At 36.8% G+C, this 144,179-nt stretch overlaps 1 protein-coding gene across 3 annotated transcripts; it reads left to right on the forward strand.

Moving 5' to 3' along the window:
- The first annotated feature begins 43,001 nt into the window (after positions 1-43,001).
- Positions 43,002-102,187, forward strand: MTX2 (metaxin 2). Of its 3 annotated transcripts, XM_070580262.1 has the most exons (11): positions 43,038-43,296; positions 66,934-66,981; positions 67,980-68,026; positions 72,874-72,911; positions 87,272-87,344; positions 91,525-91,601; positions 93,619-93,711; positions 94,211-94,249; positions 94,634-94,759; positions 95,836-95,912; positions 101,719-102,187. In XM_070580262.1, exons 5-11 carry the CDS (start codon positions 87,284-87,286, stop codon positions 101,900-101,902), a joined length of 657 nt encoding a protein of 218 aa, XP_070436363.1. In that variant the 5' UTR covers positions 43,038-43,296; positions 66,934-66,981; positions 67,980-68,026; positions 72,874-72,911; positions 87,272-87,283; the 3' UTR covers positions 101,903-102,187. The 3 variants fall into 3 exon arrangements, with proteins under 3 accessions (XP_008531275.1, XP_070436363.1, XP_070436362.1); XM_008533053.2 differs by lacking the exon at positions 72,874-72,911 and having other exon boundaries at positions 43,002-43,296; XM_070580261.1 differs by lacking the exon at positions 72,874-72,911 and having other exon boundaries at positions 43,288-43,559.
- The last annotated feature ends 41,992 nt before the right edge of the window (positions 102,188-144,179 follow it).

Below are 144,179 nucleotides of genomic sequence, written 5' to 3' on the forward strand. Positions count from 1 at the left end.
TCTGAACCTGGGAACCCCAGGCAGCTGAAGTGGGAGCGTGAGAACTTAATCACTCAGCCATGAGTCTGGCCCCTGGGCACTGTTTTTTCTTCCTGAAATATTCCTTTTCCCTCCGTCTAAATCTCCATATTCAGATCTCTGATAACTCTACCTCACAGTAGCTTCTTCTTTCCCTGAACTTAAATAAACAAAACAGATCAAAACCATAAACTGGCGTTCACCCTCTTTGATCCAGTAATACCATTTCTAGAACTGTATCCTAAGAAATCAACAGTTAACAAATCACAAAAAGCTCTTGTGCACAGTTTCCTCTCCCACACAACATTATTGCTGATAATATTGAAGAATTAGAAACAAACTGTATATCCAATAATAGAACTAAATAATTATTGTACATCACTCTATGGAAATTTTGTATGCATAAAATGAATATTATAAAGACTATGTAATTATATGAAATGTTTTGTTAAAAGACGAAGCTAACTAAATAGTAGAACAGAATCTAATATTATATGTATATAAACATTTTAAATCAGTCCTTAATATGCAAATTTTAAATAAGCTTGATTATTCCCCTTTTTAAAATGATGAAAAAAGATAATTTAACACTGAAGACCTTACTGACAAAAGAAAAACACAGGCCATTTACAAGTTTCTGTGTAAATCAATTTGAATTTTTGTTAAAAAGAATCGAAAATCTCTTACATGCCTGTGCCACTCTAGTTACTTTATACATCACTTAATCCTTACAATATAGCCAGTGAGGCAAGTATTATTTATTAGCTTCATTTTACGGGTGTGAAAAAACAGGCCAGGAGAGGTTAGACAATTTTCCCGGGATCGCACAGCTGAGAATGGTAGGTTCAGGATTTTCACTTGATTCTGTTGCATAATAATCTGAAACAAATTTTAACACATCTTCACTCCTAATAAAATGTCCATCATTGAGGACTTGATTATTAAGTAATGTGACTACTATAAACCTTAAAAAGTAGGGGACAAGAGAAAGAGAAAGACAGAGGGAATTTTGGAATTATTTACATGGATTTCTTCTGAAAGAGTAGTCAGAGACATCACAGAAGTCAATGACAAAGGTCATGCTGGTGGACAGGGTGCCTTCTGGGAGCTCTGGTTTGCCATTTTTAGCTTAAGGTTTATGATTCAGAGGTGACAGTGATAAAAATGTTCAAGCACTTGAATGGTTTGCTTAGGGTACAACCCAGCCTCAAAATCGGATAGAGGATTGGATGCTACCATCTTTCTATAGCCCAGCAATTCAGCTTGGTACTCCAAGACACTTTGGTTTCGAGTAATCTTTCAGCTTTCCAAAGATAGTTGGCTTTCCAGACTCAGGTCTGTTTCTGGAGTAGCAGAGAATCCTGTAGCTATCTCCCGTATGTGGATCATAAGAAACAGTGAGTTTTGGCAATCTTTGGCTACAAGTAATACCTTGATCTGCAGAGAATCTTGTAAAATTAATGTTGGCAAAAAGCTAATTTTACTAAATTCATGGAATTGGTAGCCACCTGGGAAAGGGTGTTTCCGAGTCCATGCATTTTCCTCTGGGACTTAAAAGCATGGATTCCTGATGGAAGAGTTCAGGTGAGATGTTGTTTTTGGGCTTCTTCGGTTCCATTCAAGCCATATGGAGGTGGTCTGGGCACCGTGGATGAAGTGCTAGTGAGAATTTGAATCTCGCAGTGATTTGGTTATTAGGCCAACTTTCGATCCTACCCAAACCGTGCTGTACTTGTCAGAGCCTACCATTATACTGATAAATACTACCATTAGTAAAAAAGATGGGGCTCTTCACGCCTAAGAGAACTCAAAATTTATCTCACGTGCTGTGGGCAGAAAAAAGTTCAGTGGTCAATTTAGTTACTCACAAACACCAGCAGATAATTTTCAGAACGGTCCATGGGAGTAGCAAGAATTGGGGCGATATGGCCCTTCGTTGCTACAGTGGCCAAGACAGTCAAGGAAGGAGTGTGTATTTGTTGTGTGGGAGAAAGGTTAAGGTAGGAAGAATGAAGCTCGGGTACAGCCAATGCTGTCAAGGTACAGGGGAATGGAGCTGCCTCTCCCTCTTCCCCTGCACGCAATTCAGACTTCATATTGCATTGTCTTGACTTCTTTTGCTTTCAAGTCTGCCCATAACCATATATTTTACCTTGAAATCCACGGTGCAAAAATTCTGGGGTGGGGAGGTGGTGAGGAAATTTTAACTTCCCCAGATACGATCTTAGGTTTTGTATCTCCCTTGGGGTGGCACCACGTTGGTTAAAATTGGTAGTTTTGTGAAATCTTTTCCTTGGTGAAGAATGGGAAGTCCAAGATTTGAGAGTGCCTGATGTTCACCAGTAGGCTTAGCACTGTTACCAACACCTTGCTAAATTATTCAGTTGTGTGGTATTTGCTAATGTGGTATTAAAATCCCAAACAACTTTAAAAATTAAAGTTCTTAATGTGAGTAGCTTCAGGGGACAGGAAATGCTGAAATTAGCAAAGGTGCATGGAATGACTAAGAACATCCACCAACTCTTCTCTCTGAAAACTTTATCTCCATAGCGGAGAAGAGAGGCCCACTGGATCTCTTTCTTTCTTTCTTTTTAAAAACACTTTTAAGCCTGCCTAAAGTCTCTTTTTATTATGGAAATTTAAAAACAAATATGGAGTCTAAACTCACCCTGAGAACTCTATTTATTTGGATGATTTTCAAGCTAGATAACTAGTGATTCACCTTGGATATGTTCTTAGTTTATGTTTTCCCAAAAAGAATTCAATATTTAATTTTTGATGTACATAAGATAAGCAAAGTATAGTTTATGTATAAGTATGCTATTTAGGGATTCTATTACAGAGAAATTTTGGAGTTTACCCTGTTGTATTGGTTGTTACATGAATGTATTATTTTTAATAAAAGCATGACTTTTGGCCACCATTTTCTCTCTCCCTCACTGGGATATAGGCAGCATCAGATGACTTTCTTAAGATTGTGAAGAAAAAACCCTATTATTCTATCAGTGACCTTTGGCAAGCAACTGCTCTCTTGAACTGCTCATGTCTCTGGAGTGTTTGACTAAGGTTTCTTCTGGTCAAGCCATCGACAATCCAAATGTCAAACAACAATGTGGTCATTTTTCATCCTCAGATAAGTGTTTCTCCAATAAGATGATCAATTAGTCTTATTCACATTACAACACACCTCCCCATGTATTTTTGTGCCATACGATGTCTCTATAGTCCTATTACCTTCTTATTAAAAAACCTCTTCATTTAGATTTCAGGCTATTAGAACACATAATCAATCCAAACACACCTCATGTATGACCTATGTGTATTGACATTTTCATTAAACCAATACATCCTCCAAAGGTGGTATTATGAAAAAAGAATCTCTATTCTCAAGGATATGAACTAAAGTCTTCCATAGAAAATGCTCCACTTTTGATAGAAATAAAGTTCTGGAAATGGTCTTTTCACTGAAGCAAGACTTATATTTAATTACAATTCCTTAGGATTTTTTTCACTTGAGAACAAGGCATTTCATGGAATGCGATATAAGAAAAGTTCTAAAATTTGTTTGCTTTTTGCTAGAAAGACAATTAAAGATGCCATACTTTCTTCTAAAGAAAGGTCAAATGTGGGAAATGTTAGGTGTACATTTTGAGGAGAAGTCTCAGAGCATCATTGCATGTTACTTGGGGAAAGTTTTGACTGCTGTCTGGGGTTGTGTAGATACAGCTATAACCACCACTTCAAATATAGGAGATTTTAAATATGAATCACTTTTTTTTCTTAGTTCCTTGTTAATGGCAACATCATCCACATATACCCAAGTTTTTGAAACTATTTTACATTACAGTTGAATAATTTTAAATCCTTCCCAAAAGATGCCTACATTTTAGAGAGACCTATGAATGCTTGCATTTTTAGAGATCTTATTTTTAATTGATGAAATTTTAAAAGGCCCTCTCTGAGAATGTTATTTTGGAGCTCAGAGTGCCTACACCTCTGAATATAAACTGTTTCAAATCATTTTTGGAAGCACAATAATAATATAGTACTAAATATTTATGGATATGTGTGTCTGTGTATAGTGACAAAGAAAAATAGATCTGTGTCCAGAATAAGTCTTTAGTAACACACTTCAGAAATTTGGAATATTTAACATAGTCAAAACAGTTGGCTTAAAATAATAACAAAGTACTTTCTTGCATTTGAAAGTGAAACAGCAGTTCCAATAAGCATTATAAATAGAACAATCTTCATTGGTTTATTAATTCATTCTTTCTTTCCTATGACAAGCCAGTGACAAGCACCTCCTCTGGACCAGGTAATGTACAAGGCCCTGGAGATACAAAGATAAATGACAATCTGTGCCCTCCTGGAGATTTTTTTCCTCCAAGACTTTTAATGTTTAATTTCATTCTTGCTTTTATTAGGAGGGAAAGGCAGAAGAGGAGGAAAATGATTGTCTAAAAAAGGAATAGAAGCTTGAGTCAGAAGCTATTATTCAGCTTTTCTTGGGAGATTCTGAACTCATTCCATTATTGTAATGGTCTCACTTCTCCAACTGAAATGAAACATACAAACCCCTTTTCTCTCACACAAAGATAGGACAAATAGTAACAAAAGCATGGGATCTGAAGTCAGGTACAAGCTATACCTATCCTGCTACCAATTCGATTGCACCCTTTAGTAATCTACTTAATTAGCGTCTCTGCGGCTTGGTTTCCTCATTGCAGAATGGGAATAAAAATATCATTTCGTCCTTGCTAAAGGCTAATTCTTTCCCCTTGTAGACCCTTCCTTTCCCTTCAAGCACTGAATATCATTGATCTAAAAATGAGGCTCTCCCCAAAAATTTAAAATAATTTGAAACCTGGGAATTGTATCTTTCGAATCATGTAGCATAACTGCTAACCTTGATGTTTTATAAGATGCTGGATGAAAAATGATGTCAGGGCCCCTTAATCCCTTGGTCTGGCTGTGCATGTTTGGCACTGATCCCAGACTAAATATAGCAGGTCTTGCTCCTTGGGTCAATATGATTTCTAATCCCTAGGTTGAATGAGCAAGCCTTCCCAGACAAGATTTAATTCACAAATGCATTTAGGTAGACACTGGATATATCTAACGGTGTATGAAGTGAAAATAGATCATCAGCATTAGCTCAGCTAACTGAAAAGAAAGTTGCATTAGGAAGCCAGCAATCTCACCAACAAATCCTGCTGGGGATTGACTAAACATAATTGTTAATTGAAAAAAAATTAAAAATAGGGTATTAGGGGTATATTCTCCCAATGATAGTTGCACGTAATTCCCCGAAGTGTTAATGGAAGCTCAGCAAGTGCATCTTCAGAAGAATCTACCTCTTAACATCCACCTTCATCTGTCAATCTCCTTTCACAGATTCTTGAAGGGGGGTGGAAAAGGAAAGAAAACCCCATGGAATTTGCAAGTAAGAAGGATCCATCTCTTTACACGTACCAGTTCACCACACCACAGGCTTAGCTTTAAAACGGCTACAATGCTTGGAATCACGTGATCCCATCCCTGGAGGAGGGACTTTGCTCTTTACCTTTCTAGAATAGATTAATGAGATTTCATCTAATTTACCCCATGAAGGACAAGCTTTAAAAAGCTAGTTGCTTCTGATTTACATGGACATTAAAGGACTGTTTTCTTTTTCTTTTTTGGCCTTGACCAAAATGTCTCTGAATTCTTTGACTTAAAGCTGAGAACAGGCTTTACGCTCTCAGAGTATCAGTAGAAGTTAAATGTCTTTATTTTTCCATTTATTTTGATTGGAATAAACAAGCCTATATTTTCCGATTTCTTCACTAACTGAAATCAATTTCTGCAGTGGATGAAAGTTACTACCACAACTCAGTATGAAAAGTCAATGAGAAATTTAAGACTGCTGTCTCTGTGACCGCTTCTGATGATTGCACAAGCAAAGAGTTAGACTCCTTTCACAGGAGTTCTATAAGCCCGCGCAAAAGAATCCCCACATTTCTGTGCAACCGCTCCGAGGAAAAAAAGCATTCAATCTAAGGGAGACTGAATTAAACCATACTTTAGCAATTTGTTTGACTTGAGGCTTGTGTTAGTTTTCTATAACTGGCATAGCAAATTATCACAAACATAGTGGTTTAAAACAAGCCAAATTTATTATCTTACAGTTCTAGAGGTCAGGAGTACGATGCGGGTCTCGCAGGCCTAAAATCAAAGCATTGGCAGGGCTACATTCCTTTCTAGAGGCCTTAGGGGAGAACCCGGTTCCTGGCCTTGCCGGCTTCTGGAGGCACTGTATTCCTTGGCTCTGATCTTCAAAGCCAGCAGTAGCCGGTGAGTCTTTTTCACATTACATCATTTTGACACTGATTCTTCTTCTGCCTCCGGCTTCCCCTTTTAAGGATCCTTGTGATTACTGGATGATCCGGGATAATCTCTTTATTTTGAGGTCAGTTGATTAGCAGCCTTAATTCTTTCTGCAGCCGGAATTCTCCTTTGCTGCGTAACATGACACATTCACAAGTTGTGGGCATTAGGACATCTTTGCCTACCGCAGGCTGAATAAAATCTCCCTCCAAAACAAACAAACAAACAAACAACAAAAAAGGCAAAAAAATTTCTCTTTGTTGAGGCAAGTAAAATAAAAACCCTTCTCAGCTGGAGAGATTTGTCATTTGGGTTGAGGGTGGACAGCAACTGTTTGTGAATCACAAATTCCAAGTGAGCCTTGTCGAGCTAGGGGAGACGTCCCAGACTTGTGACAGTCACAGAAGCATCTAAAATAGAGTTCTGAGGCCTCTGGGGGTTCACCTCATGTTTCAAACAGTAAACTGGAGTAAACAATCACTTTCTTTCTTTTTTTTTTTTTTTTTGAGGAAGATTAGCCCTGAGCTAACATCTGCCGCCAATCCTCCTCTTTTTGCTGAGGAAGGCTGGCCCTGAGCTAACATCCATGCCCTTCTTCCTCTACTTTATATGTGGGACACCTGCCACAGCATGGGATCTGAACCGGTGAACCCCAGGCCACCGAAGTGGAACATGCGTACTTAACTGCTGCACCACTGGGCCGGCCCCAACAATCACTTCCTTACAGATGTCCTTGGGAACAGTTTAAATATGTGTCATTCTAATCTGAACTGGGCTGAAGGGAGCTAGATAAGGCCCTCTTTCCTCAAACATGACATTGCAAGGCCCTTTTCTAGGTGTGAAGACTCTAAGTACAGAACTGGCAATCCAAGGTGGGCAGTTTTGCAGAGAGTGGCTTTTATTGGCAGCTGGGGCATAATTAGATGTTTACTATCACTCCATAATCAATGAATCTTTTTCTTTCTCTTTCTAATTGTTTGGGGGTAGAGGGTCATCTTTAAACTCCCTTCTTCCTCCCATTGCTCATTTAGCCCCTGCTTCTGTCTTTGGATTCTCAGGGATACCCAGTGCCTCCCAAATGGAAAGGTATAAATTACCATTCTGTGAACGGCGTGCAGCTTTTATAGTGGAATCTTATGCAGCTGTTACGAACGCCAGAATGGGCTTCATTTTTCCTTATTACCTACTCATTTTTCCTCTGACATTTAAAAAATATAACATAAAGGATCCTTCTCAAATCAAAAGATTCAAAGACATGTCAGTCAAGGACAAAGCATAAAGACATCCTTTAGGATTTAGGGATAAGGGGAAGAAATCCTTCTATTCTTAGGGACAAGTAGTAGATTGTTTAGGTACCCCTCCAATCCCCAGTCCTCACCTCCGCTCCAGCCCTTTCACAGATGGCCCCAAGGGGCCTGCCTACAAGCCTAAAAGCATAAACTTTTCACTATACTTAGAAGTGCGATTCATTCCTGCTGATACTTGTGCTAAGAGAAGTTGCTGGATCCCTGTTCCTCAAGAATAATGGGTCTCCGTTTATTTTAGACCCTGGGATGATAAAAAGAAAAGAAAAGCCCTTATTTCCTAAGTCTTTTATTTTACTGACAATTGTGGTAGGCAGCCTTTAAGATGGCCCCAACGATCCCTGATTCCTCAAGTGTGGGCTGGACTAGTGACTTGCTTCCAACCAACAGAATATGGCAAAAGTAATGAGATGTTGCTTCCGAGATTATCCTACAAAAGACTCGTTCCCTTCGCACTTGCCCTCATGTGTTTGCTTTGATTAAATCAGCTGCAGTGTTTTGAGCTGCCCTGTGCAGAGGCCACGTGACAAGGAGCAGAGATAGGCTTCTGGGTGACAGCCAAGGAGTTGGAATCCCGGCCCTCAATGCAACAACCTCAGAGGAACTGAATCCTGTCAACAACCACTTGAGTGCTCTTGGACGTGGATCTTCCCTTGGTCAAACCTTGAGCCGACTGTCATCCTTGAAGCTGAGGCATCTGGCAAAGCTGTGCCTGGATTCTTGACCCATAAAAACTGTGGGAAAATAAATACTTGTCTTAAGCTTCTAAATTTTGGGGTAATTTGTTTCACAACAGTTGATAACTAACACAACAACGAAATAGCATTACAGAAAGTTTAGAAAATAGAAGGGGGAAAATCACCCATAATTCTACCACACAATCATGTATTTTAGTCTACATACATATGTATACATTTACTTTTATTGCTGATAAGCATAATGTGAATAAAATTTTGCATCTTATTTTTTCATTTAACATTGTCATAAGTATTTCCATGTTGCTATAAAAATCCTTGTACTTATAATTTTTAATGGCTGCATAATATTCTCTCAAGTAGAATTACTAAAATTTGGCTAATTTTCTCATTCTCTTTGGGCATTTTGGTTACTTCTTATTTAATTTGCAATTAAAGAAAATGTAGCAACCCTCGTCTTGTGTATGTGGTGCTGTCTTCTTTTTTTCTCTCATACTTAAGTTTTTCCATGGAAGAGAATGGCAGAGGAAAAATTTTAGTGTGAGAGAAAAAAAAGAACATTCTCTTCCTTGGTTAGGTTCTCAATTTGCTGCAGTCATGCCTCAGATATTCCTCAGTGGTCGGTGGATGGCAGCATTTCTGAGCCACTTCATGTCCAAAGCTCTCTTTGTTTTTCTCTTTATTAAATATTAATTTAGATGGCTATTGATTTTTGGTTGAAAATTGCCATGCCCAAACATATGACAATATCAAACTTAAGAAAAATTCCACATTCCCAATAAGAAGATAGTTTAAAATCTTTCAGTCAATTTGAATATACAATTTTACACCTGGAAAGAAAGTAGGTAATGTATATTTATATTTAATTTTCCCATTAATTTTGTCACAAAAGCATTTAAAGCAAATATTATAAAAATCACTTTTTTATTTTTTGTGTTTTTAGTTTTATTTTTTTGAAGAAGATTAGTGCTGAGCTAACATCTGCTACCAATCCTCCTCATTGTGCTGAGGAAGACTGGCCCTGAGCTAACATCCATGCCCGTCTTCCTCTATTTTACATGTGGGACGCCTGCCACAGCATGGCTTGCCAAGCAGTGCACAGGTACGCTCGTAGGATCCGAAACAGGGAACCCAGGCCACAGAAGCAGAACACGTGAACTTAACCGCTGAGCCACTGGGCTGGCCCCTCACTTTTTTAGTTTGAAATACTGCTTTCTTTTTTCTTGTTAAATTCTTTAAAAAGTTTTTATTATGGTAGAAAACACATTGCATAAAATTTACCATTTTAACAATTTTTAAGTCTGCAGTTCAGTGGTATTAAGTGCATTTGCATTGTTGGGCAACCAGCACCATTATCCATCTCCAGAACAGTACTGCCTTTCTTTCGGATTACGAAAAATTCTCCTAAGTGTGATTACTGGGTTAGAGAGTTTGAGTGATGTGCCCTCTGTGAAATTCAGTAGTATTGTAGTGTCGAAGAGCATGGACTAGAGAGTCAGACAACCCTGGATTTGAGTGATATTTTACAACCTTGGAAAAGTTCTCTAACTTCTCTAAATCTTATGTTCTTCTTCTACAAAGTGAGAGTAATAATGGCACCTAATAATACCTAATAATAACTAGTGTCAAATTATATGTGTAACGTACTTAGAGTGGCGCCTGGTACATAGTTGCACCCTTTATTTATTTAGTAATATGCAAACACCTAATACTGATCATCATCGTTGTTATTATCATATTCACAATCCCATAGAATTGGTTGTTTGTGGCTTCTGACATTTTACTATTTCTGCCTTATACTGCACTGTAAGGGGATTTTTAACAATATTTCTGTTTTGAACAAGTTGTGGTGGTTTCAGGATTGTAACAGATGACTTTGGGGTGATTCACCATAATCCTGAAGCCTCAGCTTCTTATAGAGTTTAACAATAGATACAATCAACACAGAATTAAACCACAACAGTACTCACAGTACACCACCACAAGGCAGATTTCAATCTCAGATGAAGAGCACTGTGAAAGAATACAAAACCACAAGAGAGAGTGAGAGAGACATTTTGAAGCAATGAGTAGAAGGAGAACCAGGGAAGCTCCTGGTTATTAAGCTACTAAGGAAAGCACTCGTGGAAAAAGAGGTGGTCAACATACAATGAAGTGTTGTAAATATCTTCTCAATACTCTCAGGAGATAGTGAAGAGCAGACAAACAAGAAAGCCTAAATACAGAAAACATATTTTTCCCAGCATCACACAGCCAATCACTGGCAGAAGTGGGATTAGAATTTAGCTTCCTGATTCCATGATTTTATTTGCTTGTGGCTCACTGTATTAGTCTTCCTAAAGACTAATTCTAGAAGGAGATCCTTTTTATTTGAAATGAGTGAGTCTTTACGCAGATACACGCTCTCCGGGAATGGATAAAGCACAGCTGTGCCAGCAAGCTTCCATTTGCCCCCTGAGATCCACTCCTGCCCTTCTCCATCTTGCTCTCTGCATCAGAATTGACCTGTAGAGACTGCATCACAGGGCTCGCTTGTCCCCCAGCTTCCTGTGGGTATTGGCCAAGGAGATTGGAGGGACGAGAGTATTTATGGCTTCCTCCCTGAGGGGTTTCATCAGGCTGGCTGTGTCCTCACTCCTGTCTGGCGTCCCTCCGTGCACAACCTCTTAATCTTCAGGTTCAGTAATTTCTCTGTACCATTGTTTTTACAGGGTGGTAACAGCCCAGGGCACCACTGGACTCTGCCTTGTTGATTCCCAATGCACTGCTCACACCTTTCTAAATGGTCCCTTTACCAAACTCTCCTCAAATTATCCCATTTTGAGAACACCATCTGTTTTCTGCAGGGACTCTGACTCATACATGAACTTTATTGCCACTGACTAGAACCTTTGGGGAAGAAAGAGGAGGTGAAAGAGGCCAAAGAGGGATCTGGTTTCTCACCACTCCAGATTGGTTTGGCATGTGCTGATGGCAAAGGAAGGTGAGTGGAGATGTCCCAACAGCCATGAGTCTTCAAGAAACTGGGTTCTTCCTCTTCCAGTCAAAGGTGAGATGACATTTCCATTAGTGGGGTCTCACCAGGTCAAGAAGAGAGTCCTGAACTGGGTGATGTCCTGCTTCCCTGGGCTGTCCTAGAGAGATGACCATTAGGTTCTTCCTCTGGATGTAGTCTGGACTCTTGTCAAGCATGGCCAGGCAATCCAGGGCTGGGCTGCCCAGGCATCTACTGATTCTTAAAAGTCGTAGAGCTAAAAAGGCAACCAAATCCTGACATTTCAGCCCCATCATTGGTGCCTAAATTACGGTATTATAATTAAGCTTTGTATCTTAGACTTTCTGGCTTTGGTTACTTTAAGGAACAGTCTAGTGACCAAAGAAAATCTCATTACAAAGTTTCATTTGTTTGAAGGTCTCTAGACTCCAGAGAAGAGATTGTCCTGGAAACCCCTACCGTGATACCATCATCGTCTCATACAGGGAAGACAGCTTTGACATTGGGATTGGGGCAATTGCTGCTTTGTGTCCTCTCTTGGGAATGCCTTATACATTTGATAGGACACAGTCAGGGCCCCAAAGCTGCCAGGCTCTAGCCAGCTGGGGGAGCTTCTTTTATTCTGCAACCTTGTTACGTCCATCTCCAACCTTACCTCCAAATCCATTGACTGTCCACTCAGCTGGCTTCACGTTTCTGAATGCTTCCAGCTTTAATTCTCTACCTCTCACTTTGGTATGTGACTATGTAGAGGTTGCCTGTTGTCATTCCTTCAGTGGTGTATGTTCGTGCATTTAATCAAGCATGTGCTGAGTACCCAGGGCCTGCGCTACAATGGGCGGCTGTGAATACGACGAATACAGTCCCTCCTGTCATGGAACTTACAGTCCAGCGGAGGATAGAGATATACGAGAAGATAATTACACATTTGTTCTTTATTTTGCCAACTTTTTTGTAAGCAGAGGGCAGAATTCACAACTATAGTTTTTATCTCTATTGAGTATGAAGCATATAGCTGACATTCAGTAAATAATTTGTTGTATACATTTCCTGCTAATAGTTCAGAGTTTGTTACTCTGCCTGCTGTGGTGTCAAAGGCAGCAGATTTGGCCTCGAGGCAAAGAAGGAAATCAGATTAGAAACTGAGGATTGCTGAGCTCTCTCTGTACACTGTGGGACAGCCCTTAAATCAATCTAGATAGCTCCAGATGTTCGATAGATTGGGCCAGCTCCCCTTTCTAGTTCTTTTTCCTGGAGGCACAGGTATTCCCCTCACGGATGAGCCTCTCTAGCCCACTGCAAAGGCCATTTCCCAGTAAGGAAAAGAAATAGAAGAAAGAGCAGTGAGCTCTGTGGCTAAACCAGTTTCACGTCTCATGGGTAAGAAATCGTTCTCCAGATCACCTCCCGGAAGAGAATGGGAAGGGAAAGACTCTGTCTGAGGCTCACTGGAGTTCAGTTACAATCTGTTACTTTAGTTTTCTTGCTAAATTCTGGATATGTACCGCCACTGGGTGCTATAGTTGACTATTGCTCTTTTAGGAACTAAAGCATCCAGTTATTCAAACCAACATATTCTAAGATTGTTTGGGAATGGTTTGTTTCAATTATTAATTTAATTTCCAACCTTTTTACTTTTAGTTAAAATGAGTTTTGTTAAATGCATCAGGATTTGCACGATGGAAATTGTTCTTTGCAAGGAGATAGAGTAGTTTTAAAAGGAGAGTAGCCCTCACGTTGGTCGCTATTGTTTGGTATTAGTACCACCCCTTTCATCTAGATCTCCAAATATTCACATTAAAGAGTTAAACCAGTTATGGAATTTTAATTACATTAATACATTTCTTCAAGTGTTTTATTTTTATGTAGTCTATTTATGCACTCATTTGTCTTAACCACCGTGATGAGTTTTCCCTAAGATTGTTGCCTTAACTGGACAGCCTATCCATCTCATGATTTGCTCATGAACTTAGGCTTTATTTTTTAATGTTAAGGCCATTAGAACATCTTCTTTCACTTGAGTCTGCAGGAAACTAAGTAAAGGGATCCTCTGCTACTGGACGAGATCCTGAACCACACTTCTAGACTGTCCCACTGAGACTCGCTTCCCTGGTGACTCTATACCTCGCTTCTCCATATAGTTCATTTATCCGTCTAGTTCTCTTCTTGTCCTTTGGAGCAGAAGCACACCAGGGGTCTTCTGGCTTACAACTTTGGCATTTCCTGACTTTCCCATTCCAGCCACCATAGGAAATGCTCTCCCAAGCTCCACTTAGGAAAGGAAATGATGCTTCTATCAGACTTGTTCCAGGCTTGAGGTGGAATCCAGATGCCTCGTTCCTTTAAAAATGCTTTTAGCTAATTAAGTGTTGAATTGTGGAAGCTGATGGGATGGATAGGATCAGAAACTAAACTAAGAGGGAGTGCCTAGGGACGAATGCTTTAGAAAAGATTAGAGTACAGAAATACAGAATTAGAACATAGAATGGCATGCTTCAGCAGTATTAGAATATGCATTGGCGGGAAGCCAACAACTGATATTTTCAGCTATTACTTCAATATTTGTAGTTGTTATGCTGTTCAAATCCTTTTTATAACTAGGATGAATTAACCGAAACTGTGAAAAGCGTAACTTTCCTTAGGGGATCTCCAGCAGAAGGAGCAATGTTTTCAAGGTAGAGAAAAAAGTGTAAGTATTAAGACTGAGTTGATGTAAGACAGAATGAACCGGGAATCTATATCAGTTAAGAAAATTTATCAGTTAAGATAAAATCCAACAGCAAGTAACAGAGACCCAAAATAACAGCAGCTTTAAGAAGATGGAGCTTTATTTCTCTCCATGTGAAAGGCTAGAAGTAGGTAGTCCTTGAAGTCATCAAGGATTCAGGCTTCCTCTGTCTTTCTATTTTACTGTCTTTAGTGTTCCATCTCATGGTCCAAAGAGGCTACTGAAGCTCCAGCTGTCACATTTGCATTCCAGGCAACAACAAAGAAGGGTATTACCTACATATATCTTGCTTATATCCCATTAAATACGACTTAGTCATATGGCCGTACCTAGCTGCTAGGGAAGCTGGGAAATGTCTTTATACCAGGTGGCCACATGCCCCGTCAAAAATCAGGAGTAATATTGCAGGGAAGTTGGAAAGAATAGATATTGGAGAATAGACAAATTCATTGTAACTGGGGACTGTTGGGTCTAAAAGGATACACAAGTATTTTATAAAAACAAGTCTCAAAGAATTTCTGCCTTCCAGCATTAAATAAATAAGTTTAAATATATGTTAAATAATTTTTAGGAACACTTTTATAATAGAACCACAAGCACAACTCTGGAGAGCATGGTATTAGAAGCACATCACAAGTTAGTCTCTCAATGTAGGTGCTGAGAATGAAGAAGAGTGAGTGGATGTTGAAAAGAAAGGCCTCAGAGACTTCTGGATAAATGGACTCTAGAAGGGTAAGGGCAGCCTGTCACAGCTTGAGGAATGATTCTGATCATCGTCAGTGGAGTTACTCTGAATCGCAGATTTGGGACTTGGGGAGATTTATTTTGGTCCGACCCTCCTCAGCAGCGTTTCTGTACTTAGATTTTCAAATCAGAGAAACTGAAATTCCAACTCAAAATGACAACAGCTTTTTTTCAAGGGAGCATTTTTCCTCCCAAATGAGTCAGTTTCAACCCCTTCTTGCCATTTCCTGCAGCAATAATATATTTATTCAGTGGCACTCTAAATTAACTAACTGTGCTTAACTCACTATTAGGGAGTGATTTATGTACCACGAAAAGCAGAGTTTACTATTTTGTGTGGAAAAAAACAAAACAAAAGAACTTTCCCCATGAACCATCGTCACTCACTATCACGTTTTGGCCTTGCTTGTTCCTTCGGAAAGACCTGCAGATCTAATCCCCCTGAGGCCAGGGACTCTTTCTATATCGCTTTGTGTTCCAGGTGCCTAGCACAGTGACTCTCACAAAGCTGGCTCACAATAAATATTTGTTGAAATAATCTGAAGATGCTTCATCAGAGACAATGGCCAAAAAGTATACAATAAAAATTAACGACACAGCATTTGGTTAGTCTTGGGTCATTTCTAGTAGTTCTAAGAGAAAAGAAAATTCACAGCAAGACGACCCTGGGAGGTCTTGAGCTTTTGGAAAGACGTGATGAAGGAAAAATATTTATTTGACAACTGCTCTTCAGTGTGAAAAATCTGCAGCTGTAAACCGCAACAAAGCAAAGAAAACCCAATCTATAAGGGCCTAAGCATTTTACCATACTAGATTTCAGGATACGCGATTATTCCTTTTGCTACTTCTGTCTGCCAGTTCTGCCCATTTGCCAAAATAAAGACGTCCTTTCTCCAGCCAAGCTCAGCTGCGAGAGTGAACTAATGACTTCAGAATGGAAGACAGATGCTTCCTGCAGGAGGATTCCTCAGGCAGACAAAGAACATGTAACCAGGACTGGTGACAGAATTTGTGAGGCCCAGTGCAAAATGAAAACATGAGGCCCTTTGTTCAAAAGTCAGGAAAAAAGTCTACAACATGACTAATAATGCACAACTGTAATTTCACAAGGATGTTAACTTTTATAACCTTAATAAAAAAAAAAAGTCAGGAAAAAAGTGCCATTAAAGATACTAAAATATAAAGCTTTTTCCTTTCTTCTGTGGTCTCTGTCTTGACTTGCCATGGTGTTTTTTATTTGCTATTTAATGCTGCTGTAAGTAAAGAAAAATTTTAAATTTTAAATTACTGGCATGATTTTTACCATTCATCTTTTTATTGTGGAGTGTCAGTTTTCACTGTAAATATGAGAACATTTAACCTGTATGCAGAATCACTGAAATTACACAATTTGTATTTTGTTCTTGCCAGAACACTGGAAATGCTGCAAAAACACTACCTTGACTGTTTTTATTTTACTTCTTGGTACATGCACTTTCTACCAACACTCTATGGAAGCCAACGGCTTCCAGAAAATGCTTACCTTGTACTTGCTTTGAGTTGTGCTGAACTCCTGCGCTGGGTCCCCTGGAATTCTGTGCTCGTGCAGCATCAGGAATGCTATAGGCAGATGGGGTGGCAAGGAAGAAGGGAATACACATCTCTCCTCACGCAGTGCTCCATTGTCCCTGTGGACTTCACTAACAAAACACAGTTCAAAGATAAAATTATTACGAACTTCAGGACAGTGACAGCAGAGCATGAAACCAAGCGCGGGGCCCTTCCGAACGTGGGGCCCCATGTGAGTTCACAGATCACACACCTATGAAGCCAGCCCTGCAGGTAACCAAAGTCAGTGTTATCTTTTCTTTTTCAGTAATTTGAAAAATCAGTAATCATTGGAAGAGCATAAACAAAATGAGCACACGGCAGTTGGGGTGATATTGAAACCAGCATGGCAATGGCTACTCTTGCCTGAGTTGAATCTTGATATATTGTAAAAAAGTTAATAGGAACAAAAAGAACTTGTAGTCAACGTTCAATTGAGTCATCTTTTTTTTTTTAAGATTTAATTGATTTTTTTCTCTTCTTCTTCCCAAAGCCCCCAAGTACACAGTTGTATATTTTAGCTATGGGTCCCTCTAGATGTGGCATGTGGGACGCTGCCTCAGCACAGCTTGATGAGCAGTGCTGGGTCCACACCCGGGATCTCAACCGGTGAAACCCTGGGCTGCCTAAGTGGAGGGCACGAACTTAACCACTCCACCACAGGCCGGCCCCTGAGAGCCATCTTAAGTGCAATAATTACATAGGTGTGTGGAAAATTAGCAATTAAAAACTTTTAAAGAATGAAACAATTTTGTTTATTGCCACAAACCTTACAACTTTTAAAAAATAAAGGTTAAAAATTACAGAGAGGTAATATAAAAAAGCTACTCTTGCAATTTTAATATATTTTGAAAAATTTGCTGCATATATCTATAACATAACAGTTTTTACTCCTAATTCAGGCAGATGACATAAGAATAAGCAAAGATACCAATCTTATTCTTTCCTTTTCATGCACTAAAATTTTGTATTACTTTGTTGATGAGAGACAGCACCATAACAGCCCCAAAGGAAAATCCGTCTAAACATTTTCAATTTGAGCTTTAAAGAAACAATGATAAATAAGCCATTGATTTGTTTTCATTTTAATGTATCTTCTTTTATATTAGGGTGAAAAATTCAGCTATATTTTCAAATGATCAATAAAAATATAAATAACTATATTAGACTGATATGGAAAATCATATGTGACAAGAGGGCTATGATTAAGTTGTGTGAATATACAGCTCTTTGAATATAAAAATGTTGCTGCAAATAGAGATGTATATGTTTACTAGTAATTGTTTATAATAAAATTAACCAAAAGTAGATCATTCTTGTGCTTAATCAAATATTCCTTAAAGATAACTTTTCCAAACACACACACACATACGCACATACTTGATCAGGCGTTGAACATTTTTGGAAGGACACTCAAGAATGTGTTAATTGGGTGGTTCCACACCTCTAGGAGTGAGACTGGGCGTTGAGAGGAAGAACTTTTACTTTTCACCTTTTTCCTATCTTCTGTACTATTTTCTTTGTCAGGAACATGATCTCATTTTAATAATTTAAAAGCTGGCTAATTAAAGAAGGTAGTCATTCAATGAGGGTACACTAAAATACACACTGCAGTCTGCAGGCGCACATTGTACCTACACGTCTATACTGTGCTTTCCTTTATTCTTAAGTTGGTGAGACCCACTCTCTAGCCCAGGGGGATCTTTGCATTAATAATGTCATTGATGGTTGCCAGAGGAATGAGCATCTGCAAAGGGAGAAGAGCTTTTTGCCATAGTAGGGCTTGTCAATCATGGAGAAGAGCAGAAGCCATGAACTTTTCCTGTCATATGTTATGTATAAATGATATTCTATCATACTTTTAAAACCCTTTTTAAAAATGGAAAAATTCAAACATACACAAAAGGAGAGAACCCCTATGTATCCATTAACCAGCTTCAGGAAGGAGCAATTCATCTACAACCTTGTCTTCTTTACACCCCCAACTAGCTCCCCCTCCCAACTGAATTATTTTGGAGCAAATCCACATATCATATCTCTTCATTCATAAATATTTCAGTGTGTATTTCTATAAGGACTTTAAAAGAAGTAACTACATACCATTATCACATCTAAAAAACTCCCCAGGAATTCCTTAATATTATTAATTATCCACTGATTGTTAACAATTTTCCTGATTATCTCATAAATGTGTTTAATAGTTGACCTATGTATAGACGTAGAATTTTAGTCTATAGATGACCCCCATCCCAATTTTTCCTTACAATTTATTTGTTGAAGAAACCGGGTGTCTTGTCCCAGAGAGTCTTCCATAGTCTGGATTTTGCTGATTGCATCCTCCTGTTGTTGTCTAACAGGTTTTCTGTCTCCTGCATTTCTTCTAAATGAGTAATTAGGTCTGGATGCTTGGTCAGAGCACATTCTGCTGTTTGGGAAGGCTGCTTCATAAGTGGCGTCGTGTACTCCCTATTGCATCACATCAGAAGGCACAGAATGCCTGGTTGTCTCTCTTTTTGTGATGTTGGCATGGGTTGGTAGTTTAGGGGCTGTCAGCATAGTGTATTGGGGTAACCTCTTCACAGGTGTCCCCACTTTGCCCTTGCCCCCACTCCATAAGGGATAGTTTCCATGGAGGCGCTGAGCAGTGGGCTGGCTGGGCAATTCTGCTGATCTTGGCTGGGTGATTTTTCTGGGCTCAGCCAGGGCTCACACATTAGTTGACCAACTAGTTGATCTAGGATGGCCTCCAGTGGGACCGCTCATCTGAAGCTCCTTGCATCTCATCTTATAAGCAGGCAAGCCCAGGCATTTTCTCATGGCAATTACAAGGGTCCAAGAGCTTTCCATATTTGAAATCATTTGATTCATTAAAAAGATCATTCTTGCTTAGCAAAGTAAATTCTTCATTAGATTTCCAATTAGTTTTCAGTATGAGTATTCAATACAGATATAATATACGATAGAGCCAACCTTTCTGAAGTTTTGGCCATTCATTTTTGTCTCTTATGTAACAGGATGAGGTTTATTATTAACGTTTTCTCCTCCTTGTACTTACACAGTTTTATAGACTTTCTGATTTGCTTAAAGGACTTTATCATTTCGTTCTTGAGCTCGTCAGTTCAATCCACAGCAGAATCCTTTATTTCCTGTAATTTGTCTCACTGGCTCTTTTACTTCCTGCACGATTTTTCTTCTCTCTCTTTGACAGCCCAAGCAGATCTACAGACAGTCCTCTTTTAGCTATGCTGACCTATCCAGTTTAATCTTGGGAGATTCAGGAGAAACCTGTTGCAGTTAGTGTTTATAAGCTTTTTTGATATTTACTTAATAAATGTGGCCTTTAGGAGATCAAGGAAGGCATTGACTGAGTTGACAAATAAGAAAAATAGAAAGATGGCAAACTCAGGAACAGTCGGTGGGAGAGTCACCCCAGAATGATGCTTATATGAGACGAGGAATATTTTCCCCCCAATGATTGAAGAAGCTCTACCGAATCATTCATTTCTTCAATAATTTATAGCATCTTGGGTCTCTTGAAGTACACAAACAATACATATATATTTTTTTCCCTTGTCTTGACCAAATGTAATACCATATATGTTATTCATTGTCTCATACTCTTAAAACTATTTTAAAAATAATAATTCACTTAATACTGACAAAACCTGTGTCATACTTCAGGAAGTATTTAATTTATGGGTAAAAACACTAAAGCTCACGAAGATGGCTTTCCTTAACTAGTGGTGGAGCAGAGGACTAGGGGAGAGCACACCAGCCTTATTCTGTGCTAACCCTTTACTCACTCCATATGCAAAGGCAAGATAACTTATAGCCTGAACTTGGATGTTACATAATAAAGTATTTTGCTGGAAATTAAGGATCGAAAGTCTTGGATGGATTTTGCTAAACAACACAGCTATCTGTGAATGTCAAAGACGTAGGGGGAAAAAAGAAAAACAAATTTCTTATCAAAGCTTAGTCAGCCACATGCAGGTTACTAAGGGACAAGCTCAACAATAATTAAAAGCTTGGGGCTGGCCCGGTGGCACAGTGGTTAAGTTCGCACGTTCCGCTTCTCAGTGGCCCGGGGTTTGCCGGCCCAGATCTTGGGTGCGGACACGGCACTGCTTGGCAAAAGCCATGCTGTGGTAGGCATCCCATGTATAAAATAGAGGAAGATGGGCATGGATGTTAGCTCAGGGCCAGTCTTCCTCAGCAAAAAGAGGAAGATTGGCAGTAGTTAGCTCAGGGCTGATCTTCCTCAAAAACAAAAACAAACAAATAATAATTAAAAACTGCAAATAGCTTGAGTGCCTCAAATTATAAACACCCTTACAATTTTGGAACCACAAAAAGCCTTCTCCAATACTATTATCACTAATCAGTTCAAAATATTATCAGGTTAACACTGATTATTGGCAAAACACTGTCAGTTTAAAATGTTTCTTGAATGTCTTAACACTGTGTTCAGTACTTCCAAGGAATGCAGATGAAAATAAAATTTTCCCTAGTAACTTTTTAAAGAGACAGTAACCTCTTTTGAGTCATCGGCTGCTTAGGGATCTTTTGAAAGCTGTGAATTTTCTTGTTAGAAAATGCATATTTGAACATACACTCAAAATTTTACATTCAGTTTTTCCAGTCTTACGAGCTTCCCAGAAGCCCTTCCATGGATCCTGTAAGGATGAGTCATGAACTTCAGCTGTCCCTAGTGTATGGAGAAGAAACTCAGTAGGAGTCAAAATGCCCCTAAATTGCCATCTGATCTTTGTGTTTTTTTATTGAGGTCACATTGGTTTATAACATTACATATATTTCAGGTGTACATCATTATATTTGATTTCTGTACAGACTACATCATGTTCACCACCAAGAGTCTTGTTGCCGTCTGTCACCATACATAGGTGCCGCTTTTCCCCCCAGCCCCACCACTTCCCCTCTGGTAACCACAAATCTGTTCTCCATGTCTGTGTGTTTGCCATCTGATCTTGATGAAGTCACTCAGCATCTTCAGGACTCAGTTTCCTCATCTGTGAAAAAAAAGCATGAACTAGACAACCTTCTAGATATAACTTCCTCTTTCGGGAGCTAATAATCTGGCTAGGAAGATAAAATGAATGACCACAAAAAAATTCAAGGCAATATTTTTTCCAACATTTTTAATGAAAAATTTCAAACATATTCAAAAATTTCTTTCAAATTGAAAGAATTTTATAGTGACCACCCATATCTCCATCACTTAAATTCTGCCATTAAGTTTTATCATATCACATATTTGTCCATTTAGCCATTCCTCTATCCATCCATCAATTCATCTTTTAAAAAATGCATTTCAAAGTAAATCACAGACATCCCTACTTTCTCCTTAAATTCTTCAGCATGCATATCATTAAGTTGAGTTCAATATTTGTTTACGGTTTTCTTCTTTTTTTGTGTGAAGTTTACGTACAAAGGAATGCACAAATCTTAAGTTCACGTTTGTTGAGTTTGACAAACTATATGGTCACTCTTTATAATCAATCCCTTTGTATACCAACTCTCTTGTCCCTTCTCTCTTTATTGCACTCATCTGGAGAAACCAAAACCCTGCTTAAGTCCAACTCTCCAACTGACAAAAATTTATCTGTGCTGTTGAATAAAACGAGACAAAAACAACCATGATGACTGTGTGGGTTTTTGGTGTTTTCTTAAAAAGAGTTTATTTTATTTTTTCCTTTTTCTCCCCAAAGGCCCCAGTACATAGTTGTGTATTTTTAGTTGTGGGTCCTTCTAGTTGTGGCATGTGGGATGCTGCCTCAGCATGGCCTGACAAGCGGTCCCATGTCCGTGCCCAGGATCCGAACTGGCGAAACCCTGGGCAGCCGAGGTGGAGCCCGTGAAATTAATCACTTGGCCACGGGGCCAGCCACTGTGTGTGTTTTTAATTTGTGATTACTTAAACCGAGTGGATGCTTAAATATTTCCCAGGAGTTAGACTATATTGGCTTAGTCCAGTCTCTCCTGCTTTTTAAACAAGTGTTTCTCAAACTATCTGTGGTGAAGGGCCAGCTTTTTATAATTTTCAATACACCTTGGAACAATACTTTTGTAAAATACAACTAAAGTGAGTTACAAGAAAAATGAAATAGACATATAAAATGCAAGTCCCAAATTTCTTTGATTAAATTTAAGTCATAAAGTTACTCTACCAAATTGTTCCAAAGTCTTCTAAATGCTTAACCTTAATTTCTGTACTTATCTTTTCATAGACACATAAGAAGGAATTTGCGAGAAACCACCGGTCTGTAGACCGCCCTTTGAGTAGCACTGCTCTAAGTGACTAGACTATTTTGTACCTTCTCCCCCTCCTCAAACCTCCACCATCACCTTGCCCTTCCTCACCCTCAGCTGATGGCTTTGCTTCCCCACGACACTTGAAGGAATCAGAAGAGAATTCTCACAAGCTCTCAGCATCATGTCTACTCGCCTCCCTGTGTGTGTGCCAATATGCACTATCCTTTCTCATGCTTCTATGGATGAGCTGCCACGCTCCTAGCAAAGGCCAATCTTTGCAGCTGTACGCGGGCGCCACGCCCTCTCAGCTCAAGGGTGCTGCTCTGGCAGTCCTCCCGTCTCCTTCGCATCATTATTCCCCTCCATCCTCTGCTACATCATTCGCACCAGCATACAGTCACTCTGTTCTTTCTCCCATCTTAGAAAACCTCTCTCGGCCCTCCCTCCCTGTCCAGCTACACACTTACTTCTCTGTCCTTTTCCTGTAGAACTCCTTGAATTGGTCATTTATACCAGCCGTCTCCAATTTCTCTCCCTAGTTCATTCTCGGATCCACCTTAAGCCGATTTTCACTCCCACCGGTGCACTGAAATTGCTCTTTTTGTTTTTTGTTTTTTTTTTAAAGATTTTATTTTTTCATTTTTCTCCCCAAAGCCCCCCCGGTACATAGTTGTATATTCTTCGTTGTGGGTCCTTCTAGTTGTGGTATGTGGGACGCCGCCTCAGCGTGGTTTGATGAGCAGTGTCATGTCCGCGCCCAGGATTCGAACCAACGAAACACTGGGCCGCCTGCAGCGGAGCGCGCGAACTTAACCACTCGGCCACGGGGCCAGCCCAGAAATTGCTCTTTTTTTAAAGACCTCCAACGGCATTCACATTTCCAAAGCAATAGTTATTTCTCAGTCCTCATCTTCCTTGACTCATTGGCAGCATTTGACAGTTGATCCTGTTCCTTGAAACATTTTCTTTTGTCTTCCAGGCTACCATTCTACTTTGCTCTCCCTCCGACTTTTCTGGCCTTTCTTTTTCAGTTACTGTTGGTGCCTCTCTGACCTGGAAATGTTGGAGGACCCAGTCCTTGGACCTTTCCTCTTTCCTGTCTATACTTATTCACTACAGGATCTCATTCACCTTCATGAATTTAAATACCATTTATAGGCTGATGAATCTCAACTTCCCTGAACCCCCGATGGCCACTTATCATCTCCCATTGGTGTCTAACGGGCATCTGAGCATCTTAAACTTAATTCATCCAAGCATAGCTCCAGATAGTCCCTTCTGCCCCCAAATGCTCTCTCAGTCCACTCTATTCTAGTTAATAGCAGCTCCATCCTTCCAAAGCCTTAAACCCTTGGCATCATAATTCACATCTCTCTTTTTCTCACACCCGACATCTAATCCCTCAGCAAGTCTTGTTAGCTATCTCAGTTTACAAGAGACTCAAATGATCAAGAGTTTTTGCATAAAGATCAAAAAGTAATGCTTTTAAAAACAGAAATACTGGGAGAACGCCAATACGGCCTCTGGGACCATTGAATATGGGGGACAGAAAATAAGCAGCCTCCACTCCAGAGGGCTGCAGGGGGTTGCTGGGGCACAGAAAGTTCCCAAGTTCTCCATAGGCAAGAAGTGAGTCAGCTCTCGTGAAGAGGCTGAGGATGAGAGGAATTTGCTAACAATGGAATTACTGTTCCAGAAAGCTAAAATGAGAAGGCTGGGGAGATAACAGTGAAAGGGTACCTCATCATCATCTTCTTCATCATGTAGTCTAACGTCCCGTTAGGAGGATAGGAAGATACATTTACATGTAAGCACATTGTATTGGAACCTAACATCTTGAATGCAATGTACACAAGGCAATGTTAATTAATGATTTAATGCCAAGACAAGGTAATCAATAATGAAGTCCCAAATTGTAGTTAATTTATAAGAATTGAAGAAAAAGGACAAATATTGTATGATTCCACTTATATGAACTATCTAGAGTAGTCAAACTCATAGAGACAGAAAGTAGAATGGTGGTTGCCAGGGCCCTGGAGGAAGGGAAGAGGGGAGTAGGTGTTTAATGGGTATAGAGTTTCAGTTTGGGAAGATGACAAACTTCTGGAGGTGGATGGTGGTAGTGGTGTCCAACAATATGAATGTATTTTATGCCGCTGAACTGTACACTTAAAAGTGGTTAAAACGGTAAATTGTATGTTATGTATTTCTTACCACAATAAAAAAAATTGAAGCAGTGTGCATTTTAACACTTGCTCATCCAAGTGAGTTCAGACAATGTCAGTTGCACACCCTAATAGGGGTCTGACCCTGTGGAAAGTGTTCTATCCACTTCCTCTTAGTTCCTCACTGCAGCCTAATCAGGTGAGTATTGCCATCTCCAAAGTCATACAGTTGGTAAGAGATGGAGCTGGGGATTTTATCCAAGCATATGTGTCTCCAATGTCTCTGTGCCTTCTTTATGCTAACTACATCACACCAAAATAGGGAAGATGTAAATGCTGCTTGAAAAATGTTCCGAAGTCCACATTTTAAGCATGTGGCAGAGTAGTGCACCACTGGCAAATCCTAGCAACAGATGGTTAAGACAGCTCCTTTATAAACAAAAGCCAGACTGTGCTCAAGTTGAGAAGCCGGTGGTGTGAACAGGGGCAAGCTCCATGAGGAGTGGCTGAGGCCTTGAATGAAATAACGCTGTTCAGCGGGAATACTGTGGAAGAGCTCTTCACCACACATCGGACTCATCAGCCATCCCCCCCGACAGGCAATAATTGCTGTCAGGGAGCATCACCCTCTGGATAATGCATAGCTGAAATGTGATGTGCTCAGAGGTAAAATTAAAATTTTATATGTGTACTTTAGAAATACACTGTGTGAGTGTTTCATAAATACAAGGCATTAAAATGATTTCGATTCCACAAAGCAGTCGGGGTACAGGAATAGTTTCATCAGGCGGGTATCAGAAAGCTCGCTGGCTGCCAAAACAACAGTGCCGAAAAGGAATTAGGTACAGACCACTCAAGGAAGCTTTGTATAATGCCAACTGGAACTTTTTTTTTTCCTCACCAAAGCATGTTTTGGAAAATCTATGTATGTATCCTATTGTATAGAGAACTTCAAAAGACTAAAGTGGACCACTGCAGAAACCTCAGAATACTGTCTTGAGAATACTTCAAATATTTCCAAAATGCATCAGTGTAAAACATCTGCACTGTAAATTAAAGATGCCAATTGGGTTGCCAGTAAAGGCAAAGTTTAATATTCCCAGATGTTATTATACAGTATTTATGATATGTTGGCTGAGTAGGGTATGCACATTTGTACATCATTTGTATTTTTTCAAAATGTAAATCTAATCCCCAGAGATATAACAATAGCAAGGCGGAATACATTGTCTGAAAAATAAAATTCGTATTTCTTTTTTTATTGTTAGTTTAAAAGATAGAGGAAGGGAAAGAGTAAGAAAGCTAATTCCTCTACTAAATGGCATTTTTTCTTATTGAAGTAGCACCTCCAAATGCTTCATAAGCATAGGTATAAAGTGAATAGTTTCTAATTTTGGCATTGATTATTCCCATTACAGACCTTTGAGAGGGTGCAAGGAAAGCTAAAAACACTCATTTACTTAATAAACTCTCTTTTTGAGGTACTGACCATGTTACAGCATACTCCACTTTTAAAGCTCCATATAGTTTAAGACAGTTGATTGAATTCTATCTAGGATGTTCAAAACAAAATGAAGCATGGTAATTTCACAGCATCCAAGAAGCCATACTTATATTATAGAAGTATTTTGGGGCATTTAGTAGTTCATAGCATCCTTGCCCTTGTAGGAACTGGTAACAAGGATAGCATAGCGGAAGCAGTTTCGTTCTGGAGCTTTCTCCTACTTTATTTGGACTTGAGCTTCAGTGGTAAAAACCATAAAAGAACATTTTTACGAGCAAAGTTATTTTGGTTAACCCAAAGGACAATTTTTATCCAGTCACTGTCTAGTTCAATTATTCAATAGGTTTTGAACTAAAATATAAATACTGAAAGCAGAAAGGGAAGGACGTCAAGTCTGGATGTCCTTTACATAGGTGATGTAGTTAAGTACCAGTCTCCAAATACTTTGGCATTATGCAAAAACCTTCAAGGTGGAGGTCACAAAACTAGGCTTTTAGATGCTATCACTAGTCTTGGAAACATAATTTTGGCTTTTTGAGAACAGTTCAGTGGTTACCAGGGGAAGGGGGTTGGGGGGTGGCCATAGCGGGTGAAGGGGAGCACTTATGTGGTGACGGACAAGAAACAATGTACAACTGAAATTCACAGTGATGTAAACTCTTATGAAGTCAATAAAATAATAATAACAATGTCAGCTCTTTGGAATTCTGTTCCTTCATTTTCAAAGTAAGAAAGTTGGGTTAGACTAGTTTTTCTGACCTGCTTCAGCACCAGAGGACCTCGTTTGAGCAGCTGTCTGAGGACTTCCAGTTGGGAACCTCCAATTAGCATATATAGTCAATTTGGGGACAAATTCACAACATGTGTTAGATGTTAGGCTGGGATCACAGAATTCCCAAAGTTTACTTCCAACTCTGGCAGTCTATGATCCTATGACTTACTTGCTGCCAATCCTTCAATCATCATCAACGACAATGAGTTATGGGGTGCCTATTATTTTACCATATTGGGCTAGGAAAGGGAGATAGTAAAAAGTTTAAAAGATTTCTCTTCATTCCAGCTGGGAAGATGGATTAGACAAATAAAATCAAGGGAATAGGGTAATGTGCACTGGGTAGAATGATAACCTAGGGCCAAAAGCTTTAGGAAGGCCTTCACAGATTGGACTTGAGAGAGGTTAACGAGCTAGAAGAGAGGGGACCCGTGGAAAGGGGTGGTAAGGTCTTTCCAGGAGGGATAAATGGAGTCATCAGAAACATGGGAACAAGAATATTCAATGCCTGTCTTGGAATAATGAGTAGGCCAGTTTGACTGGAAATAATTGTACATTATTTAATGAATCTTTAATCCCAAATTGTGTGTAGCAGTTTAACTGTTATTTTAGCAAATGTGGTAACTATTATTGCTATATTTAGCCAGCCTGTGGTACATCAGACTATCCAACTGTTTACAATTACTTCTATTAACCCTAGGGAAATTATTGATGTGTCTCAGAATCTAACACCGACACAGTAGAACAATTGACAGATGTTTATTGGATCCATATAGTGTGCAAGTCTTTATAGGGCGTAAAGCTGCGCTGGAAAGGTTCGTGCCCTAAGGGAGCAGACTAGTTGCTGTTGTAAAATGCCCTCAAGGAAAAAACAAAATAAAATAGGAGATCATACAGCCAATCTGGTACTTTAAAAACTAAATCTTCAAGCAACCTATACTTACAGAAGTGATCTTGCTCACAGGCGTGATGAGAATGCTTACCTTGATACATTGATGACTCTAAAGCTCTAGCTCTCATCCAGGTCACTTCTTCTCCCCCTAAGCTCTAAGACAGGATTTCCTTTATTTTTCCACTCTGAAGATCTCTACTTGGTGTCCTACAAGCACGCCAAACTTGAAGTTCCAATAGAATACATCATCTTCTCTCCCCAACACACCATCTCTCTCCCAAACAAATACAAGTAACAAAAGCAGAAACCACCTCCATTGCTTCTACCATTACAAAAACTAGCCCCCAAAAACCTCCAGACCAAACCAAACCAAATCCATCCTTTCTCTGTCAATTCCCACCTTGGTGAAGGGCACTACTTCCAACAACCCAGTCACCAGGTCAGAAACTCTGGACCCTGGGAGAAGGGCATGATGGATGGTGGGGGCGATTGCATGCATGAAGGGGGAAGGGATAAGGGACTGTTATGTGGCCAAGGGATATGTCTGTCCCTGTATTTCTACACTACCTGGCACTTAGTAATTGTCCAATAAATGTTGGTTAAATTAAGTAGAAATTTGCGTAAGAGTGAAATTATTGCTTTATCAAAAGGGAGGAATAAATCAATATTCATCCTTTTGCTTTTTCTGAAGAGCATAAAGTTTGACCCACAGATTCTTGAACTTGTATGATTTGTTCTTTGGTTCAGTTTCATCAAGGGCTGAATAGACTTCTGTGAGCTAACTTCAAAATCTAACCAGCATTTATAATCTGACTTCTGAGGGAAATAGTATTCAGCATTTCATGCGGCCAATTTACATAGTTACTTTTGGAATACAACTTGTTTGTAAATGGGATTCTCTGTGTTATATATGATAAATGCTAAGTGAATATTTCAGATGCTGGACGCTAATGGTGTACTAAAGAGGGCAAGATGGCTTCCAGGGGAGTAGGTGAGAAAACTTTTCAAGATGGAAGATTTATAAGAAACTTTGAGAATGGGCAGGAGTTGAAAAGGCAGAGAGTAGGAAGAAGGGCATTCTAGATGAGAGGGAAATTATGAACAAAAGCAAGAATCAACAAGGAGTACAGGGGGATAGTGAGTAAAAACCTAAGTTGTGTAGAGAAGTGTCAGAGATTTGTAGAAAGCATGTTACTGTGAGAACAGAACTTTAGGAAGATTAATCTGGTGGTTATCTGTGGCATGATTTGGAGTTGAGAGAGATTGGAAATGGGAAAATCAATTGAGTCTCTTTTACAAATCCTCTCATGAGATAATGGCCTAAACCAGAGTTGTAGTTGATATACAAAAAATATGGGAAAAGATAATAGGAAATGAATGATATTTTATTATTTCATAAAGCAGAAATTATATTCTAGGCCTTCTAATTTATAACAAATATATAAACCACAGTGAGATATTCTTTGAAATACATCATTGTGAGGTCTTGTATTGTCTTTTTTGAAGGTACTTTTTGTTCATGTAAAAAACATATTAAATGATACGTAATTACACTGATAGAGTTATCAGTTGAATTTTTGTTATTAAAAAGGCACACTGACACTTCTATTTTTAGCAAAACTGAATTTTAGATAATCTGAAAAACAGTCTCATTAGAAAACACTTGGAAATCAGGGTAAAATACAGTACTCTCATACACCAAAAGTGAAGAGTGACTTGAAAACCATAACGGTGTAGTGGAAGATGATGTTATGGCTGCCCTGGAGAGTTTGTTGGTCTGTTAACCTAGAGCCTGGGGTTTTTTATTCCATGCAAGAACACGAGAAGCCTTGGGCCAGTGTCAGATCAGACACTCCCATAATGCTGGAACCCCTGAAATGCTGTGCCCTCAGAGAAAGAGCAAGCCAGCAAAACTCTGTTTACCAACTTGGGGAGGCAGCCAGGAGCTTGATGATTTTCACCTGTGTTCTGGGGGGACTGAAATAGTATCCACTTAAAGTTTATGACCACAAGCCCTCATGTGGATTTATTTGAATTTACACCATCTGCTGGGGCCCAGGAACAGCCCCACAATGAGAAATGAACCAAAAAAGTGGTCTAGGCTAGGCCGGTATTACCTCGGGAGTGCTTGGTAGAAGCAAATGCAAAACCTTTCTGGGGGGTATACTCTTAACTCCAGTGGTACAGGGATATAATTGTATAATGTAAGCGTTATCCTCTGTGCATAATTCCTATAGAGGCACCTGCACAGAATAAAATTATAAAATACACAAGGAAATAATCTACTATGAGTGAGGGTCAGCAAATATATCCAATAGCATGATTAGACCCCAAGAACTTCAATTAATGGGAACATTAACGGAAAACATCTGATATATATAACCATAGACTTCAAAGAAGAAATGAAGAACACAAAAAGAACAAGCAATCAAAAAAATTTTTTAAAGCATTTTGCAGCCTCATTCTCGGCAGGTTGTTTGGGAAAGAGGAGCCATTAGGGCACAAACAGGACCAAGACTAATGGTTGGAAGCTGTTAGCACTCTGAATTGTAATGTCCATGGGGCTGGTGTGAGCTTCCATCCTATTCAATTAATGCTGATATTAAAAATGTCAGATATTTTGGGTGAGGCCAAGTGGCAGGGATATCCATGGAGTGGTGATAATTTAAGTCAAATGGAAGAAAAGTGGTTGTGAGATTTCTGTCCAGTTGGAAGCAAGACCCCAGCCATCAGGTAGAGTGTGGGGGGCTGGTGGTGGGTGCAGGAGTCTGGGAGGAGGTGGAGGATAGCCACTGACAAGGACTAGGGTGATTGTAAAACCCTAGTCAAAAGGGCTTGAGTTCAGGGCAGATGTATATCCTAGGAGAGAAAAGGGGCACAAAACAAATTGGGAAAGAAGTCCTGTAATGCATATTAAGCATGTGTGAAGAAGACAGGGAGCAGAGAGGACATAGTTCAAGGTTTGAATTATGGGTGCCCTGGATACCAGACTTAGAATAACAAGACTAATTCCAGACCCTACACACTGATAGGAACGAGGTTTCCAATATGCTGCCAGGCTTCGTTAGGACTTGCTCAGAACTTGAGCAAATTTAGAACCTAAAGTTGAGTGAAGTTCCATGAGGCAGGCACTGATACATCTGACTGTATCTACATATCCACTTATCTCTAGACTGTGCAATGTTTTTAGGACTTAAAAAAAAATGAAGAATCTTGAGCTAGCCGTGATGGCCTAGCTGTTAAAGTTCGGCACACTCTGCTTCAGTGGCCTGGGTTCAGTTCCCTGGGTGTGGAACCAGGCCACTCATCTGTCAGTAGCCATGCTGTGGCAGCAGCTCACATAGAAGAACCAGAAGAACTTACAATTATACACAACTATGTACTGGGGCTTTGGGGGGAAAAAAGAAGTAAAAGGAGGAAGATTGATAACACATGTTAGGTTAGGGCAAATCTTCCCCTAAAAAAAAGAAAGAAGAATCTTATGTTAGCATTGGGTAATAAAGCAATTGTCATCCCCTTTAATTTACTACAAAATATCATGCAAAATATTTCTTTTTGCACACAAAATGATTTATTTAAATGAATGCAACATCTCAATGAACAGATTTACGTTAAATCCATCCAACTCTTTGCTATTTGGCTTCCACCATCACTATAATTTCTTTTGAGGTGTTTATTAAGAGGAGCACTTTTTTCTTTGCTAATAAAGAATCTTTTGATGAGTAGTTTTTTCATTTCAGAAAATTGAAAATGAAATTTTAAGTTTCTGGGTTTGGAATGTCTTCTGTCTGAGAGATGGAATTCCAGTCAGCCCTCTCCTCACCCTAACTGGCTGCCATGTTGCTGCCCATCTACAGGCTCAGTCTGGATGGGCCTTGGCAGGAGCCGCTCCCTTCTGGAAAGAGGCCGCAGCTGCTGGATTCCCAGGGTTGAGGATCTGCAGCTGAGAACCACAGTCTTTCTTTCTTTTTTTATATTTTTTTTATTTTTTTTAAAGATTTTATTTTTTCCTTTTTCTCCCCAAAGCCCCCCGGTACATAGTTGTGTATTCTTCGTTGTGGGTTCTTCTGGTTGTGGCATGTGGGACGCTGCCTCAGCGTGGCTTGATGAGCAGTGTCATGTCCGCGCCCAGGATTCGAACCAACGAAACACTGGGCCGCCTGCAGCGGAGCGCGCGAACTTAACCACCCGGCCACGGGGCCAGCCCCAAGAACCACAGTCTTTCTGATCGTCCTGGGTCAGACCTCTTGGGAACTGTGCTGCCAGATTGCATGTGAGTTTCCAGATACTCCTGGGACTTTGGATTCCAATGGCTCGTTGCTCTCCCTGCCCTCAACAGAGCCCCTGTCTTCCTCAGTGCATGCTCTCGCTGTCTCCAGCTCACAGCTACGTGCTTTAGAGTAATTTTCAGCATGCTGTTCAGGCAGGGTTGCAGTGTGACAACACTAGGAGTACTTTGTGGCAATCTTCCAGAGTTAGAGAGTTCTGTTTCCTGTAAAATAAAAATAAAATTCCTAGAATCTGTGTTTGAGGGCAGAGAGGAGGCTAAGAAAAATTGGTTTACAGTGTGCTGTAAAATTTCCAAAGTGTGTCCCGAGATACATCTCATCCTGAGAAGTCCTTTAGGAAAAAAAGATTGGTTAAGGAAACTTTAGGTTAGTTGGTTAAAAAAATGTGTAGAAATCTGCATACTATTCTCCCTTGTGGAAATTCACAATTCATAGGAGCATGTTAATAGCTCTGAGAAGTCCTACAGTAAAGAAACCTGTCTAATTTTGATTAATCCAGTGTTTTCCAAACTCTTTGATCTCCATAACATTTTTTTTTTTTAAAGGTTGGCACCTGAGCTAACAACTGTTGCCAATCTTTTTCTTTTTCTGCTTTTTCTCCCCAAGTCCCCCCAGTACATAGTCGTACATTGTAGTTGTGGGTCCTTCTAGTTGTGGAATGTGGGATGCCGCCTCAGCGTGGCCTGTTGAACGATGCCATGTCCGTGCCCAAGATCCGGACCAGCAAAACCCTGGGCCACTAAAGGGAACTTAACCACTCGGCCACGGGGCTGGCCCCTCCGTAACCTTTTTTGAATAGTACATGCTACCATCCTGAGGGAACTAGAATGCTGGGGACTGTGGTTTGGAAACATTAGAATTACCTGCATCTGCCAGGCCTCATTGTCTTTGCAGCTTCTGCCACAGAGGCCCACTTTTATATTCTGGACCTTTCTTCCTTCTTGGCCTCTGTGACTTCCCTCATTCTGATGTTATTCCTACTTCCTCTCTGTGTCGTAAACCTGGGTGTTCTCCAAGGTTCAGGCCTCAGCTCGTGGTTCTTTTTTTTTTTTTTTTTTTTTTAATAATTCTCTTCCTTTGGGATCACATTCCATCTCCTGGTTTCAATCATCACCCATATATGGATTAAAAAAATCCATCTCTAGTACCTCTCCCAGCTGTAGTCCTGCATCTCAAAACGCCTCCAGAACGTTTTCACTTGTATATTCTGCTGCCACTTCAAAGGCAAATGTCTATACTCCTCTTCCCACAATATGTACCCCTTTCTCTGTATATCTATGCAAACAATAACCAGTTACAGTCCACAAAGTTCGAGAAAACCCCATTTTAACAGCAATAAAGAAGATTAAATACTCAAGAATATGCATAACAAGAAATGTGCAAAATCTAGGTGTGAAAAATTTAAAACACTCCTGAAAGTGAAAAATGTCAACTTGAACAAATGGAAAGATATCCTTTATGCTGGGATGGAAGGAATCAACATTATAAAGATGTCAGCTCTCCTTAAATCAATTTATAGATTTAATGTAATTCCAATAAAAGTACCAACAAGCTTTTTTTACGGGGCTGTATAAGTTGATACTGAAGTTCATGTGGAAAAATAACCATGCAGGAATATCCAGGATAACATTCAAAAATTATGAGATAAGAAAGACATTGAAGAAGATAAACTACTTCATGTAAAAGGGAAGGAGATTTTGAGAAAATAAACATTTATCTGCTCGTTTGTGCAAAAGAAAGGCAGGGAGGATAAATCAAAAATAATGAGATTGGTTACCTCCAGGGAGTGGATGGGAATGGGTAGAAAGAATGTGTAGTAAGAATGAGGGGGGAGTGACAGCTCTCTGTGTATGTCTTTTTATATCGCTTTGACTCTCGGAACCACGGTAATGTTCCACATGCTTTCTCCTCAAAATAAATAATTAAAATAAGCCAGGACTTGGGGGGAACCTCAAATGAAACATGAAGAGTAATAAATGACCCTCAGTGTGTTCAGTGAATAATGTGATGACACTGAAGTGGGTGGGGAAGAAAAGAACTAACCTAACTAACTTTGGAAAATAGTTTTTTGGCTATAAACTGTAAGGCTAAGGCCAAAAATCCTGCACAGAAATATTGTACTCAATAAATTTGTTTCTCATGGGAATATGGGTTTCAAATTATGAAACTACTTTATGTGTATACTATGATTGAACAAATAGGAAAATACGTCGTGGGTAATGAGAGCCAGGTTTCTCACTGTCAGAGAAAGAAGTCACAAACAAGGAAAGCGGGGGAGGCAAGAATGAATTTTGTGGTGTTGGATTAAAATTGAAGGTATCAGTATGAACTCATGGTTTTATTTATATATATACACACACATAAATATAAAATATATTTTATGTATAATATATGCATATGTATGTACGTTTATACACACAGACGAGTAGTGTTAGAAATAAATATAGATGTGTGTGTGTGCTTGTTACTATACACACATATATTTCCCACCTTCGTTCACTCCGTGGGCCCAGAAGCAATGACAACCCAGCCACATCAGGTGTGCCTAGCAGCCGGATCTTGGTTTCTATCATTCTCCACTAAAAGAAACCAGCGTTCCTTGCAAAATGGTTCAGTCCGTGGGCTGGGCAGGGAAAATACAAAATGAGCCTGGAAAATTTCCTAGTGTGGGAAAATAAGGAAATGCTCAAAAAATGATAGGGGCATTTTGAGAAAATACCGGAATTAACTTGAAAGATATACCAATGCCAAATCTGTGGGAATTTGAGCAACAAAATAAATAATGATAGTTTTTGTTGATAATCAATAGAATAAAATAAACATCTATGAATCCATACTGATATAAAGAAATAATTGAATAAATAAAAGGGGAGAAGGCATAGCTCTTCCCTGCGGTAGAATTCTAATTAACAAATGTAGAAGGGATGATGAAAATAGAAAATCACCATTGGTACACACCAAAGTAATAATTGTTGCAGGTAAGAACCATCAATGGGTACTAAAATTAGTGGACAAAATTATGATCAGAAACAGGATTTTGCACAGTCTCAAAGTATCTCCCACAATGTACTTATTAGTTACAAGAAAAAAATGGTAACTGTACAGTGGAGAAGCCTCACAGATGCTACCTTAACCAGGTGATCAAATCTAACATGAGCAGTAACAAGATCTACTGACATGTACCCTGATGTGATGGACTAAAAAGGGCACATCACTTCTGTGGTACTCTCGCCAAAAACACATAACCTCCATTTATTATGGAAATATCAGAGACACCCAAACGAGAAACATTCTACAAAATCACTGACCAGTATTTTTCAAAAGTGTCAAAGTCATGGAAGACAAAGAAAAAGAAAAACTGAGAAACTGTCACATATTGGAGAGACATGACAAGTAAATGCGATGTGGGAGCCTGGACCAGAAAAAGGAAGTTAGTGGGAAAACTGGAGAAATTAGCATAGGGTCTGTAGATTAGCTAACTGTATCATATCAATATAAATTTCTTGTTTTCTGTAATTGTGCTATATTTTACATTTATAAATACACATACATTTTACAAATATAAATACAGAATCTTTGAAAATACAGTTTTGTATTTACACAAAATACAAAATTATATTTTACTATTAGATGTTAACATTAGAGAAAACTTACTGAATGGTATATATATATATATATATGGGAACTCTGCAATTTTTGCCACTTTTCCGTAAGTCTAAAATTATTTGAAACAAAGGTTAAAAACAATTAGATAAATAGGACACAACTTCATCTATTAGGAATACACACTTTAATATTTAAGAACTAAAATTTTAAAAAATTACTGGCAAGGCTATGATATTAATTTTAAATTTAGGTCTGCTATAGGGCGTTTTAATCCAACTTACACTTTCTTTAACACGCTTTCTTACTACGACATGATCTGGCGGGGCTGGTAAGCTCAAAGTCTTTTCCAGTATGCCATTCTTTCTCTGAAAGCTTATGTCTTGCTGTAAACATACACTTCAAAGTGATAATGGGCATTAAAGAAAAGTTGAAAGATATATTTTTAGTTTATTTACCTAAGAAAAATATATAGGCTGCTTATATGACCTTTAAATTGTTGTTAGATACTAAAGTAAATTTATTATTACTCCTTTTAGAATTTATTCTCTTGGGTATCATCTTTGTTCACGCTGTCTTCATCTCATTTTAAGATACTGAGATTCTTTATGTTTCCTATTGCTGTTCATGTATGTGCACAACCACCCTGATATAGATACGTGTATGGGCAGGTTCTCTTTCCTCAGGTTCAGGGAAGTTTAGCTACAAATCCTCTGGATGAGGGAGTCCTGTGTGGGGAAATTGAATTCTTTTCTCCCTTGTTTAGCTGGTGAAAGGCCTTCTTATTTTATTTTATTTCTCTTTAGGAAGATTAGCCCTGAGGTAACTGCTGCCAATCCTCCTCTTTTTGCTGAGGAAAACTGGCCCTGAGCTAACATCCGTGCCCATCTTCCTCTACTTTATACGTGGGGCGCCTGCCACAGTGTGACTTGACAAGCTGTGCCATGTCAGCACCCGGGATCCGAACTGGTGAACCCTGGGCAGCTGAAGCAGAACATGCAAACTTAAGCGCTGCGCCACTGGGCTGGCTCCATGAAAGGGCTTCTTAGTTGAGTTGTTAATACTTCAGCCTTAGATTGCAGTTTAGATGCAACTAAAGTGCTTTGAGGGCTCCACATACAATATCTTTACTTCCTGAACTGGAGTAGTTGCCTGATGACACTGCTAGTATTATAGATACAACTTTAAACAAAGCAGAGGCAGATGGTCTTTGTGATTTTTATCCTTGGAATTAAGTTCTCTACGGACAGTAAAATCCAGACAAAACTAAATAGAAGATCCAGATAAAATTCATGCAGGTTCGTGTGGATGACTGCGTTCAACAGTGCAGAGGGGAATGGTCACTCACTTACAAAACACTTTCCAGAGAAGATGGGAACCATCGCTGTGATTGGTACTGCTGTCCAATATCAGTTGTTTCTACTCCTTTTGAGTTCCTGTGTTTTATTTCTGGGGTACTGTTGAAAAAAAAAAGGAAGCTGGCAAGATACTAAATATTTCACACTGAAATTTGAACTGAGCAAGAGCTTAAAATAGTTGCTTTTAATTTTGAAGAGTTATATAGTGAGATGTTTTCATTTTATCTAGAAAGGAAAAAATAACGAATGGCCATGAACAGAAGTGCGTTATTCCTCAGAAACTGTGGGTTCAAACATGTGCCAAAGTAAGATTGTTCCTTACCCCTTTGAACACCAAGATATTTGATGAGTATTGGGTTACTGAAGGTGTTCTTCACACCAGTATGAGTAGGTGTTTTTTTGCTGAGGAAGATTTGCCCCGAGCCAACATCTGTGCCAATCTTCCTCTATTTTGTACGTGGGTCTCTGCCACAGCATGGCTGCTGATGAGTGGTGTAGGTCTGTACCCGGGAACCGAACCCAGGCCGCTGAATTAGAATGCACTGAAATTAACCACTAGGCCATGGAGCTGGCCACATGTCTTAGGTAACTTTGCCTATGACTTTAAATGGGTTTGGACACTCTCATTACACTGTGTTGAAGTGGCTTGTTTGCTTGTCCATCTACATTATGATCAACTGGATCATAATTCAGAGCAGACACTGAATTTTGTTCACCATAGTATCTCCGAGATCTAGCTGAGGGCTTACTACTGCAAAATGGGGTCGAATAATTATCTGATGAATGAATGAATGAGTGAATAAATCTCACGCTCTAATATAGATTCTAATTTGAAAAGAAGGTACAAGAAAATAGTGGTGACTGTGTCGCATGACATAACTTGCTAGATGCTGGTTTTACATCAGAGGTGACCTAGTTCTCAATCATGGGACCCTTTATCTCAAAGCGGCTCCAAGTGCTCAGGAGTCCTTTCAAATTTCTGCTGTCTTAGGCAGATCTCTTTACCAGTTGTTTGTGACACGCATGTTGTAGACACTCTTGCTTCAGGCTCCTTAATCACCATTGTCAACTCTTCAGCTTTGTTTAAGGGTGATGAGGTAAAATATGACAACTCAGATAAAGTTTAAAACCAATGCCAAATCATCATCAGAAGCAAGAGTGTCTACAACTAGTCTACAAAGTTTGCCAGTTTCTCCCTGTTCAACACGTCACTCAATGTTCAACGATAGGAGTCACACAATGAGATGTGTCTTGCCCATCTGTATACAGTCTTAAACAAGGACACACAATCAAACAATACCATACGTCGGGTGTTGTTCTGTCTGCACATGTTCTTCTCTCATTATTACCGTGGGAGTGAATCTCTGTCAAGGAACATGAAGCTGGTTTAAGAAAGGTTCTCAGCAGTATCACTGAGGATAAAGAGACTTATATTGGGTCTGGATGCAGACAGATCAGAGCACTTGCCATATTAGCTTTAAAGAAGTACTACCTAGCGTGATGCACACACTTTTTTTTCTAAATGGTAAAAATGGCATAAAAATATTACGTAAAGTTTAGGAGACACGAAAAAGAAAAAAATCAAAAACTCACCCCTTTGATACAACAACTTTATGACATTTGAGAAATTCCACCCAGGTTTTTTTCATAGACATGTTTTCACATAGTTGTATTCACAATAAAATACATTTTGCATTCTGCTGTTTTTCCTTAATGTTGCATCATTCACGTTTTCCATTTTATTCTATTCACACATATTATTTATAGCTTCAGGAAGTGTGTGCCTTGTTAGCCAGTTCTAGAAGGGTAATGTATGCACCGAAAGATGAGACAGTTGTGTGTAGGTTTTTTGTTTTGTTTTGAAAACCTGTTTAAGTTTACGGATATAGTGATTTAGGGCTTAGTTAGCCTAAGAAATATAACAGTAAATATAATATAATATATAAATATAATATATAAATATAATAAATATATAAATCATATGTATATTTAATAAATAAACAACTCATGCAATATAATAATTCTGTTGAAGGCATCCTCAGCTCTTCCTTTCTGTTAACACAATCATCTGATTTCTGTTCCCCTCCTCCCACCCCAGGGGTTGCAGTTAAGACATCATTACATTTTATTACCTCCTCTATGAAAGTGAAAAATATTAAAGAGCTTAGATAACTTTTCCAGTTTTAAAACAAGTGGTAGCCACCGTATAGCACTCTTGATTCTTAATGGCTAATCTTCCTCAAAAAAAAAAAAAGTAAAAAATATCTTTGTAAACCCCATATATTAGATTGCTTGTAGTTGTCCTCAGTTCCATTGTTATTAAAGATGTAAAAACTGTTAACAGACGGACAGAAAAGCTCTGGGGCACAACGTGGTACCTTAGTGTTTTTAACTCTATTCACTCTATTTGGATTGACTGAATTAACTATAATTAATTCTGTTGATGAGGATGTGGGGGGAACTAACTTGATAAAAAGGCCTAGATTTATTATATCATTGTCAAATAAATAGTAGAATTTTGAAGGGATTGTAGCCAAAAATTTTCTCTTGCAGCCATTTTTTAAAAAAGAAAATAATTTACATTTAAATATTAACATTCTATCAGAGAAAAATGAATGGTAGATAAAATGCCTTAGTATTTTAATCTTAATAATGTATGTATCCATCATGATAGCTGTATATTTTCTACTTAATATAGTAACATAAAATCTAGATTAGAGACATGAAAATATTCTTATGACAGAACAGTTTTGCAAGAAAAGTGATTTTATTAAGGCAAACAATAAGGCTGCTCATGTCAGGCATTAGAATTTTATTTTAAATAATTGTGTGATTATCCTTTTAGTAACATATGGATTCCCTAGCACTTTTGTTTTATAACCTCATTCTTAAAAACTCCAGTGGCTTGTTTTCTTGTATTTTCCTTAATTGTGGTGATCTTAAACAGATCTGCAGTTTTAAATCTGCCAGTTGTTCTAATACAGATGCATAAATATATTTTCTCCAGTTGGCTATTTATTACAAAGACAGCTTGTATGTGGGCACCGTCAGGACATCTGCATTTTATTGGATTTAATTTTCAGTAATAAAGACCTCCCACAATATAGATTCTTTCCAGCCTGAATTAGCCTGTGTGGGAAGCAAAGGAACCATCAGTCAGGCAGAAAAAATAAATCCATATGGCGCTGATGACTCTGTTTCCCCAGCTGCAATGGAGAAAGAGTTGAGTCCAGACAGTGCCCCCAGCAGATCTCTGTTTCCTTTCCAAATCTTGCTGGAACGGGGCTGGTGTCAGTCCCAACCCAGTACCTGTGAGCCAGCCCAGTTCACCCATGTACCATGCATCAACCATAGACTTAACTAAGATTTTGAGGGCACATTCTCCTTTCGCTCGAATCCTGCTCCATTTCTTCTGCACGCAGGCCTGGTTCCTGGCTCCTACCACTCTCTTCCACTTTGGGGCTCACCTCTGCCCTTTGGATGTGTTGGGCTTTGGTTTTCCCAGTCCAATCCACAGTACTCTCTAGGGACTTTGGTTCAAGTTCCCACACAGGCTCTATGATACGGCGAAATCTTAAAAAACCCCATATGTGTCAAAAAGTAGTCAAAACATTTTATCTTCAGCTTTTTAAAGGTGATAAATCAAACTCGGTAATAGAACTTAAATAGGGGATGGATCTTCTTCACTTTTACAAGTCATACACAACTCTCCACTGTGCAGAGAACAGACAGGAACTGAAAGCTTTTCTTTGGATTGACACTAAAACACCTGGAACAGTTAATTTCTCTTGGTCAGTATCACCCATGGGGTGAGGAGGAGGAAACTGGGTTTAGCATACCCTTTACTATCAGCGTTACCTCCCTCAGCACAAACAAGAAAAACCTGTTATCTCTGCCTGTCAACTCTGAATCTCAGCCAGCAAGAAGATGCTGCTTCTTAAACCACTGTGTTTACGTACATGTAAGCTTTTGGGTAAATTTAAATTCAGTTAAACAAGTTTCCTAGTTGCAAGAGGTGATGCAAATATTGACTTATCCTTAAAACAATTATTATCTAGTGTAGTAGGTAGAATTATGTCCCCTGCAAAAGATATGTTCAAGTTTCTAACCCCTGGTACCTTGAATGTGACCTTATTTGGAAATAGAGTTTTTGCAGAAGAAATCAAGTTAAGATGAGGTCATACTTGATTAGGGTGGGCTCTAAAGCAATGACTGGTGGCCTTATCAGAAGAGGTAAATTTACATACAGACACAAAGGGAGAATGCCATGTGATGAGGCAGGCGGAGATCCGAATGATATGTCTATAAGCCAAGGAAGGCCACAGACTGCTGGCAACCCCGGAAGTCGCAAAGCAGTGAGGAAGGCGAGGAAGGAGTCTTCCCTAGAACCTTGAGAGAAAGCATGGCCCTGGGACACCCTGACTTTAGAATTCTAGCCTCCAGAACTGTAAGAGAATAAATTCCTCTTGTTTTAAGCCGCTTAGTTTGTTGTAATCTGTTAGGAAACTAATACACTGGTTAAGGAGGCAGAAATATGAACAACAAATTGTTAACAGAGTTTTAGAGTTAGGGAAGCATACAGAAAGGAGACATAGCTTTCTAAATGTCATGGACGGTAATTCTTAGAACGCCACGTTCCTTTTGCAAAAACAGTAAGCTATCTGACTTTTTGATTTACTGTGTGATTTAAAATGAGTCACTTCACCTCTCTGAGTCTGTTTCTCATCACTGAAAGCGGGTTTTGACCCACCAAACGACCTCTGAAATCTGTTTCACTCACTTGTAACATTTTATGCCTCCAAATATGTAACATACTCCAATTTTTTTTGAATTGTGTATGTATAATTGTAGTATTATGTTAAGTGGTAAAACATCACTTATGGGATTTAGTTTCTCCTCTTCCTGCCCCCTCTCACCCTGGAAAGGGGAGCTGTGTGTAAAACTACAGTACAGTCGGCCGACGGTATCCGCGGGTTTCACATCTGCGGATTCAACCAACCACGTATTATAGACATACTACGTGGCTGGTTCAATCCGCGGATCCAGGACCGCGGATACGGAGGACCGATTAAGGGACTTGAGCATACGCATATCCTGGCATCCGTGGCGGTGGGTGGTGGGGGGGCGTTTTGGAACATTGCCCCAGGGATACCGAGGGAAAACTGTATCTTATTCGCCAAGATAAGGTTCATTTCGGGTGTAGAGAGTTGAAGGGCAAACCATCTCTCAGTTTACACGCTGCTCAAGCCTCCTCTCTGGCAAGCATGTTTGAATAAAGGAATAATCAAACACTAATGTCTGTCTATGGACTAATCCACCTAGCAGTATAATGGAACAGAGGAAATTAACGTGGATTTGACTCTGGGCCTGAGCGGACTCCCTCAGTTGGCAATTCAAACTCTCTAAGCCTGTTTCCTTATCCGTAAAATGGCGATAATATCATCTTATTGGGTTGTTGAGAAGATGAAATGAAATAGAATGCTGTGTATGTTTTTTAAAATGGTATCTAGTGTGCTCTTAAAAATGTTACTTGTTAACAAAATTCTCCCATGCAGAGAAGATACTAAAAACCTCCGGGGTCCCCCCCCTCCCCCACCGGCTCCCTAGGCTGGAGTGGGAGTCGCTGGGAACCAGGCACCCGCAACCCCTCCGCCAGCCCCGCAGCGGCCGTGAGCTAGGACCGGCGGGCCCCGCGCGCCCGGGGCGGGGGGCGGAGGGCAGAGGGCGGAGGCGGGGCCGGCGGAAGCGCACGCGCGCCGCTGTCAGCTGCGCCGGAAGTTCCCGGTGGGGCCTGGCAGTAACCTTGGGGTTTTCGCCGCCGCCGGCGGCAGGGTGGGCTTTGCGAGCCAGACCTCAGCCGGGGCCGAGCCGGTTAGCTGCCAGGAGCCGCCGGGGTTGCGGAGGAGGACGCCTAGGGCCTCAGGGAGCAAGCGCCGCAGGCGCGGGCCCGCCCAGCCGACATGTCCCTGGTGGCGGAAGCCTTCGTCTCCCAGATCGCAGGTAGCGCGCGTGGCTGCGGACCGCGGACGGGACGGGAGTCGGGGGCCGGCGCGGGGAGCTGCGTGGGGTTAGGGCTGCAGCTTTCCCCCACCCTTGCGGCATTAGATGCTGAGCCCAGAGCTAGCGGTGGAGGCGAGCGCGGGGTACCAGCTTCAACTCACGGATGAGAAAACTGAGGGGGAGACACTTGGTCGAAGTCACCCCGCAGAGGCCGGAGTCTCGTCTGCTTTTCCTGGGCGGTGCTTTGTCCAGCTCCCCATTCGGTCGGGAGGGGCTGGGCTGCTTGGAGGAGGCCGGGGGTTGGGATTCAGGTGGGGGGGGCCGTGGCCACAGGGGCTGGGCATCCCGAGGCTTCAGGGTAAGAGTAGGGGCAGCCTCGGTCGTGGGACTTGAAGTTTAAAGTGATTGTCACTGAGTCGCCCTTGTTAGCTGTTGTCATTGAGGGGCCACTGAAGTTCTTGATTCCTCTGCAGGCGACACAATACTGCCATTTGCTAGATCTCTAGAATTCATTGAAACATCTTTAAATCTAAGTATACTTTTTAGAAATACCTTTGATTTGATGGGCAGAACATGACTGATGTAAATAGATTTATATATTTTCTGCTATTGAGATTCTTATTTACTGCAGTAAAAGAAATTAAATATTGTTGAGAAAGTGACGAGACTAGACATAGGTATTGTAGTGTAGGTTGATGGGTAATAGTTAATCTTTAAATGGAATCAATCAACTTCCCAGCAGTATTTTCAGTATTAGTACGATCAAGAGACAGTCACTAGGATAAATAGGTACATTTGAAATAAGGTAGTATTTTGGAAATGGAAAGTACTGAAGGTGTTATAAAATTTGCCAAAATGTTTTTCGTTGTGTTGCATTTGTGTGAACATACATTTCTTTTTTCCCGTTTTAGTTAAAAATACCTTGTTTTCTAGGAGAGAGGGAAGCTACCCCTAGATCACCAGCTTTGTGAAAGCAGGGAGCATACTTGCTTTGTGCTCCATTGTATCCTGAGCACGTGTCAGTTGGTGCTCAATAAATATTTGTGACCCGAATCAATGAATAATCTTGAGATTTCACACAATGATTATTTCTGTATCTACTGTTTATGGTAAAAAAGTTAGATTATTGATTTAACTTAGATAGCTATGTTAAAAAAGTCAGCATTTCACAGTGCATGCTTTTATTGGTATACTGTATGCATGTGTCCCAATGTACGATTTCTTTTAAAGAAAAAATGATGAATGTCTTTTAATCAACTTTTAATAAGTTTGGAATTTTGCTTCAGTTAGTGAAATTTAAGAATTTCTAGGAATTTGGGGCTGGCCCCGTGGCTGAGTGGTTAAGTTCGCGTGCTCCACTGCAGGCAACCCAGTGTTTCGTTCGTTCGAATCCTGGGCACGGACATGGCACTGCTCATCAAGCCATGCTGAGGCAGCGTCCCACATGCCACAACTAGAAGGACCCACAACGAAGAATATACAACTATGTACTGGGGGGCTTTGGGGAGAAAAAGGAAAAAAATTTAAAAAAAAAGGAATTTTATTTGCCATCTTAGTTATTTGTAATGATCTATTACTCTAAGAGGAGGCATTTAAAGATGGATAATTCAATAAATGGTGTTGGGACAACTCATAAGTCATAACACCACAAGAATAAATTTCACATTAATTAAAGATCTAAATGTAAAGTAAGAACGAAAACCAAATTGTAATAAAATAATTTGGAGAAAATAGAGGAGATTATTTTAATAATTTTGGGTAGCAGAGGAGGCCTAAGCAAGACACGGAATCCAGAATCTGTGGGAGAAAAAAGTGGCAGAGTTGGTTGCAGAAAAATTTAAAAAGCTTTGTATCATAACACACATAAGTTTCTACAAATTAATGAGAAAAAGACAACCCAACAGAATCTTAGGTAAAGGATAGGAACAGGTAATTCACAAAAGGAGAAATGCAAATAGACAATGAACATAGGAGAAGATGCTCCCTGTCACTAACAGTAGATAACAGCTTTTCCACCCAGTCAGATGGGCAAAAGTGAATGTGATCATTTCCAGTACTGACAAGGGCATGGGGAAAAGTTACCCTCAAACTATTGGTGAGTCTGTAAATCATTACTACTTTTATATATTTACAATAAATGTAGCAGTATTTATTAAGATGCCATCCTTTGACTCATAAATTTTTTCTTCAGGTATTTATCTGATAGAAATGTAAGGAATAGTATTTAAAGAAATATATGGCAGTATTAATTAGCATTATTTGTAATAGCAAAAAACTAGAAATATCCTAAATATATATCAAATTATGGTTTGCTCACGTTGTTACAGATATTAAAAATGAAGAGGGACAGCTGTCAAATATGTTGACCTGAAAACTGATTATCTTAAGTAAAAACAAGTTATAGAATAATATATATATTGTATGAACCCTCTGTTGTTAAATAAATAAACCTTATGAAAATATGTATATGTTTATGTAAGCAAAGAAAAACAGAAGAATATTCAACTAATTTTAACTAGGAATTTCAGAGTAGTAAGGATAGAGCATTGGTAGAGGGTGCAGGAACTACATTTCTGAATTGCTTGAATTGTTATAGTGAGAATATTTTGCTTTTGTAATTTAAATGATTGTAATTTTAAAAATTTAAAAGATTATATTTTGGCCAGCAGTGAAAATAGGGTGGCTAAAATAATAGTTTATATGAAACCCTATGTTTGACTTGTAAGTGACTTACAAGTGTGACTCAAATCCAACAACTGTTGAGAGTATTCTATTTCTGGCAGTAATCTGGTTTTTTGGAAGCGGTCAACCTTAAGATATTAGAGAGAGATATCTACATATATTAGAGATTATAATAGTCCTATTATAACTTAATAAATAATTGTGGATCTGTTCTTTTTTTTGGTTGAGGTCTCTCATTTGTAGTATATTTAACATTTTGCTTATTATTCTTCCTTTTAGTGGCCATGAGCCAACACACTGTTGATGTTTATTTTGGAAACCTTTAAAGGCCTCTTACATCTCTCTGTGATATGCATGAAGTGCCCTCCTTGAGAGCCTTTTTTATAGGGACATCTTTCTGGAAGCCTTCTCTGAACTCCCCAGTTTAAGAGGACCACTTCTGTCTCTTTACTACCAGTGTATCCCCCATCAGGTTCTCTCAGTTTTCACTCCTCACTGTGGCTCAGTGGCTTATTCTCTCCATCTGCACTGCTGTTACCTTAGTTCAGGGCTGGATTTCTTGCTTGGATGACTGTAGTAGTCCCTGAATTGGTTTCCTTGCTTCTAGTCTGGCCTCCTTCCAATGCAGTCTCCACACTTGCAAGCCTCAGTGAGTTTTTGTTTGTGTTGTTTTATTTTTATTTTCCTAAAATGCAGATGTGACGACTCTTGTTTTAACACCTTTGTTAGTTCCCATTGTCAGTAGGTGAAGTGAGGCATGTAAGACCTGTGGTAAGTTAGTCCTAGTCTGTCTGTCCAGCCCTTCCTCTTGTCACTCCTCTCCTTGAACTCTCACCTTTATAAACTATTTGTAGCGTCCATCTTTGGCACATGTTGCCCTCTGCCTGAAATGTCCGCTTTACTGGGATAACTTGTGTTTGTCCTTTGAGACTCTGGGCGCATTTTAACCTGTAAGTCTACATGACATCTTTCTTATCAATGAGAAAGGTTTATTGGGTTTTTTCCCTTTTTTCTGATAATAATGATGATACATGGCCATTTTAGAAAGTGAAAACAATCCAAAAGAATATAAAGAATAAAGTAAAAATCACCTAAAATCGTAACACCCAGATTAAGACTTCGAATTCCCGTCCTCGTCATTAAAACTTTAGTGAGCAAAGCTATCTTGTTCTCTCTCCCTAAGTGAAAAAAATGACATAGGTGATATAAAATATGCATACTTTTTTGGTAACTTGGTTCATCATGTAACATATTGAGATCTCTTTCCATGTCTATGAATGGAATCATGTATCATCATTTTTAAATGGTTGCATAGTATCTCCCTGTATTGAAGAAATTGTAATTTACTGATCTAGTCTTGTTCTGATGTATATTTAGGGTGTTAGTCAGTTCAACCAGAGAAGCAGAAGTGGTAGGCTCTCGATCTTGATCTATATCTGAGCGCACGCAGACACACACACACACACACACACACTCCCTCTCTCTCACACTGAGACACACACACAAGGAATTGGCTTATCCTGTTGTTGTAGGGTTTGGCCAACCAAGTACCAAGTCTCCAAGGCAGACAGCCAGAAAGGGGAGATCCAGGAGGAAGAGGGAGCACTTCTGTCCTGTGCCAGGTGCTACTTGCAGTATCGGATCTCAGGGAGGACATAGGCCCTCTGTTAAAGGGTTCCCAACTGATTAAATCAGGCTCACGCAGGATAGTCTCCCCTTTTGATTAATGTAAAGTCAACTGATTAGGGATTTTAATTATATCAGCAAAATCCCTTCACACTTCCCTAGATTAGTGTTTGATTAACTGGGAGAAAGTATTTGTATGCTACCAAATGGCTGTTGCCTCCCTTTGTCTTCCCAGCGCCTGCTGGAGAATGTCCCTTGTAGCTCACCCGAATCAGAAACATAGCAGAAAGGGAATTCTGGCAAATATAGTTCTGTCTAGCCAAGTTGATGCATCCTAAAGCTATCACAAGTATATACGATTCTTCTCTGACGTAAACAGTGCTTTTGTAGACATATTTGTGTATCTACTGAGTAGTTTCTTTGGATAAATTTCTTAAAGTGGAAGAGAATTTTTGAATTGTTCTTTTAACTCAGTAATATGGACGGGAATGGTAAATTATGATTTTGGATTAATAGCTTGGATCTCTAGATGATGATGTGCTAGATTTAGAACTTTAAAAGGAGGATAAAAATAGTCCTGGATATTGAATCGTTTTCAGAATCTTTTATAACAGCCTTTGTGTTTTAAATTTTCACTTGCTGGTTTTTTTTTTTTCCCATGGCAAGATTTTCCAATACGTTACTTGAGTTTCTGTTGAAAAAATTTTTTTTTTTACAGACATTGGTTATGAATATACCCTAGGGTAGGATTGAGTAGCCCTATTTGGGTTCTCTGACCATATTTGGAGCAGTCACTGTAGCCATAAGGATGGAGTACTGTGATGGACAGGTCTAACTCCTTAGCCCGTCCCTGTAGCAGGAGTGGCTCCAGGCTTTGGGGCTCTACAGTGCCACCAGACACACACAAAAGGAGAGAGGTGCTGAGCACTAAAGAGCAGAATTCTCCCGCAGTGTTGATCACTTTCTTCACCTTGCGTTCACAATTCCTGTGGACTTTGGGGTGAGAGTCCCACCTGGGTTCTTAATCAGCTACTTACTAAATGTGTGACCTTGAGCAAAGTACTCGTCTTTTTAAGTCTCAGGTTTCCTGTTTGCCAAATAATGAAGATAGTTATAGATTATTTAAAGATGATGAGAAAAGATATAAAATGCTTAGCATTGTGTCTGGCACATCATAATCACTCAGTAAGCATTCATTAATATTTCTAGCTGTTTACTATCAGTTTTTCTCTTCTACTGGGTTTTACCTCTGACTTCCTTTGTGATTATACAAGTTTGGTAAAGTTTCCAAAAGTTATTTATAAATAGAATACATAATTTATTTCAGTAATATAAAACATCTACAAAGTTATTATAATTATTAAAATTACTCCTATAACAAATTATTCTAAGATGTTTGTTTCAAGATTATACATTTGCTAAAGTCTAAGCCATGTTTATCTTCATTATGAAATTGAATTTTTGGTGTAGGTCATAGGTACATATACTCTGAGCCTTTTTCAGTGGAGGCCTGTTTATTAGACATTATCAAGAAGTTTTAGCCTTAAAAATTTAGGTGATAATTACCTAGTTACTGATAATAAGAGTGAGTGCCCATTTTTGAGCCACTGTGCTAGATGATTTATATACATAATTGCTAATATTAACAATTTGATCGTGTGAGATAGGTGTTATTCTTATTTTATAGATGAGGAAATTGAAGCTCCGTAAGGTGATAGAGTGTAAAGGTTAGGAACAAGGTCGTTGGAGTAAGACAGAGAACTGAGTGTTAAGCTCAGCTCTGCCTCTTGTTTTGTGATCTTGGGCAGACCTTTCTAGGCCACAGTTTCCTTATTTGTAAAAGGGGGATAATATATTTTATGATATATATCAAGCACCTAGTTTAGGGTGGTACATAATAAATATTTGGTATATGGTCGTTTCTGTTATCACTCTTACTGCCTAAGAGCCTTTGAGGATGTTACCTTTGTTATGTTATTCCATTACCATTTTAGACAGCAGAAAATGTCCAAAGTGTCTTTATTTTTATTAACTCCTATACCATCTTTTGTGAATGATCTTATTACTTCACCAGTGCCTTGCTATATTTTAAGCATATTGGTTAATTTCATCATACTATAATTAGTAATCTTTTGAAATCAGGACAGTTATCTGTTCTGTTCTTTATTTAGAAGCTCAGTAAACTGTATAAAGGATGAAAAAAGAAGACTTGTAATATTTCATTTATCTCATTGTGGGCATGTGGGTGCTTAATTATTTAAGTTTATTAATAACTTCATTATAGCAGTAAGCATTAATTTATAGTATGATCTGTGAAAGTAGTTTTATGGGTTCCATGGAACCCGTAATATGTAAGCATCTTAAAAGTAAGTATAATCAAAACAGACATGTTTAAAAAATTTTATTTTTATATCAGTAATAAAGTGTTTTCTATTCTATCCTTCTTCCACATGAGTACTGGGAAATCTGGACTTTCAAAGCATTTCAGAAGGATTTTAGAAGCTCAAAGAAGTGGAAAACAAGTTTTAAAAGTTCTTTCTAAGACAAAAGTGATAGTATTGCTCGAAAGGTATATTGAGAATGAAGACAATGATAGGGTTCTTATATCTGCTTGTCCTCATATCTAATGATAATTGCAACAGATAATTGAAAAAATACAATGCATCCAATTCTTTTGTTTTTGAAAATAAAAATATTTTGTTAGGTATATCTATACTCAGTATTCTGAGGATTCTCTGGTATTGAGGAGGCACTGAGGAATTATTGAAAAGTTGTTGAACGGGCCATTACATTTCAGAGAATCTTCTTCTCTTCCTGTTAGTCATATGAATGGTGCTTATCACCTTGTGAAGTTGATAGTGAAGAGGCAGATCGAGAAGCACAACTAAGATAAAACAGTTTATACTTCAGATTAGAGGCAAAGTACAGTTTATTGACAGCAGTGTGGCCTGTTGTATCTTGTCACATTTGAATTCATGAATAGGTTGGAAACCAAATTCTGAGAGGCAGTGTTTTGTTGCCTTTTAGGAAACTTTGATATGGTGTTAAGATCACTTGAAAGGCTTGTTTCTGATCTTGTTGAAATAGTCCATAGTTAAGCATAATGTGAGTGTTAGTTTTCTTGTATGCTTTATTAACATTCTGTACTCTGAAATTACATGATTTTTGGTTTTTAACTTAAAAGACTTTGATGGGTGCCCATAAAATTTGTCAGTCTTATTTCTGTGAAGACTTTTGAGTTATTAATGTTAGCTCAAGCCTTCCATATTTGAATGAAAATTGAAAGAAAACATCATCAAACTTCTTAACATTTTTCAAACATTTTTGAATTATCTTGATAAGCAATTATTAGGTGGACTGAAGATATCAAATGGAGATGAGATGTTAAATTCAGGCTTCTCATTTTTTGTTCAAAGACAGAAGTTATAATATTCAGCATATCCAGCCACAGACATTTATGTGTAGAAGAGAAGTATTTGCCTTGCCAGTAAGAGAAATGCATGTTTTAATTTTTTATTGCTTTGTAAATGATCCTCTATTCTTGAACACTTTTCTTATTTTTGTACGTTCTATAAATGAATCATGGTTTTGAACTTTTCTACATCAGTAATAAAAATGAAATTTGGTTGGTTAGTAATGAAGTTTCTTTTCATAAAAACAATCATTTTGTCATGGCAATTCCCATTAACTGTAACTGCGTTAGCAAAATAGAACCCATAAAAAGCATTTCATTGTGCTTATACGCTTAGCTCTGTTTTCGTGCTAATTATATCTTTTTATCTCTAAGAACTTTTATAAGCCAAAGAAGTTTCTTCATGACTTAACCTGCCTTTCCATCTTTAAAAAAAGACTTTTGTTGTGTATATTTATTCTAGTGGATACAGTATCCTAAGTATTATAAGTGAGTTTCTTCTTTATATCACATTTCATTACCTGGTCAAACTAGAGTACTGACTAGAACTTCGTACAAATACATTGTATCATTTGTTAGACATGAAGAGGCTGTCATTGCTCTCCTGTTTATTTCTCTAGGGTAATATTGGCAGCTGATGCTTAATGATCTGGCCTTTTGTTGACCTCCTGTTCGATTTTTAGACTTTATATAGGAAAATGTTTTGGCATCATAAGTTATAAGTAATGTTCCTAATTTTATTTTATAAATTTGAAAAAGATGCGTCAATAAGAAAATAGTCTGAAAATAAAAATTACTGTCTATTTTTTCATTAGGCATTGTTATTGTTATTTTTACTGTTCATCAGTTTAACTTTCTAGTTTGGCTAGTGGATGAGAACTAGGTATGTAATGTTAGCTACTTAAGTGGTAATTGATATTTATTCTTTAGTTAAGATTGTGAATTATACTTGATGTATTTTCTCTTCAAATAGATTTCTCTTTCTTGCTGTACTGATTTTCCCATAGAGACATTTGGTGGCTGTTTGGAGAAGGCAAAATAATTTTAATTTTAAAGTATTTAGAAAGGGAGATATGTTTTAGAAATTATGGAGTGCAGTTCAAAGACAGATATAAAGTATGTTTTCATTATTTACTGTTTTGGATTATCTTTGTATGACAGGTAAGTGATTTTACAGATCTGCTTTTTATAAAAAGATTATGGTAAGATTTGAGTTTAGCTGGCTTAATTAAGTCATTTTTCTCTTGGATTCTCGTTTTTCTCATTTCCTGAGTAATGTAGCAGCTGCCATCAGACCAGAATTTGTGATGGAGGTAAGCCATTGTGGTCACTGGTTCCCAATTCTGGCAACTTGGAGGGCCAGGGAGCCGTGATGTGGTCAGGAAGTTGGAGAGTGAGATTTCAGGAAGGTAAAATTTCAAGTTGATGGGTTAATAAGGTGGAACTGACTGGAGGGAAGGGGGAAATGTCAAAATCTATGCCTGAAGCAGTAAAGTGGAATTTATAAATGTAAACATGATCAGGAGTCAGTTTGGTAATTGATTTAGATGAACAGAGGGAATTCTGAGGCTTCAGATGATTCAACATTTAATTCTGCTTTTAATAATAAATCTGTGACTAATTGTAACTGTTAAAACTCTACCTGTTCAGTTACTGTGGTAGTGTACAAACGACATACAACTTAGGGTGTAAAACAGCCATTTTATTGTGTTCCTGGATCCTGTGGGTCAGTAATTCAAACAGGCCAGAGGAGGGGTGGCTTGTCTCTACCTCACAATGTCTGGAAAGACCCAAAGGCTAGAGATGATCCAAGAGTTGAGGGCTGGAAACGTCTGGAAGCATCTTCACTCACATGTCTGACAGTTGTTGCTGGTTAGGAATTCAGCTGGAGTTGTCTTCTAGAATACTTACACGTGACCTCTCCATGTGACCTGGGCTCCCTTAGAGCCTGGTGGCTTCAGGGTAGTCAGACATTTTAGTCAGTTCTCTGAAGACATGTGTCCAGGCTAACAAGGGAGAAGCTGCATCTCATTTTATGACCTTTCCTTGGAAGTCTTGAAGCATCACTTTTCCCATATTCTGTTCGTCACAGGAGAGTTACAAGTCTGCCTGGATTCAAGGAGAGGGGAATTAGACTTCTTCATTGGAGGTGGAGGGTTTGGTGAGCTTCTAGAAGCGCTTGTGGGACAGGAGCTATTGTTGTGGCCATTGTTAAGAAATATAATCTGCCACAGTAACCAAGGTGGTAATATCCTAGTGCACAGGGTTCAGCTGAGTCTGTTTTAATTAGAGCTGGGACTGACTGGTCCCACTCATGAACTAACAGAGGTTCTAAAACGAGATGGGGGTGGATGGGAGGTGGGGGTGGGTAGAATAGTGTGTGAGGGTGGTAGGGTGGTATAGCACATTGCAATCACTTATCTATGGAGTTCTCTAAAACAAGTTATGCTTGCCTTGCATTGTACTTCCTGCCCACATGGACGCATGCACACACACATTCTCTTTTTTTCTCACCAAAGGCCTATTATTTTTGAAGGTTGAGGCAAATGGATTTTTTAAACACTCTGTAGGTGATTGGCTGGTGCACCTCTGGTTAGGAGCCATTGAACAATTTGGAGAGAAAGTGAGTTCATGAGTTTGCACTGTTGAATTTAGTACATGTCGTTGAGATGTTATTGTTCCTTAATTTGGTTTGATGGTTTTATTTCCAGAGTTATAGCAATTGTTTTTGCTGTCAGATATCTTTAAGCCTTTAGATAGCAAAAGACTTGATTGTATTTTCTGCGGAATATGTTTGTTTGTTGGGTTGAGTACCTGATTTGCATGAGGTGCTCTGCTAGGTGCTGGGGTACAAAAATGAGTAACCCAGTTCTTGCCTTTGATGGAGTTACGTTCTTGTGTAGGACACATCCTTTGAAACAGATAAAGTTGATATAAAGTGGTATAGCAATGCTAACTTAGGAAGCCTTTACTGAGCATTTCCTCTCCCTTGTCTCAAACTGGGTTAGGGGGTGTTAGATTTTTAGTGAACATCTTGACTCCTCTTCCTGCCCCTCACCTCTGTCTGGCACGGTTCTGATTATTTTTTGGACCAAGTTCAGATTTCATCGCCTCTGGTGAATTCTTTCCTATCTTCCACAGACAGATTTAAGTATTTCTTCAAGAGCATTCCTATAGTGCATTATACGTACTTCTGGTCTGATGATTATATTAATCTTAATTATTGATTGAGTACTATCTGTGAACTAAAGACTATAAATGGCACTTACATAATTTCTCTAATTTTATTTTTCTAACAACCTTATAAGGTAGGTAATATTTCCCCTTTTTACACATGAGGTGAATGAGGCAAGAGGAGGTTAAGCAACTTGGCCAAGGTCACTCAAACACTAAGTTGTAGAGTTGGGAGGGAACCCAAGTATGTCTGACTTCAAGAGCTGCGTTTTTCCCCTGTACCACCTGTATTCACTTACTTATTGTAAATAGTCACGTGTATCCCAGTCACCTCCTCTCACCCTGCGACGTGCCCCCGACGTACTCGTCAAAATCAGACCCTAGAGAGCAATGACAGGTTTATAGTCATCTTTGTCTTTTTATTATAGTTCCTGGCACATTTTGGAAGTTTAGTAACCTATGTTTGTTCAGTTAAATGCCTTTAATGTATTTTTTTTTCCCTAAAGATTGGCACTTGGGCTAACAACTGTTGCCACTCTTTTTTTTTTTTCCTGCTTTTTTATCTCCCCAAACTCCCCCGCCCCGGTACACAGTTGTATATCTTAGTTGCACGTCCTTTTAGCTGTGGGATGTGGGACGCTACCTCAGCGTGGCCTGGCGAGCAGTGCCATGTCCACGCCCAGGATCCGAACCCTGGGCCGCCACAGCGGAGCCCATGAACTTAACCACTCGGCCACGGAGCCGGCCCTGCCTTTAATATTTTTTTTTTCCTGCATCTCTGAGGCTTTTCTACCCTTGTGTTCCTGTTCATGAAGGTATTCTATGATAGTTAGGCTTCTTATCTTATTTCTTGTTTTTTTTTTTTGTTCTTTTGGAATCTTGCAGTTCTGCCAGAATTTCAGGAGCTAGAATGGAGGATCAGAGATCCTCTGTAGGGGATCATTTGTTTCATGCTAGCTGGGAGCAGTGAGGGAGGAGCTTAATGTGACAGAGCCAGCATACGTGAAGTACTCGGAACAGTGAGCACATGGTAGATACTTAAAGAAGTAGGTGCTGTTGTTACAGTGATTGTATGTTTACAGTAGTGGGGAGAATGGCTCCTTAGTTTGAGGGACATTTATTTTGCGTTTTCTGGGATTAGATTGAGAGAACCATTAAACCGTGAAGGTTAACATTGTTCACGTTGTTGAGGTCTGATACTTGTGTGGGGCTGTTTGTCTTCTGGTTTTTGGCCAGAAATTGCACTTTTAATCTTAACCAGCTGTTTTTGTATAGCTCTGCTGTTGATCTCACATTCATCTCTATTTCTGAGAAAAGCTCAGACATGGTGTCAGTGTTTCCTCTTCTTTTATGAATTTCAGATTACCATTTTTAAAAAGAATTCAAATTTTGAGTCTAAGCAACAAGGTTCATGTCTATTCATAATCGCGCATCATTGGCCTGCTTTTTATTGCAAATTAATGAAAAATGGTGGATCAGTTTTATAATGGGACAAAGTCTAAACGTAACCATTGGAGAAGATGACACATGTGTACTTGTTAAGAAGGAATGGAAGGTTTTAAATTTAACTTGTGTTCATTTTAGCCGTGGTCATTGGCTTGTTGATGCTGTGAATTTGTTTTCCTGACCCTTGTTAAACTCCAGAAGTTTGTCAGTTTTATGAAATTGATCCTTAAATACCATTTTGAAATTGATCTCTAGTTTCACATAGATGGGTTAGATGGCTCGTCTTCAAGTGTCACAATTACTAACTTAATTTTACTTTCTTTATTGATTACATCTGATGGAAAAACTATCTGTTAACCACATTCGTTCCAAAATAAGTGAGGCCTCAGTTCATTACTCTTAAAGGCTTACTCCGGAACACTGTAAAATTGCAACGTGTTACTAAGGCATGTTTTAAAACTTGGCTTTTAAGCCATATCCACAAATACTTAATTAGAATAAAATGGAGAAAAATCTTCTTGAATAAAATTAATCTACACAGATCCTCACTACCACATTCTCAGGCACATGAATGAAAGAGGTGAAAAGAACTTAATCTGATTTCAAGTGCATTCTGCGCCCTCAGCACAGTCCTTTTTTGTGGTGTTCACAGACCAACTGTGTCAGATTTACTGGAAGTGCTTGTGGCAAGTTTGTATTCTCGGTCCTCATCTCTACAGTATCAGAATCTCTTGAGTTTAGGGTTTGGTAGAAATACACAATTTTGTTAAATTCCTCAGGTGATTTTTATACACTAAGGATTGAGAACCACTGTTGTAGGATGATTATAATTGCTTTAATTCTAATAATTAATTAATACTCAAGAATGTTTATTTGTGGGCTCCGTAAGAGTTTCGCTAGGTTGTGGGTTCACTGACTTGAGCCAGACTACCTGGGTTCGAGCCCTGGCTCTTGTCACTCGTTAGCACTGTGACTTCAGGCAAATTACTTATGCTGTGCCTTAGCTTTCTTGTTGTAAAATAGGGATAACAATAATAATCTCTACTTCATAAAGTTGTTGTGAGGTAGTTAATATGTCAGGCACTTAAGTGCACAGTAAATGCAGTAAGAATCTTAAAGTTTTCTATTTGTCTCAGCTTTACTGAGGTATAAGTTACATACCCCTTTTAAGTATACAATTTATTGATTTTTTAGTATATTTACAGAGTTGTGATTATTACCACAATTTAATTGTAGAGATTTTCATCACCCTAAGAAGAAATCTCTTGCCCAGGTACATCACTTCCTGTTCCCATCCCCAGCCTGAGTCAACTGCTAATCTCCTTTCTGTCTCTGTAGATTTAGATTTGCCTGTTCTAAACATTTCATATAAATGGAATCATACAATATGTTTTCTTTAGTGACTGGATTTTTTTGTTGAGCGTAATGCTTTTGAAGTTTATCTGTGTTTTAGCATGTATCAATACTTGGTTCCTTTTTATTGCCAAATAATATGCTCTTGTATGGATATACTGCATTTTGTTTATCCATTCACCACTTGATGGTCGTCTGGGTTATTTGCAGTTTTCGACTATTGTGAATAACGCTGCTGTGAACATTCGTGTACAAGTCTTTGTGTGGATATATGTTTTTTCCTTTCTCCTGGGTGAAACCTAGGAGTGGAATTGCTGGATCATATGGTAATTCTGTGTTTAATGTTTTGAGAAACTGCCAAACTTTATGTATTCCCAACAGCGATGTGTAAGAGTTCCAGATTTTGCACATCCTTTAAACATTTGTTGTTGTCTGTCTTGATTATAGCCATTCTAGTAGGTCTGAAGTGGTATCTCATTGTGGTTTTGATTTGCATTTCCCTAATGACTAATGATATTGAATATCTTTTCATGTGCTTGTTGGCCATTCATATATCTCCTTTGGAGAAATGTCCATTCAAATCCTATGCCTGTTAAAAAAAATTGGATTATTTGTCTTTTTTATTATTGAATTGTAAATGTTATTTATATATTCTAGATATAAGCTCTTTGAGTCTTGAGGAATCTTAACTGCTACCACAACTGCCAGCATCTTCATCATCTGCCTAGACAGAAGTCTGGGTAGTGTCTGACTAGAAGGAGATAGATTCTCGTTATTCTCTGGTTTTATTTGGTCTCCAGCTTTGGTTGTGAAGGGGAAGTTCTGCCCTCCACCAGTTTTCCTGAATTTTTAATCTGTTTTGCTTTCTATCCTCTGCTTCCTGGATGTCAAGATGTTAAAACCCATTTGCCTTGGATATTAATTCTTCTGTATCATTCAGTCATGTACCCTCACTTTGAATAATTTTAATCTTTTGTTTACTACTTTGTTACAAATGAATGGGTGGTTGGAGATATTGATGAGAGATTTGCGAGATATGATTTGAGTTATTTGTAATGGGCTCAGTACATTGGCATTCATGAGATTGTGTACTGTTGTATTTTTTTCTTAGTTCTATATAACATGTAGACCAAACAGAATTAAGCCTTGTAACCAGTATATCAGATAATCTTTATTGTTCTAGTCAGATAGACTTCAATATTTGTCAAAAGTTTTTAACTTGAAACATAAAGGTAACAATATGGAAATAGGCCACATGGTACTACTAAAGTCTAAGTGCCTTAAAGGCAGTTACTTGCTTTTCTTTATAATTTTATCTTTAGTGCTTAGAATGGTGCCTGGCACAACATATTCTGTGGGGGAAAATATATATGTATGCGTATGTTCTGTGAATATTTATTGAATGAATGATAAAACAGGTTTGTAGAATGTGGCTAAATTTATTTTCTAAAATGAGAGCTATGTATAATATGAAGCCATGAATGGAACGTTTATGTCCTCCCAAAACTCACGTACTGAAATCCTAATCCCCAAGGTGATGGTATTAGAAGGTGATTAGGCATTGAGAGCAGAGCCCTCATGATTAGAACTAGTGCCTTATAAAAGAGATTAAGAGAGCTCTCTAGCCACTTCTGCCAGGTGAGGACACAGCAAGAAGTCAGCAGTCAGCATCCTGGAAGAGGGCCTCCACCAGAACCCGACCATGCAGGCACCCTGATCTTGGACTTCCAGCCTCCAGAACTGTGAGAAATAAATTTCTGTTGTTTATAAGCCATCCAGTCTGTGGTATTTATTTTTTATTTTTTTTATTATTTGAGGAAGATTAGCCCTGAGCTAACTGCTGCCAATCTGCCTCTTTTTGCTGAGGAAGACTGGCCCTGAGCTAACATCCATGCCTATCTTCCTCTACTTTATATGTGGGACGCCTGCCACAGCATGGTGTGCCAAGCGGTGCCATGTCCACACCCGGGATCCAAACCTGCGAACCTCAGGCCGCCGAAGTGGAACGTGCACACTTAACTGCTGTGCCACTGGGCCAGCCCCTATGGTATTTTGTTTGTTGTGCATTGAGGCAGTGGCCTTACCACTATGTTACAAAATGATACCTGCCAGTTTTTTAAATTTATGGAAATGACAGCATGACATCGCACTTCTCCATTCTCCAAAATGAGTCGCTTTCTGACATGAGTATTGATCTCTGACTGTTGAGGTGAAGGGGAGAATGTTTTAAAATTCCTCTTGTGGGGGGCTGGCCCCATGGCCGAATGGTTAAGTTCACGCGCTCTGCTGCAGGCGGCCCGGTGTTTCGTTGGTTCGGGTCCTGGGCATGGACATGGCACTGCTCATCGAGCCACGCTGAGGCGGCATCCCACATGGCACAACTGGAAGGACCCACAACGAAGAATGTACAGCTATGTACTGGGGGGCTTTGGGGAGAAAAAGGAAAAAAAAAGAAAAAAAAATTCCTTTTGTGGGAAGAGTCACTTCCTGCTTACACATCCTGTCTACTATAGTTAAATATCCTCTATCAAACAGTAGCTCGGGGGCATCACTATTTAATCATTTCATGATCAATATTATCTGAGATACAGTGTTATCTTTGAATTGTACTATAGTTTGCAGGTTGAATTGCTGTTGAATCTAATACACAGCTTTTAAAATTCTGGTTTTGATAAAGTCCCGTATCATCATCACAGTATTTCTGTCAAACTAGTAAATTTATTTCCTTCTTTTCTCTGTGTGTCTTGCAGTAACTTGTCCATGTTTAAGAGCTGCCAAGTGCTCTTTGAGCATTTTGTTGTGTTAGTAGTAGTTGCATTTACACCTTTGGCAGAAAGCCATCCAAATTTGGAGATAAACTACACATGTTTCTTACTCCTTTTGTATGACACTGTCTGAATAGTCTTCGGAAGCTGAAGAGATGACATCTACGAGCTTTCAGAATCTAGTTGCCTAGGGATAAACTGGGTTTGACTTCATTAGTGCACAAATGATAGGTTTGTGTAGAGTTATTATGGCATTAATCAATTTGATGGATTGGAAATATGACAGTACTGAAGCAGTGTGTAATATTAGTGCCTATTATCCTACAAATTATGTCTCACCTTACATTCATATGATGGGAGAGTCTTGTTGTACATTAAGAATGCAGAACTTAAAAAAAAAAGATGACAACAGAGGGCACCTCTTTTCATGGCCTTCTCTTGGCCTCTTAGATTAGATCATCAAGAGATGGACTTTGGGATTAGACTTGTTTATTAGGTCATAGCACTTTTCTACTGTGTAATACCCTGGGTTGAATGGAATAGATAGATCATCTGTCACCAGAATGACTTATCACCTAACTTGATACTCGAGCAATGCTGCAGGTAAATTGTCCAGTCCTTTAAGAGACCGCAGGGCGTACATATGTGAATTTATTGCCCAGTAGTCCTTTCTCTAAAAATTGTAATTGACTGGTAGTAAAAAATGATTTTTTATGTTGTTTTGATTGATAAAGCTTAAAAATAGTGTGTACCTTAAAGATAATTAAAGGAGAAGGAAATACATGTTTTTGGGGCTGTGGCTGTTGCTTCACCATGTGTGCATTTCTACCACTAATTTATTTATACGTTATTTATTTTATCTTAATGGCTTTCAGAAGTCCAAGTGTGTATCCTCTCTCCCTCTCTTTAAACTTTGTTCTCCTCTGATGTAAATGCAGGAGTAGAGAAAGTTTCTTTGAAAAATTTGAAAACAGTTATTTGTATAAAACAACTCTCCATCCTGCTGAAGACTGAAACTTTAAGAGGCAGCTCCTTTGCTCCTGGTGAAAGACATACTAAATGTAATATAATCATAATTTTCCTGGGCAAGATTGCAAAGGAGGTAAAGGACTAAGTGGGAAAAAGACTTTTAATAACATTAATTGGATAGAAACTTAGTTATGGGGTGCTCTGATACTTGCTTTATTTCTAGATGTTCTGTATTTATATCTATAAAATAGAATATATTTCTTCTTTATAAAAATGATAAAAACTTTCATGAGTCTTGCTATGAAATAAGTCTTCTAATTTTAAAGAAGGAACTAATATAACATAGGTTGCTAAGACTACCTTAGAGTAAGTTACTGCTTTGGTATGAAAATGATATCATCGTTTCTTATTGTGAAAGAATGAATTTCTGAAAGGTGGATAGTTTTACTTTGGAACTCTTGTAATAAAGATATTTGCTTTAAATGATACTTAGACTAAAAAACTTAAATCTTGGCTTAATTTGAATTTCATATTTTGGCATATATTATTGTAAATGTCTTGTTCAGTTTAGAGCTATTGAGAAGCCGTCTTTAATAAATAGTCTCAGGACCATAGGAATTTTTCACATTCTTGGAACTCACTGTCTAGAAAGGGAGATAAGATTTTGACGTATTAATAGAGTAGAAAGTAATATATGGTGTAAGACAGGTACAAACTGTTGTGGACGGTATCGATAAAGGAGAAATTAGATTTGTTTACAAAAGCCTAACAAATTAGAAAAAATCTAACAAATTAGGTTTGTTACAAAAGCCTTCTTGATGGAAGCAGCATGTAAACTTGGTCTTGAAAAACGTGTAGGATTTAGGTATGTGGTGGTGAAGGGATCTCCTGGACCGAGGGGAACAATTTGAGCAAGGTCAGGAAGGTGAGAAAGTGTGACGTATGTGGGGGAAATTTTTTTTTTCTTCTCCCCAAAGCCCCCCAGTACAAAGTTGTATATTTTTAGTTGTGGGTCCTTCTAGCATGTGGGATGCTGCCTCAGCGTGGCCTGACGAGCGGTGCCGTGTCCGCGCCCAGGATCCGAACTGGTGAAACCGTGGGCTGCCGAAGTGGAGCGCAAGAACTCAACCACTTGGCCATGGGGCTGGCCCCCATCGGGGAAATTGTAAGTGTTCTGGTAGGATACGAGGGTCCTGTTGTTGGGTAGATAGGTAGGCAGGTTACCCCCCCTACCCCCCGCCCCAATTAATTCAGCTGTGTTCTTTCCAGGCTTTTTCTGTGGTCAAAAAAGATGATTTCACTGGAATAGAGGAGGACTCTTCTTTGTTCAAGGGTACATGAATGGCTGGGTTCCCTGCTGAAACTGCAAATAAGTAGTTACTTATTTAATTAGAACAGTGTTTTCCAAAGTGAGGTGGGGTGTATATACCCTGTGTTATGCAAGACAGTCCTTTGAAGTACAGGAAGAAAATACTGGGATTCAGATTTTACTTTATTTCTTAACTCTCCTTTCTTTTTTAGTGTATGTTTTATAATGCCCATGATTTATTAGCTCAGGAATACCAACCATATGATTTCTAAATCTGTTTGGGCCTGCATGCTCAAATATTGTATTGATGGGGACATGAGATTTTAAAAAGTGAGTTAGAGTTACAGAATGTGAAAGGGGAACAGCGGGATGAATTGTCAGATGGTTGAGGGCTGCATGTTAGTTTTGAGAACGTTACCACAGTAATAGCTCGTGGAAACTATATATTTGATAAAAAATAAATTTCCAGTTTTAGGGTTGCTGCATAGATAAGTTTATAGAATTGGGTTCTGCCAACTATTTTCAGGCAACTGTTTAATATTTTTACAGTTGCATTATTGGTTGTAGTATTGAAGTTCTCTGGGTAAAGTTTCCCTTTTTTGACCATGTTGTGTAGTTTCTTTGTCTTTTCTGCTGCGTTGTTAGCCTAAATGGTACATAATAATAACAATAATGATAATGGTAATAATAAAAACAAATATTTATTCAGCCAGCATTTACTGATTGCCTGTTAGGTGCTAGAGTCTAGGGATGGAATACTGAGCAAAAATCAGACATGAACCCTGGATTCATGATGCTTAGCTTCCAGTAATTTGTAGACCCAATGCAAAATGAAAATGTGAGGTCCCTTGTTCAAGAGAATTCTAAGGCTGTGACAGCAGAACATTAAACCAAGCGTGGAGCCCTTCTAAGTGTGGGCCCTGTGCAGCTGCTCAGGTTGGACATCCAAGAAGCTGGCCCAACCTGAGGAAGTGATGTTTGAGCTGAGATGTGAGGATATGGTGGGTGGGGAAGGTTGCTCCAGGGTAGAGGAAACAGCGGGAAGGAATGTGGAGCATTTAGAAACTGGATGCAGGCCACTGTGGCTAGAGTACAGAGCTGGGTGGAGGTACGATGAGGCCAGAGAGGTAGAGAGGGTGATGTGCATGGCCAAGTTGAGGAATCTGTTCTTTATTCCAAGAGCCACACAAACTATTGGTGTGTGTTAAGCATAGCGTGTCCTTTGATGTGCTTGTAGTTCTGGTAACTGGCACCTTGACAGCATTGGACAGCATTCTCTCTCAGTCCCCGTTTCCTCCCAGCCTCCTGTTCAGAAACTTTTAGTCTCACCTTCTATATTCATTCTATGGCTGGCTCTTCCCTCAGGCAGGTTTAAAAAGGCACTTCACATCAGGGAGTGCTTTTGGTGGTAGAAATGAAAATAGGATAGGTGAGTCATGAGATTTTATTCACTATTAAAGTTACTCTGTGGTCTAAAACATTTTAGGTTGACTGAAGTAAAACTAGGAATAGATGAAAATGTTATATTATTGTTTTAAAAAAATTTTTCTTTTTAAATGTTACAGATTTTTAACGTCTGTTGTCAGCACTATAATATTAAATTCTCAATCTCCCTCTCTTTTTACACATAGTCAGGAGCAAGGGTGGATATTGACCTGTCTGACCTTGGAAAAGAGGAGTGAGGAAGAAGTTGTATTTTTGGACTTTGTTTTTCACATAATAGGCATTCTCAATAAAAAGGCCTTAAATAATGTTACCTAAACCAAGAAATAGGCTTTGCACTGTGTTATGTGTGGATAATAATGTTCATGATTCATGGAATTCTTGTGAAGGCAGTTGCAGCAGAGCTCATTTCCTAGAACGATGTCTCCATGGTTGATTCGTAGATCCGCTGCCAGGCCGCACAACTTAGGATTTTCACTTTTGGCCCTCTTATCAAATAACACACTAGCCAGTTCTTCTCCCGTGTCATGCTTGAAATGTAGTTATTTGAGCTGTTCATGTAGGCAGTGCACTAAATTAGTGGTGTTTTTGTACTCTGAGCTGCTCATGGGTGAGATAGGCAGCTGGTCATTCCCTGCATCCTCTAGCATTTTTTGCCTCCTGGTCTGGATGTGCTGGAATTCCAAGCTATGAAAAAACATGGTTATAGAGGTTTATATCAGCCTACTTGCCTTCTCTCTTTGAAATAGATTCTATTTGTGAAGATAACATGAGACATTTATGCAGAGTGACTTTCTCAGAATTTATTTTCAGTAATAATTTCTGAGTTGGAGCATAGTGTGTATCTTGGATCAAGAAAAACATACTCCCTTCACCCCTGTTTCCAACTTTAGGTTCTTGATAAGACAGCTTTAGTGTTTGTAGGCAATTTCTTTATTCTTATTTGCAGTCAGGTAATACGTTGCAAGATTTCTTTTACTTTCACATATGTCTGTTGTATTAGATCTGGAGAATCCATGGGGTGATGATGAGTTAACTTTTAACTGGGATTACTGAACACATAAATTGCTGTTCATGTGACAACTCTGCAGTGTTGCAGAGTAAGTGAAGTAGCTTCTGATTTATCAAAGAACGCTTAAATTGTATTCAACCTATATTTAATGCTGTTATTCCATTGTTTTGAAAATTTGTGATCCGTGTCTACTATGTACACAAAACAGCTAAGCAAATGTTAAAATTACCAGAATGTTTAATTGGAACACCCCATTACTTTAACATAGTTGATAATATTAAATTCAGTAAAACTTCGATTAGCTAGAATGTTTAGGGAATAGAGTGGTAGGTTTAATCAGATATCCCTTTTCTTTCTTTCCATGCACAATTAATGAACACCAACTATGTGCAAAACATGGTACAGTGTGGCATACACAGATACGTGTGATACATCTGTACCCTCAAGGAACTTAGTTTCAATATGTTTGAAATTTTTGTAAATTTTATTCCTATGCTTTATTGTTTAATAAGATTAATATAATGCACATAATTGAATCTTTGATGATGTAGGGTCTTGTAACAAATGAACCTTGTTGTATTGTTTCTCATATAGATGTAAATGGTGTGGGTGTGCTGACCATACAGTTTATCCTAAAAGGTTATTTTTCAGTAATTCGCTGATGTCAGCTTGTTTTTGTTTCCATGACTTTTATTTTAAAAACCGTTACACAGGTTAATTGGGTTCTTTTTGAAATTTTACTTTGTTAAAAAGCTTACAGTAACATATAATAAATATTTAGTTTCACTGCCTTTTTGGTACATGAGTTGAAATTCAGTAGCCTTTACATATATGTGTAATATCGTGGGTAACAGCATACAAAACTGTGTATGATCCATTATTTGCTTTACGATTTCATGGTATTGTCCCTAAATATGAGTTTAATTTTCTGTAGCCCAAACCAAACCAAAAGTAGCATTTAGAATTTATAATACTACTACCATGTTTTTCTTTTCATTTTAAAGTGTAAATAAAAGCAAATTAAGGGGTTCCCCCTCCCCAGGACTCTTTTAGTGCATCTTAAATACCTGTCTTAAGAAAAAAATACTTCACATATAAATTTCTTTTTTAAAAAATCAGCTAGAATTATATATTAGAAAAATAATTTGTTGCTGTGTCACAGAGACTGGATTAGTTTAAACTTAAGAATAATACCAATTATTATCAAATGTCATATATTTAATTTACTCCCTTGCTGAGAGCAAATGTAGTACTGTGTTAGAATTGGTGATTCTGCTGTTTTGTGGCTTTTACAAAGAAGAATTCAACAAATGATACCCTGTATATTCTCAGTGGAGGCATTGCTTCTTAAGTGCAGTTGATTAGACAAAATTCATATCTAGTGCTTTTCCCAAGCACTGGTAGGTTGCTAATATTCTCTTTGTAACTAGTCTTCTCTAGCTGAGAGGTTGAGAATCAAGGTCAAGCTTGGCTTCAGGCCTAAAATTAGCTTTGCCAGCTTTGTTTCACATTTTAAGTACTTATTGCTTCATTGTGCTGCTCCTCTTTGTTTTTGTGGGGTGGTGGTAGTGGGGTCAAGGCATTGAAGCGTTCTAGAATACAACAGGGTTCCTCTGTATATTTAAATACTGCCAGCTTATAAGGAAATGTGCACAGCCTGATCCATTTGATTCCTTCATATAGTATTCTCTGTTTGAAAATTTACTTTGTTAAAACTTTACTGTAAAATATTATAAATATTGTTTCACTATTTTTTTTTATAGTGAATGGAAATTCAGTATCTTTTTATATGTATGAGTAACATTTTGTATATGTCTTTGTTTGACGGAGGCTAAAGGAACAGTAGCATTTAGGGTGTTTTATTTTTTAAATTCTCACCTTTTTTTTTAAGTATGTAATTTTTGGTTTTTTTGGTGAGGAAGATTGGCCTTGAGCTAACGTCTGTTGCCATCTTCCTCTTTTTTTTTCCTCTCTAAAGCCCCAGTATATTGTTGTATATCCTAGATACAAGTCATTCTAGTTCTATGTGAGATGCCACCGTGGCATGGCCTGATGAGTGATGTGTAGGTCTGTGCCTAGGATCCGAACCAGCAAACCCCAGGCCACCGAAGCAAAGCGCCTGAACTTAACCACTTGGCCATGGGGCTGGCTCTTAAATTCTCACTTTTGATTGGGCAAGATGTTCTTCACCTCCTCCCCATAACGAAAACAAACCCACCACCAAACAGTAAACCAAACATGCATTTAAAACAAATTATCTAACCTCCTTATATAGATTACCACAGAATCTAAGGTAGGTTGATTAGTTGCCGTATTTCAGGTAATCTTGGCTATTGGCTCTAAATGCTCCAGGCATTAATGTGTATGTGTATGTGCTTATTAATTTGGTTGGTCATTGATATGTTTTTGCCCCATGTGCCTCATTTTCACTACCTTGTTTCCACAGCTGCAGAACCTTGGCCTGAAAATGCTACTTTATATCAGCAACTAAAAGGTAGGTACTTGTTCACAATTAAAAATGGCTTTATATCAAAACATATTTATTACCACAAAAAGCCCTCAATAATATAACTGACTGCAAAGAGAACATAAGGCATAAAGAAGGGATTCCCTTGTATAATTTGTCTAGCAGATTTTACCTAAACTTGTGTCTGCCAGTGTAAACCAACTATTCATGGCCTATAAGGTGCTTAGTTTATTATTGACTCATTATATTGGCTGCTGTAGGCAGTGCAAAATGATGTGGTTGCAGGAGCAGTTGGCAGATTTACTGCGCCAATAGCTGACACAGCAGATTTTTGAAGTCCTGTGGTAAAGTGGGCTCTCAGTAAAAAGGAACTGTTAAAATGTATAGGCTAGGATGGTTCAGGCTCCCTTTAGCAGCTCTTCATATATCATCAGATCACATTATGGACCCCATTTGGGGCTCAGCAGCCTGCTACAGTTGTCAGAAGACTGCAAAATAATGAAGACTAATAGGCAGCAGCCCTAGTCTTCTAAGCATGGAATTTTTATTGCAGCGAACTTGTCATCTTTCTTTTGTGTGACAGACCTAGACACACTGTGCAATATTAACTGCAAGCTGGTTTGATAGGATTTTGAATGCTTTTACTTTTAACTAGAGAGGTTTGAGCAGAGACTGTTTTACTTAATTTTAATGAAAAGAAGAGGAATATTTCTTGAAAACCAAAAGAATGAATTTGTTTTTAAATGAGCCATTTTACTTACATATTGTTGATAAGATGCGATAAATGATCAAATAGTTTTAGAGGAAATAGTCTTCTTCCACCATTATTTACATAACATGATAATTTAATTAAAATTAAAATTACACAATAACATTGATATAGAACTTCATAATTATATTAGCAAAAGGCTATAACTTTTGTTTTGAAAAATAGGAATAGTTTTTAAAAACAAAAAATTTACAAGTGTATTTTACTTGTTTAGCAATCGCACTTTTGACTCAGACCTTTTGTTGTATTTCCCCAGGCGAGCAAATTTTGCTTTCTGACAATGCAGCTTCTCTTGCTGTGCAGGTAAATATGTGAATAATTTAATAATACTTTTTCACTGTGAGTTGCAATTATTTTTTTCCTCTCCAGATGGTCTGATACAGTGTGCTTAGAATTTTTCTGTGTGATTTTACATAATCAATATAACGTCTCTTTGTGAAGTATAATTTTATTATGTAATATTATTCAGTTAATTGTTTCCAGTAGATGGAATAAACATAGAAACTTTCATTGTTCATTCTGTTATAAAAATCACTAGGTGCATTCTCTTTCTTAGTCATTGTTTTGCTTTTGGCTAGATATGATGGTATTGATTATGTGGGGTGATATGTTCATTTATGGACACAGAATTAGTTTCTAACTTATTTGTGAAGATTTATTCACCACGTATTTTTAAGCATCATTCTCTCATTGTACTCGTTCTAGCCTTAATCCATTTGGTAATCCTGAAGCAGACATATTCTTCTCTAGCCATTCCTTCTATATTTATTGATTACATTAGTGTCTATTATCCCCAAACCACTTATTGAATGCAGTCGCCCTTCAAGTTGTATATCACAGTTGTGTAATCCATAAAGATTAACGGCCCTATAAACTTTAAACTGCACTGTAGGAAGAATAGGATACATGGGGATTGTTGGCTTTAAAAAAAAAAGGAAATGTTTATGTAGATTATAGAATTAAAATTATTGAAACATTTTACATATTTATTTATTTAGTTTGAGTCATAAAGAGGATTTTATTGTGCAGCATCTAAAAGATAACTTAAAAGAGAAATCTAAGACATGTGACATTTATTGGAGGTGAGACTGCGCGCTTCTTGAGCACAGAAAGAAAGGGAAGAAAAGGAACTGTAAGCTTTTGCTGTATTCTTGGTATGATGCTAGGCACTTGGTCATCTCATATATTTTTTTTTTTTTTAAAGATTTTATTATTTCCTTTTTCTCCCCAAAGCCCCCCGGTACATAGTTGTATATTCTTCGTTGTGGATTCTTCTAGTTGTGATATGTGGGACGCTGCCTCAGCGTGGTTTTGATGAGCAGTGCCATGTCCGCGCCCAGGATTCGAACCAATGAAACACTGGGCCGCCTGCATCGGAGCGCGCGAACTCAACCACTCGGCCACGGGGCCAGCCCCTCATCTCATATTTTTTTATTCAACTTTATGTCCTCTGGGCTTAATAACTATGTCTGGTACATAGTGTGTCGTTCAGTACATTTTTGTTTTGCTTAAGGCAGGAAAGGGGAAAAGAGGGAAAGAAATGTGTTTGGACAATAATTTATTTGTGTGAGTATCTATGAGTATCTTTACGTTTCTTTCTTTTAGAAGATTTATTTTATATCCTTTTACCAAGAATATAAATTACGTTTATTTTATTGATTTACTTTTATTTTTCCTTTAGGCGCTAGTATTATCACTAGTGTGTTTTCTTTCTTATGTTAACTTTTGAGAAGCAGAAATTCTCAGTTGGTTATTATGCAACAAATACAGACTTTATACTGCTATTTATTAATCTTTTTTTTTGGTAAGGGAGATGGAATTTAAGTTTAGCTTTCAAATACTAATAACATTGTGCCTAGCATATAGAATGTACTCAGTAAATGTTTGTTGAATGAAGAGTTTGTAAGTGTGGTAAAAGCAATTTTGCCTGACTACTGATAGCACAAGTAAGTTATTTGCTGTGTACATATAAAATAGTATTTTCAATCTTTATATCTTTGAAAAGATATTTTCAGGGCACAGTGAATATTTTAGTTGAAATACTAATTCTTAACTCTTTTTTTATTGCCATTTTTGGAATAATTGTTTCAGGATCTGGTGAAAGCTATAGCACATTTCTCCAGAAAACGTTCCATTGCACACACACAAATAAAAACGCATCCAGGCTGTTCTGCATATGGTTTCAGGAGGTTTACTGATCTCCCTGTTGGAAGCTTTTTGGGGATCCCCTATGAAGAACCCCTAAAACTAAAGAAGAGTAGTTTAGGAAGTACTAAAGTCATTTTCACCAAATAGGAAGGTATTTTGGTAGGAATAGACTGGTGGTTCTTAGCTGAGGGAGATTTCTCTCCCACAGAGGACTTTTGATGGTGGTTAGACCTTTTTGGGTTGTCACAACTGCTTTTGGCATCTAGTGCGTAGACACTGGGGGTGCTATTAAAACGTCTCCCAGTGCACAGGACAGTCTCTCCACAGCAAAGAATTAGCCAGCCCCAAATGTAAATAGTGTCAGTGTTGAGAAACCATGGAATAGATGGTTTAACTAGTTTTCAGTACAAAGCAAGACATCAGTATATCACTGTTAAGAAAAAAAATTAACATCTTAAATGATCTCAGAAATAGATGAAAAAAGAAATCTTAGTGTGTGTACTTTATTTAGCAACTCTTTTTTATGGTTCCTATTAATTTGCTTTCTCACCATAGCTTCTCAAGTGCATAGTTGCAATTAAAAATAAAACCAGAAAAAAAGAACCTTTTAAAATGCAGAATTTTACTTTAACCTTTTCAATTTGTTTGTTATCCTACATATGTCACTTAGATGATAAATTAACCAGCATATATTAAAAATTCTTGGACTTCTTCAATATGCTTTGACTTGACAGCTGATAGTAGCCATGACTATAAATGTGACTTTTCCAGATATCTGATGTAAACTTTATGGAGTAATTTTCTTCTATATAGTGGACCAGCATCCGTTCAGAAGAATCAGTTAAATATATAAAATTGATCAAAACAATGTGACAGGTATCCATAAACTGGATATTTTCTAGAAGATACCAGATATCAAGCATCAGATATTTTAATAGTTTACCAGTTAAGCCATCAGAAAATTTATCATACCACATAGACTTGGCATTTATTATACCCCTGGAACTAAATGGTTAAATCTTTTTTGATTAAAGGAACCTGTATGATTTCAGTTTAAAAGAAAATAAATTTTTTCCCCATGGCGGTTATTTTCACTTAGATTTGCTTTCCTTCCCTCGTCCACAAAGTATTGATACTGCCTGAAGTGTTTGGTCATAAAATAATCTTGTATGTCGAATATGGTGAAGTATTAGTGTGGTGTTTTCTCTGGTTCTCATGAGCAGTGTGTGCATATATGTATGTATATATAGCAGTACACACACATATACACACACACACACACAGTATTTTACATACAAACACAGAGCTCTTCCATTCCATAATAATTCCACTTTGAAGGACTTACGCTTGTATTGATTGGGAAAAGAACTTTGATAAGAATTCTCTGTGATAATAATTCTACTCACCCTTGAATCTAAAACAACTGTCCAATAGATACATAATGTATATGATGTTGGCCGCATATGTAGTTTAAAATTCTGTAGTAGTACCACTAAAAAAGTAAAAAGAAACAGGTGAAATTAATTTTAATAATACATTTTATTTAACCCAATGTTTCCAAATATTATGATTTTAACATGTAATCAATACAGAATTTATTTCTGGGCTGTTTTACATTTTTTATATTAAGTTCAAAATCTGATATTTTTTTACACTTAGAGTACGTCTCAATTTGTGCAAGCCGCATTTCAAGTGCTCAATAGCCACATGTAGCTTGTGGCTCTTGTATTGGACACACATGTCTAGAAATACAGTATGAGCAAATACACATGAACTCCACAAGTTTTCCACAAAAAATGTTTTATTTGGTTTTCTTCAAGAAGTTTATGTCTTTACTGATTCAGTATGTGCTGGGTTTTTTTTATTTTTTTTATTTTTTTTTAAAGATTTTATTTTTTCCTTTTTCTCCCCAAAGCCCCCCGGTACATAGTTGTGTATTCTTCGTTGTGGGTTCCTCTAGTTGTGGCATGTGGGACGCTGCCTCAGCGTGGTCTGACGAGCAGTGCCATGTCCGCGCCCAGGATTCGAACCGACGAAACACTGGGCCGCCTGCAGCGGAGCGCACGAACGTAACCACTCGGCCACGGGGCCAGCCCCGAGTATGTGCTGTTTTTAATAGCAGATTCCACAAATGAAATGGGCAGTTGCTCTCTGTTCCAAATACAGCATACCTTCAACATTACTCTTTGTTTCAAATCTCCTCACCTGTAAAATGGAGATAGAGTAGAAGCTCTCCTCTTGGGCATTACACGGATTGAAAGTGTTAATACATATAAAGCACTTAGATAAGTACCTGGCATATTGTAAATATGCAGTGAATGTTGGTTATTATTTCCTTCTCTCCTGATTCTTGACAGAAGTGCATATAATCAATGTCAGCAGGAGGAATGAAACTTGAGGGTTTGTAATGCCTAAAAACACCAGAATAATTAAAATATGTGTTAGGTGTAAGAATTTTTTGGACATATTTGAATTTGTGTGAGCATTAATAATTTTTGTAATCATTCTTAATTCTGTACCTAAAAAATGTTAATGTTATATGCTTTAATTCAAACAAAATATTTTAATAATACTGAATAAGATTTGTCTTAAAAGTGAATATTTATTGGATGCTTTTATTGTATAAGGCAGTCTACTGAGAGCTTTTATGTGAAGTATCTCCTTCAGTCCTTACCGTAATCCGAGTGTAGGATAGTCTTACTAACCTCATTTAAAGGTGTGGAAACTGAAGCTCAGGAAAGCTCTGCCCAAGGTCAGAGCCCACTGCCTGTGGAGGTAAACAGGCAACAGCGGCATTGGCTGCGTGCCCACTGTGTGTGCATCGCTGTACTGAGCACCTAATTCTTATTAACTCATTTAATCCTTACATCAGCTGTATGAGGTAGGTGCTATTATAATCTCGATTCTGCAGATAATGTTGGAGTAAGAACCACGATAATAACCCTAGTTACAGTTTACACAGCACTTACTCCATCTGCAAGGTCTTGTTCTATGTATTTCAGGTATTGTGGATAATCCTCACGCACAGCAGCCCTGTGAGGTAGGTAGTATGATTATTCCCATTTTACAGATTAGGAAGTTGAGGCAGAATGGTTAAGCACTTGGCCCAAACTTACATAAGAAGGGTGTGGCAGAGCTGGAATGCAAACCCAGGGAGTCTGAGTCGAGTGTCCACACTCATAACACTTTGCTGCGTATCAGTTCAGTGCAATGATACAGATCTTTGAATGTTCATCCAAAAATCAGTGGCCCCTTAATTCAAACATCATTTCTGACATGTCCTAGTAAATTGTATCTTACAATTTATAGATTACATTAAGATGTGAAAGATAAACATGTTTCAGCTTTTAGGTCTTTGAAATGTGATAGACAATCTTACCTATATTATGAGTTATTGTGAAGCTCAACTTAGGTAATAAATGGGACTCTTGAAAAAGGTGAAATAAGTACAGATACAAAATGATATTTGAATGCTTAATCAGTGCCTATTTTTATTTCAAAGATTTTATACATATTTTGTGAATGTCTTTATATAGTGTAATGTTACTTTCTATGAAGTTTTAGAAAGGATTTTGTTTAGTATAAATAAAGCCAATTTAAAAAGAAATCTGTTTTCCTTTTTTATATGTCTTAGTCTCAATACTGTAGAAGCTTAATTATTGAATACATTTTTAGAGAGTGTCTCAAACTGGTAATCATTGTTAGAATGCTACATGAAACAGTAATCTTACTTTTCACCTACTCAGTATTTAATTAGTTCAAGTAAGAATAACATTTAAGCTGAGATTAAGAGGAATATCCTATTCCATTTAATATTCTCATTTTTTGTTACCCTTTGTGAATAAATACTTTATCTCTAAAAATGAAAGGGAAGACGACAGGAAAAAAACTATTTTCTTTCTGTTGAAAATGTATCATTAAAAGAAGTCGTCATTTTTATAGGCCCCATTAATGCTGGGCCGTGAACACTAACGTCAGATCTGCTGATAAATAGTTAGTTGACCCTTGCTTTTTCCTTTTAGCAAACGATGCTTTTTAACGTGGACGTATTAATTAGTGGTTAAATGGTAATATCCGAATGTAGTGATTGGGGAAGAGCAGGAAGGAGGAGTAGCTCTCTCCTTTGGGACTGCAGGTCAGTTGTTGCAGTGGAGAAACAACTGTGATTATGAAAATACAGCCGCTGTAAACTTGCCGTGTCATTATGTCATTCAGATGGGCACAGTGGACAGCTTACCTGCAGGAGTTTAGAGGAAATGATTTTGAATTTTCAGTTTGGTTAGATACGTTTTTGCTTTAAACGAGTAGTTCATGGTCGTATGCAATTTTTAAGTGTCAGTTTATACCTGATATAAATGCAAGTAGGATGACACCAGTGGATATATTTTACTAGAGAATTAATAGAATACTATTTTATGCAACACATTTTAAAAATTGATACAACTTTCCTAAAGTTTCATAAAATGTAAAATTTTAGTTTTTTGGAGTCTGTTCATTTCTCCCACTTTGATCATCCTGTGCAAAATCAGGCGTCTTTCTGTATTCACTTTTACAGGATTACGAGAAGGAAAGGAAAGCTGAGGAGGAGAGAGAGTTTTAGGGAACATTTATTATGTAAGGGGACTAGGAAAATCCTTTTCGGTATTTTAAATGAGCAAAATGGAGGCTGCAGATGTTTCCTTAATATCACTGAATTTAAATTCTTCAGATTGAATGTCTTCTATTACATCACCTTTTGTATACCAGAAGTATTAAAGCATTTTCATGATTCATGCTTATAGTATCTGGAATGATTTAAATATGTAAAATGTGATCTTTAGAAAAGATAACTGTGAACTTAAATTGCAAACAGAATTTAGCAGATTAAAAAAATTGTCAGTATTAATTAATATTAATCCCTCAATACATAAATGGTATGCTGTATATAAAACATTTAAATTGGTCTTACGGGATTTGTGAAAATGAAGTATATTCTAAATAGAATTAGGTGTCTGTTAGAGTTGTCATTTTAGTAATTAGTAAAATAATATAAAATGGTTATACTGGGTAATGGTTTGCTAATATAAGTATCTATTTAACTTAGCAAAAATTCACTCTTGTGGTTCTGAGAGATTGCAGGTTAGACTATTAACCATATACTTTTCTGTCTAAAAAGTAAGTAGCAAGCAGGATTTCAAAATTTGTTGCTGTTAAACAGAACAATAAAGACATAGCAGTAAGATGAAAAAAATGACAGTCTATTTTTAAACAGAAAAAGGCTAGAATTCTTCATTATTAGATATACAGTATCAACATAATCGATCCAGCAGTGTTGTATTTGAGCTGAAAATACACTTAAATTTGAGGCCACACACTACCCTGTGTGAGCGAAACATCTTTCATATAGTTCTAGGATGAAATTACCCTTGAATGAATAGCATCTTCATTTATCTTCAAACATCTTCTGTGCTTTTAGCAAATCTACTCTTTCAACATTTTACAACAAGAATTACATTATACCAGAGTCCTTCTGCAGCGTGAAATAGATTGGTTTGGAAAATGAACCTGGCTTTGCTATAAATTACATTCCCAGGTACAAAGAAATTTGTTATTTTGTTTAAAATAGTCACAGATATAATTAAGGTCTTAATTTATGTTAAACTACAAATATGGCTATTACTTTAACTGGATTAGGAGCTTAATCTGTCACTTCAAGAATGATACCTAACACTTTTCATTTGTAACCTTAGGTACATTATTTCAATTACAGGGTCTGCAGCTGTTTGATATAAAAAATGAATTATTTTGTAGATAGATTTGTTCATAGTTTTTAATTTTAAAACCTGCCTTTTCAGTAAGGTGGAAAATAATTCTTCGGTTGTTGTCACAGATTTTCCTTTGTGTCCTGGTAAAACAAGATATGGAATTAAAATTCAGAACCATTTTCATTTCATGCCCTGAAAATGGCATTGCATGCTTTAGAATATTCCTTAGTGAATTCTTACATAAAATATTTCAGATTTAATTATGAAATGAAAAGAAGCTTTGTCCTACAGAAGCAAACCTGAGGTCTCCCAAGGCTAGCTTTACCTGGTTGGACTGAAAATGGATGATTCCCTGTCTAGAATTTGGATACCTTTGTTAATGTGATTTACATACATTTAGAAGCTATGTTTATAATCCTTTAGATTCCACTATATTAATCAGTATAAAACACCTAATCTTTTAAAAACTTAAGTACAATTCTTAAAAATTTTGAGTTATTTTTATATTTTTATTGGCAAGCAGTGTTGATTTTATTGCTTAAGTGCAATTAAAGAGTACTGTTATGGGGCTGGCCTGGTGGTGCAGCAGTTAAGTTTGCATGCTTTGGTGGCCCGGGGTTCACCAGTTTGGATCCCAAGTGCGGACCTACACACCGCTTGTTAAGCCATGCTTTTGCAGGCATCCCACATATAAAGTAGAGGAAGATGGACGCAGGTGTTAGGTCAGGGCCAGACTTTCTCAGCAAAAAAGAGGAGAATTGGCAGCAGATGTTAGCTCAGGGCTAATCTTCCTCAAAAAAAAAAAAGTATTGTTATGTATTTAACTTGTAAGTCAAGTTAATGTTCATTTTGTTTTTGGAATAAAGAAGAGGAAAGAAGATAGTTGGTGCTGCTCATTGGTTAACGATTCAATATTGTGTTACCATTAGTTTATTAAAATGAAATAAATATATGTTATATCCCTGCCATCTACTATTTAGCTTATCCCAAGAATTTTAAATTTGGTGGAGTTTTTTTTTGCTTGTTTGTTTGCTATTGTTATTTGTCTCAGTTGAGAATATTTATTTTATCTATAAATAACAAAATTTTAAAGCGTTTATCATAGGAGCTCAGAAAAAAAGTAGTTCCCTTTCTTTACTCCCAAATTGTTCATTGAGTGCCAACTGTGTGACTGGTATTGCATTAGGTTCTTGGGTTACAAGAATTATTCTTACTGCACCTTCGACTATTTTATAACTCTTTTGCTTAATTTGGACCCTACAACTTATTTTTATTTATATTTAATTCTCACAGGAAAAGATTGTTTCTTTTCCTGTACTGGTTATCTTTCTTGTTGCTTTCTTTTTGAACTTGATTTTTTTGTACAGCTGTCAGATGTTGATGTATCTAAAATTGAGTCAAACATTCCAAGAGTAGTATTCAGGTGAGAGTTGTATTAAGTAAGGAAGGTCCTCTTCTCTGATGGGATCTCTCTTCGTATGTACTCTTAATAGCATTTCGTATTTTTGGTAACAAATTTGCTCTATTTAAAGCTGTTTATGCTTACTGAATTTTGGTTTCTGATGACTTCTGCATAGCTAATTTTTTTTAAGTTGAATTCCTGTACTGTTTTGTAAAAAGTTATCTGCTTATTGGTATTTGTAACTTTATTGATTTTTGAAAAGACCTCCGAATTTTACAGGAGTTGCATCCAACTTTTTAAAACAGTGAGCTTTGGGCCCATAAAATAACAGAATGCTAATCTTTTTTGTTGCTTACTGGTTTTCTATGAATTTAGGTATATTGAGTGTTTATTATTATGAATATCTGTAGCTTATTCATTAAGCAGATTATTGAGAATCTGTTGTATGCCAAGGATAACGTAGTGGACAAGATAGAACATGGTCAGTGTGTACTAATGGAGCTTATGTTATGGGGGGCAGGCCTTTTTTCATTTCATTTATCATTTTCATCAGTGTGTGTGACTTTGAAGAATTATTCATGAAGTAGACGTTTATGTCAATATGAAGATATCTTTATTCACTTGTTAGAAAAGATTTTATATGAGATATTGTACTGAAAACATAGGAACCGTATATTTAGTCTTTACATTGTTATTCTTTAAAAAAGTGCTTTTGATTATGGTCTCTTATTTATCCTTTTACTATCTGGAGATTTTTTATCACAGTCTACAATTTTATAAAGAAATATAAATTATAGTATATAATTATTATTTACCTTTTTCTCTTAAGGAGGTGTTAAAAGGTAATAAAATAAGTGAAGTCAGCTTTCTTTTGAAGTTACTAAGGTTAAATAGTCTTTCTTTGCGGATGAATAAATGAGTATTTATTATTACTACTAATTTTAATAACACCTTATATTTATTCAACTGCTATGTATCAGATGGTGTATAAAGTGTTTTACATACAGTACCTCAATTAATCTGCCTAATAAATAGGTTTCATTTTAGAAATGAGAAAGCTTATGAGATAAAGGAACTTTTCTCAAGCTAATGCAGTCCAGCCATCGAGATTCCACTTGGAGACGTCTCCTAGGAGGCTTCTGCTCTATTAACTCCTTACTGTTCTAAACTGGCTCTTAAGAATGAGGTGGAGGATTCTCATTTTTTGAAAGACACTTCAGTTTTCCACTTAAATAACTTGTTTCTTAAATCTGTACTCTGTTAGGATCCATTAGGTTCTGCTAGGGCACTTTACCAGTGACAGTTAAGGAGTGGGAATGTGCTGATGGTTGCCCATTATCCTGCAGGATAATCAGGTAAGGGAACAGAGTGGTACGGCTTATGATTCAGCAACATTCAGTCATATTACTCTAAATCATAGTAAGGACAGCATCTCAGTGAGCCAGCATCCTTCCAGTGCATGTAGTGACTGGGGCTGGCCTGTTGTTGGCTGGCTGTGTTTCCGTTCAACCAGAGTTGATTTTCACCTTTTCTGAACTGAGCATTTTTTTATTACTTTTTTTTTTAAAGTATAGTGCAATTAAAACAAAGGATATATGATCTTTTAAGGTTTTTAACGTTGTAGATTCTATTCTCTTACTCCTGTCAGGAACCACCATATTTATTGTTTTCTGTAAAAGAAATGGATGACTTTTTGGCTTTAAATTTAATTTCACTGATCTCCCCCACACCTCCACATTTCTTTCTGGAATATTGTTAGTTTATTTCTCTGGGAATAATGACTTGAAGAAACTAGATACGCATAGTATTTGAGATATTTTGTTTTGTTTGATTTGCTTATTAATGTTATTCTGCTTTCCTACTTATATTAATTATAAGACTTGCATGCTTATTTTAAATCTCCTCAATATTAGGTCATAGTTGCTGAGATTTTAAATGACTCTTGCTGACAGTAGCTCCTTCCTGTGTTACTTCTCAGTAAATATTTCAGAAGATAGTACTGCTCTTATTAGATGACTTCTTAGCTTCTTAAAGCTTCTTACTTAACCAGGTAGTTAAATTGACTCTTCACTTTTTAAACTTGGTAATCTGTTAATGCAGGGGATAGAAACTACCAAAGATAAAAACTGTCCTTGATTGTGTTTTTATTCTGTATAATATCTGTAGCTTTACCCTTTTCTTCACGCCTTGATATTACTTACCTGCAGGAAAGTGTTGACAAAGATTATATTGATTTGTAGGTACTTCTGTCACCTGTGTCCACAAGAGATGGCATGGCCTTCATGCTTGGGCTTCTCAAGGTTTCAATAGAACCTGCTTATCTGATTTCAAAGCATATAGTTGTACCTTAGCAACTCTAGGCCTTTGAAAAGAGCAGAGTTGTCTGCTTTTCATTTCCTGTCAGAAGTCTAAGAGAGAAGTGATAATTAGAGAAGATCATCTAAAGACTCCTGAGTCCCCTCCTCCCACCAAAATGTGATCATTCCACAGTTTTTCCTATTTTGATAAATGACAATTCCATCTTTCTAGTTGTTTATGTCAGAAACTTTGTCATCTGTGGAGTCCTCTCTTTTTCTTATATCCACATCCAGTTATCAGCAAATCCTTTTGGTCCTACCTTAAAAATATAGCCAGAATCTGACTTCTTACCACCTCCAGCACTCCCACTGGTCCAAGCTTTTATCATTTCTTGCCTGAATTATTGTAAAAATCCTCCTAACTAGTTCTCCTGCTTCCACCCTTCTGCTCTTTACCATCTAATCTCTATATGTAATCCTTTATAATAAAAAATCCTGTTTGTAATCCTTTAAAATGTCAGTCAGATTCCAGTAATCCGCAGCTCAAGACCTCCTAATGACTGTTCATCTCACTTAAAGGAAAAGCCCAAATCCTTAGAATTATCTGTAAGTCCTACATGATCTCTTGGTTGTTTCTCTGATCTCATCTCTTACCAGTCACTTCCTTACTTCCCCATCATCACACTAGTCTTGTTGCTGTTCCTCAACACCCCGGTTGAAACGCAAGTCTGCTTCATGCCTTTGAACTTGGACTGCTCTTCTCTTAGATATTTCCATGGCTTGCTCCCGAACTTTCTTCAGGTTAATGCTCAGATGTTACCTTATTGATGAGCGCTTATCTGACCACTCTACGTACAATAGCAATACCTTCGTCCTGCTTTGTATTTGTAAGTAGCTGGAATCACCATCATATTTTCTGGTTTATTTCCTTACCATCTGTCTCCGTTAGACTGTGAACTCCATGAAATCTGAGACTTTATGTTCACCTGCTCTATTCCCAGTGCCTAGAAAAGTCCCTGATATGTACTAGGTACTCAATAAGTATATATTGAGTGTGTGAATGAATGAATAAGTGGTTTCTCTTCATTCTTCTAGATATTCAAAATCATATCCTCCTATCAAGTTAGTTCATAGGAAGCTATGCATTGAACCAAATAAATTAGCCTTTTGCAGGCCTTATAGAGCTATGTTTTAATGTTTTGCTTTAGGCCTTTAGAAGAGAAATCACATAGAAAGCAATTCTGCGTTTGTTGTGTATTGTCTCGTGTCATTCAGTAGCTCTTATAGAAGATTCCAGAGGAGAAACGTCTTTTGGAATTTAGTATGAGAACTTCAGTTGAGGAGCAGCCCCATTCTTTTTTGAAGGCTACAGATATTCCATTGATAGATTTACCAGTTTATTGAGCCACTCTTTTACTGATGGATATTAGGCTATTATAATTATTTTGCTACTATAAATAGGGCTTAGTGTGAATATCCTTACACATATCTTATATAATTTTATGCACACATGTCCATATGATGTATTTCTAGCAATGCTATTGCTGGGTCAAAGGATATGTACATTTGGAATTTTGGGAGATGTTGCCAAAGTGCCCTTCCAAGAGATTGCATTGATTTATACCTAATCATTGGTAGAGTAGAAATTTTGTGTTCTGAATTTTGACTAAGCACCCTTTTTTCCTATGTTTTTATTATCAGAAGTTTCTGTTGCTTCATTAAGAAACCCCGTGGCCAGTGGTTGAGTTCGTGAGCTCTGCTTCAGCGGCCAGGGTTTCACCAGTTTGAGTCCTGGGTGCGGACATGGCACCGCTCATCAAGCCCTGCTGAGGCGGCATCCCACATGCCACAAATAGAAGGACCCACAACTAAAAATACCCAGCTATGTACTGGGGGACTTTGGGAGAAAAAGGAAAAAATAAAATCTTAAAAAAAAAAAATTCACTGGAACTAGAAGATTTACTGAGCTTTAGATTTCTGTACCCTTTATTTTGTGATTTGATGCATTGTTCAAATTTTCATATGTTTGTTCATTCATTCATTGAGCTGATAACCATTATCTGCTAGTTATGTACCAGTCACATGACTTGGAATTATACAGTAAAAGCTGGTTTTAAAGACAGAGGAAACCATGAGAAGCAAGAGGAATCAGAAGCCTTGCCACCATGATGCTGAAGGATTGCTGTAGTAGGATCCCTGTCTGAAGCATTCCTGATACTCTGTTACCTGCAGCATTTGAAAGGTTTTCTCCAACATTTAAAAGCCTCTAGTTTTATAATCTAATCAAACAGTGGCATTGTTGTCTACAATAACAACTTCTGAATCTAGTATTGAAGATATTTGTAAGGGTTGAATTGATTGGTAACAGATTGTCCTTGTTTCTTTAGACTCCTGGCCTTACTTTCAATTACGTGTAAATGAAATATATTTTATTTCTCAAAACCAATTTTTACAAAAACTCTGAGCTGTAGTTCCCTGAAGATATGATTCAGAAGTAATTCGTGAAGAAATAGAATTTAGAATCTTCATGGAGTATCACAGGTGTCACTCCTAGGACTGTTTCTAGAATTTCTCTGATTTAAAAGTTCTCAATGAATGTGATTTCTAAAGAATTTAGTCAAGAAAAGTGGATAATCCTTTTATATTTACTTTTTCCTTTCTCATAATAGCAATTGGTGACATACTATATATGCTTTTTAGCTTGGAGTTAGGAACTTTAGAGTCAAATATGCTACTCCTGTTAATGGACATTTGAGTTGTTCCCAATGTTTGATTATTATGGATCAAGCTGCCATGAACATTCTTGTTTGTACCTGTATGTTAGTGACCATATGCCTCTTTTCTTTTTGGCATATTTCTGGGAGTGGAATTGTTGGCTAATAGGGTAGGCATATGCTCAGCACTAGATATTACCATTTTCAAAGTGTCTGGATCAATTTACACTCCCACCAGCAATATGTGAGAGACTTGTCACAAAAAGAAAACTAGTCTACTGTCCCGTCCTTACCCCACCCCAAATCCTGATACTCAGAGACAGCCACTTTCAGTCCCTTTAACTATATTATTTTCCTACGTATTTACCTTAATATTTTTAAGTAAGATGCTTGTGTTGCTCTTTTTTAAAAATTTTAGATGTATCTATGGAATATATTGATGTATTGACTAGATCTATTGAATACACTATGAAATTTCACCTGTTACAGCTCTCCTCCCTCTTGCGTTCCCCATCTTCCCAATAGTTCTCTCATTTTTTTGTTTAAATTAATAATCAGTGTTTAGATTATAATTAGAATGTAAATATTACTCTCAGCTAAGTGGCTCAGTGTTCTATGAACATATTCTTTCTATATGATTTTTTCCCCTCAGGTAAGTAATTGTTTTATTGGATTCATTTGGGTAGTTTTCTCCCCTAAACTCTTTGACCAAATTGTACAACTCCCCCTCACAGTGGTTGAACATTCCAGGTCCTTTTTTTTCTTTTCTTGAGGAAATACTACCTTTGAAACTCCGTTCCTTTGACTTTCATTGGAGCAGTTTCTTTCTTGGCTGGCTTCAGAGCTGTTTTCTTAGGAATGCCTGCTGTTCATGATCATCCAGGGAATTCTTTTTGCTTTTCATCTTTGTTGGACCCCGTACTTTCTGAGTCCCATGTTCTTTTTGTCTTAGTGTATTATTTTTTAATTTTGTGCAGCGTATTCTTCATTAGCTTCCTGAGAAAGGGTACATAGGAGATCAAATTTGAAAGACCTTGCTTGTGTGATGCTGTTTTTATTCTGTCTTCACACTTGAGTGATGCCTTGGCCATGTGTAGAATTTTAGGTTGGCAAGATTTTTCCTTAGAATTTTAAAAGCCCTTGAAAGGGGCTGTGTTATTGTCTAGCTTTTGGTGTTGCTGTGGAGACATTCAGTATCATGTCTTTGCTCAGTTCTTTGTATGAGTTAATGCTTTTCATTTTTCTTTCTTCCTTTTCTTTCTCTTTCTTTTTCCCTCTCCCCCTCCCTTTCCTATATGTCTAGAGTAGATTACTTAGCCTCTCTGTACCTCTGTTTTCTCATCTTAAAATAGGGTTATTTGTTGTATCTCCCTCATAGGGTAAAGTCCTTATGTGAGTACCTGGTGTACAGTAAGTGTTTAATAAATATTAGCCATTATAATGTTCTTTGAAGTTGTCTTCTGCTCTCTGTGTTTTCTGTTTCTTCTCGGTTCCTTTTTGGTGGTTTGTTTTGGCTCTATGTTTTATGTTTGAGGCTTTCCTCAAATGTCTTCTGCTCTCTGCTAATAATTTGTATGTAAGAGTGAGGCACTAAAAAGCTGATGGGGAGATGAGGGGCTTTTTAACATGTGGGCTTCACTGTGGACTGATTGCATAGTGAGCTGCCATTTTTGTTGACCACTATCCTACTCCCCTCCTCCAGTAAAACCCGTCAGTATTTGGAGGTCTTTTCTACAGAGAGATATCATGGAAGGACTTAATTTTGACTGCCAAGGTTTGGAAGCTGAGAGGGAGAGGGGTGCTGTGGGTCTTTTTAGTCAGTGTGTATAGCTTCTCTTCCTTTCCTCAGTGTGAAACCCGGCCCCCCCCTCCCCCCCAAAACTCTGTTGTATTTGGGTCTTGAGTCAGGAGTCTCTCTGTCAGGGTTTCTCCAGAGAGTGAACCTCGTTTTCTGCTAGTTAGGGGTGGGCTAGTTGTCTGATGCTTATGCAGACTTTCATCCAGTCCTCCTGTTTTTGGTCCTTTACCTGACCTCTGCCTTCTGTGATGCTTGGTGCCTCTAGTTTTGGAATCTTCCTAGTTTCTGTGATGCAACTGTATTGATTTTCTCCTCTACGTGCTCTCAGGTTTCAGTTTCCTCTGCCTTGCTAAGTCTGCTTTCCATCTTACAAAAGTGAGTTGACATCTCTGGTCTGCTTTGGTCTCCTCTCCCATTTTGTATCTTTCTGGGTTTATAAGTTTCCTGATTCTTCTCTGTTATTTCGTAGATTTTTTGAGAGGTTGCAGAGATAAATGTGTAAGTTCAGTCCTTCATGTTTAGCCAGTTATTGATGATCTGGTAATACTTTTTTCCCTCAAGTTTTTTTTTAGGAAATAAAAAATATACTGACATCATACCCCTTTAATGAATTTTTTTGACATTAAGAATTTGATTAATTTATTCAATATGTTGTCTACAGCAACATCTTAAATTTCATGGTTTTAAAAGTCAGGTACTGGGTATAACGTTCTGTGTGCATATGTGTGTGTGTGTTTAAACATTCCCTACCATGTCATGTGCTTAGGTGGTCAGTACATTTATATTCAAAGAATGAATATATTTATTGGCTGTAGTTTTAATTTATTCATTCTTTAGTTCTTAGTTTTCACTAACCGTTGAGCAATTGGAGTTGCTCAGCAAGTGAGTAAACCCTATATTAGTTCTTTCTGAAATTGAAAATATTACAGTGCTTAATGTATCACTGTCATCAAAAGTTGATTGATCACTTTCAGGGTTGTAGACACTGTACTATTATGCAGATTGTTTTTATAATATTTAGCCTAATCACTTTCAGGTGATGTCAGCCTCTCTTGCTAAGATGTCTTTTATGCACTGATTACCACTGTTATAGACCCACGCTGTCCAATAGAACTTTCTGAGATGATGTAAATGTTCTGTTTACATCAGCTACTTGTGGCTGTTGAGCACTTAAAATGTGGCTAGTGTGACTGGGGAACTGAATTTAAAATTTTATTCAACTTTAATTAATTTAAATTTAAGTTAAGTAGCCACAGATGAGTAGTGGCTACTATATTGGACAGCACAGTTATAAATCGTTATTCTGATAGGATGTGCCAAGTTTTTGATTCGAGTTAATTTATGTTGTCAACCACTTGAATTAGTTTGGAATAAAGTATCCAAGTGAAGAATAGGACTTGGGCAAGTTATCCTAAATTTCATCATTATAATTAAAATTATATATTTTTTGGATTTACACAAGAATTAAAACATGCGGATAGCTAAGTCAGAATTGAAAATAAAATGTGTTTTAGGTTGGTTTATCAAGCATGTTTTATTTGGAGTGTTTAGGGTGCTTGATAACAGACTGAAGATGAAAATGAGAGGTGAAAGTATTGTTTTGGAACCTCTCAGAGATTTTCCTCCATCCTACAAGAAGGGAGAACTGCTGTTTAAATCAAAGCCTGGTTTGGCTTTAGAGTTTTTATGTTCTTGAAGAAGATAGTCATGGGAGTGTTTTGTTTTGCATTTTTAATGTTTCCATGAAAGTATTGTGTTTGTGACATCAGTATTCTTTGTGAACTACAGATTAATTCAGGAAATTTCTTTTGAATCAGGGATGAAAAGTACTTATAGTAAATGCTGTAAAATCTCTGGCTAACCAAAGTTATGTCATCAGTTGAGGCCTGTGGTAAGTTGAGTATTGCTAAATTGGTCAAAATTGTCAGTTACTTTTAGTAAAGAAGTGAAAAATTCACGGGACAGGAAGCATGGCTTTGATTGCAGAACATTACAATTTTGCTTATATCTTTTCTAGTGAAATACAGCTTTTTGGAATATTCGTTAGTACAGTAACCACTCTACATGTAGTTAAGCAAAATGTACAGTGTTTACTATTTTATGTAGTATTATGATTGTTAACTGACAACAATATTATTCAGACCTTTGAGAAGTTAAGCAGTTCTTTCAAATCCTTTTTGTTCTTCTGAAGACCTCAATTCCCTCATAGTCCCTCATTCTCAGCAGATGATTTCTTGACCCCTTTCACAGAATGTGAGTGCTTCTTCATTTTCTTGTTCTTTTCAAGTTTATCACCTTGTAGTCATCATCACTGATTCTGACCGCTCTTGTATTATAGTGGAGAAAGTGTCCTGTTTCCTGACAAAAAGAGAACCCTCTGCCTGTGCTCTTCTCCCATCCCTTTTTATCTTCTCATGGATCTTGGATGTCAGTTATTCTGCCAGTTTTCTTGTCTTGTCATGTTAGCCTATTTCCACTGCTTTTTTTTCTATTTATGTTTTTACGAGCTCAACTTTTCTCCATCATTGGAGATACTACATAGGTATCTATGTAGTAGAAGGGAGTTTATTTTTCTAACCCCTTCTTTCTTCTTCTCGTTCAGTCTTCTTGAAAGAGCTGTTTATATTTATTCTCTCTAATTCTTCCCTTCCTAGCAAACTGTGTTTAACAAGCCTTCCGCGTGATGTTGCTACATGCTGCGGTTGGAGAACTGCTACCGCAGTCTATACTGATGGGCCAGTCAGAAAGCTCGCTGTTGTCGCTGTGATTGGGAGTACAGCTTAGAGTATTTAGAGGACTGTTAGCGTGCACTTCATAGACACACAGGAGTCAGCTTGTGGTTGGGTCAGGTGGTGTTTAAACGTAGAAACAGTAATTGTCGGTGAATTAGTTAGGATTAGGTTTGACTGTGAGTGACAGAAAACCCGAAATAGCAGTGGCTTAAAAAGGTAGAAGTTTGTTTCTTTTTCTTATAAACACAGGTAATCGAGGTTTGGTGACTACATAATTATCAAAGACCTAGGCTCCGTTACTCTTGTTGCTCTACCATCTCTAACACTCTAAGAGAGATGATGATCCTGTAAAGAGTAGTGGAATTAAGCAATAGCTTATAAAATGTGGACTTTAGTCACTGGTAAAGAAAATGAAAGCAATGTACATAAACTAATATGGTAAAATAAATGTGGATAGTTTACATTTCCTTCCTTAAATGTGTATAAATGCTTTAAGTTTCATACATTTACTGGCGTCTGAGTCATACTGATTTTTTAGTAGTGAAATGACATTTTACTTTTGTTTGCAATGCAAATCTTTCACTTTAAATTGATTGATTCTTTTCCAATAAATTGTTACTATATGAGCTCTTAAGTTTAGAAAAGAAACAAAAAGTTGTGTTCAACTAGGCATATACTTTCACTAGGCTTATTATACTTCTCTTGATTTACAGGCCTTTTTGCAAATGTGTAATCTGCCTATCAAAGTGGTTTGTAGGGCAAATGCAGAATATATGTCTCCATCTGGTAAGTGTTTTTTTTTTTCCCTTCTCTGTTAATATTCTGCATTGATAAAATTGCAGTGATAGTCCAGTTTGTACTTAGATTTTTAAAATGCATTTTTTAAAAATTTACCCTTTGAGGAATTTTCCCATGGTTTTATAAAGTAACAGTTGCAAACTTGACAGTCGTGGCTTGGGCATGTCTGCTCATTTCAACTTGGTAGTCAGAGATGGTTACTGGAAAGTTATGGAAATTGTTTTAAATAGTAAATATTAAGAAAATAGATAATCTCAGACTTCCCCAGTCTTATTTACAAGCAACTGTTTCCTCTTTAGAAAACAAATTTTAGTGTTAATGGATCCATTCATTATTAAACACACTTCTCTAAATTATATTCTCCCATTATACAGATGGAAGAAGAGAGATTGTGGAATAATTAAATTAACTTGTCATAGGCCTTAAAGTCATCTCTCGATGTTTTTGGTTTCTAATTCTTTCTTTTTTATTTTAATAGGTTTTAAGACACTTTTTATTAAGATTTTAGCCTTCTGCTATTTTTATAATCAGTATTACCTTTTCTGTGTGTCTTGTATTAGTAGATTAAAGTATAGTTTTAAACAAATATGATTCAGGTAATTTTTTTTTCTGAGGAAGAGTCACCCTGAGCTAACATCTGTTGCTGGTCTTCCTCGTTTTTTTGCTTGAGGAAGATTAGTCCTGAGCTAACATCTGTGCCAGTCTTCCTCTTTTTATATGTGGGTCACCACCACAGCATGGCTGATGAGTGGTGTAGGTCCTTGCCCAGGATCTGAACCTATGAACCCAGGCTCTGAAGCAGAGCTTGCCAAACTTAACCACTATGCCACAGGGCCAGCCCCCAGATAATTTTTAATATAAAAATATAGTGCTACAAAGCTGATAAATAAATGTTAAATAGAATTGGTATGGATTATAACTGTGGTTTTGTTGAAGCAATAGTAACACATAGAATAACTCCTTTATCAATGAGTAAATCCATTGACTTTCACTGATTAGCATAAGTGTGTTACATTCCTTTTTAGGGAGACATTCATCTCTCTTCATTGTAATGATAACTTAGGAATGATTTGTGTTAAACATTTTTTCATCTTAATTTTTTTTTTTTTTTTAAAGATTTTATTTTATTTCCTTTTTCTCCCCAAAGCACCCCCATACATAGTTGTATATTCTTTGTTGTGGGCATGTGGGACGCTGCCTCAGCATGGTCCGACGAGCAGTGCCATGTCCCCGCCCAGGACTCGAACCAACGAAACACTGGGCCGCCTGCAGCGGGGCACACGAACTTAACCACTCAGCCACGGGGCAGCTCTCTTAAGTTCTTAAGGGTGATAATCATCAAATCTGTGAAGACACTCTCTTCGTACACACTGAAAGGTCTATATGAATGTATCTACATTTATAAGTTTATGAATATACATTTAAAAACATTTCCATAAGGGAATTTCTAGACTTATAAACATAGACATATCTTAGATTCTTAAAGGCACTTAATTGACTCATTTTGTGTTAATTTTATGCTTAGGTTTTATAAACTTTACTGAATTCTGGTGAAATGAATTATATTGGATTCTGTCCATCTTTTTCCTCTATCTAGTCATATAAAAAGAGTGTGGATATACATATAAAAGGGTTGGTAGTCTAATACTAAAGTTAATATCTTTGGCAAATGAGAGGAAGCCATATAGTTGATCCACTCATTTCCTAAAATGACTGTATTATACTTAGTATCACCTAGGTAGATACATATCTCCTTTTTATAAGCTCTGTGAAAGACAAACAGATAAATATTATAGAGACTACAATACATACATACATTCATAGGAGGAGTCTCCTATAGGTAGATGAAAATGGCATTTTCTGTTAAGATATTTAAATTACATCATATCTCTAGTTATTATTCTCTTTCATCATATGATTTGGGGTAATCAGGGCAGTGTGTTTTATTTTATTTGCCTGATGAACTTGTTGTGGTAGAGTTGTTTTTTGTTCTTGTTTTTTTTTTTTGAGGAAGATTAGCCCTGAGCTAACTGCTGCCAGTCCTCCTCTTTTTGCTGAGGAAGCCTGGCCCTGAGCTAACATCCATGCCCATCTTCCTCTACTTTATATGTGGGACACCTACCACATCATGGTGTGCCAAGCGGTGCCATGTCCGCACCCGGGATCCGAACCCGTGAACCCCAGGCCACCGAGAAGTGGAGCATGTGAACTTAACTGCTGTGCCACCGGGCCGGGCCCTGTGGTAGATTTTCTCAAAGCAGAGAGCATCATGGAATAGTCAGAAGACTGCTTGGGTAACTAAGAGTTAGGAAATTTTTACTCTAATCCTTCTGTAACTTTGTCACATATTAACATTTCTGTGGGAAATTTTACTTCTCTTCTTTGAGCCCCTGTGACTTCATCTGTAATATTTGAAGTAGTTGCATTAGATGGCATCCAAGGTCCTTTCTATTTCTAATATCTTCTGAAACTACAAACTTACTTGGCAATATCTTCTTGCTTTCTTTAGAAATAAAAGTTTTAAAAGTGATTATTCTGCCTAAAATGAGAAACAGGGCCCTCAGTTTTTTTGTTTGACCTTTGACTGGTGCTGGAAAATACCTGTGTCACCGTGCTCCTCCCTGGTACCTGCAATAATAAGGATATATAACATTGGCTCCTCCTTTAAGCCAGGCTAGTCACAGAAAACATTATTCACTTCTAATTTCTTGCCTTGATTTTTATGTATCTCTTTATATTTATAGAGATATGGATACTCACTTGACTACCCACACTGCTTCCCTGTTTCAGAATCTACAGTATTTTTAAGAAAAGAAATAAAATGCAAACTCTTTCTTCCACGAACTCCAAATTGGATATTGAAAATGAGAAATATACTTTGCTCTCCAAAGTCACACCCTAAAAATCCCCTTTAGTCTAGACATTCATTCACAAATAGTTGTCTTTCTCAGATCGTTTTATCTCAGAGGACCTGCACTATTTCTAGCAGCATAGTAGTTAGAAGGATTTTATCCCAAGTTAAAACAATATGACCTAGTGCTTATCCAGATAGGAAATTCTTTTCTTTTTACAAGATTGTTATAAAGCAGCGGAAGAAAGGAATGCAGAATTCAGTGGTTTTATATTGGTTACACGGAAATGTCTTCTAAATACGTCTATTGATTGTTGTCTTCCAAAAAGCCTGCCTTTCCTTTGTCATGTGTGTTATCCCGTGGATGCAGATGAGGCTTTTGGTGGTGTTCTGCAACTCATCCATTACCCTCAGGCTTGACTGAGCTGGAGAGGAGGAAATCTATTGAAAAGGACCCTGAGGAAGCCTGCTGTTAGTGTGAACTCTGTTTGAACTAGGTCTGACAGCAGGTTTCACCTTGTAGCTTTTGGGGTAAACTTTATTGCTATTTGGAGACTGTTCTGTTCTCATCATTTCTGAGAATTTCATCAAATATTAGTATTTATAAAAATGAAATAATTACCTTTTTAATGTGACATTCATTTAGAGAAGCCAGTTTTTATAAGCATAGTACTTTTGCTTCTCTTTTCCCATGTGTGTTAATGAATATACTGTGTATTATAATTCATAAAGTAGCATACCTTCAAAGATTGTTAATTCTCTTAATTCCTGATATTTTTGAGTCACAGGCATTTATTAGTGCACCATTATGTGCTTAAAATATTGACCTTAATGGGTATCTGAGATGTAAAAGTAGAAGATGTAAAAAGAAATCTTCTTAAATGTAGTTTAAAATATGGATTGAGTCATTGTACTCTGAAGAGAAAACCCAGTTAACTGTCTTTGAAATTTATTGGTGGTCATGAAACAATGTCCAGGCGTGGCTCATGTGATTTGAATAATTAGCATTTACTGCTGTACTAATTACTGATTTGTTAGTGTTAGCTCTGAAAAGGGAATATTGTGATCTGTTATTATATACAAATGAGAACTCTAGAAATGAATCTCCTTATTCTTTTTTCTTTTGTTTTAAAATTAGTTGGCATTCAGTGTTTAAAAATTTGTAGAATTTAGCATACACATTTAACTATAATTTTCAAAAGTTATAGTTTTATGAAATCTGCGTATTAATAAAACTTATCCCAGTTTTGTGTTAATTTCTTATTAGCACAAACTTTAATTTACTGAAAGTGTTTTCATGTTTTCTTTTCTCAACAGGTAAAGTACCTTTTATTCATGTAGGAAATCAAGTAGTATCAGAACTTGGTCCAATAGTCCAATTCGTTAAAGCCAAGGTAATAAAAAAGATATTAAATGCATTTGATCACAGTTACTCTTAAAGTCATTCATCATTCTTTAGTATCTTACATTTACATTGATTTTAACCTAGTCTTATAAAATACCAATATAGACTACTGGAGAAATCTGTCTAAAGTGTGAGTTTTTTTTTTTCATAATGTAAATCAACGGCAGAAGAGGTAATTTGATCTTTACAAGATGGTAGATAATTTTCTAACTTATGCTTATGAGAATTTTGGTCATAAATGAAAACTGTAGGTTATTATGAAATGTCAGGTTAATCTTTGAGAAGGGAGATACAGGATATGTTTAGAAGTTAAATGTACTAATTTATTTTAATTATTGAGTTTAGATTTTAATAGTTAACAAAGGACAACCCCTATTAACATTTTGGGGAACATCCTTCCAGACTTTTCTCTTTGCATATATAGAAAAATATAAATCATACTATTATGTATTATTTTGCAACCTGCCTTGTAAAATCATCAATAGATTTGGGAATTCTTCCGTGTTAACGTCTCTAGATACATAGATATACATTATCCTTTTAAATTGTTACACATTCATGCATTGCTTAAATACGGGGATATATTCTGAGAAACATGTTGTTAGGCGATTTTCTTGTTGTTCGAACATCGTAGAGTATACTGAAGGGGAACAAAATTTGCCACCCCAAAGTGTGTCTCTTCAACATGAGGATTAATTTAGGCTGATTATTTTTAAGAAATGATAGACTCAGAAAGTTTTTCGTGTTACCTCCCCTTAACTGCCTAAAAGAATTCAGATAACAAAACCTGTTTCAGGAAGCGAGCTATCGCCTTAGCATAACATGAACTAGGTGGTAGAAGCTCAAAAAGCCTGCTTGTTGGACTCCCCTCTGTATTCTTCTGTTTCTCTGTGGCCAAACACTTGTTTTCCTAATGTTTGTTCCTTTTCACCTACCTGTGAATTCCCTTCTTTTCTTTTGATGTCTCTAACTCTCCATACCCCCAGCGTCTTCGTTTGTCTTTAGCTTAGGATGGTATTTAAGGTGAGGGCTTCTGCCATTTTGGCAGTTACTCGGTTTTCCTGGGTTTCTCCCATGTATGTGTATTTTTAAACTTTTGTGTGTTTTTCTCCTGTTTATCTATCTCACATCAGTTTAATTCTTAGCCCAGCCGGGCCAACCTAGAAGGGTAGAGGAAAATTTCTTTCTCCCCCACAGTACTTACACAAACCTGGATGGTATAGCCTACTATACACCTAGGCTATATGGTACTAACCTTATGGGACTACTGTTGCATATGTGGTCCATTGTTGACCAAAACGTCATTAGGCAGTGCATGACTGTACAGTATTCTAGTATATGGATGTATTATAATTTATTCACTTATTTATTTATTGCCCTTTTTTTGCTGTTATTGAGTGCTAAGATAAATACTCTTGTGTATACACCTTTGTACACTTGTCAGCTTATCTCCTTAGGATAAATTCCTATGAATGATATTGCAGCATTATAGGGTACACATTTTTTAAATTTTGCAATAGATTGCCAGATTGAATTAACGGTTATACTGTTTTATGCATTGACTCATTACTATTGTGTATTAGAGTTAAAAATTAGTGTCTGTTTCCCTATACCTTTACTGACATATTTTTCACATTTGACTACTTTATAAGCAACACTTGTCAATCTTTTGGCATTTATTTTATTACTAATAAGGTTAGTCTCTTAAAAATACAAGGTTTACTGACCATTCTTGTTTTCTTCTTTTGTGAAATAATTGATAATTTTGTCCATTGAAAGATAGGTTTTTATAATGACAAGTAAATAGTACTGATTAATATTTTATAGTAATAGCGGAATATTAGTATTTTTCATATAAAATAATTTTGTCTTAGGAGGTTTTAGAAATTAATCCATTGGACATTTGCAGTAAAAGCATTGATGTTATATTACTTGGTAGTAAGATAACTGAAAGTTTTTGTATTTTTAATATGATGCTCTTTTAAATTTTTTTAAATTCCCTTTAGGGTCATTCTCTTAGTGATGGGCTGGATGAAGTCCAAAAAGCAGAAATGAAAGCCTACATGGAATTAGTCAACAATATGCTGTTGACTGCAGAGGTACAATAGAAGATACTAGGCCTTGAAAATAAGCTTTTTTTCTCATAAAATATAATCTTTCTCATGGACTATTTTAAAGTTACTGAGAAATAGGAAAATAGTCAAGCAATTCTCAGGCCAAATAAACTAGATATTTGGTCATTATCTTTGAACGAGTTGCCTGACATTTTCAGTTCTAGTTTTTCTGTTTGTAAAAAGAGTGATTCTTGCCCACTCATTATTTTGCTTTGGCCTTGTGAAGTTTACTTAAATAAAATAATATCTGTAAAATATGTTAATGGTATTTAGAGATATACTGTATGAATAAGAAATATTTTTATAAAGTACTGCCATTAAACGTAATAATTCTGTATAGCAACATTAGCCAAGGAAAAAAACCCTCACATATGTGACTTTTATAAAATTGCTTATAAAAAATGACCATGGCAAGAAATAACTTTCTTTATCCATTTTTCTCTTTGGTATTCTAAAGTTTTAGTGATTGTTCTTTTGTTCCTAGTTGTATCTTCAGTGGTGTGACGAAGCTACAGTAGGGGAGGTGAGTGGTTCTGCAGCATTTATCTTAATTAAAGTTTAATGAGAAAACACTTTTGCTCAGAATCGTAAGTCCCTGCTCATAAATGAAACATTGTGGTTTATACCATTAGTGATATAGTTTTTCACTTACTTTAATTTTGCTTGCACATACATTTTAGGGAAGCTATGTGTCATTATTTGATATAACTGGTTGCAAAGTACATAAAAGTTTATATATTTTTAAAGGGAATGGTTTAAAATTTTAATTTTTTAGATTGTAAGCTATGTATTTTTTTCAGATTCCTCTATTTGTGTTCTGAAAATATATTTCTCTTAGAATTCTATTTGTTAAAACAGGCTTTGTTTTTAGAAAGAATCACATTTTTAACAAAGTCTTTTTCTTTAGATCACTCATGCTAGGTATGGATCTCCTTACCCTTGGCCTCTGAATCATATTTTGGCCTATCAGAAGCAGTGGGAAGTCAGGCGTAAGATGAAAGCTATTGGATGGGGTAAGAAGACTCTGGACCAGGTCAGTTCAGACTGAAGTTGACAAAACCCTCAACTTTAATGCATTAAGAAATTCATTGTTTGTATTCAAAGTCTTATAAATCCCAACGTAATAAAAAATTAACAAAACGTTTGCTCTTATTTTCTCTGGCATGAAGTAGTTTTATTTGTTTTATAAAAATCACAGATGCTTATTGTAAAGCAAATGATATAATACCAAAAAGTTCAAAGGAAATAAAATTGCCTGAAATCCTACCACCTAGAAATCGCCACTGTTAGCTATTTGGAGAACATTCTTCTGGATGTCTCTTAATAACGTTTTCCTTAAAATGGGATCATATTATACCTACCATTCTGTAACCTGATTTTTTTTCCATTCGACATTACATCGTGGGCATCTTTTAAGCCAATAAATATAGATGTGGCATCATGGCTTAAAAAAAACCCTGTTAAATACAGTGCTTAAAATATCTATTTTTCTTTGGTCTTAAATTTACTGAAGTAGCAAAATTAACAAAATATATATCTTGTCAAGGTCATGAGTTTGAGCATCAATCATTAAGCTAATTAATGTCTCTTTTCCAAGGCTACCCCTAGTCCTAGCTAGCCAGCTTACTGATGTGTGCCATTGGCCACAAGGAGGATTGGGTAATTGAAGAGGGATGGAGTAAATAAAACCCATCTTCACTAGTAGGAAAACAACTCAAATGCTTTTACTCATGGTAGGTCAGCAGTGTCATCTTTATGGAGTAGATTTTTTTAATATATATAAAGTCAGTCATTTGAACATATGGATTCAGGAAAACATTTTTGTAGGGAATGGAGTTTTCAGATAAAAACTTTCTGTATAGTAATCCTTATAAGTAACTTAAATGCACTTGTATTTAAAGGAAATTTGCTCTCATTTTCTTCCTATTTCTTATATAGAAAGTATTATTTATGTTCTATGTGTGGTCTGTAGTCTTATTTAAATATATTCCAAAAAGTTACCTAAATTTATATTTTTGTTGTAAAGTGTGATATAAATTAAGTTTTAGACACATTTTATTATTTTGCTAATTTAAATGTTTTTCTTTTGGGGTCTGCTGCCTATGTTAGGTCTTAGAAGATGTAGACCAGTGCTGTCAAGCTCTTTCTCAAAGACTGGGAACACAACCATATTTCTTCAATAAGCAGTAAGAAATTTTATTGTTTTTAATTTCTGTATTGTTAGGTTACACACTTATTTTATCATAGAGGAATTGTTTTATCAAGAAATATTTATGAAAAAATTTAGTTATATTTGAATTCATTTTTCCTTCAAGTAAACACTTACTTAGCTCTTCTTGGGTGTCAGGCACAACACTAGGCTCTGGGAGACAGATTTCTAAAATGTGGTCCTTGCCATCAAGAATTTCTCCTAAGGGGAGACGTGTAAATCAGTCACTTTGTATGATATGTAGAGGTTCTGCTAGAGGTAGTTCACGGTGCTGTGTATGGAACTACGACATCAACAAAATTCTAAACTTGCAAATTACTATTAAAATATGAAGTGTAACCATACTTGTCTGTATAAGGTAATACCCTGGGGACTAGAGAAGTGAATGAAACTAAACAATAACAAATACTGTTGGATGGACAAGCACTATTATGAACTTGTTTTTTCAAAGTTAATGAAATATTTGTAAAGCACAGAAATGAAGGCTATAGATTAAATATGTAAATTGAGTAAGTCATGTTTCATTAAGACAGATTTTTTTTTTTGTAATTTGGAAACGAATGTTTAGTGTAAGCAAAGAATGAGTTTTCCCTTTTTTTAAAAAAGTAATTTAATATATCAGAATCAGCTAGTCTGTGATCTGGTTTAAGATGAGCTTAAATTTAGCCTTTTAATCTCAATGATTTGCTTAGAAATTCTAACTTTTTCTTGACTTTTTAATAAAAATTTCTTGCTTTTAGATTAGTAATTTTTAAAAAGCTTTATTTGCTATTATTTATTATATCTTCATAGGCAATCGTCTTCTGTAGCCATATCTAACATCTTTTGGTAGAGATGCTAATATTTGTAACAAAAGTGACTATGATGATGGCTTGGAAATAGTAGTTATATTAATATGTACTATATGTAACTGATGTTAAAATAAAATTTGGGGTCTCTTGATCTCTGAAGCAGGAAGGTCATAGAATTCAAATCATGAAATGCTGGTAGCTAAGGCTTCTATAGCTGTGTTCCTGTTTCTGGTGATGTTTCCTCTGCAGGTTCTGTTTGTTTAGTCTGTAACACAAAAGAAATGTATCCAAATGTTAGTATATTATGTAGATCCTTTTCTTTCTGATACAGGAATTCTTACTAGTTGAAGAGCTCAGAAGGGGTATGTTTCACTGTTTGAAGTGCATCATTCTGTGTTAGGAGTTAGTTTTGTTATGCAGGCTGTCTTAATGGGAGGCCAGGAGAATAGATCTAACTTATTTTTCTCCTCCTTTAAACTCAGTCTCAAAGAGTTAGTAACCAGGTATCATTTGACATGTGATTTCAGTGGAAATATAAAAATATTTTTTTCTTCATAAGTGTCCAATTACATTTAAACTTATAATGAAAAATTCAAAATTTAGAACAGGTGCAAAACCAAAGGTTGCTACTGAGGAACTGTTTAATATTAAGATGTAGGTTTTTGAAATAATTTTACCTTATATGAGTCTCAGACAAATATTTTTCCCTAACAATTATTATTGATAAATAGATTTTTTTATTTTTAATTTTAATTTTACTCAGTTGTTTAATTAATATTAAAATGCAGGTAAACTACATTTAGGAAAAAGTAACTTATTTTCACTTTGTTGTGGCAAAGTTTTTCTCATTCCTTTATGTTGCAGGAGTCATTAGTTTGTGAGACACCATACCTTAGTGAAAAGAGCACTGGCTTAGGTCAAGATATATAGTATTAGATTCTAAGTCTGACACCCCGAATGCTATTCTTGGCTCTAACATATACCAAACTTTGGCAGGTGACATTATTTCTGTGTGTATCCTCCCTTTACCCTCTAAAGTTAGAATCAACTTTTCTCCTAACTTGTCTACTAAGGATGTTGAGAGGACTCATGAAAAGAAATCCAATAGCTTTACTTGATGAGAGAAAGTAAAAGAGTTGTTTAGGGAGAGCTTGCAGCAAGAACAGCAATTGAGAAAAAGAGGACAAAGAAGCTAAATGGTGGAAGGGAAAGAGGAGAATGAATTTGAAAAAAATAAGTAATAGTACAAGGTAGATACTAACATTAGTGGCCTTTTTTACCCTTCATAATATATACGGTTGGTACCTTTTAAATATTTAAATTATATTTGAGAAATGCAACTAAAATAAAATCTGTACTACCTATGACATACATGCTATTTTGCTCATGTGATATCTGTTAAGACAGCTACACAAAGACTGCTAGGTCATTTTTTCCCTTTCACCTGGTGAGTGTGGACTTGCAATGAACAACTAAAACTTTTTTAAAGTGGTATTTTTATGTTACCTTTTTAATAAAGGGGAAGAAAGAGTAGAAAAATATATATGTGTACTTTTTCTAAATGTAATCATGATAGAAAGAGTTATACTATTCTAAAACTTTTATGAGCTCCTTGTAGGTCTGTGTGTTTTTCAAACAAAACCCGTTAGCTAGAAGAAGCTCAGTAATTAAAACTAGATCAAATTGAATGAGAAAGTGGAAAAGGAATTTGATTTGAAAAAGAAAAACTACTGCTATTAACCGTTAGGGTACATGGTAAAATTCGAAAATATACCTTCATGTACTGACGGGAGAGTATACTGAAGAAATGGTGCAAAAATTATGCTTGGGAATCTTAAGATGAAAAAATTTCGGGGAGGAATAGGATTATATTGAGGTTTATTCAATTAGGAAATCACCAGTTAGGAAAATTGAGGGGAAATTGCTCAAAAATATCCAAAGGCAAATTTAGAAGAGGTTGATGGCAAGAGGCTTAATGTACAAGCTTGAATGACAGTCCTAAAGATCAGTGATTGATGTATAAAGAAAGGATGTGTAGAGCCAGCCCTGATGGTCTCGTGGTTAAAGTTTGGCACTCTCACTCCTTTGGTGGCTCAGGTTTGTTTCCTGTTGCAGAACCACACCACTCGTCTATCATTCTGTCAGTTGCCATGCTATGGCAGCAGCTCACATAGAAGAACTAGAAGGATACTTAGAACTAAGATATATAACCATGTACTGGGGCTTTGGAGAGAAGGAAAAAAAGAGCAAGATCAGCAGCAGATATCAGCTCAGAGTGAATTCCTTCCCTACAGCAAAAAAAGAAAGAAAGGATGTGTAGATTGCTTCTAGTAGTATAAAGATATGACAAGTTAATAGTGTAATGGGGAAAAAAATTAGGGAACACTCAGGCAAAATTAATGTTTTTGAAACCAGACTGACAATGAAAGGTGTCAGAGAGGAAGAAAGAAATATGGATTCATAAGAAAGCAAAAGAGATAAATGCATAAAAATTTTAAATGGAAAAGCTTAGGAAAACATTCATATTTTACAGTACTGTTTTTATTTTGATACTCAAATGAAAGAATAGTAGATATCTGGTGGATATTAGCAGAACCTATTGGGATAATCATTTATTTCACAGTATATGTAAATCAAACCATCATGATGTGCACCTTAAACTTATCCAGTGGTGTAGGTCAATTCTTTCTCTCTAAAACTGGAAAAGAAGAAGAATAGTAGATAACCAACAGAAATGTGGAAAGAATGATAATGCAAGATAAAAAGGCAACAAATTTTTTAGGACTTTAAAAGTATATTTGTCACCGTAGACTATTTTTCTAATAAAAAGTCTATAAGGTAAATGCAATAATATATATCAAAGATGTTAAAGGTCTTAGGAGGAGAGTTGCTACTTATATTCAAATTACAATCCACAAACATTTAGTAAGCAGAAGGGTGGAAATGTTGTGTTTTCTCTCCATGTGGTATAGGAAAAGTAATTAAAACTGGAGTTATGTGAAGATCTTGGCTTGATTAAACAGTTCAGTAGAAATACTGAGTAAAGTATATTTTTTTGTCTGTCTCACATTTGAGTTGCAAATATTTTTCTGAGTTTATTGCTTTTTTTTTTGAAGTCAGGTTTATTGTAGTATAATTTGCATGTAGTAAAATTGACGATTTTATGTGTCTAGTTCTATGAGTTTTTACAATGGTGTATATTTGTGTAACCACTACCAAAAGTATACTTTTCAAAAAGAAAGAATTGTGGGAATTGGTAATTTATATATATCAGAGTCAATTAATATAAATAGTTGCTGAAATTTTTAAGGATTACAAAAAATATACATTAAAAGTTATGTGTTTGTGGGCTTCTTTTCTTTAAGATTGGCACCTGAGCTAACATCTGTTGCCAATCTTCTTCTTCCTTCTTCTTCTTCTCCCCAAAGTTCCCCCAGTACATAGTTGTATATTCTAGTTGTCGGTCCTTCTCGTACTGCTATGTGGAGCGCTACCTCAGCATGGCCTGATGAGCAGTGCCATGTCCGTGCCCGGGATCTGAGCTGGCAAAACCCTGGGTCGCCGAAGCAGAGTGCAAACTTAACCACTCGGCCATGGGGCCGGCCCTGTGTGTGTGTTTTGTTTGATTTAGTATATTGTATTCTACTTCCTGTTAGATATTCTAAAGTAACTTGCCACAAAGTTGCTATCTTTGTTACATCAGATCAATTTTTGTATGCTCATTACCCATATATTATTCAGCACCTTTTGAGTTATGTGGATGTGTATTTGCAGCAAATAACATTTTGACCACTTCAGGGGTACTTCTAGACCACTCTAGTTTGAACATACATTCCTACTTGAACTCATTCCGAGCCTTCATTTATTGATTAAAAAAATGCTCATCTACACTACTGGAAGTTGTATCAGGGAATATATTCACCTTTTTTAAGCTCGAGTACAAGAAGCGAAGGGTACTTAACTCTAAATAAGGATTAGGAGAATAAATCCTAAATTGATGAGATAAGATAGAGCTTTTAAGAAATATGTTTAGGAATATGGAAGAGTTGGTGTTCATATTACTTCTCACAAAGTGCCTCAGCTCTACATTTATCCACCTTCTACATCCTTGGTTCTTTTCAGGTGTCCATTTGTTAATTATTCTTCATCTGTAGTGATAGGATCACAGTGCTATCAAGTCCAAGGACACTGTGATTTTTTTTTTAACTATCCTGTTGGCTACCCTCTTAAACATGACCAGAGACTGCACAATTGACTTTGATTGATACTTCGTGAATGTGTCAAAAGATGGAAGGATTTGAAAGAATTTGAGTAACTACTACTGAAAAATTAAATATCCTACACACCTTATTTTATTCATTCATTCAGCAAATATGGACTCAGTTCCTCAGATACTTTGCTAAGAACTAGGGATATAAAGATCTATGCAGTGTTGCCTTTAAAGAGCTTGGAGTGTAATGGGGGAACTGGTTAAGTAAACATAGTGATAGTGTGGGATGAGAAGTGCAGCACCTTTTCATTGCTTCATTCGACACTTACTTATTGAGAGCCTACTTTCTTGCTGAGTATTGTTCCAGGTTTTGGGGACATAACAGGAAACAAGTGGACAAGGTCTCGGTAGAGGGAGACAGACAATTAACAACAAATATTAGATAGTTTTGACTATCCCTTCGATGGAGACCTGTATTATTTAGTGAATAAATTACTGAATATAGTCAATTACACCAATTGTTTTAACACATTTAAATGATACTGCTACTTCAAGAAGCAAGTCACACACCTAGCAAATCATAGTTAAAAAGATTTTTTTTTTTCTTATCTTGTAACAGAAACTCCAAGTTAAAACAATCAATTTTACCAAGTTGGGGTAGGATTTATTTCTTATGTGACTTTTTTCTTTTAAATAGATGAACAAAATCTTTTCAAAAATAGTATGTATTCTATATAACTTAATCACTATTCATGTTACTCTCATTTCTGCTGTTGTTTTAGGCCTACTGAGCTAGATGCACTGGTATTTGGCCATCTGTACACCATTCTTACCACACAGTTGACCAGTGATGAACTTTCTGAGAAGGTGAAGAACTATAGCAACCTCCTTGCTTTCTGTAGAAGAATTGAACAGCACTATTTTGAAGATCGTGGTAAAGGCAGCTCATCTATCAGATTGTCTTAGAGTTATGTGTAAATCTAGTTGTTATTTAAAAAAATTAACTTTTGAAATACATATTACTTGAATGATGTAACAGATAATGGTATCAGAATTTTAAAACCGAAAACACTGCTTTTCCAATCCTCAAAACAAACATAATGTATCCTACATAGGTACTTTATACCATTATTTTGTGTACACATTAAAATAATGTTAAATGATATAATTTGATATGTTGTACTCTATATCTTGAAATTTTTGTTCCTTTCAAATATGTGTGCATATAAAAATAAAGCTCAAACAACTGTATGGCTGGTGTGCTTACTTTCTTTTGATCTTTCTGTAAGCCACTCTCTGAGCTTTATACATGAAATAAACAGTGTCTTTTCTAAGGCAAGTAATTTATGTTCCATACTCCCAAGATGATTTTGCTAGATACATGGTGGACCTGGTCATGGGAAAGTATGCACTTAGTATGTTCTTAACAAGTATGCACTTAGAAAATGTGAATGCTTGCAAGACAATTAAATCCTGGAACAGAGTGCCATTTAAGAACATTGTTCGTATATCTAAACTTAGTTGAATTTAAAGACATTTCATCTGAGCAGCTATAATTTACATTTGATAAAGGGATAGTTTGAAGGACTTTATCTTTTTGAAACTTTTTTTTGAAACAAGAATATTTTAATAATGCTGTTTTGTTCCTTTTGTGGGGAAGGGAGGAGAGTTTTCACAGAAGTATAAACAGGAATTTATATATAAGCTTGGAGGATTATATGTTGTATCACTTTCAAATTTTCTAACATTTTATATAAAACCAATGACGCTATAAAGATCAAATGTAAAAATCTTTTCTTGCAAATGTCTACAGTAATAGTACTTTTATTATTATTTTTTTTATGTACCAGGCATTTTTAACTCATTTAATCCTTGCAAACACCCTATGAAGGTTATTATCCCCAGTTCACGGAATAGGAAATGGAGACACAGAAAGGGTAATAATACCTTTCCCAAGGTCAGAGAGTTAGTAAGTGGTAGAATTCAAACCCAGGCAGTTGGAATTCAAACCCAGGCAGTCTGGTATTTGTTTGATTTTTAACAAAATTTTTTTTTTTTTTAAGATTATAGGTTTATAGCATACAAGGGATGTGTTAGGTTCTCCTTAGTCTAAATCCCACATAAACTTTGGGTACTCTCTTTGGACTATAGTGCTATTTATTATAGCTTTCCTGAACTAATTTTGTCATGTGTAGTAGTATTAAAATAAGAAATCCCAAGTTACCTGTGTTCTTGCACAATTTTTATGACAGGTTTTTTGTGTATATTTTTGTATACTTGTTCTGTACTTACTATATACTTTTTTCTTTTAATATTATCATGACATTCATTTAATTGAATAAGTACCGTTTGTATGTTAGTATATAAAATCTATACTTTTTTCTTTCAGTTTTTTGGATGTAAAGATAGTACGACACCATATTTTAGTCTTAGTCATTGCAACTAGCTGTATTGTCTTAATGTGAGGAACACTGGGAGACAGAGGTTATTTATTCCAAGTTGAGATATTTACCCTTATTTAAGACTTACACTGTAGGGATCACTCTCAGAGAGGTCTTATTTCTCTCTCGTGTTGAGTGAATCACCACCAAAACAGAATGTAGTAGAAAACAGAAATCTCGACATCCCATTATGGTGATTCAGTTACCTGCTTTTATCTTTTAAATTTGGGTCAGAAAGCCAAGTCACAGTAGCTAAAAATTACCCCTGAAAAGCCAGTTTGCTGACCAGAGTTAAATGTGGTTTTGCTGCCAAAATACTTACCTGTGTACTGGATTTTAAAATAAGTGGCATACCTTATTTAAATTAAAATCGTAAGTGGTGAGAAACTGTTACTGAGCAACGGCTAGCCACCAGATGTGCACAGAAGGCGACACCGTGGCACAACTGGCTTTTGAGAGAAAAAAGGCTTCATTGCAAGGTTGACCAGCAAGAAGACAGGAGATAAGCTCTCAAATCTGTCTTTTTGGTCCAAGGTATGGGGTAAAGTTTAAGGGAGCAAGGAGGGCTGACTGGTATGCGGAAGTGCTAGCAGGGTGAGTTTCCATCGGCAGGTCAAATTTTTCTCTTCTGCATATGCTCCTGGCTGGCTCACTGTCCCTGAAAAATAGCTTTAACATTCTGTTGTTAAGATGGGATCAGTTAGGGGAGCTTACCAGGAAAAGTACAGTAAACAAGGGTACAGTTGTTAAGCAGATTTAAGTCATTGTCTTCTCCATTGATAAAGAGTTTCTAGAGATTTAGAGTTATCCTCCTCTTCCTGGCACAGAGAAGGAGAAACCCTTACAAATGGAGATATCTCTTGTAAATGTAAATATGCCTTACAAAATAACCTCTACTAGGTTTTCAGAGCTTTTCCTGTGTCTGCTGTTTCTTTTTTTTCTTTATTTTTTAAATTTTTTTTTAATTTTTTTTTTCCGGATGTACATCATATTTCAAATTCTGTATGCATTACATCATCTTCACCACCCGAACACTAATTATAGTGCATCCCCTCCCATGTGACCCTAATCACCCCTTTTGCCCTCCCCCCTACCCCCTTCCCCAATGGTAACCACAGTCCCATCTCCAATGCTATGTTGTTTTTTTTTTTGTCGTTTTTATCTTCTACTTAAGAGTGAGATCATATGGTATTTGACTTTCTCCTTCTGACTTATTTCACTCAGCATAATACCCTCAAGGTCCATCCATGTTGTCACAAATGGCGGATTTCGTCATTTCTTATGGCTGAGTAGTAGTCCATCGTGTATAAATACCACATCTTCTTTATCCATTCGTCCCTTGATGGGCACCTAGGTTGCTTCCAAGTCTTGGCTATTGTGTATAATGCCGCAATGAACATAGGGGTGCAAGTATCTTTATGCCTTTGTGTTTTCAAGTTCTTTGGATAAATACCCAGCAGTGGAATAGCTGGATCATATGGTAGATCTATCCTTAATTTTCTGAGGATACTCTATACTGCTTTCCATAGTGGCTGCACCAGTTTGCACTCCCACCAGCAGTGAACAAGGGTTCCCTTCTCTCCATACCCTAACAGTTGTCGTTTCCTGTCTTGTTAATTATAGCCATCCTGACCGGATTGAGGTGATACCTCATTGTAGTTTTGATTTGCATTTCCCTGATAGCTAATGATGTTGAGCATCTTTTCATATGCCTGTTGGCCATCTGTGTATCTTCTTTGGAGAAATCTCTGTTCAGATCTCTTGCCCATTTTCTAATTGGATTGTTGGTTTTTTTGTTGTTGAGCTGTGTGAGTTCTTTGTATATTTTGGATATTGACCCCTTATCTGATATGTGGTTTGCAAATATCTTCTCCCAATTGTTAGGTTGTCTTTTCGTTTTGTTGATGGTTTCCTTTGCTGTGCAGAAACTTTTTAGTTTGATGTAGTCCCGTTTGTTCATTTTTTCTTTTGTTTCCCTTGCCCGGTCAGACATGGGACTTGAAAATATGCTGCTCAGACCAATGTCATAGAGCGTACTACCTATGTTTTCTTCTAGAAGTTTCATGGTTTTGGGTCTTACATTCAAGTCTTTAATCCATTTTGAGTTGATTTTTGTGCATGGTGTAAGGGAATGGTCTACTTTCATTCTTTTGCATGTGGCTGTCCAGTTTTCCCAACACCATTTATTGAAGAGACTCTCCTTTCTCCATCGTATGCTCTTGGCTCCCTTGTCGAATATTAGCTGTCCATAAATGTGTGGGTTTACTTCTGGGCTCTCAATTTTGTTCCATTGATCTGTGTGTCTGTTTTTGTGCCAGTACCATGCTGTTTTGGTTACTATGGCTTTGTAGTATAATTTGAAATCGGGGAGTGTGATACCTCCAGCTTTGTTCTTTTTTCTCAGGAATCCTTTGACTATTCGGGGTCTTTTGTTGTTCCATATAAATTTTAGGATTCTTTGTTCTATTTCTGTAAAAAATGTTGTTGGAACTTTGATAGGGATTGCATTGAATCTATAGATTGCTTTAGGAAGTATGGATATTTTAACAATGTTAATTCTTCCAATCCAAGAGCACGGAATATCTTTCCATTTCTTTGTGTCTTCTTCGATTTCTTTCAACAATGTCTTATAGTTTTCAGTGTACAGATCTCTCACCTCTTTCGTTAAGTTTATTCCTAGGTATTTTATTCTTTTTGTTGCAATTGTAAATGGGATTGTATTCTTAATTTCTCTTTCTGCTGCTTCATTGTTGGTGTATAGAAACGCAACCGACTTTTGTACATTGATTTTGTATCCCGCAACTTGCTGTATTCCTTTATTATTTCTAAAAGTTTTTTAGTGGATTCTTTAGGGTTTTCTAGATATAAAATCATGTCATCTGCAAAAAGTGATAGTTTCACCACTTCTTTTCCAATGTGGATCCCTTTTATTTCTTTTTCTTGCCTGATTGCTCTGGCTAGGACTTCCAATACTATGTTAAATAAGAGTGGTGACAATGGGCATCCTTGTCTGGTTCCTGCTCTTAGAGGGATAGCTTTCAGTTTTCCTCCATTGAGAATATTTGCTGTGTGTTTGTCATATATGGCCTTTATTATGTTGAAGTATTTTCCTTCTATACCCATTTTATTTAGAGTTTTTATCATAAATGGATGCTGTATCTTGTCAAAGGCTTCCTCTGCATCTATTGAGATGATCATGTGATTTTTATTCTTCGTTTTGTTAATGTGGTGTATCACGTTGATAGATTTGCGGATGTTGAACCATGCCTGCATCCCCAGAATGAAACCCACTTGATCATGATGTATGATCTTTTTAATGTATTGTTGTATTCGATTTGTTAGTATTTTGTTGAGGATTTTTGCATCGATGTTCATCAGTGATATTGGCCTGTAATTTTCTTTTTTTGTGTTGTCCGTGTCTGGTTTTGGTATCAGGATAATGTTTGCTTCGTAGAAGGAGATAGGAAGCTTCCCCTCCTCTTCAATTTTTTGGAAGAGTTTGAGAAGGATAGGTATTAGGTCTTCTTTGAATGTTTGGTAGAATTCACCAGGAATGTTTGGTAGAATTCACCAGGGAAGCCATCTGGTCCTGGACTTTTATTTTTTGGGAGGTTTTTAATTGCTGTTTCGATCTCCTTACTGGTGATCGGTCTATTCAAATTTTCTACATCTTGGTCCAGTTTTGGAAGGTTGTATGTTTCTAAGAATTTATCCATTTCTTCTGGATTATCCAATTTGTTGGCGTATAGCTTTTCATAGTATTCTCTTAATATCGTTTGTATTTCTGAGGTGTCCGTTGTAATCTCTCCTCTTTCATTTCTGACTTTATTTATTTGAGCCTTCTCTCTTTTTTTCTTGGTGAGTCTAGCTAAGGGTTTGTCAATTTTGTTCATCTTTTTGCAGAACCAGCTCTTGATTTCATTAATTTTTTCTATTTTTTTTTCAGTCTCTATTTCATTTATTTCTGCTCTGATTTTTATTATTTCCTTCCTTCTGCTGATTTTGGGCTTTGTTTGTTGTTCTTTTTCCAGTACCTTTAGGTGTACTTTTAGATTGTCTATTTGGGATTTTTCTTCTTTGTTGAGGTAGGCCTGAATTGCTATAAACTTCCCTCGTAGAACCACTTTTGCTGTATCCCACAGATTTTGGTATGTCGTGTTTTCATTTTCATTTGTCTCCAGGAATTTTTTGATTTCTTCTTTGATTTCTTCATTGACCCTATCATTGTTCAGTAGCATTTTGTTCAATCTCCACATTTTTGTGGGTTTTCTGGTTTTCTTTCTGTAGTTGATTTCCAGTTTCATACCTTTGTGGTCAGAAAAGATGCATGGTATTATTTTGATCTTCTTAAATTTATTGAGACTTGTTTTGTGGCCTAATGTATGATCAATTCTGGAGAATGTTCCATGGACATTTGAAAAGAATGTGTATTCTGTGGTTTTTGGATGGAATGTTCTGTATATATCTACTAAGTCCATCTGGTATAATGTATCCTTTAAGGCGAGTGTTTCCTTGTTGATCTTTTGTTTGGATGATCTATCCAGTGGTGTAAGTGGAGTGTTAAAGTCCCCTCCTATTATTGTGTTACTGTCTATTTCTCCTGTTATGTCTGTTAATAATTGATTTATATATTTAGGTGCTCCTATGTTGGGTGCATAGATATTTACAAGTGTTATATTTTCTTGTTGGATTGTTCCCTTTATCATTGTGTAGTGCCGTCTTTGTCTCTTATTACAGTTTTTGATTTAAAGTCTATTTTGTCTGATATAAGTATTGCTACCCCTGCTTTCTTTTCTTTGCCATTTGCATGGAATATCTTTTTCCATCCTTTCACTTTCAGTTTGTGAGTGTCTGTAGGTCTGAAGTGTGTCTCTTGTATGCAGCATATACATGGATCTTGTTTTTTTATCCAGTTGACCACCCTATGGCATTTGATTGGAGCATTTAGTCCATTGACATTTAAAGTAGCTATTGATAAATATGTATTTATTGCCATTTTGTCACTTTTTGTTTTCTTTGGGTGTTTTAGTAGTTCTTCTCAGTTCCTTTCTTTTTCTCTTGCTCTCTTCCCTTGTGGTTTGGTGGCTATCTTTAGTAATATGTTTGATTTCTTTTGTCTTACTTTTTTTCCTGCTTGTTATAGGTTTCTGATTTGTGGTTACCATGAAGATCCTATTTAATATACTATGCATATAACAGTCTATACTGAGTAGATAGACTCTTTAGCTTGACCTCTTTCTAAAAGCTCTACATTTTCACTCCCCTCCTCCCACATTATATGTTTTTCACGTCATATATAGTCTTTTGCTTAATGTCTGTCTATCCATTACCCTCTTATCGTTGAAATAGGTAATTTAGTACATTTGTCTTTTAACCTTCATATTGTCTTAACAGGTAGTTGATCTGCTGCCTTTACTATACTTTTACCTTACAAGTGATTTTATTGCCTGTTTTTTCTTGTTGTTTTGGGTTTTTTTGATAATTTTTTTTCTTTTATCTCTATTTGTGGTCATTGCTTTCCCACTTAAATAAGTCCCTTTGGCATTTCTTGTAGAACTGGTTTCTTGGTGATAAACTTTAATTTTTGCTTGTCTGGGAAGCTCTTTATCTCTCCTTCCATTCTGAATGAGAGCCTTGATGGATAGAGTATTCTTGGTTGTAGGTTTTTTCCTTTTAGCACTTCAAATATGTAGTGCCATTCTCTTCTCGCCTGTAGGGTCTCCACTGAGAAGTCTCCTGACAGCCTGATGGGCTTCCCTTTATATGTCACTTTATATGGCCTTTCTCTTGCTGCTTTTAGGATTCTCTCTTTGTCTTTAATTTTAGACATTTTGATTATAATATGTCTTTGTGTGGGCCTCTTTGGGCTTCTCTTGTTTGGAGCTCTCTGTGCTTCCTGAACTTGGATGTCTGTTTCCTTCCTTAGGTGAGGAAAATTTTCCTCTATTATTTCGACAAATAAATTTTCTGCCCCTTTGTCTTTCTCTTCTCTTTCTGGGACCCCTATAATCCGAATGTTAGCACGCTTTATATTGTCCCAGAGTTCCCTTACACTGTTCTCATTCTGTCTAATTCTTTTTTCTCTTTTCTGTTCTGCTTGGGTGATTTCCTCTAATCTTTCGTCTAGCTCGCTGATCCGTTCTTCTGCTTCCTCTACTCTGCTATTGAGTCCCTCTAGTGAATTTCTCATTTTGAGTATTGTATTCTTCATTTCGGATTGGTTCTTTTTTATATCTTCCAATTCTTTGCTGATGTGCTCACTGTGTTCATCCATTCTTCTCTGCATATCTGTGAGCATCCTCATTATATTTTGTTTGAATTCTTTGTCAAGGAGGTCACTAGTTTCTGTTTCACTTAGTTCTTTTTCTGGTGTTCTGTAGTGTTCCCTTGCTTGGAATGTATTCCTTTCCCTCCTCATTATGCCTCTTTCTCTGTGCTATTTTGTTTGTACTAGGTAAGTTGGCTGTGTCTCCTGATCTTGGAGAAGTGGCCTTATGTATGAGATGCCTTATGAGGCCCAGCAGTGTGCTTCCCTCTCGTCACCAGACCATAAGAACCAGGAGTGACCCCTTTGTGGGCTACTTGTGTTCTTCTGCTGTGGCAGGGTTGCTCCCACTGCAGGTACCCAGGGAGTCTGATCTTTCCTTCCCTGGCCAGCTGTTAGTAAATCCGGTTTGGACGGGCCTCAGCACTGTTGGCTACAAAGTCTATCAGCACACTTTTATTGCAGTTGTCCTCTTAATTGGGTTGGTACCCAGTGTAGGTGGTTGCTAGGCTCAGGGGCGTACAGTTGTGATAGGCCTGAGGCCAACAAGGCTGATGTCAGCTCTCTTAGGAGTGCAGCTGAGTGGGGGTGGCCCTTGGCATGGAGGCACTCAGTTGTTTCAGGCTTTGGAAGGTGGGGCTGATCCTTTTTATGGCTATTTGTGAAGCGCAAGTCTTCTGCCTTTGATAAGCCTCACCCCTCACTGGACCACGTACACTGTCAACAGAGTCCTGGTCCATGCACACTTCTCAACCCCCTGGAACATACCCCACCACCACACTGCAGAGTCCCCCACCTCTGCCCCAATGCCCCCCACAGTTCACCTGGTCCTCACACAAGCCCTGCCCCACAGAGGCAGACACCCTTGCCTGCCTGTAGAGGATCAAGGCACTCAGTCAATGCAGGCTGAAAAGTAGCCTGAGGGCTTGCTGTTAGGTGGGGCCAGTCCCTAAGGTGGGTTGCCTGCCCTGGCTGAGCTGGATTAAATCTGTGCTCTAGTGGGTGTGGCAGACCCCTGGGCTAACAGCCCAAGGGACGCACCTCAATGGCCCCCACCGGTGTCTGTATCAGCAAGCCTGGACCAGCTCAGAACAATGGCCCCCACCAATGTCTCAGTCTCAGGAGAGGATCCTCCTCTCACCAAGATGCCCCCAGAGCCCACCCAGTGAGTCTTGTTTCACCAAAGGACAGTCAGCCTTCTCTCTGGTGATTTTAGGTTGCTGCAGTGAGTGAGTTTGTGTGTGGGCCCTTTAAGACCTGGATCTTTTCAGTTTTCGGCCAATAGCTTTTCTGGGGTGTCCTCGCTGCAGTTAATAGCCAGCAAAGCCAGATAGTAAGACCCCGCTCTCAGTTGGGCTGAGTCTGAAGGATGGTTATAGCAGTATCGTCCCCGCTCCGGACCTCACTCCTCCAGGGAGGGCTCGTACCTTAGGTTGGCTCCCGCCTGGCCAGCTGAGAAGCTCCGCTGCTCCCAAAGGTGGCTTTTTTCCTCTCCGGCCGGAGTTACTGCCTCTTCTGCTTTCGTCAGGACTGTCCCTTGTCGTGGGCGCTCTTTTTATCTAGTTTTCAATCCAGGGTGATTCTTCCCAAAATTGTTGTAACCTGGTTGTGTTCGTGGGAGGAGGCGAGTTCAATGTCTGCTCACAGCGCTATCTTGACGAGAACTCTGTCTGCTCTTTCTTAATCATCATCAGCTCAAGATAGCCCTTATGCCAAAGAGGCATATTTCTTTTTTTTATTTTTTATGAGGAAGATTATCACTGAGTAACGTCTGCTGCCAGTCCTGCTCTTTTTTGCTGAGGAAGATTGGCCCTGAGCTGACATCCATGCCCATCCTCTATTTTATACATGGGACGCCTGCCACAGCATGACTTGATAAGCGGTGCATAGGTCTGCACTCAGGATCCAAACCGGCAAACCCTGGGCTGCTGAAGCCGAATGTGTGAACTTAACCGCTGCATCACAGCACTTGCCCCCAAAGAGGCATATTTTGGGGTGGCAAATTCTGTTCCTGGTCCTATAGTTACAAAATTTTAAATCAAGACAGGTATAGTCTACAGTATCATTTGATGACTTCTGAATGATGTGCATTATTGGGTTTAATATAACTCTCTTTTGTGAAACCCTTTAGAAGTCTAACTTGTTACTTTTTAATTGATTTGAATATTGGATGAGTAGATATTGTATTAATTTGTTAGGTGCCCTAAGTCCAGGAAAAGTAGAAATTATAAAATATGTCAGTTTGAGAGATTTGCTAATAATGTGTTGATACTTTTTTGACAAACATAATGAGTAGTATTTTTCTTACTGTCATGATAAAAAAACGAGAATGGGTTAAATGTAGCTGTATGTTAAGATATTTCAAGATACTACATTTTAAAGTGAAATTTAAGATGATACAATTTTTTTAACTTATTTTAATTTCTTGTTTTGGAGTATTACAAGTTGCTTCTTATGAGATAATTTCTAAATTTTATTGTCTTAAAAAGGAAATATTAAAAAGTTTGATTATATCTGGACTGATATAAATATTTTCCCAATCTATTTTTAAGTTCCTAAGAATTGGAATCAGATTTCTGTCTGTAGTTTTTTTATATTTTTATCAAATTCTAGTAATTGAATTTGTGATGAGATGGTAGTAGATTCTCTAGGATTTTCTACTTAGACAATCCTGTTTCCTGTGAATAGAAGTACTTTTATTTAATTCTTTCTAATTGGTATGCCTTTTGCTTGTTTTGTTTTTTTGTTGTGCCTTCTTGCACTGCCTGGGACTTCCAGGATAGTGTTGAACAGGAGTAGTGAGAATGGACATCTTTGCCGTATTCGTGATCTTAGGGGGAAAGTGTTCAGTCTTGTATCGTTAAGTATGATTGTAGGTTCTTATAGATGCCCTTTATCAGATTGAGAAAGTTTCTATTTCTGATTTGCTGAGAGAGAGGTGTGTGTGTGTGTGTGTGTGTGTATGTGTATGTGTTTAAATCATGAATGAATGGTGTGTTTTTCCAAAGGCTTTTGCTGTGTCACGATGATATTCTTTTTCATTTAGTCTGTAGAAATGGTGAGTTACATTAATTGATTTTTATTTATTTATTGTTATTTTTTTTTATGAGGAAGATTGGCCCTGAGCTAACATCTGTGTCAATCTTCCTCTATTTCATGTGGGTCGCTGCCACAGCATGGCGTGATGAGCGGTGCTAGGTCCGGCACCTGGGATCCAAACCTCTGGACCCTGGGCCACTGAAGCGGAGCGTTCGAACTCAACCACTATGCCACATTAATTGATTTTTAAATGTTGAATCAGCTTTAATTTCCTAGGATAAAACCCATGTGGTAATGATCTGCTATCCTTTTTATACATTGTTGGACTTGATTTCCTAGTATTTTGTTAAGGATTTTTGTGCCCATATTCATGAGAAATGTTGGTCTCCAGTTTTCTTGTAATACCTTTTTCTGTTTTTGGTATCCAGTTAATGCTGGCCTCATTAAATGAGTTGGGAAATCTTCCTTCCTCTTCTATGTTCTAGAATAGTTCAGATTTGTATTAGTTCTTCCTTGAATGTTTGGTAGAATTTACCAATGCAACTATTTAGGCCTGGAGGTTTCTTTGTTGGAAATTCTTAAATTTAAAATTTTAATTTATTTGATAGATTTAGGGCTATTCAGGTCATCTTTTTCTTTTGGATTGAGTTTTGGCATCTACCTTTCAAGGAATTTGTCTATTTTCTCTAAGTTTTTGAATTTATGGGCATAGAGCTGTTCTTGGTATTCCATTATTATCCTTTTAACGTCTATAGCATCTGTAGTGATGTCCCTTCTTTCCTTCTTCATATTTGTAATTTTTGTCTTCTCTTTTTCTTTGTCAGTCTGGCCAGAGGTTTACCAATTTTATTGTTTTTCCAAAAATCCAGCTTTTAGTTTCATTCATTTTTTCTCTGTAGTTTTGTTGTTCTCAGTTTCTTCTCTGCTCTTATCATTATTTCCTGTCGTCTACTTGCTTTGGGTTTAACTTGCTCTACATTTTATAGTTTCTTAGTGTGAAAGCTTAGACTGCTTTGAAACGTTGTTTTCTGGTATAAGCATTTAATACTATAAATTTCCCTCCAAGCACTGCTTGCAGAGAATTTTGAGATGTTGTGCTTTTATTTTCATTCAGTTCAAAATATTTTCTAATTCCCTCGTGATTTCTTCCATGACCCATGGGTTATTTGTAAGTGTATTCTTTAATTTGAAAATATTTGAGCAATTTCCCAGATATCATTCTATTATTGATTTCTAGTTTTATTCTGTTTTATTTCTAGAACATACTTTATATTTCAGTTTTTAAAAATTTGTTAAATTTTGCATTATGGTCCAGAGTATGGTTTATCTTGGTGAGTAAGGTTCCTTGTGCAATTGAAAAGAGTTTATATTTTGCTATTATTGGGTAGAGTATTCTATAAATGTTAAGTTGGTCTAATTTGTTGATAGTGTTGTTCAGGTCTTTCATATCCACATAATTTTCTGCCTACTTGTTCTCCATTACTGGAGAGGAGTGTTGAATTGTGACTTTTTTTTCTCCTTTCATTTCTATCAATTTGCTTTGTGCATTTTGAAGATCTCTTGTTAGGTGTATCTATATTTGGGATTATTAGTTCTTGGAAAATTGATCCCTTTATTAATATGTACTTCCCTTCTTTATCCCTGGTAATGTTTCTTGCTCTAAATTTCTCTGATACTAGTTCTTTCAGCTAATAAGTTATTTGATACAGGTACTCAAACTTTCTATAGATTAATGTTCGCAAGGCCTATATATTTTTATTATTTTACTTTTAGCCTACTTATGTCCTTTTATTTAAAATGTTTTCTTATAAACAGCTTAGAATTGGATCTTGGATTACCTGATAATTTGTCTTTTAATTGGTGTGTTTAGGGTGTTTACATTTAACGTAATTATTAATAGAGGTGGATTAAAATATATCATATTGCCAGGCATTGTCTATTTTTTCTACTTGTTCTCTGTTTCTTTTTACTCTTTCTTCCTTCTTTTTGGATTGATTGAGGTTTTTAAATGAGGCTGTTTCATCTCTACTTTTGGCTTATTATTACCTTTAAAATCTTTTTTTGGTAGTTACCCAGGGTTTACAATATATGTCTTTAACCAGAGCCTATGTTCAAATAATATGTACTGCTTTACTCCCAGTCTATGGTTTGTCTTCATTTTCTCAGTGGTGTCTTGGGCAGAAATTTTTAATTTTGATGAAGGCCAGTTTATCAAGTCTTTCTTTTATGGCTTATACTTTTTTTGTCATATCTAAAACATCTTTGCCTCATCCAAAGTTCTAAAGATTTTCTTCTGTGTTTTCTTTTGGAAGTCTTATTATTTTAGCTCTTAGATCATTTAAGTCTATGATGCATATTGAGCTAATTATAATGGGATGAGGTAAGAGTCTAAGTTTGTTTTTTTTGCATGTGGATATACAGTCGATTTTCTTTGGCACCTTTTGTTCTCTGTGAGAAATAGGGGAGGAGGATCCAGGTGGGGGTTTTGTACCTTTCCTGCAACTACTGCTGTTCTCCTCTCGAGGGACACTTTCTCAGATTCCCACAATGTCTCTAATGTGTTTTGGCGAACTTCCTGTGAGATCCTTTGAGCAGAGCCTATGAGTGAGTGTGAATTCCTCTTTTGTCTATGGCCCCCAGGGTTTTAATGGTCTTTTGTTAGCCTACACTCAGCCTTAAGCGATTAGTTAAAACTTGAGTAAGTTCTCCTTCCTGTTGTCCGGTAGAGTCTGTTTCAGGTAAAGAAGTGTTCGTGTACCTTCTCTTCTTAGACTTTGGGTTAGTTAGCCTGCACCCTCAGCTCGCTGCTGGTTCAAGAACTGGGGTGAATTTACAGATTGCCTGCTGAAAAGTTCATCATCATTGTGAGGGTGGGAGCAATGCTTTTTCCAGCTTTCTGCAGTCTAAAATGGAAAATCTGGACATCTAGGTTGCTTTTTATTCTTGAAATAAGAAATACTCATTTAGAATTGAAAGTGCTGAGTTTTTAAAGAGGTTTTATTACCAAAATTTTCAAACATCCAAAAACAAGAGAAAAAAACAGAAATTCCATACACCTGTGAACCTCTACCTTGCTTCAACAGTTACCAACTCAGAGCAGTCTATACCCCCAGTCTTTTTTATGTTTTATTTACTTAATAATATATGTTGCACATAAGTTCACCTAAGTGTGCTTTTTAAAAGATGTGATACACAAACGTGTTATTTTTTCCTAATATTTTGTTATGCAGATCATACCCAGACCTACGTTAAAAATAGAACATTACTAGTATCTTAAAGACCTCTAAATGACACTTACCATTTTCATCTAATCCCAGCTCCTTACTCCACCACTGGAGGTTGCCACTATCCTGAATTTTGTGTTTATCATTCCCATAATTTAATTTTTTTATTTTTGATCTTTATATAAGTGGAATCATACCATATGCATTCTTCTGTGTTTTGTTTCTTTCACACGATATTACATTGTTGAATTTCATCCATTTTGTTTCAACTAGCAGTGATTAGCTTTCACTATTTAATACTCTTTTATATGCAAATACACACTTTGTTGTCAGTGGACATTTTGGTTGTGTCTGGTGTTTTGCTATTATAAAAAAATGCTGCTTACGAACAATCCTGTACATATTTCCTGGTATAAATGTGCACGAGTTTTTCCAGGGTCTATACTTAGGGGAGTGTATTTGCTGCGTTGTCAGGTATGTGTATATTTAACTTTACTAAGCAATTCCAAGTTGCTTTCCTAACTGTTTGTGCCAGTTTACACACACTTATCCACCTCTTTGCCAACGTTTGGAATTAGTAGACTGATTTCTTCCAATGTGGTTTTAATTTGTATTTTCCAGATTACCAGTGAGCTGAGTGTATATTTATGTGCTTATTGGCCAATCTGGTGTGTGTGAAATGACTACTCATAGTGGCTTTGCCTAGTTTTCTGTTGGGTTATTTGCCTATTCTTAGTGATTTATGAGAGTCCTGTTTGTGTTATGGATATCAATGGCTACTTGCTTATAAGTGTTACAAATATCTCCTCCTAGTTTGTGGTTTGTCTTTTTACTCCCATTATGATGTGCTCTCATGTACAAAAATTCTTAATTTTTATATAGTCAGAGTGATGATTAATCTTTTCCTTTGTGATTTGAGCTTTTTGTGCCTTGTTTATAAATGACATTCTTCCCAATCCTTATGTATAAGTCAGAGTTCAGTTTCCTATCATTCATGGAACTCCAAAATCAGAAGGCCTATTGTTTTCCATGGCAAGTGACTCCTAAGACCTTGTGGCTGGTTTATTTTCTGTATTTTAACCCATTAGTTGGACACAGTCTTGGGAACTAATATGGTTATGGTGGATCTCAGTGTCATAGAGCAGGTGACTGGAAACTAAACCCATTGTGTGATATTGAGTAAAGTATTTCTGTGTATTTTAGTGTTCCCCTTGTAAGTTTTTGCCTACTTTACCAAGTGAGGGAAGACCTTAAAAAACTGTATGTCAAAAGTAATACCAGCAAAGAACAGTTTGTGAAATTCCTAAGTGCGTTCAGTTTACTTTTTGTTGAAATTTGTGTAGGTAGACAATGGGAAACTGACATCAGATATGTTGAAAAAGGTGTAATTTTCAATTACATAGCACTCCTCTATAAAAGTTCAGGAGAAAAAAGTCAAGACCTTCAGGTACTGGTTAGTATGAAGAATTGTCCTACCAAGGGCCAAACTCTGCTCGCCTGGCTCCTGTGTTCTATACAGGATTTTTTGATGACAATTTATGATGACTCTATTAATGAACAAATCTTCTAAAACATTAAAAAGCAAAACAAGGCAAAATCCCACCAGAATTCCCTCCAGATAGTTTAAGCAGGAAGGAATTTATTATAAGATATTAAATAGTTTCTGGAATCTTTGACAGTACTGAAGAAACACTCTAGGTGGTACTTTTAAGAATGGCTTCACAGAACTGAGACGTGAATGAAGCTTCTGCCTCTTCTATGATAGGATGCTATGGGCTCCACAACCATCTCCTTACTGTCACTGCTGTGATCAAGAAGCTGCCGTGATTGGGGTGCTCTTGCCACTGCTGCAGCATTCTGAGCATGGATCAGACAAGGCCTACTGTAATATGCACTCGCAAAATGGATGCCCACACTCTGCCTTTTAACTTCACCAAGATAGCACCTAGATACCAGGGCCTCTGCTGATTCTGCTACAGAAAAAGCAAAGCCTTTATAATAATGCTTGCCAGAGAAACAGTAGAATTGTAACTTCCACTTCACTTTTGCTTTTCAAATCTTTCAAAATGTGTCTGATTGGCTGAACCTAAATAACATCCAGAGCCCTATTTGTAAAGGACCCTGGAAATTGTATTTTTTTTTCCCCCCAAAGGAAGATTAGCCCTGAGCTAACATTTGCCAACCCTCCTCTTTTAGCTGAGGAAGACTGGCCCTGAGGTAACATCCGTACCCTTCTTCCTCCACTTTATATGTGGGATGCCTACCACAGCATGGTGTGCCAAGCAGTGCCATCTCCGCACCCCGGATCCGAACCAGGGAACCCCTGGCTGCCGAAGCGGAATGTGTGCACTTAACTGCTGTGCCACTAGGCCAGCCCTGTATGTTTTGACTGTCTCACTTCTGCCAGAGAAGAAGGCATGCTAAAAGGATGATACAGTGGATGTTGAGTGTCCATCCACTGTATTCATCACCCTTGAGGTTGTAAAGCTACTCCCCAACATTTTTTTATACAAGTTTTGCCTTTCAAGTTCTCAGTGTATCTGGAATATCTTTTTTCGATGGTATGAGGTAGCTATTTAATTTCATTCTTTTCTCACATGGATAATTTTTGCAGTACTGTTTATTGACCTTATTGATGGATCTGGCTTTTTCCTGCTGATATGCAATCCCAATTCTATTATCTATCAGGTTGCACATAGGATTGTTTCTTGTCTAATTACATTGGTGTCTTACATTGGCTATCCTATTTTGCATCAAAATTATATTCTCTTAATTGCTATAGTTTATATCAAGTTTTGGTATCTGATGGGGCAAATCCCCTGTCTTATTCTTTACCTTCAGGAATTGAAGTTGGACCTTTATACTTCCATTAAATTTTGGAATCAATTTTTAAAATTCCACAAAAAATGAAAACTAGGATTTTGATTTGATCTACATAGAATCTCTGGATTAGTTTGGGAAGAATCACTATCTTTATAAAATTGCGTCTTTGTATTCATAAATGTGTCTTGCTTCCATGTTTCTTTAATGTCCGTCAATAACGTTTTTCTCCATGGAAGTCTTGATCATCCTTTGTGGATTTTGTTCCTATTTGCTCACTCTGTGTTTAGCTATTATAAATGATAGCTTAATTAAAATTTTAAATTGTTAGTATAAAGAAATGCTCTTGACTTTTGTATGAAATCTACCCAGTAATCCTGTTGAACCTTTTTATTGTAATGATCTTTCTAAGGATCCTTTTTGGTTTTCTATAGATAATATAATCCTTAGATAATGGCAGCTTTGTTTCTTAAATTTTTGTTTCTTTTTCTTGTCATATTGTGGTAACTAGCATCTCTAAGTTAATGTTAAATAAAAAAGGAAGATCCTTGTAGATTAATTAGATAGGAATTGACATTTAAAAAATATTGTTTCCTCTCTTAAAACATGGTAAATCGCTCCATTTCTTTAGATTTTCTTTTGTGTACTTCACGAAAGTCTTATATTTTGCTGCATGTAGACTGACTTTTTTCCTTTTTACAGATTGTACTTTCCTGCTTCTTTGCATACATGGTAACTTTTGATGCCAGATATTGTGAATTTTATCTTTTGGAAGGCTGGATACTTTTGTATTCCTGTGAGTATTCTTGGGTTTTGTTCTGAGATGCAGTTAAATTATTTGGGAGCAGTTTGATCCTTTTGGGTCTTGTTTTTAAGATTTGTTAGGCATGAGAAGAACAACATTTAGGGCTAATTATTTTCTCTTCTGAGATAAGACTCTTCGAAATACACTATCTAATGTCCTGTGAATTATGAATTTTTAAAATCTCACTGTGAGGAATAGACACTACTCTCACCCTTGTATGATCTTTGAGTACGGCTACCTCTGATCTCTTCAGGTGTTCTTCCAGCCTCAACCTCAGACAGTTTCCTCATATGCATGCACTCATCCATAGTCTACTGAATACCCAACGGGGACCATCTGCATATCTCTGGAGTTCTCTTTCCTCTCCACTACTCTGCCCTGCAAGCTCTAGCTGCCTTTGTTCCCCTGGACTCTCCCATCTACCTCCTCCATTTAAAGAGTCTACCAGCTCTGCTTGGATGCCTCTCCCCTGCGCCTTGTCCTGGGAACTCTCAAGGTGGTAATCTGGGGACATTCGTAGGATTTGCTTTCTCACCTCTCAGGGATCACTGACCTTTGTTGCCTGATATCCAGTGTTTTGAAACCATTGTTTCATGTTTTTGTCTGAATTTTTAGATGTTTCAGGTTGGAGGGTTAATCTAGTCCCTATTCCTCTTATCTTGGCCGAAGCTGATATCCAAATAATACTTTAATTTCCAAGATTTCTATTTATTTTTGTTTCATGAGTATAGTATTCTTTCTTGACTCCCTGAAGATATCCATTATTATTTTTTTTAACATGAGACTTTATTTGAAAGGTCATATTTATTTTTTGTAACAAGGAGACTTAAATTTTTTTACATCCATGCCAATCTCCTCCACTTTGTATGTGGGATGCCTCCACGGCGTGGCTGAAGAGTGGAGAGTGGAGTAGGTCCGCACCCAGGGTCCAAACCCACAAAGCTGAAGTGGAGCACATGGAACTTTAACCACTTGGCCACAGGGCTGGCTTCAATATCAATTATTTTAAATTCATCTTCAGTTGCATAATTCACTCTTTTGGGATGATAGTTTCTCTGTTGAATTTGGGGTCTTTTATGCAGTTGGTTTTCTTTATATGTTTGACAATTCTTGACTCTCTTCTTATCTTTTGTTGTGTTTGAGAATTGCTATACATTTCTTTGTGGATACTAGTTATATTATCTTATCTGGTTCTTCTCATTTTCCGGGCTATGCTTCCAAAAAGAGGTTGGTGGCAGTTTCTCTTGTGGGTGTGTTCTTCCTCATCCTTGGGATTAATTGTTATTTGTGCACATCACCGTCTCTCTAATCCCAGATCTATGCTCACTATGTCATCCTGAGAGCAGATGCTGCTGTTGAGCACTTGCTTCTTAGGAAAAGCTGGACATGGAGGAAAGCGCCATTAGCCCAGCTGCTCTGATTTCATTTTCCTGATTAATCACTTGAATACCTAGGATTCTTTCCTGCATTTTGTATAAGGTGCCACTGACCTATGGAGTTTCCTTGGACTCTTGCTTTTTTTTGTGATGACCTTCTGCTACTACTTGGAGCTTTGGTTTCCTCCAAACTTATTTCTATGTAGATCTTATGCCATCTGCATCATATTTTTAATGAAGACTTCTTCAGAATTTCTGCCCCTCTGGTACTACTTTTTCTTGTTTTCCACTGTTGTCATAGATAAATTCTTTTAAAAATATGTGTATTTTCTGACAATTTATGGGCTATGGGGTAGAAGGAGATGTGGACACATGTTCAATGGTCACATAATGTTTCATTATATGAAGGTGTACCATAAATAGTTTATTAGCCCTCGTTAATAAGAAATTTAGGTGGCTTACAGTGTGTATAAGTTATACTGTAAAAACATTCTTGGACACATATGTTTAAATATTTATGTAAATATTTCTGAAGGGTAAATTCCCAATAGTGGAAATTTTCTGTCACAGGGTATGTGCTTCTTGCTTTTGATAAATTTTAAAAGTGTATATTGTCAAATTATCCTTCTAAAAAGTGTATTTACATTTGTCCAAATCCATAGAATGTACAATACCAAGAGTGAACCATAATGTAAACTACAGACTTTGAGTGATTGTGATGTGTCAGTGTGGGTTTGTCAATTGTAATAAATGTACCACTCTGGTGAGGGATGTTGTTAATAGGGGGAAGCTATGCAGATGTGGGGGCGGGAGTAGGTGAGAAATCTCTGTACTTTCCCCTCTATTTTGCTGTGAACCTAAAACTGCTCTCATTGATACTCTCAAGAGTGTCTTATCACTCTTTGATTTTATGTCTCTAATTATATAAGTGAGGTTAAACATATTTTCCTATCTTTATCGGTTGTTTGTAATCTCTGGTTTTCTGTTGCCAATCGAATTATGTGTGATCTTTGTATCATAGATAAATTAACCCATTGTTTGCATAGGTGTTGTGGATATTTGTCCTCAGCTTGCCGTTTGCTTTTGACTTTATTTTTTCCAGAAGTAAATTTAAATTTTTTAAATGTATTGAGTTATATCGTTCTTTTCCCTTCTGACTTTCTGATTTATATGCTTCTTTTGTTCTATCTGCAAATTATGTAGAGGCAAGAAGTGAGTGTGAAGGATTTGGAATTATTGTTTGTTTGTATATTTATTTATTGTTTATACAAATGGCTAACGACTTGTCCCAACACCATTTTATGAATTCACTGATTAGAAATGCCTTGTTTATCATACTAAATTCCAACTTGAAGTTTTGTCCAGAAATGTTACAGTAACTTTAGTTTTTATAGTTAAGTTATAGTATTTCTTGTTATATGAATTATCAGTTTTCAAATAATTAAAACGCGGTAGAATATAATTAATAATGAAATTGCATCAGGCATAATTTGAGCTCAGAATGAATCAGAAGTATGCTATTGTAATTCTTTAGAGTTATTGCTATTAAAATCAGTTATAATTAAAATGAAGAATTTTGTAACCAATTGATATATCTAGTTGCGAGAATGTTAGATATATGTTTATATCATAATTATTAATCCTTATAAAGTTCTGAAACTTTATTTGATTTATTCACATCCTATTTAAACACTGAAGATATATTGTATTCATTTTATCCTTGCCTACCTACTGATGAGGTTGTGTTGGAGGAAAAAGTATTATTGATTCTAATTTGAAAAACAGTGTTTCTCCCTCCTGACTCCTCCTTCTTCCACTAGTGAAAGATAGTCAGACTATGCCTTAAAGAACAAACACTTTGTATTTACCAAGTATTTTGAAAACTTCACCAGATATGTCAAATTACTAAAATATTAGGTGATGGATTAAATTAATTTTTACTGGCTATAAGATCAATGTCCTAAGTTTGTTAGATTAGATATTATTCAGTACTTTTGTGGTTTTCACACCCAGGTATTTAATATGTGCACTTCTGATAATTACTGAGTCAAAATTGTGTTTGTGAGGGGAGAGCAATCTTAAATGTCTCTGCTCCCATATAACGTGTATTTTGTTAAAAGTTGAACATGTAATTATTTCATTTTAGTTTAATCATACATTCAGAAGAAGTACCATTCACAGGCACAAATTTGTTTCTAGGGAATTAGCTCCGTATTGTTTTTCATTGTCTAGGTTTTGAAACTAAACTTAAGAAAGATTGTTTTAAAAATGATGTATTAAAGAACTATAACTTAAACCAGAAAAACTGCTAATTTTATGGTAATTCTTTTTTCTTTAAATCAGAACTGTTGCCTTACTGAGTTTAATGCAATATACTTTCATCAGTGTAATGTTTCAGTCCTGTAAAAAAAAATTTTAGAGAACTAAAAATAAAATATTAAGGATATTGCTATTTGTAGCTTTTTGTTGCACACATTTAGTTTGAATTCCTGGTCCTATTTATTTTTTCTGTTGGAATAAGCAAGTTATATACTTCAGGGTGTTATTTGGAACTTGTTCAACAGAGAAACTGAAAGACAAGAAGAAAATGCTGTGTCTCATGGAGTCTCAAAGTGAACTGACAAAGCTAATAACAAAATTAAGGCAATTAGTGAATTCTTTAAATGTCCGGCTTTTAAATAGGAAAGATCACTTTTGAACTGTCTGGTTGTTTATCATGATAAATAGTTGAGTTTTAAATAGGCTGGGAGATTAGTTAATAATCTATGATATATTCCTGAATATAAGGCCATAATTGTGTAAACAATGACTTAAGTTTTTTACATAATGTAAATCCATAGTATCATTTATTGGCAGTCATTTGACTATATGATGGTAAAAGTTTTTTCCAACTAGAAACAATAACAGATTAGGCATCCATTTTGTGTTCCCTGGGAGAATTTAGAAATGCTGGATTTCTCATTGGACAACCAAAGAAGCATTATTTCGTCAAGTTCTTGAATACCCGTATAGTTTTTATCTCTTGGTATCATATTTTTATTTCATCACTAGACTAATGCTCTTAAGAATTACGTTCTAATCAAATCTCATGTTTAAATTCCCCAAAGTGCTTATTTTCGTTCATTCAATAAATGTTTATTTGCAAAGGACTATGCAAGGTAAGTAGTCTGGATAAAGATCTGCTGAATAATTCACTGCCCCTTATCTCCAGGAGCTTACTCACCAGTTAAGCACATGGTAGGTGCTCAACAAATAGTTATTGAGTGAATTTAGGTCATGGATAATCCCATAATACTTGGAAATTAACATACTTCAAAATAACCTAGAGTTGGAGACAAAATCAGAAAGGAAATTAGAAAATGTTTTGAATTTAAGAATAAGGAAAATATATTCAAGTTTGTGGGATTTAACTTAAGCAATGCTTAGAGGGGAAATTATAGCTTTAAATGTTCATAATAGAAAAGGAAAAAAGTTTGTGATCAATTATCTCAGCTCCCACCATTAGAATACAGAAAAAGAAGGGAAATTAACTGCCAAATTAGTACTACAAAGGAAATAATAAAGAATGGAAATCAATAAAATAGGAAATGGACAGACAATAGAGAAAATAAACCCCAAAAGACATAGGAAACAGACACACTGTAGAAAAAATCAATAAAATCCTAGATAATTCAAAGGGGAGAATGGATAATCTTTTAGACATGTGGTTCTGAAACAACTCAATACCATATGAAAAAAAAACCCCACAAATCTTACCTCAACCATGCACAAAAATTAACTCAAGCTGTATTATAGTTCTAAATATAAAAGTTAAAACTAAAACTTCTAGAAGAAAATGCTGGGCAAATCTTTGTAACTCTGGGGTAGGCAAAGATTTTGTAGATAGGACACAGAAAGCATTTATGAAAAAAGAAAATATTGAAAAATTGAACTTCATCAAAATCAAAAACTGCTCTTCCAGAGACACTTTATAAAATGAAAAGGCTTTCCACAGACTGGGAGAAAATATTTACACAAACATATATGGTAAAAATCTTGTACCTAGAACACATACAGAATTCTTAGAACTTAATAAAAAGACAAACAGCCCAGGTTAAAAAGTGAGTAAGAAACTTAGACATCATAAAAAAGAAAATATATAAATGGCCAATAAATACATGAAAACAAGCTTGATGTCATTAGTCATCAGGTAAATGTAAATTAAGCCACAATGAGATGCCACTACACACCTACGAAAATAGCTAAAATTGAAAGGTTTGACATTACCAAGTGTTGACAAGGATGTGGAATGATTAGAATGCTCATACACTGCAAGTGGGAGTATGAATTGTGCAGCACTTTGGAAAGGTGGCAGTTTCTTAAATATATATTTACTGTATGACTGAGCAAATCCACTTCTAAGTATTTGTCCTAGAGGAATGAAAGTGTCCATATAAAGATTTGTTCCTGAAAGTTCACAGTAGCTTAATTCGTACATAATAGCCTAGAATTTGAAAAAAAATCCAAATGTCCCTCTACAGATGAATAGATAAATTATAGTATATTCAAACAATGGAACACTATTCGATTAATAAAAAGGAACAAATTAGTATTACTTGCAACAGCCTGGATGAATCTCAAAACCATTATGCATGCTGAGGGTAAGAGTCCAGAAGTGAAAATATATTCTCTGCATGTATAAGTGAAATTGTAGAGTAGGCAAAGGTATTTACAGTGACAGTAGATCACTGTTTGCCTTGGTGAGGAGTTTTGTTTTGGTGGGTTTTTTTTGTTTGTTTGTTTGTTTTTGATTGACTGCAGAGGAGCACAAGAAGGAAGCTTTCTGGGGGAATGGGGTATATTTTTTTTATTTTGGTGTTGCTTATAAGATGTGTATGTTTGTCAAAACTCATCAAACTACATTTTATTCTGTCTAGGTTATGCCTCTGTAAAGTTGATTTAAAGAAATCAATTGGGTGACACTTTCTGTTCTCTGAAACTTATCTAAGATAGGGATTATCATTCTTCAAAGGTTATTAGATTTGGGGGAGGAATAGATTTTTGACTACCAATTTGAATTACATTTTTGATCATTACTTATTTAGGTTTTCTATTTTTCTCTTAATTTAAAGAACGAATCAGTGATAAAGTAGAGTAAAATTTCAATTTAAGGTACTTTTCTTCACTTTTTATTAAGAATTATGAGATATTTGGTTACTGAGGGACGAGGGTTCTTGTTTCTTTCTGTTTCTTTCTCCACGTATTCCAAATCCTGGTTAAAACTATTCTGAAGAGTTCTCCTGTGATCTAGCCTGGGTTACATTCCCCTCTTCTGTGTTTCCATGTCACTTATTATATTGTGCAATTTTCAAGTGATCTGGATACCATGCCAGGCATTGCTTGTTTAGATAAGGGCAGTAAAATATTTCTTAAGAAATTGATGCTTGTATAATTTATGATTCTTGAAAATCTCTGGGTATATTTAGCCACACATCTTGATCCAAGCTATTTTATTAGGTTTTTTTTCTTGGTTGTTATTATTTAATCTCTCCATTTAGCCAGGGATCACAAACTCAATTCAGAAGCCAGCCATGTAATGAATAGAGTGAGACTGACAGCATATTAAGACAATAGGGAATAGTGGGGGCTGTGCCAAACTGGAGAATGCATCCCTTTACCTAAAGGGTTTAAATAATATAAAAATATTAAGATAACTTACCTGCCTAACAAATATGTCTGTAGGCTGTATTCAACTGGTTGACCATCATTATGAATCCATGGACTTGTGACTCCACATATTTAGTAGCATTTAAAGAAGTTTCTCAATTAGGAGGCAAGGAATATCCTGGGAAGCTTTTTGAACAATATGTATTCCCCTTACCATCTGCCTAATTGAGGACAACTGGTATACTATCTTTGTATCTAGTGCTAAATGATAGTAATCAAGTTGATGGCACCATGTGGCTTTAGTTACTGGCCATTACTAACACTTTTCTTTTGGCCAGCGGAGAATGTTAATTTTGCTGTGAGTTTTAGCAAAACTACATTTGTGCACAATTGTATTGTTAGAGAAATGACAAGAGATAACATATGTAGCTTTCAAATGACCCATATTACCATGTCGAGTATTTGGGCAAGAATTCTATTTTCTCATTTATTATTCATTCAGTATATATTTAAATGTATGCAAAAATGAGTTAGTGGTTTCTTTTCTCTGGAGATACTTAAAACTTAGTGTTGAGAGGGGGAGAACTTAACACTGGTATTCAAATGGCGAATGTTGCTGAGATGGGCTTAATGAAGCCTCTTAGGATCAGCTGGGCTGCTAGCAAACGCTCCGTTTCCTGTGGATTTCTTTCCTCACAAGCTGAGCAGAGCTTGAACAGTTCTCTCAACAATTATCACCCACTTGTTCTGTGGCTCTCAAGTTTTTTTGCTTTAGTCAGGTTGAAGGATTCACGGTATTAATCACCACTGAAGTTGTTATTTATCACCTGCTGGGTGAGAAATAATAATTTTGGCACTAGTGGGGCAGCAGGCCAGAGGTACCAAATTAAGTAAAACATCTAAACACTAGCAAGGATCATTTCTCTGATTAATGAATTGTTACAAAGAAAAAGTGCTACTCATTATCTGGTCTTACCAATACAAAGTGGGGCATGTAAGGAAAAAAAGTACCAGCTTACTCAGACCAATTTTTCTGTTTATTTCTTTCTTGTTTTTCTTGCTCTTTTTTTTTTTTTGACTATGAACAGATTTGTGCTGCCAGTCATACTATTGTTTTGTTTTTTGCTACCAAATAACACAAGTGGAGAATACCTTAAATTTTAATAGTATATTGGAAAATATTTCTGCCTATTGAAATAGTCTTTTTTGTAACCTGTAAGAAATTAAAATGAATTCAAAAGAGATTAGGTAAATTACCTTTAAAATGTCAAATTACCTCCTCATATGTGTATAAGTTAAAGATTTTACTCTAAAGTGTCGATACATTTTTGCTTTTTCTACTTTTCACTGAATACCATTGCTGAAGGGCCTATTTTAGAAAGGCAGATTTTCATTTCTGTTGTTGTTTTGACCATTCCAAATAAGAAAAGCTCATTTTTACTCTGACCCTAGAGCAATCTTTACCTTTTATAATGCTATCTAAGAACTCCCACTTCCAGTGATGATGTGAGTAATGGAGACTGGAGTTATTCTCCTGCCTTAAACAACTAAGAGCCCAGGAAAAAATATATGAAACAATGGTTTTCACACATGAAACAATAGTCAGCCCAGGGCAACGATCTCTGCATGAAGAGAAAGCCTCAACTTCTGCTTAGAGAGCATTCCCAGGCTGCAGCACAGTAGAGGGGAACCCAAACAGAGCCCAGAAGATTCCTTGAGTTGAGAAGATAAGCATTCACAGTTCAAGAAGGCCAACGTGGCTAGAATTCACAAAGCAGAGTACTGGAGAGGAGACAAGTGCATAGAGAGAGAATTCTAGAGAGCTGGAGAGGGTTCCACTTCTAGTCTTCAACTGAGTGTTGATCATTCCACGCATCTAAAGAAACTACCAAGCCTCAGGAAAGAACTCTTGGAAACGAGGAAGCAGAATGATCTTTAGAGCTCATGGAGGGCTGGAAGGAGTTTGTGTTCCCACCAGTCAGACTGGAAAGATGACCTGATAAACGGTGGCAGGAGTGGAGTCCTCAGAAGGAGATTGCCTCGGAAGGGGGTTGGGGCTAAATTAGACCAAGGTGAAGGCAGTCTGTGAACCTGCCTAATAAAGCTTCAAAGCAAGGCTCAAAAGGGTTGAATTAATTTCAAGTAACTGCATCCCAGAACAAAACCTTAAAATATTTAAGGAACATAAAAATCTGCAGCATCCAATAATGTAAAATTCACAATGTCTGGCATCCAAGAAAAAATTACCAGGCGTGCAAAGAAACATGAGGAGAAAAATCAATCAGCTGAAAATGACCTAGAAATGACAGAGGTGACATAAATACTACACAAGGATGTTACAATGGCCATTATAAATATACTTCGTATGTTCAAGAATGTAGATGAAAATCAGTGTTATTCTACATTTACAATTGATGTTGGGATTTTGAAAGTGTGCTAAGGATTGAATAAATGTGAACAAGGCAGGGTTAATATGATTGACTTTTCAGAAGATGCATTTCAATAAGTACAGAAAGCCAAAAAATTAAAAATAGAACTACCATACGATCCAGCCATCCCACTACTGGGTATTTATCTAAAGAGCTTGAAGTCAGCAATCCCAAAATTCCTATGTACCCCAATGTTCATTGCAGCATTATTTACAATAGCCAAGACATGGAAGCAACCTAAGTGCCCATCAATAGATGAAGGGATAAAGAAGATGTGGTACATATATACAATGGAATACTACTCAGCTGCAAAACAGAACAAAATCATTCCATTTGCAATAACATGGATGGACCCTGAGGGAATTATGTTAAGCGAAATAAGCCAGCTAGAGAAGGATAATCTGTGTATGACTCCACTCATATGAGGAATTTAAAAATGTGGACTAAGAACAGTTTAGTGGCTACCAGGGGAAAGGTGGGGTGGGGGGTGGGCACAAAGGGTGAAGTGGTGCACCTACAACATGAATGACAAACATTAATGTACAACTGAAATCACACAAGATTGTAACCTATCATTAACTCAATAAAAAAAATTTTAAAAAAAGTACAGAAGGCCTTGAAAAAATTTGTCATTTGTATTTTCAGACAATAGGAAAAAGTTATCTTAAATGGCAAATTGAAATGCTGAAGTTTATCTTATTTCTGCTTGTGTTAGAAATTATTTTAAGATGATTAAAAATATATATAAAGTATGTATATATATAAATATATAAAGGAATAAACAAAGTGTAGGCTTATTTTTTTTCACTTGGTATATTGTCAAAGCTTTATAGTAAATTCTATTATTACTATTGATGAATGACGCATTTCTGCCATAGAAGTTGTTCCAAGTGGTTTTCTAATGGGGTCAGTGAATACCATCTCTCTGTACACCTGATCAGAAAATAACATGTCACGTGAAAACTTGACTTCTAAAAGAGCCCAAGAAAACAGGTCACTTTATTTTAAAAATTCTCATTTGATGGTGATTAATAATATGTGTAGTATTTAAAGTAACTATAAATTTTTTAAATACGTCAAATTAAATTGAAAGTATCTAATTGAGGGTAGTCAGAATATCCATATATGGTCTCCTATTGTAAGACCAGAATGGAGAGCCATTCTGATGGCCTCGTGGTTAGAGTTCTGTGCTCTCACTGCTTTGGCGGCCTGGGTTCATTTCCTGGGAGTAGAACCACACCACTTTTCTGTCAGTAGCCATGTTGTGGCAGTGACTCACATAGAAGAACTAGAAGGACTTACAACTAGTATTTACAACCATGCACTGGGGTTTTGGGGATGAAAAAAAAGAAAAGAAAGAGGAAGATTGGCAACAAATGTCAGCTCAGGACGAACCCTTCCCTGCAAAACAAAACAAAACAAAACATCAAAACCATGTTTAATAAGAAGGGGCCAGCCCAGTGGCACAGTGGTTAAGTTCACACATTCTGCTTCAGCAGCCCAGGGTTTGCTGGTTCTGATCTGGGGTGCAGACATAGCATGGCTTCGAAAGCCTTGCTGTAATAGGCGTCCCACATATAAAGTAGAGGAAGATGGTCATGGATGTTAGCTCAGGGCCAGTCTTCCTCAGCTAAAAGAAGAGGGTTGGCAGCAGATGTCAGCTCAGGGCTAATCTTCCTAAAAAAAAAAAACCACACAAAAACCCATGTTTAATTAAAAAAAAAGACCAGAATGGAAATTCCAAATATCAAAGCCATCTACTAACAAAACTCAACTAAAATGAATTTAATTCAATTAAACAAATATCTACTGAACATCTTTTACATTGCATTTGTTAGGTTCTAAAGGAGATACAAAGATAGCCAGTCCCTGCTCTCTAGAAGATTCTAATCTATACTAGTAGATAAGACAAAGATGTGTGAAAAGTTAAATGAGAATGCAAAAAGCAACAATTTAAGAAGGGACATAGGTCATATATAGTTAAATATTCAAAAAATGACATGATTTAAATATGTGAAAAATTACTGACATTTAGTGGAATGGCTGTAGAAAGCTTCATGGAGAAGGTAAACTGCATTGCATTTGAAAAGGGAGGGAGGTAGATTTTGAATGGAGGAAGACTTATAGAAAGTCACAGTATGAGTAAAAGTGCCCAGCAAATTCATGGACAGCAGGCAAATCACTGTGGTTAGATCTGGAGGTTTCTGTAGAGTAGCCATGAAAGACGAAATTTTTGTGTGTGTGTGAGGAGGATTGGCCCTGAGCTGACATCTGTTGCCAATCTGTCTCTTTTTGCTTGAGGAAGATTGGCCCTGAGCTAACATCTGTGCCCATCTTCCTCTATTTTTTTGTGGGAGGCCGACACAGCGTGGCTTGACGAACGGAGTGTGGGTCTGAGCCCAGGATCCAAACCCGTGAACCCCAGGCAGCCAAAGCAGAGCGCATGAACTTAACAACTATGCCACCGGGCAGGCCCCAAGAACGAAGTTTTAAGTGTAAATTTGGACTAGATTATAAAAGGCCTTGAGTGCACTTAAGCAATTTAGATATTCAGGCAATGTGCTGTCATCCTAGACAGAATGATGTAATGGAAATTGCTCTGAGCTTGAAGTCAAAAGACTAGAATTGGACTCCTGGCTCCAACTGGTAGCTACATACGTGATCTCAGGCAGGTCACTCCCTCTCTAAGTTTCGGCTTCCTCATCTACAAAAGGAAAATGTTAATACTTGTTCCGTCACCTCACAGGCTTGGTGTGAAGATCAAACAAATTAATTAAGGTGAAAATGAATTATGTGAATTGTGAATTATGAAGCGCTCCACAAATCCAAAGTGTTCTTTTCACTGGAGAGAAGAATAAGACATGATTAAATTGGCTGCTGAGCAAGATTGACCAGGAAGTGATGTGTCGCATGCCTCCTGCAGCTGGGAGGCAAAAACGAAAGGTCATTTCATTAATTTAAGTTGAGGTAAAGAGTACCTGAATTAGGAAGGTCACCAAGAAAAAGGAAATAGAGGGGCATATCTGAGAAAAACTTGGGAGGAAAACTTACAAGGCTGTTAGCTAATCAGATGTGGTGAAAGAAAAAGTAACATCAAAGATCTGGAGCCTCAATGGCAGAAAAGGGATAATTGCGAAAAGCAAACTCAGGTGATGTTGACAGTTTGGAAGCCAATTTTGGACACGTTGAGCTGGACATCCAAAGGAAATTGTCCAGCAAGCAGTTTAAAAAGACATTAATTTTTCACAATTCTAATTTAACGAATCTCCCAAAGAATCTTCTGTACTTAAGAGAGATCTTCAATAACCACGTCCCTGGGATTTTTAGGGTATTGGAGAACAAAAGGCTGGGGATGGGGGAGGGGTAAGCTGGGTGTAATTAGGCTCTGCCAACCTTGACAATGCTCGTTTAAAAATTATGTAAATTATACTTGTCAGGATAAGCTCCTAAGGGGCTGCAGCCACATCTTAAAAACTCCTCAAATGTAAATTCACAAAACTCAACATGCCTATTTTTCTATAATTTTATTATTAACATATGTTTGTTCCCATTTTCTTCCCTCTTGTCAGTAATTGAGAGAATTGCAGGTAATCAGAAGTGGCAAATATTGATGGAAATTCTCTTAACTGCCTGTTATTTTCCGTTGAGACTATTCAGTTTCTGGAAATCGTATCATATTGAGTGACTACTAAGATGGCCTTATTGGCTTCTATTTCATTTACTCCCATAAGCATAACTGGTCCTAAGTGGGATATGTTTTCATTTTGGTAAGTACATAGTTTTATAAATTAATTTTGAGGAATTATTTCTTTTTATTAAAATTAGGTACCTTTGGTGGAATTTGCAAAGTCCATGTTTGAAAACTTTTTTGTTTATGTCCAAATATGGTAAACAGTGGAGGACAAGAACTAAATATCACATGTCTTCTTTTAGTCTCCCCACCCACCCGCCATTGAAAAAGAGAGGTTGGGGAGATATTTTATGCCCATGTGAATTTTATAGGAAAATAAGTCCATATGTTTCTGATGAATTTACACTTAACTCATCAAATGTGTGGTTTTGTAAAAGCTATTTGATGTCTGAACAGATCCCTTTGGGATAATCTTTAAACTTCTTAGTTCTCCTCTGTTGCTCCTTCTCACTCCCCGATAAAAACAGAGGGTCATAGTAAGAGAAAAATACTGTATTCTGCCTTGAATTAAATGTTTGGATTCTGGAGAGCTCTTCAAAGCAAAAAAAAAGAGCTATCTTAATAGCTTAGAACTTATGTTTTAGAATCTCATTCTTATCCTGTGTGTGTGTGCACATGTGTGTACGTACATATACATAAAAGAAAATCCTATTGAAGTTGTCCCAAATCTTTATCTACATCTGGAGAAGAGCTGCCTTGTCATGGCATTTTGCAGGCACAACAATTCTCTCTACATCTAGTCTGTAGTAACGGCAAATCCTAAGACTAATTGCACCTTCTAGTTGTAGGTGTAACCTTTTCTGTTTACAACTAGTGATAACCAGTAGGCCTTACGCTACATTCTCTTCCCAGGGAACAAAACACAGGCTGTTTCCAAGCATTTGGCACAGCAGTTAACCAGGGGAGAGCAAGGATGCCCTTTGGTTTTTTTCCCTTTATCAAAATATATTCATTCCAGTTTTCAAATTGCTGTTTTTGAATCCTAAATCTCTACCCACACTCATTTCTGCAGGTCAGACTTTGACCCTGATTGGAACACAATCTGGAGTCGGCTATTCACACCAGCACGCCTCCGTGTCCCTGCGTGTCAGAAGCCATATTGCCGCAGATGCCTCACACACCTTGGGGTGCAGCTTGTGGAACTGATGAGGGGAGAGCGCGGCACGGTGGCGCGGGCCTGGTAATCACGGGACTGAGGAAACACATACATCATCTGCCACCCAGGTTGGCATTTCAAGTAAAAAACCTTCACACTGTGTAAGATGTTGGACAAATGATGGCCATATGCATGTTTGTCTGGGTGCAGATGGCTCTGCGTTCTCAGAGAGAAGAAAGCTGAGCTCGGCTCTTTTTGCAGACAGTTTAATATTGGTGACACAGTTTATGTCCTCTGCAAAAACAATAATGGAGGGGAAGGTGACATAAATTATTTGCAAATCGTTTGACATATGCAGGGCATTGTCCTTGCAATAATCACCATCAGTCTGTCAGTTTAAGATATGAACCATGCCACTGCCATTTTATATCACTGTGTTAGGCTTTCACATGTTGTAATTTTACAGATTTGTTCTTTGGAGAACCACTGCAACACAAATCAAACCGGATTATGTTTAGTCATGTACTGTATCACGCGCATTGCTTAGAGCAAAATAAAACCGTGCGTTCTATGGACGAGGATCTCGAGGCAGTCTTCCATTCTGTATCTCTGTGAGGTGGGAGTTAAACAAACCCTTCCATTTTTCCCGTTACTCAACTTTAGTTCATTTTTCAAGTTGGTGAAGTTATTTTCGAGAATACTGACTTTCCTTTCTCACTATAAAGATATATCGAATGTGTGTAAGATGAAAATGGCCCATCATAAGGATTTTTCTTATATTTTCTAATAAATTTAAAAAATTAATATGCAAATGCTCAATGATAATCTCGTAGCCACCTTTACTTACATAGGATGTTATTGGATTTCTTTCTCAACCCAAGAAAATGGCTGTAAATGGTGATTAAATAGTGGACATGTTGTCCATGTTTCTATCATATGAACTTAATGCCATATGGCACTTCTACTTATTGAGTTTCCGATGCCTATCGATGTTGAAAACTGTGTTTTACAGTTTAACCATACATGGCAAGTGTTGTGAACACTTCTGAGTCATAGCTCTATTGCATATATTTGGACCAATTGATAAATGAACTTTAGAAACAATTTCCCAGAGTTTCCAAGAAAACTGTAAATTCTAAAACAGGGCATTCAGAAATTGAGTACAAACATTTCTGAAGAGAAATATGATTTGTTTTCATTTGGAAAAGTTACTTCCGTTCACTTACATCAGCAGAGCAGTATCTGCCTTCTCTCATTACATAGCCCTTAAAACAACGATTTATTACATTTCCATCTTTGAAATAACATTTTTTGTAATTGAAGGTAGCCATTATCTCTATGCTATTTTATATCTATACTGATAAGTGCAGTATAGATATTTACTCATTTTACGTTTATACCTTTAAATTTATACAATTTAAAACATTTGTAAATGAATTGTTTGAATCTATCTTAAATGATGCACTTAAATGGTGCAACAGGGAATTTGACATGATTTTCAGATGATTTTGGAAAGTCTTTATAGTAGCAGTAATTAGAATATTCTTTACTTAGCATTCAGGAAAGATTTAAATAAATAAAAATTTAAACTTGGTGAAGATGCTGATAAAATTAAATATTGTATTTATAGAACCAAAGTGTAAAGATGGCAATTTTTTTACTCTCTTCCAACAAACCTAACTAATCCATTTATTTTGAAAGGTTGCCGCCTGTATGCTGACAGATGACGTCTATGTCTAACCTTCTGTTGAAGCTCTTCAACTGGCTGTCCTATATGCACCTCAAAATCTGCAGTCCTTTGTAATCTGCTGTCCTCCAGTATTTGCCCATCTCGGTCATATCACCATCTATTCAGTTGCTGCTTAGTCTATGTTCTCCTACAACTTTCATGCTACTTTCTGTTATAAAACATTTGTATATATTATGGTTAATTGTTTTAATTATTTCTCTCTTTCATTAGACTGCCAGGTCTTTGAGACCTTTTCAGGCACACACATGCTGGGTAAATGTTTGGTGAATTGAATTAAATCGTCGTTGACTCCTCTTTCTTCTTCATCTCAATATCAAGGACTGTCAACTGTTCTTATGAATTGTCTCTAGAATTCATCCCATCGTCTTCATTCACTGCTTGCTCCTGGTTTCAGACCCTCACTGTCCTTCTGTTATTTTTTGCTAGCTATCCCCTCCAGACTGAGACCCCCCCACTTTTTTCCTCTGCTCTAGTTGGGTACATGTTTCCTTGTGGTTCATGTACTCCTTTCCTTTTCCTGCTCCAGGGACCTCATGGCCTTATTATATGATTGGTTGATTGTTTGATTGATTGATTATTTATATTTCACCAAACATAACTTATCAAATATCTTATTGTTAACTTTTTGCATAGGTTGAGTTTTAGAATGTAATTGTTTACATGGAGTTGTAGCTTTCACCAAGTCTGACCTCTCTTGTACATGACATCTATTTTCAGCTCACATGTCCAGATCTGGATTTCTCTTTTCCTTTCAACTGTTTACATAGGATACTTTAAAAAATCCCTTTTTTTATTATGACAAATTTTAAACACACAAAAATCTAGAGAGAATAATATAATGAACTCCTTGTACCCATTGCCCAGCTTCAACAATAATGAACTCATGGGCAATCTTGTTTCCGCTATACATCCATTCCCCTTGTTTCTGTGTGCCATTATGTTAAATCAGATCCTAGATGACATATATCATCTTTCAATATAGTACATATTTCTAAATGATAAGGATTTTCTTGAAAGCTTATTAAATATCATTATAACATTTAGCAAAATTGACAATAAGACCTCACTATCATCTAATATACAGTCAATGTTCATATTCCTTGGTTGTCTCATAAGTATATTTTAAAAATTGTTTGTTTGAATAAAGATCTAAATAAGGTCCACACATTGCTATCAGGTTGATGAGTCACTTGATCTTATATTATCTGTGGAGAACTCTTCCATCTCTTAATTTTTTTCTTGGCATTTATTGTTGAAAAACAAGGTATTTGTCCTATAGCCTTTTCTGCAGTCTGGATTTCCTGAAGCCTCCTTCTTTCCCTTTATTTACCAGTTTTCAAATTAATGAATTGGTTCCCTAACATCCTTCAATGACCAATGAGTGTATTTTTTTTAGTACCATTATAAATGAATGGATTTTTAAAAATTTGCTTGTTCAGTCCGTGCATTTATCATCTTTATTGATGCTCAAATTGTCCCATCTTCAGCCAGTGGAAGATTCTTCAGTTTGACTTCTGAGTCTTTTTGACTAGAGTAGTATTTGATAGTTTCGTTGGCTTTGATTGGGACCCATCTGTACATTTCCTTTTCCAGAACTGGGATCAGCTATCTTTCTTAAAAACTCTGCCTCTTCTTGGCGGGAAATAGTATTTAGAGAACACAGTCAAGGTGCTCATTGCTCCTGGGGTTGACCATTGTTTTAGGCATTTTCAATAAACAGAACTAGGAAATATAAATATAAGTGTATATATATATATATATATATATATATATATATAAATGAAACACAAGGCATATTCAGAGAAGTCTAGCTTGTACCCCTGTCGTAAATTTATCATATTCCCTAGGTATTTAGGTATTTTCCCATTGTTCTGCATTCTATTTCAGAGCAAATAGTGCTTTAATGAAAAGTTGTTTGTATATGTTTTCCATATTTTTGATAATACACCTTTGGAATGGATTCCTAGAAGTGAGATATATGGGTTAAAGGTAAATGCATATGTCATTTGGTAGCTATTGGCAATTGCCCTATGAATGATCCAATTTTGCATTGTCACAAGAAATGTATGAGAGTTCCCATTCCTCTCACAGCCTCATCAACAAGGTATGTTTCCAAACTGTTTGATTTTTACTAATCTAATAGGTAAGAAATAGTATCTCAGTTGAGTTTTCAAAATCAACTTTATCGAGGTATAATTTATATACAATAAATGTAAATTCTAGGTGTACAGTATTCAGGTTTAGGAAAACGTATACATCTATGTGACTACCACCTAAATCAACATATAGAAGATTTCCATCATCCCCCAAAGTTCTTCATGACCCTTTGTAGTCCAGCCTCACTCCCTACCCCACTCCTCGTCCCAGGCAAGCACTAATTAGCTTTCTATGACTATAGATTAATTTGTCCTATTCTAGAACTTCATATAAACGGAATCATGTGTATGTACTCTTTTGTGTCTGACTTCTTTCAGTCAACACTCTATGAGATTCATCCATGTTGTCGCATGTATCAGTTATTCATTTTTTAAAATCCAGTTCATAAATTGTGTGGATAGGCTATGGTTTGCTTATCCACTCACCTGCTGATGGACAATTGTGTTGCTTTAAGTCTTTGACTATTTTTAGCAAAGCTGTTCTGAACATTCACTTTCATGTCTAAGTTTTTGTGTGGACATATGTTTTCATTTGGGTAAACACCTACAGGTGGAATTGTTCAGTTATGTGGTAAGTGTATGTTTAATTTTATACATAACTACAAAGAATTTTCCGAAGTGGTTGTACTAGCTGACGTTCCTACCAGCAATGTTTGAGAATTTTGGTGGCTCCACATGCTTGCTGTCGCTTGGTGCTGGCAGTCATTTAAATTTTAGCCATTCTGGTGCATGAGTGGTGGTATCTCGTTGTGATTTTATTTTGCATTTTCCCAATGACAGTGATGTTGGGCATCTTTTGTAGGACTACTGGTCAGTCTTATGTCTTCTTTTATGAAGTGTCTGTTTAAATCTTTTGCCCACTTTAATTGGGTTCTGAGAGTTTTTTTTAAATACTGGATTATTTTTTGGAGACTTTCGTCAATATTATGAATATATTTTCCCAGTCTGCGGCTTGCCTTTTCGTGTTATAAAGAGTGTTTTTGGAAGAGCAAAAGTTGTAAGTTTTGATGAAGTACAATTTATTAGTATTTTCTTTCTAGGTTTGTGCTTTCTATGTCCTATTTAAAACATCTTTCCTTACCTCAAGGCCACAAAAATTTCCTACTATTTTCTTCTGGAAGTTTGAGAGTCTTGGCTTTTACATTTGTTTCTATGTGTGGTGTGAGAGTCAGGGGCCATTTTTTTTTTTTTTTTAATATGGATATCCACTTGTTGTAGCAGCATTTGTTGAAAAGACTATTCTTTCCACATTGAATTACTTTGGTACCTTTGTTGTAAATCAATTGGCCACATATGTATTAGTTTGTTTCTAGACACTTCGTTCTGTTCTATTAACCTGTATATCTATTCTTAAGCCAATACCACACTGTTTTGATTACTGTAGCTTTATAGTAAGTCTTGAAATCAGGCAGAGTAAGTCCTCCTACGTTATTCTTCTTTAACAAAATAGTTTAGGTGGTCCAGGTCCTTTGCATTTCTGTAAAAATTTTAAAATCCACTTGTCAATTTTTACCAAAAAAATCCTTGGGATTCCTTTAAATTTAGGGAGTATTGGCATCTAAACAATATTGTTTCCTCCATCTCATTATCGTAGTATTTATTTAGCTCTTCTTTAATTTTTCTCAGCAACGTTTTGTAGTTTTCAGTATACAGTCCTTAAACACGTTCTGTTGACTTCATCTCTAAGTATTCCATGTTTTTGATACTATTGTATTTGCTGTTGCTTTTAAATTTTGTTTTCTAATTATTCATTGTTAGGGTATAGACGTTTAATTAAGTTTTGTGTGTTTCTCTTATACCCTACAACTTTGCTAGGTTCACATATAGGTACTAGTAGCTTTTTTGTAGATTAGTTAGAAATTTCACATACATGATCATGTTATCTGCAAATAAAGACAGTTTACTTCTTCCTTTCCCATCTCTATACCCCTTATTACTTTTTCTCGCTTTATTAAAATGGCTTGGACTTCCAATACTCTGTTGGATAGAAATAGTGAGATCAAGCATTGTTGCCTTATTCTCAATAGGAGGATCTCAGATGTTCACCATTACGTGAAATTATTTGTATTTTTTTCATAGATTCCCCTTATCAGTTTGGGAAATTTCTCTTCTACTCATAGTTTGTCAAGTGTTCTTCATTTTTTTCTGTTTAATTTCTATTGAAATGAAACTTTCTCTTTTCTTCTGTTAATGTAGTGAATTGCGTTGGTTAGTATAAAGTAGTAAGCCGCCCTCGAATTCCTGAGATGAACCCCATCTGGTCTGATATAGTATCTTTTATTTCTATATTGCTAAATTCAAATTGCATATGTTTTATTACGGAATTTTGCACCTGTGTTCTTGAGGGATAACTCTCTGTAGTTTTCTTTACGTGCAATGTCTTTGTCTTATTTTGCTATCAAAGTGATTAATGTTGGCCTAATAAAGTGATTTAGAAAAATTCCCCACTCCTCTATTTTCTATGTGGGATTGGTATTATTTCTTTCTTAAGTGTTTGATAAAATTAACCAGTGAAACCATCTGGGCCTGGAGGTTTTCCTGGAAGTTTTGATAATGATTTCAACCTATTTAGTAGATATAAGAATATTCAGAATTTACTTTTTCTTTTGTTGTTTGGTAATTGTGTCTTTAAAAGAAGTTGTCCTCTTCTTCTGAGTTATCAAGTTTGTTGGCCTAAATTTATTCATAAAATTCCCCTCTTATCCTCTTAATATTTGTGTGATATATAGTGATGTCCCTATTTTATTCATGATATTATTCATTTGGGTCTTCTTTGCTTTTTCTTGATCCATCTGACCAAAAGTCTATTAATTTTACTGATGTTTTTAAAGAACCAGTTTTTGGATTCATTGATTTTCTCTATACTTTGTCGATTTTTTAATTTCAATTATCTCCATACTCATCTTTATGATTTCTTTCCCTCTGCCCACTTTGGGTTTAATTTATTCTTCTTTTTCTACCTTCTTAAGGTGGAAGCATAGATAGTGTATTTTAGGCATTTTTTCTTTGCTAATACAAGAAATTGAAGCTATAAATTCTCTCTTGCCACTGCTTTAGCTTTATGATGCCTTTTCAGTGTCCTTCGGTTCAAAATGTCTTATAATTTCCCTTGTGATTTCTTCATCAATCCATACGTTATTTAGAAGTATATTATTTACAAATATTTGGGGATTTTCCAAGTATCTTTTTATTATTGATTTCTAATTTAATTCTATTATGGTTAGAAAACATGCTCCATATGAGCTCAGTCTTTTTACATTTGTTGAGACTTGTTTTATGGTCCAGTGTAAGGTCTATCTTGAGGAATGTTCCATGTGCACTTGAAAAAAATGTATGCTCTGTTATTCTTGTCTGTGGTGTTCTATAAATGTCAATTTGGCCAAGCTGGTTATAATGTTGTACAAGTCTTCTATATTCTTACTGATTTTGTATATACTTGTTCTATCAGTTATTGGGAGAGAGGTGTTGAAATCTCTACCTGTACTTGTGGATTGTGTATTCTCCTTCCAAATATGTCGGTTCTTCCTTCCTATACTTTGAAGTTTGTTATTAAGTGAATACACATTTAATGTTGTTACATCTTCTTGATGCCTTTACTCTGTTAACATTACAAAATGTTCCTCTTTATGCCTTGCTCTGATGTCTGCTATGGCTGATAGTAATGTAGCTACTCCAGTTTGCTATGATTAGTGTTACATGGTATACTTTTTTCCATATTTTTACTTTTTATCTTATAAAGTGCATTTCTTTAGACAAAATATGTGGATTTTACTTTTTAAAAAATCTGGTGTGACAATCTCTGACTTTTAGTTGGAGCATTTATTCCATTTATATTTAGTGTAGTCATCAATGTGTTTGGCTCTCAGTCTTCCATAGTCCTGTCTGTTTTCTACTTATCCTATATTCTTTGCTCCTTTCTTTTCCTCTTTTCCTTCCTTATTTGAGATTAATAATTTTTTTCCATTTGAATTTAACTATTGGCTTTTTAGCTCTGTCTTGTTATTCGTTTTTTTCATTGATTGCTGTAGGCTTTGGGATATGCATCTTTAACTTGTTACAGTCCAGCTTCAAATAATAACACACCACTTCCCACATAAGGTAAGGACCTTACAACAGCATGCCTCCATTTCCCCCGCCCATCTTTTGGTTATTATTGTAATTTATTTTATTATTACACATGTTATAATGTCTACAACACATTGCTATTATTTTTGTCCTAAAGAGTCAATTATCTTTTAGTGAAATCAATAAATGGAAAAGAGTCTTTCACATAAATCGTATTTGCCATTGCCAAGTTTTTTCATTCCTTTTTGTTCTTTTAGTCTGAGGATCTTTCACACAGGAAAGTTCTGCTGATAACAAATTCTCTCAGCTTTTTTTTTTGTTTGAGGAAGATTAGCCCTGAGCTAACATCTGTGCCCATCTTCATCTACTTTACATGCAGGATGCCTGCCACAGCATGGCTTGCCAAGAGGTGCCATGTCTGCACCCAGGATCTGAACCAGCGAACCTCAGGCTGAACCGAACTGAAGCGGAATGTGCAAACTTAACCGCTGCACCACCAGGCTGGCCCCTCTCTCAGCTCTTATTTGTCTCTAGAAGTGTCTATTTGCCTTCATTTTGAAGGATATTTTCTGAGAATATAGAATTTTAAGTTGGCAATTCTTTAAACGTTTTAAAGATGTTGTCTTCTTGTTATATTCTTTTGGATGTGAAATATGTGGTCATTTCTTTTTTATTCCTCTTTATGTGGTATATATTTTTTCTTCTGTCTGTATTTAAGATTTTCTAATTTTTCCTGGTTTTCAGTAGTTTGGTTATAAAGTGCCTTGGTGTGGTTTGTGTGGTGTGTGTGTGTCTGTTCATGAGTGTGTGCATGCATGCACACTTATTCTTTCTGAAGTTTGTTGACCTTCTGGGATCTCTGGATTTATAGTTCTCTGGTTTGGAAAATTTTTAGGCATTGTTTTTTTCAAATACTTTTTTTCTGTTTCCTCTCTTTTCTTCCTGGGAATCCAAATATATGTATGTTGGATTGCTTGATATTGTACTACATGTTAACAAAACACTGCTCAATATTTCCCAATCATTTCTCTTTCCATATTTCAATTTGGATAGTTTCTATTGCTATCTAAATTAAATTCATCAATATTTCCAATATCTAATCTTCTATTAAACTCATCCAGTGAATTAATTTTTCACTTCAGATATTGTATTTGTAAATTCTGGGAGTTGTCTTTGTTCTTTTTTTTTTTTTTTTGGACAGGAAAGATTAGCCCTGAGCTAACATCTGCCACTAATTCTCCCCTTTTTGCTGAGGAAGATTGGCCCTCAGCTAACATCTGTGCCCATCTTCCTCTATTTTATATGTGGGACATCTGCCACAACATGGCTTGATGAGTGATGTGTAGATACACGCCAGTATCCGAACCGGCAAACCCAAGGTTGCTGAAGTGGAGCACGGGAAATTAACCACTACACCACTAGGCCAGCCCCTCTTTGTTCTTTTTAAAATATCTTTTGTTTCCCTCCTCATGATGTTCATGATCTTCTTTATATTTTTGAGCATATTTATAAGAGCTGCTTTAAAGTCACTGTCTGCTAATTCCGTCATCACTGTCATTTAGTGATCTGTGTCTAGTGGCTGATTTTTCTCTTGATTGTGAGTCACATTTTCCTGATTCTTTGCATGTCTTGTAAGTTTTGATAAAATGTTGACCATTGTGAATATTACATTATTAATTGTCTGGATTTTTGTTGTCTACTTTTAGGGAGTGTTAAATTTTGATTTGGCAGGAAGCTAAGTACATGAGGATCAGACTGATCCTTTTGAGGCTTGTTTTTAAACTTTTTTAGGGTAATTCTAGAGGCCTTTTTTACTCTAGAGCTAGTTTAGATTTACTCTTAATGTGTAATCCTTTGGAGGTCTTTACTGAATAGCCTGAGAGTCCAACCAGGCTTCAAATTCCATAGGTGAGAATTTGAATCTCCCAGGCTTTCTGGAGCTATTACTATTGCTATTGCTATTGGCTAGCCTACCGCTCCCTGCTAGGTTTTTGCTTGGTCTCTTGGCTGTTTCACTCTCATGTTTACTCAGTATACAGCTAAAGACTCAAGGGATCCCCTGTGCACATTTTGAAACTCGTTCTGTATACCTCTCTCCTTTATAGTACAAATTCTTACCACCTTAGCCCCCTGATCTCTAGTCTTTGTCTCCTTAACTTGGTGAGACCACTTTGCTCTGCCTGGCTTCTGCTTCTTTATAATATAATATGGTCCACTAAGTGCCTCCAGGCAAAAAACTGGGGTGGCTGCAGCGTCCAGCTCATTGTTTCCCTTCTCTCCGTGATCATCTTCATGTGCTGCTTGTTGTCTAATGTCTGAAAACCATTGCTTCATATATTTTATCCAGTTGTCTAGTTGTTTACGTGAGAGGGCAAGTCTGGTACCAGTTAATCTGTCATGGTCAGAAGCAAGAGGTCCTTCTCTCATTGCACTTTTAATT

This window comes from Equus przewalskii, chromosome 17 (assembly GCF_037783145.1).
Source record: "Equus przewalskii isolate Varuska chromosome 17, EquPr2, whole genome shotgun sequence".
NCBI classification, from domain to species: domain Eukaryota; kingdom Metazoa; phylum Chordata; class Mammalia; order Perissodactyla; family Equidae; genus Equus; species Equus przewalskii.

Coding starts and splice junctions, on each gene's coding strand:
- MTX2 (XM_070580261.1), top strand. CDS start 43,460: ATGAGAAAACTGAGGGGGAGACACTTGGTCGAAGTCACCCCGCAGAGG. Junction 68,027..87,271: donor CAGCTTCTCTTGCTGTGCAG/GTAAATATGTGA, acceptor CTTGATTTACAG/GCCTTTTTGCAAATGTGTAA. Junction 91,602..93,618: donor TCCAATTCGTTAAAGCCAAG/GTAATAAAAAAG, acceptor AATTCCCTTTAG/GGTCATTCTCTTAGTGATGG.